At 40.7% G+C, this 120,079-nt stretch overlaps 1 protein-coding gene across 2 annotated transcripts; it reads left to right on the top strand.

Moving 5' to 3' along the window:
* The first annotated feature begins 24,590 nt into the window (after nt 1–24,590).
* Nucleotides 24,591–105,948, top strand: samtor (S-adenosylmethionine sensor upstream of mTORC1). 2 transcript variants are annotated; one of them, XM_073059469.1, is made up of 5 exons: nt 24,591–25,080; nt 69,888–70,029; nt 85,118–85,297; nt 97,181–97,295; nt 102,325–105,948. In XM_073059469.1, exons 1-5 carry the CDS (start codon nt 25,044–25,046, stop codon nt 102,952–102,954), a joined length of 1,104 nt encoding a protein of 367 aa, XP_072915570.1. In that variant the 5' UTR covers nt 24,591–25,043; the 3' UTR covers nt 102,955–105,948. The 2 variants fall into 2 exon arrangements, with proteins under 2 accessions (XP_072915570.1, XP_072915569.1); XM_073059468.1 differs by lacking the exon at nt 24,591–25,080 and adding an exon at nt 33,549–33,760.
* The last annotated feature ends 14,131 nt before the right edge of the window (nt 105,949–120,079 follow it).

Here is a 120,079-nt window from a genome sequence, read left to right as displayed (position 1 = left end):
AGAACCATTTTTTCTTAATGTATTGGATTTAAAGGCATACAGTTTGCTTAGAAATAATACAAAATGCTGGAGGAACTCAGCAGGCCAGGCAGCATCCATGGAAAAGAATGAACAGTCAATGTTTTGGGCCAAGACTCTTCATCAGGACTGGAAAGAAAGAGGAGAAGTCAGGTTAAGAAGGTAGGGAGAGGGAAAGAGATTTACTCAGAAGATTGATTGCTCTAACCAAACCAGCCAAAATGAGCTTTGCTGATATCCTGTAAGTAATGCAGGACTATTTAGAACTGAAACCATTGTTGATTGCAGAATGCTAAGCATTCATAAGTGGGATCAAAAGGAAAGGGAGCATGCGTGGCTGAATTGAAGAGATTTTCTGAGCATTTTCAGTTTGGTAATGGACTTAGTGATGCACTGAGAGATTATTTAGTTCGTGGAATCTTACAAGAAAGCATCATAATGGCTCTTAACTGAAGCACAACTTACATTTAAAAGAGCAGTTGAAATAGCTGTATTAATGGAAACATCAGACAGAGACACAATTAAGTTGCAATCAGGAATGAAAGTGAGTGTGAACAAAACTGCAATGTCTGAACAGAAACTGGTCTGGCCAAACAAATTGGGTTACCATTGTGGCAGGGCTCAAACACCAAATTAGTGCAGATTTAAAGGTGAAACTTGCAGAAATTGCAACAAAGTAGGACCCACACAAAGAGTATGTTGGGCAGACAAAAAAAATGGATTGCAAAGTGAAAAGAAAAAGAAAAATTCTAGTTGAAGTTGGGGAAAAAAGCACCAATCTGCATGCTGTTGATGAAAAATCTGATAATGATGAAAGTGGCACAAGACTGCATGCACCAATATGCTTACACCAGAGGTGAATGACAAATTAATTAAAGTCAAGTTGGACATTGGTTTGGCTGTTCAGCATCTGATGTGTTCATCGGGCAGTTACTTCCAAAATGTGTCTTGGTTTTAAACTGGAAGGGAGTTCAAGGAGCTTCAGGCAAGGAGCAAGCATTCATCTTTTGTGAGTATAACAAACCAGAAGCTACTTAGCGTGCATTTAGGTTATTGCATGAACTTCAAGTGAGAGACAAAAAGCTGCTTGTAAAAGTAGATGCAAAGACCAAACCCCAGCTGGATGAGTGAAGGGGTAGAAAAGAAAGGAGTCAGTGGAGATACAAAAACAGAGGATTCGTAAGATGATGTTGTGGATGAGGAAACCAAGTGGAGAGATCAGATCCTAAAGGGAGCAATAGGAGTACAAAGAGAATATTCCAGTAAACTAAATGTACATTTAGATGTACGAACTTGAAGAAGGAAAAGGAAGGAGGAAAAAAGTGTCCACAAGTGTCAGAACCACGTCCTGCAGAATCAGAGTCGTCTTCCTCAATCTCTTCAGAGGAGGCCCCAGAACCCTGAGATTGTTTTCACAGCCAAAAGTCTTATAAGACCATAAGATATAGGAGCTGAAGTAGGCCATTCGGTCCATTGAGTCTGCTCCGCCATTCAATCATGGGTTGATCCAATTCTTCCAGTCATGCCCGCTCCCCTGCCTTCTCCCCATACACTCTGATGCCCTGGCTAATCAAGAACCTATCTATCTCTTCCTTAAATACACCCAATGGCTTGGCCTCCACAGCCTTTCATGGCAACAAATTCCACAGATTTACCACCCTCTGACTAAAGTAATTTCTCCGCATCTCAGTTCTAAAAGGATGTCCTTCAATCCTGAAGTTCTGCCCTCTTGTCCTAGAATCTCCTACCATGGGAAATAACTTTGCCATATCTAATCTGTTCAGGCCTTTTAACATTCTGAATGTTTCTATGAGATCCCCCCTCATTCTTCTGAACTCTAGGGAATATAGCCCAAGAGATGCCAGACATTCCTCATACGGTAACCCTTTCATTCCTGGAATCATTCTCATGAATCTTCTCTGAACCCTCTCCAATGTCAGTATATCCTTTCTAAAATAAGGAGCCCAAAACTGCACACAATACTCCAAGTGTGGTCTCATGAGTGCCTTATAGAGCCTCAACATCACATCCCTGCTCTTATATTCTATACCTCCAGAAATGGAATGCCAACATTGCATTTGCCTTCTTCACAACCAACTCAACCTGGAGGTTAACTTTTACGGTATCTTGCATAAGGATTTCCAAGTCCCTTTGCATCTTTGCATTTTGAATTCTCTCCCCATCTAAGTAATAGTCTGCCTGTTTATTTCTTCCACCAAAGTGCATGACCATATGCTTTCCAACATTGTATTTCATTTGCCACTTCTTTGCCCATTCCCTTAAACTATCTAAGTTTCTTTGGCTCTCTGTTTCCTGAACACTACCCAGCAGAGACCTTTCTTGTACCAAGTACCATGTACCAAGCAGAGACCTTCCTTGTCAGGAAAGACATAAGAAAGCCTCTACATCGATTAAATCTTTAAACCTGAATGGGACAATTTAAAACTTACTTTGCTGTGGATGTTATAGTATACAGTATACTGTATATATACAGTATATGTATTTAATATTTCAGTAATATTGTGAATATATTGTTTGATTAAGCATTCTTTGTTATTTAAATAATTCATTATGGCATGCCATACATCATCATGCCAACATGTTATATGTTTGCGGCTCACTTAAAAACAAAGTTAGACTCGCGTTCAGGACTCTGTGTTTCCTTACAATTAGTTTTATGTTTTAGAGTTACAAAACGATAACAGTTGGAATCTAGAGGAGATCAGCAGGTTGTGCAACATTGGCAAGGGGAAATGAATTTCAGATCAAAACCACGCATCAAGACAAATTCTTATGGGATATCTACACTGTTACTCCTGGGAAGCCATTTTATTACTTTCAAGATAAATGTGTTTTAGATATATATTACCTGGGAGGCGCAAACCTGTCATTACTGCATACAGAAAACAATTTCCAGCTTTCCGAAAGATGTGACAGCAAAACTATTTGGCTTAACCGTAAACAACCACTATCAATAAAAATTAGTGTTGGTATCTCACACTAATTTTTTTTTAATCCCATTAATAGACTCATAGAACACTGGTCCCGTTGACCTGCACCTGGACCAAAAATTTCCCATCCATGTACCTATTCAAATTTCTCTAAAATGTTAAAATCGAACACAGATCCACCAACACCTCTGGCAACTCTTTACACTCTCACCGCCCACTGAGTGAAAAAGTTTCCCCTCGTGTTCCCCCCTAAACATTTCACCTTTCACTCCTGTTACGTACCAGCAGCAATAGATCACAAACTGAGTCCGGTTTTAATGTTAAAACCACTATATTTATTAGAATCTACTCAAAAATATAGAAAATTTAACCAAAAAAAACATAAGTTTACAGTGCTATGTGTGTGTGGCTCCCAAACCGACAAGCTCAGGAACAGTTCTTAAAGTGTTAAAATGGCAAACTAGAAAGGTCCAGTAATCCACGGAATAAGTGAGGGGGGGAGGGGGGGAGACACGTTAAAATGTAGAGAGGAGGCGATCACAAAGAATTCCACAGGTTCCACGCTGGGAAAACGAAGTAACAGTCACCGAAGATCTTATCGTTTGAGTCGTCCCGAGATCCACGTAGAAAAATCACAAGGTGACAGTCACGGAATATACCTTAACGCAAGTGGTTACCACATAACAGACCCGAAACCAGGTAAGGGTTAACAAAAGTGATAACAGGATACTCCAACAAAATCCACGTATGGATCATACGAAGTGACAGTCACACATCCAATGTGCACCGTGAGCCGTTATCAACCCAATCCTTTGGGCATGGGGAAGTATCGGACTTTACCCATGGTCGCAGCAAGCTCCTGCCGGCAGCTTCTGGTCCAAAACTCCCACTCTCTGACCAAAAGTTCCGGCGGTCTGTCGCAGCTTGTTATACTGACGTCATAGTCCTGCCTCATCCAGGCATTTTAAAGTGACACCCACGGTAAACGAAACCATGGTCACGTAACACCCTCATCCCATGACCTCCAGTTCTAGTCTCATCCAACCTCAGCAGAGAGAGGAAAAAAAAACAAGAGAAAATCGGCGGATGCTGGAAATCCAAGCAACACACACAAAATGTTGGAGGAATTCAGCAGGTCAGGCAGCATCTGTGGAAAAGAGCATTGGAGTCGACATTTCACGCCGAGACCCTTCATCAGGCCGGAGGAAAAAAAAGATGAGGAGTCAGAGTAAGAAGGTGAGAGGAGGGTAAGAAGAAACACAAGGTGATAGGTGGAACCAAGAGGAGGGGAGGGGAGGGGTGAAGGAAAGAGCTGGGAAAGAGATACAGGAATGGGGAATGGTGAAGGGGGCGGGACATTACCAGAAGTTCGAGATATGGATGTTCGTGCCGACAGCTTGGAGGCTACCCAGAGGGAATATAAGGTGTTGCTCCTCCAACCTGAGTGTGGCCTCATTGCAACGGTAGAGAAGGCTTGGACTGACATGTTGGAACGGGAATGAGAAGTGGAATTAAAATGGGTGGCCAGTGGGGGCTCCCACACTTTCCGGCAGACGGAGTGCAGGTGCTCAGCAGAGCAGTCTACCAATCTATGTCAGGTCTCACCTATATACAGGAGGCCACACCGAGAGCACCAGGTACAGTAGATAACCCCAACAAGACTCACAGGTGTAGTGTCGCCTCACGTGGAAGGACTATTTGGGGCCCCGAATGATAGTGAGGGAGGAAGTAAGGATAAGTGCCAGGAGAGAGGTCAGTATGGAGCAATAAATTGACAAGGGCACCACAATAGGGGGTGATCCCTGCAGAAAGCAAGAAGTGGGGGGAGGGAAAGATGTGCTTGGTGATCAGATCCCATTGGAGGTGGCGGAAGCTACGGAGAATTACGTGCCGGACGTGGACGCTGGTGAGGACGAAGAACCCTATCCCTGGTGGGGTGGCAGAAGGATGGGGGGAGAAAGCAGATGTGCATGAAATGGAAGAGATGCAGTTGAGGGCAGTGTTGATGGTGGAGGAAGGGAAGTCCCTTTCTTTGAAGGAGGAGGACATCTCTTTCATTCTGGAATGAAAAGCCTCATCCCGAGAGCAGATGTGGCAGAGATGGAGGAATTGAGAGAAGGGGATGGCAGTTTTACAAGTAAAAGGGTGGGAAGAGGTATAGTCCAGGTAGCTGTGAGAGTCAGTAGGCTTATAATAGACGTCAGTAGATAAACTGTCTCCAGAGATAGAGACAGAGAGATTGAGAAAGGGGAGGGAGGTGTCGGAAATAGACCAGGTAATTTTGAGGGCAGGGTGGAAGTTGAAGGCCAAGTTGATGTAGTCAATGAGCTCTGCATGGGTGCAGGAAGCAGCACCAATGCAGCCATTGATGTCATAGGAAAAATTGGAGAGTGATACAGGTGTAGGCTTGGAACATAGACTGCTCCATTTAGCCAACAAAAAGGCAGGTATAGGTAGGACCCATGCAAGTGCCCATAGCCATTTTGTTTGAAGGAAGGGGGAGGAGTCGAAGGAGAAATTATTGAGAGTGCAGACAAGTTCTGCCAGATGGAGGAGAGTGGGGGTGGACAGGAACTGTGGTGCCCAGAAAAAAAGGAGAGCTTTGAGGCCCACCTGATGGGGGATGGAGGTGTATAGGGACTAGACATCCATACTCAAAGTTAGGTGATTGGGGCCAGGAAACTTGAAATCATTCAAGGCGATTTCAAGAGGGTGTGATGTTAGCAATGAAAAGATCCAGTACAGGCAGAAGACAAGAGTGGGGTGTTCAGGAAGAAGAGGAGGGTTGAAGATGGGGTGAAGAGACCTTGCCAAAGTAATAGGTTCAGAGAGGGAGGCGGCAGAAGAAAAGCTCAGCGTCATGGCAGTCGTGTAGCTCACTAAGGTGTGGGCGCAGGGGGGTGAAGGTGAGGCCCTTATTGAGGGCAGAACATTCTGCCTCAGAGAAGGGAAGGGCAGAGGAGATGAAGACCTGGCAAGAATGAGAGCTCAGATCAGAAGGCAGGATGGGGTTCGGAGTGTCAGAGGAGAGGGGAGGGTTGGGGTGTTCAGGGAAGATGGAGTCTCTAAGGACCCTGGTGGAGCCTGAGAGACATGGGGTTGCAGAGTGGTGCTGGGGAAAGATAAGGAGTCAGAGTAAGAAAGTGGGGAGGAGGGAATGTTGACTGTACTCTTTTCCATAGATGCTGCCTGGCCTGCTGAGTTCCTCCAGTATCTTGTGTGTGTTGCTCAGTAGAAAAAAAGCCTGCTTGCATCTACCCTATCTATACCCCTCATAATTTTGTATATCTCTATCAACGCTCCCTTCATTTTCCTGCACTCAATGGGATAAAGTCCTAATCTATTTAACCTTTCCTTGTATCTCAAGCCCTGGCAACATCATTGTAAGTTTTCTCTGCACTCTTTCAAAGGTTCATTTATTATCCACTCATGTATGCATATACATGCATGTGCATTATTGATATCTTTCCTGTAGGTACATGACCAGAAGTGCACACTACAAGGAATCTATATTCCTAGATTCCTCTGATCTACCACAGTCCTTTGTCCCCTACTGCTCACCATGTAAGTTCTACCCTTGTTTGTCCTCCCAGAGTGCAACAGCTCACGCTTGTGTGCATTAAATTCCATCTGCCATTTTTCATCTCATTTTTTAGCTGGTCCAGATCCCACTACCAGCTAGATAGCCTTCCTCACTATCAACTATGCCCCTACCCTGGAGTCATCTGCAAATTTGCTGCTCCAGTTTACCATATAGATTTCCAGATCATTGATACAGATGACAATTCTGTTCTGATTTTATGACATTCCATGACAATTAAGTAATGCCAAATGAAAGGATAATAAAGTAACACTCAATGAAATTATATGCTCCTTAAATGAAGTTCATCACATATGTTACAATATTTTTTGCTTAACCACATCTTTGCTTAACCCATTCAGTCATACAGAATAGAAAGTATTATCATGAGGCCACTTCAGCTTCAATGACACTTGACAGACAGACATACTTTATTGATCCCGAGGGAAATTGGGTTTCGTTACAGTCACACCAACCAAGAATAGTGAAGAAATATAGCAATATAAAACAATAAATAATTAATTAATTAATAATAAGTTAATTATGCCAAGTGGAAATAAGTCCAGGACCAGCCTGTTGGCTCAGGGTGTCTGACACTCGGAGGGAGGAGTTGTAAAGTTTGATGGCCACAGGTAGGAATGACTTCCTATGACGCTCAGTGTTACATCTCGGTGGAATGAGTCTCTGGCTGAATGTACTCCTGTGCCTAACCAGTACATTATGGAGTGGATGGGAGACATTGTCCAAGATGGCATGCAACTTAGACAGCATCCTCTTTTCAGACACCACCATCAGAGTCCAGTTCCATCTTCTATTATATCAGAATATGCCAGAACAGCACAAGAATAATTAATAGGATTGCCCACAAAGTACATGCAAAGGTAGAAAATTGCTTCATTAAAAATTCATAAATTAATTTAGTTATGCAGTGAAGTCCACTCGTGATAAATGTATATTTCTTTCAAGCATAATTCTGAGTCAAGTTTAGACAGTGCAAAATCACATCCCATTCATTCTCACTGTGTACAATTGACCTGGGATAATAATGTTATGTCCTTGAATACACTTTATTCTACCTAACAACCAGATATTTAGTCCATATCGACAATATATATGGACCCCACCTGACCATATTCACCAACACTTATCTTGTTGGTACTCTACATATGGGAAATACCTGCTCAGATGTGCCAAAGTCTCAACAGAAAATAAACTCTTGTAGAACCACCTCCAAGACCACCTTAGACAGTAGCTCAAGCTGTGGGTTGGACTTAGAAACTTTTGTCAACCTGTAAAGCCATTGCAAAAATTTTAAATGCCTCTGATATAGAGAGAAAAATATTCAGTTTCAAAGTCCATAAATACCGATATTCAGAGGTATTTAGAGCAATCAGAATTGCTGTGAAAGAACAAAAAGAATTAGAAACCAAAACATCAATGCCCAATTGAATGTTGTTTCTGCCGAGTGCTCACACCTCAACTGGTGACGCAACGTTTGCGACCTGACCTTCAGGCTCAAACAAGCAAGGAGTCTCTGTGCATAAGGTGACTCTGACAGGAAATAATCTAGTAGTGGTGGTGGGAGATGTCATGGGGTGGTTTCATGGGTGGAGATGTTGATCAGCCTTACTGCTTAGAGAAAGTCACTGATTTTGAATCGGTTGGTTCAGTCATGGAGGCTATGTATGAGCCTTGATGGCATTGGGACCCACCTTCCATAACAGGTGCGGGTGGGATCCTTGATGATGCTGCTGCCCTTAAAAATTACTTTTTAAAACTTCTTTTGAAAAAGCATCTTAAAAACTACTTCTTTCATCCAGCCTTGTATCTCCTTACAAAAGATAATGTTCCTGTGAAATGCCATGGGATATCAGACTAAGTTAAAGGCACTACATAAATATACTTTCTTGATGTTAGAGAAGAAATAAACTATGGAATCAATCTTTAGACTTCTACATTTACAGATGAAAGCTTTTAAAATTATTTTGAGCATAAAAACAATATTCCATTTATATCTAAAATCTTTAGTGAATTTTATATAACTATCTAAGGCTTTATTCATATGGAATTTTCATAACAAGCATGATTTATTTTATAGCTAGCTTTAGCACATTATTTGCGAGAATGCTTTGGGACCAGTCATATGGCCTCAATCTATCATAGGAGTTTGGGCCTGACAATTTAAAATATGCCTCACTGATTTACTTGAATACTAATCTTTTGCCTTACAGTAAAGAGAATATGATTTAAATCTGACTTCAGAATCGGAGAACAAAGGTTTGAATTAAGCAGACTGACAGCAGTTCTGAAGGTAACTGCTGTCAACCATTAAGACCTCTGCTCCTCTCAGGCTACAGTGCTTGTACAGTGAAATGCTGAAGTGTGAGATGAGTTAGAGGTCAGGTGCTGGTGCATTTGACCGTCTACTCCAACACTGAGGCTGTGATGCATGGAGGAGAAAGGGCCAGATGCACTTTGCATCTGGTCTCTTAGCTTTATGCCAGGGATGACAGGTGTATGAAAAGAAATTCCATTAATTTGAATAGTTTACAAACCTTATAGAATAAAATAAATGCATTGAAGCATCTGAGTTCCTTTATTTGAATTTTAAATTATCTGTTGGAATTTTAATGCATTGTCAACTTTTAAAGGGTTCTTTTTAAAAAAAAAAATAACAAACCTATTTATTAATCATTTGGGTAGCATTTAAATGTCTCTTGCCATCATTTGCTACTAAAAAACTCTTCAAAGTCCTCTGAGGGCTGATGAATAATCAGTGCTGTCAATGGTTAAGGGGTTAGTTGGTCCTCAGGGTAAAATGTCTCAGGTCTACTTCATGTTCAGAGCATGATTCTCTTATTGCAGAGGGTCAACTCATCTGCCCTGTTTCCAAGAAAAGTAAGTGCAAGTGAGAACTATGAGTGATGATACTGCGAATTGCCAAGGCATTCTGGCCCATTTTCTAATCTGATCCATTTTGCAGTAGAGATGCATCATCTTTAAAGGTAATATTGAACTAAGGCCTTTAACAGAAGATATTAAAGATCCATACTGTTGTTTCGAGAAGAGCAGGGGAGAGTTCTGGAAAATACCTTTTATTATCAAAATAAACTTTATTCATAATAAAAATATTTACAAGAATGAACTGATGCATTTTAATTCTTTACATTCATAGTCGATGTTTTGCATATTATTCTACTGCATTCCTACACATCAATATAGTGTTGGCACGTGGCCAAGTGGTTAAGGCGTTCATCTAGTTATCTGAAGGTCGCTAGTTCGAGCCTTGGCTGAGGTTTGCGTGTGTGTCCTTGAGCAAGGCACTTTAACTACACATTGCTCTGTGACAACAGCGGTGCCAAGCTGTATGGGTCCTAATGCCCTTCCCTTGGGCAACATTGGTGGCGTGGAGAGGGGAGACTTGCGGCTTGGGCAACTGTGCCCTGGAAACTTTCCAAGATGCAAACTCATGGTCTATCGAGACTAACAGAGGCCTACACACACATCAGTAGCACTGCTACCACTCATGTGGCCCCTACTACGATAATTGAGGGCTTCCTCTCGCAACCTCCACCCTCCCTCTCCAGTTGAAGAAGAAACCTATGATTTGTCTCTTCCACAGTGAGCCATTGCAGTGGCTGCACCAAGCTTCAGTTGGTCCCTCAACATGTACTCTTGCAGCCTAGAATGTGCCAATTATTCCTCAAAAAAATATTGTCAAAACAAATGTTCCGCAAACCCTACAGTAGAACAGTGATTTTATTCTTAAAGGTTTACTATTTCATTCACCAAGAGTTTGGGGATATCCCAAGAATGTGAAAAATGCATCATGTATTTCCTCATTTTCCAAATTTAATACAACCATAAAACATTATTTTTCATCTTATGAAATCAAATAGAGCTAAGGAATTAAAGGGGTCAGATATAACAAAACTAATTAACATACAACCCAAACCTGATTGGCTAACATGATTTTTGTAACAAACTATTTATTTATTAATAAATGTTTTACTCAGTGCTGTGAGTCAGGCAAGACAGTGGGGTACAGTAGGAAAATGGAAAATTATGTAATTATTACTTAATTGTACGATTCATATGTCTGGCCATGTTTACATACTGATGTACAGAAGGCAGGACAAGGAATGGAAAATAACTTGTATGGAGATAGCTCATCATAAATGTCAACCCTGAATGCACAATGAACTTCTTAAAATTGAAGGTAGAAATTAGAAGGACATATCTTCAAGGTTTGTTGATGGCATATTAGTTACATTCAGCTTGTGTATTGAATGGGAAAATGTTGCAATAAATGAGATTTACTTCTTATTTTCCTCCTTGAATTGAGAATAGTGCTGCAACGGTCCTGATGAACACTGAACATAGATACAAACAGCCCCTTTGTCCTGTGTTATCTATGCTGATCGTGAAGCCAGTCTAAACTAATCTCATGTGCCTACACATGGTCTATATCATTCCGTTATCCGCCTATTCATGTGCCTGTCTAAATGCCTCTTCAATATTGTAATTATATTTGCTTCCACTACTTCCCATGGCAACACATTCCAGGCACATACCACTCTATGTGTTAAAATAAAGCTTGCACTGAAAAGCTCCTTTTAATGTTCCCCCCCCCCCCCCCCACTCACACACACACACCCTCACCTTAAAGCTGGGCCCTTTATAATTTGACATTTCTACACTGGGGAATAAGACTGTGACTACCTATCCTACTTATGCCTCTCGTAATTTTTTTAATACTTCCATCAGGTTTCTTCTCAGCCTCTCACATCCCAGACGAAACAATCCAAGTATGTCTCACTTCTCAATATTGAAAATACTCTCTAGCCCAAGCACCATCCCAATGAACCTTTTATTTATTGATTGATTAATTGATTGATTGATTAAGATACAACATGGAATAGGCCCTTCCAGCTCTTAGAGTCGAGCCACGCCACACAGCAATCTCCTGAGTTAACGCTAGCCTTATCATGGGACAATTCACAATGATCAATTAACCCACCAACCAGTATATCTTTGGACTGTGGAAGGAAACTGGAGCACCCAGAGGAAACCTATGCAGTCATGGGAAGAAAGTACAAACTCCTTACAGGAAGCAGGGGGACCTGAGCCTGCTTCACCGGTGTTGTAAAACATTGTGCCAGCCACTACGCAAAGGCACCGCCCATTTTCTCAAAAGCTCCCCATCCTTCCTGTTATGCAGTGTCCAGAGCTGTACACAATATTCTGAACGTTCAAACTTCAAAGTTTCGTACAAATCCATGCTGACTATCCCTAATAAGTAAGCACAAGAGATTCTGCAGATGCTGGAAATCCAGAGCAACTCACACAAAAAGCTGGAGGAACTCAGCAGGTCAGGCAGCGTCTATGGAAATGAATAAACAGTTGATGTTTTTGGCTGAGACCATTCATCAGGACCGGGAGGAAGGAGAAAGATGCCAAAATAAAAAGGTAAGGAGAGGGTAAAGAGGAAAAGCTAGAAGGTGATAGGTTCCTAATAAGTTATCCCTAATAAGTTTCTGCTTTTTCCAGATGCAGTAGATCCCATCCCTGAGAATCCTCTTCAATAATTTCTTTATTTCTAATGTAAAGCTCACTGGTCTATAATTTCTTGGTTTGCCTCTAATACCCTTCGTCAACTGAAGAACAACAATGTGGCTAAAGACAAAGCCTCAATAATTTCCTCTTGTGCCTCCCTAGCCCTGACCCTAGCAATACACTAACTCAGCAATGTGGGATAGATCCCATTAATTCCTGGGGACTTATTCACCAATACATTTCATGACTCCTTTTGGCTCTCCTGATTCTCTTTCAACTTCTCTTCTGCTTCATTGATATTCTTTAAAGGATTTGTCAAATTTCTAATTTCTGAACCTTATGCGTACTTTTCTTTCTTTTTCATTTTGGCTGAATTTTCAACATCGTCCTGAATCTTCTTTCTTCCTCACAGGAACGTGTTGGTCCTGAATTCTGACCAGCTGGCCTTCTAATGACTCCCACAGTACAGATGCAGACTTACACAATTACAGCTGCTCCCAATCTATTTTCCTCAGCTCCTGACTACTAATTCTGTAACTGGCCTTTTCAGACTTATCCAGGCTTATCCCTGTGCATAATTAATGGAAAACTTAAGGAGTTACAGTCACTGTTCCCAAAATGCTCTTCCATTGAAACACCGATCACCTTGCCAGGCTCAGTTTCAAATACAATGTCTTCTTTGGCTGGATTATCTACATACTGTGTCAATAAATACACCATGATCTTGCTCTCCTCTGTTGATTTGCTGTCCTCTATTTCTACGTCCCACCTAACTAAATCTTCCCCATTTGTGCCTTTGGCACCAAGGGAATGCCAGTCAACATTTTGGAAATTGAACTCACCCACTACAACTGTCCTATAGCATTTACGTTTTTCCATAATCTTCTTACATATTTGCTCCTTTAACTCCCACTGGCTATTGGGAGAGCAGTAGCATAACCCTATCATAATGATTATACCATTTTTATTCCTGAGCTCTACCATCTTGCCTTCCTAGATGAGCCATTCAAAATGCCTTAAGAGTCTGATATTTTCCCTGAGCGTTATTGCATCTCCACTACCTCTTTTGTACGTCATTCAATGACATCAGAAACATCTGAGCCCTAGCTGGACTGTCCTCTCTGCCTTTCTCCCAACCAAGTCTCTTTAATGAATATATCACTGTCGCTCTTGCTTAAGAATCTACCCTTATATCATTGATAGTTCAAGGACAGGGATTCTTAGCTATAATTCAGTTCTCAAAATAATGGTTCTTAAAATTATTTAATGTCAGCTATTAATGACTTTTCAAAACAAACTAATATCATTTATTGCTCGTTATCAAGCACAGACTGAGGAGAAACTTAATATCTTAAATCTGGAAATTCAATCTGGCCAAATCTTCAACCATTAAAGTACTTGGCCCTCTTTCACAGCTAACAGATGACAACAGCAGTGTGGATAGTCAGAGGCTTTTTCCCAGGGCTGAAATGGTTGCCACAAGAGGACATAGATTTAAGGTGCCAGGGAGTAGGTACAGAGGAGATGTCAGGGGTAAGTTTTTTTACTCAGAGAGTGGTGAGTGCGTGGAATGGGCTGCCAGCAACAGTGGTGGAGGTGGAAATGATAGGGTCTTTTAAGAGACTTTTGGATAGGTACATGGAGCTTAGAAAAATAGAGGGCTATGGGTAAGCCTAGTAATTTCTAAGGTAGGGACATGTTTGGCACAACTTTGTGGGCTGAAGGGCCTGTATTGTGCTGTAGGTTTTCTACATTTCTATGTTTCAAAACAATTTTTCTTAAACTGCACAGTGCTTACTACTGCAGCCATAAAAGCACACACAACTATTTGCTTCTTTGAGTTAGTTCCCAATAAAGGGAACAGCACAATTCACAGCAACTCTGATACCACTGCGTAAGTCTGAAAGTTTCAGTGAGTGATACCACCCTCTGTTATTGGGCCTCCTTTTATTCAGTCTTTAATGGAGAAAGTGGCAAATAATGGTGATTTTATGTTCGTATCATTCTTTCCTGTATTATTCTACCGGCAGATAAATCACTGAAAATAATAAATTAAAAATGGAGGAATAACACCTTAAGTTCCGTCTGGATGACTTCCCAACCAATGGCATAAAAATCAATCTCTCCGTCCGGTAAAATAATTTTCCCTCCCCCTTCCCTCTTGTTCTGTTCCCTACTCTGTCCTCTTACCTCTCTTCACTTGCGTATCACTTCCCCCTGAGTCTACTCCTCCTTCCCTTTCTCCTATCAGACTCCTTCCTCTCCAGCCCTTCCGCTTTCCTACCCACCTGGCTTCACCTATCACCTTCCAGCTATCCTCCTTGCCCTCGCTCCCCAGACACCAAAGCAAAATTAGAGGGAGAAACAGAGGATTGGAAAGCTTTTAAAACCATACAGAGAGCAACTAGAAGAATCATTCAGAAGGAAAGGATGAAATATGAAAGTAAGCGCTGGCAAGCAATATCAAAGTGGATAGTGAAAGCTTTTTTCAAGTATGTAAAAAATAAAAGAGAGATGAGAGTGGATAGAGGACTGCTAGAAAATGAGGACAAAGAAATAATAACGGGGGCCAAGAAGACGGCAGATGAACTAAATGAGTATTTTTCATCAGTCTTCACTGTGGAAGACACTAGCAGTGTTCCAGACATTGAAGGGGATGAGGCAAGAGAAGTGAGTGCAGTTTCTCTTACAAGGGAGAATGTGCTCAAAAAGCTGAAAGACCTAAGGGTACACAAGTCATCCAGACCAGATGAATTGCACCTAAGGTTCTAAAAGAGGTAGCAGTAGAGATTGTGGAGGCATTAGTAATGATCTTTCAAAAATCTCCGGACTCTGGTATGGTGCTAAAGGACTGGAAAATTGCAATTGTCACTCCACTCTTTAAGAAAGGAGGATGGCAGCAGAAAGGCAATTATAGACCAGTTAGCCTGATCTCAGTGGTTGGGGAGATGTTAGAGTCAATTGTTATGGATGAGGTGATGGAGTACTTGGTGACAAAGGATGAGATAAGACAAGTCAGCATGGTTTCGTTAAGGGAAAGTCTTGCCTGACAAACCTGCTGGAATTCTTTGAGGAGATTACACGTAGGATAGATAAAGGGGATGCAGTGGATGTTGTATATTTGGACTTTCAGAAGGCCTTTGGCAAGGTGCTACACATGAGGCGGCTTTGATGCACCATCAATAACTCTCTCTGAGACGTGAAGGCGAGATATCGGCTTTTATTGACTGGAAGAAAGAACAAGCAGTGGTTGACCACCGTACTACATCCTGGAGACTGAGGCTTGCCTTTATACCGGGATCTGTGGGAGGAGCCACAGGAGCAGTCAGCAGGGGGCGTGTCCAGACAGGTATATGTAGTTCACCACAGGCTTACCAAGTTAAGAGCCCATGGTGTTACAGGAAAGTTCCTGCATGTTTAGAGAATTGGTTGATTGGTAGGAGGCAGAGACTGGGAATAAAAGGATCTTTGTTTGGTTGGCTGCCGATGATTAGTGGTGTTCCACAGATGTCGGTGTTGGGACCACTTCTTTTTTATGCTATATATCATGATTTAGATGATGGACTAGATAGCTTTGTTGCCAAGTTTGTAGAGGATACAAAGATTGGTGGAGGGGCAGGTAGTGTTGAGGAAACAGATAGGCTGCAGAAGGACTTAGACAGATTAGGAGAATGGGCAAGAGAGTGGCAAATGAAATACAGTGTTGGAAAATGCATGGTCATGTACTTTGGTAGCAGAAATAAATGGGGAGAAAATCCAAAAATCTGAGATACAAAGGGATTTGGGAGTCTTCGTGCAGAGCACCCTAAGGGTTAACTTGCAGATTAAGTCGGTGCTAAGGAAGGCAAATACAGTGTTAGCATTCATTTCAAGAGGCCTAGAATACAAGAGCAGGGATGTGATGCTGAAGCCTCTCCCAGAGTAGTGTGAACAGTTTTGGACTCTTCATCTAAGTAAACACATGTTGGCATTGGAGAGGGCTCAGAGGGGTTTCACAAGAATGACTCTGAGAATGAAAGGGTTATCGTATGAGGAGCATTTGATAGCTCTGGGTCTGTACTCACTGGAATTTAGAAGGGTGAGGGGGGATCTCATTGAAACTTTTCGAATGTTGAAAGGCCTAGACAGAGTCGATGTGGAAAGGATGTTTCCAACGGTCGGGGAAGTCCAGGACAAGAGGGCGCAGCCTCAGGATAGAGTGGCATCCATTTAATACAGAGGTGTAGAGGAATTTCTTTAGCCAAAGGGTGGTGAATTTGTGTAATTTATTACCACATATCTGTGGAGGCCAGGTCATTGGGCACAGCTTGTTAGGTTCTTGATTGGACACGGCATCAAAGGTTGCAGGGAGAGGCTGGGGAGTGGGGCTGAGGAGGAGAGAAAAAGATCAGCCATGATTGAATGGCAGAGCAGACTCGATGGGCCAAATGGCTTAATTCTGTTCCTATGTTTTATGGTCTTTTGGTCTATTATGATTTCGATATATCTTTTTAACTGTAAGAGATACTAATACTGCAAAGCTTTTATCTTTTTTATACACGGAAAACCTATGAACAATTCAGTAAAGAATAAATTTAGAAGAATCTCTCAGTATTCAGTCCTTATTTTGTTAAGATAACATTATGAAAGTAATATTTATAGAAATGAGAGATTGCAAAATCTCCTCAGTGGTCTGGATTAGAACTTCTCTGTGTTGTATGTGTCCTTTATGGTCTGAGGCAGACAACGTTATGACTCCTCACAGTCTCTGGTGACCAATATGCTGACATCAAGAGAGGCTGAATACATTATACAGGAGCAGTTACAAAGGTCACTTTTGACTTAATAAATCCTTCATGCAGGCAGTTTAAATAAGACAATGTTACAGTTAATTAAAATTAATACTATGTTTCCAAATTTCAAAGATTGCACTAGTTCAGAAATTATGCCAGACACGGGGAAAGAAATACAGTAATTGGCGTAAATCCCTGTTTCAAAACTGGAGCAGAATCTACATAAAATATAGTTTAATTCCCGCATAGATGCCGTAAATTCACGTGAACAACAGGTACAGACATACTTTGAAACATGATTTCAAGTTGTAAAGTGTTAAAAGAAGGAAGCAAAATTGTAAATTGATAAAGGAAAAATGTGGGTGGTGTCAAAAAGAACATTGTTCGGTTGAACCTTCCAGATGAGGTAATGGCATCTCCTTAACTCTTTCAATTGATGCTGCTCAATTTCGTGCCAATTTTCACTGTGTTCTGTTCTTATTTCAGACTCCCAGCTGCTCTGTTTCTCCCCATGGAACACAGAACATGAAGAAGCAAGCACAGTACAGGCCCTTTGGCCCACAATTGATGCTGATTTGTACAAACCTACGTAATCAGTCTAACTCTTCTTATAGAACATAGAGCTTAAGAAACAGCACACACAAAATGCTGGAAGAACTTAGAAAGTCAGGCAGCATCTATGGAAGGGAATAGAATTCTTACGGATTATTATCTTTCGTTCTGATTTATGCAGCACATTCTTCAATGTAAACACACGCAAGAACATAACTGCTTTTTTTAAAAGAAATGATAAAGCAGGCAATAGAAAACCACAGGTAGTCCCTAAAGAATGATCTATAATTTAGAAAGATTATTTGGCATTTCGCTTTTGGCCAATCCCACAATCTGGAATTGGTACTCGTGGTCCTTGCTGACCTGGGTAGTGAGGATCCATTTCACTGGCCCTGGGAAGCAGAAAATGGGGCTTCGGGCAGCAGTACTGCAACCGCTACGACTCCCGAATAAACCAGACCTGGCAGGAGGAAAACTAAGGATGGCATTTTCACTTTTATCAAAACTATGATGTTGTTTCTTTTGTTTCACGTTTGGCATTCAAACATGTTAGGTGTATATTAAAATAGACAATTTTTAAAATGGGATTTTTAAACAACTGACAAATAATACATAGAAAATCTTACAAATCATTAAAACATATAAGTAATGTAAAATATTTTAAAATAATAACTTACTTATTCCACAGACAGTAAATCTCCACTCAAAAGACTGGCATTTTGCTGGGGAATTTTTGTGTCTGACTTGCCTGCTGGGATCCATGCGGATTCCAGCAATGAACAACAGGATCTGAATATATCCAGGACAGGGTCACTTCAAAACTTCTGACCACAGCCAGGAAGATATGGCTCTGGAATTGATTCTAACTTCACTTCTCCATTTGCATGATCCTAACCTTCTCCATTGACAGCACATCCTATCCTAGATAAGGGGCCAAAACTGCTCACAATACTCCAAGTGATACCTCACCAATACTTTATAAAGCCTCAACATTACATCCTTGTTTTTATATTGTAGTCCTCTTGAAATGAATGACAACATCACATTAACCTTCATCACCACCAACTCAACTTGCAAGTTAACCTTTAGGGAATCCTGCACAAGGACTCCCAACTCTGTTTGCACCGCAAATTTTTGAATTTTCTCTTCATTTTGAAAATAGTCTATGCCTTTACTTCTACTAAAGTGCGTAACCATACACTTCCCAACAGAGTTTTCTATCTGCCACCTCTTTGTCCATTCTCTTAATCTGTATATGTCCTTCTGTATCGTCTCTACTTCCTCAAAACTACCTGATCCTCCACCTATCTTCGTATCATCTATAAACTGTGCCATGAAGCCATCTATTCTGTCATCCAAGTCATTGACATATAACATAAAAAGAAGCGGTCCTAACATAGACCCCTGAGAAACACTACTAGTCACTACTAGATGACCAGAAAAGGCTCTCTTCTGCCCACTCTTTCCCTCCTGTCAATCAGACACTGCTTTATCCATGCTAGTATCTTTCCTGTAATACCATGGGCTCTTAACTTGTTAGCACTTCTGAAAATCCAAGTGCACAACATTAACTGATTCTCCTTTGTCTATCTTGCTTGTTATTTCTTCAAAGAATTCCAACAGGTTTGTTGGGCAAGATTTTACCTTAAGTAACCATGCTGACTATGGCATATTTTATCATTTACCTCCAAGTACCCTGAAACCACATCCTCAAACAATTGACTCCAACATCTTCCCAAGCACTGAGGTCAGACTAACTGACCTACAATTTACTTTCTTCAGTCTCTCTCCCTTCTTGAAGAGTGCAGTGATGTTTGCAATTTTCCGTTCCTCCAGAACCATTCCAGAGTGATTCTTAAAAGATCATCAATAATGCCTCCACAATCTCTTCAGCCACCTCCTTCAGAACACTGGGGTGTGCACCACCTGGTCCAGGTGACTTACCTACCTTCAGATCTTTCAGTTTCCCAAGAACCTTCTCCCTAGTAAAGGCAACTTCACACACTTCTGCACCCTGACACTCTCAAACTTCCAGCATACTGCATCGCAAGACTCCAGACTCAACACCCCAATGCGTTCATTGCAGTATTGGGAGACTTCAACCATGTTTCTCTCTCAACAATCCGACCCACCTTCAACCAGTTTGTCAAGTGTCATTCAAGAGAAAAAAAAACTCTGGATCTCTTGTATGTAAATGTTAAAGATGCAGAGGGCTCCACAGATCTCACCCCCCCCCCCCCCACACTTGGAAGATCAGATCATATCCTGGTTCACCTCATGCCCTTGTATAAGCCCAAAGTACAGCAACAGCTAGCTACCAGCAAGATAGTAAAGAAATAGTCTCCAGAGGTAATCAAGGCCTTTAAGGACTGCTTTGAGATTACTGACTGGTATGTGCTTTGTGAACCATATGGGGAGGACATTAACGGACTTACTGATTGTATCGCTGGCTATATCAACTTCTGTGTGGACACTGTAATACCATCAAGGATTGTTCACTGCTCCCCTAACAACAAACCATGGGTCATTAGTGATCTAAAGGTTCATCTCAACCACAAAAAGCGAGCTTTTAGATCAGGAGACAGGGAGGAATTTGAACATGTGCAGAGGGAGTTAAAGGAGAAGATCAAGGTGGTTAATGAGGAAAGCAGGGAGAGCTGGAGAACAAGCTTGGGCAGAGTAGCACACGGGAGGCATGAAGAGCATCATTGACTTCGATCAGCCTAGCTTACGAGCCTTTGCAGCTGTGAATGGGATAATGAGTAAAGCCAATTCTTCAATAGGTTTGACAATTGCCCTCCTGTTCACACCCCCCTCAGCACTCTAGTCCAGGTGTGAGGCACACAATCCTCACTCAGCACCAATGCCTCCCCTCCTCTCTCCTCCCCCCCCCCCCAGTTCAACACGTGGAAGAACAACACAAGCTCCCACTGTCTACACCCCCTCCTTGCCCTGCATCTACCATCCACACCTCCACAAACCAAATGCTATCATCCCGATCTTCACCTGCCCCCAGCCCTCACCTTCCACCAACTCACCAGTCATCACCACTGAGCGGGTGAGAAGGGCTCTGGGGAAACTCAGGCACAGCAAAGCATTGGGACCGGATGGTGTGAACCCCAAGGTCCTGAGGGAGTGTGCCGAGCAGCCATGTGGAGTTCTCCAGTGCATCTTCAATCTGAGTCTCAGCCTGGAAAGGGTCCCAGCTCTGTGGAAAGCATCATGTGTGGTCCCAGTACCCAAATAGGGCCAACCAAAAGTCTTGAATGACTACCGTCCGGTGGCCCTGAACTCACACGTCATGAAGACCCTAGAGAGGCTGGTCCTAGCTCACTGGCAACCCCTGATCAGATCAGCCCTCGAGCCCCTGCAGTTTGCCTACCAGGAGCACATTGGAGTCAACAATGCTGCCACCTACCTGCGGAACATGCTCCCATCTGGATAAGCAGAGCAGCACTGCGAGAACCATTTTTTTTCATTTCTCAAATGCCTCCAGTACCTTTCAACCCTCATTGCTGGGGGAAATGCTCCATTCAATACAGATGGGCATTTCTATTGGATCCTGGATAACGGACCACCTGACTGGCAGACCACGGTTTGTGCAGCTTCAGAGCTGTGTGTCGGACGTGGCTGTAAGCGGCAGTGGGGAGCTACAGGAGACTGTATTGTCTCCCTTCCTGTTTACCCTGTATACCTGGGACTTCAGATACAAGACTGAGTCATGTCATCTGCAGAAATTCGCTGATGTCTCAGCAATAGTTGGGTGTATAAAGGGAGGACAGGAGGATGAATACAGGGCCCTGGTGGAGGACTTTGTCAAATGGCGCAAGCTGAATCATCTGCAGCTCAACATCAGTAAGACAGAGGAGATGGTGATTGACTTTAGGAAGACTAAACCTGTAATGCTCCCTATTACTATTGATGGCAAGGACGTGGATGTGATGAGGACCTACAAGTACCTGGGGGTGTATGTGGATGACAGACTTGAGTGGCTGTGAAGAAGGGCCAGAGTTGCCCCTATTTCCTGGGGAGGCTGAGGTCCTTTTGGAATATGCAGGCCTCTCCATTGCATGTTCTACCAGTCTGTTGTCACCAATACAACCTTCTATGCGGTGGTGTGCTGGGACAATGGGGTCAACATGGGTGATGCCAACAGCTCAATAAACTAATTGGAAAGGCTGGCTCTATTATTGGAGTCAAACTGGTCACAGTGGAGGCTGTAGTAGAACAAAGGACCCTACAAAAGTCCTGGCAGTTCTGGAAAATGCTTCTCACCCTCTGCATGCCACCTTGGCTGAACAAAGGAGCACTTTTAGTAAAAGGCTAAGACAACTGCACTGCTCCAAAGAGCACTATATCAGGTCATTCATACCCTCAGCCATTAGGCTCTATTATGAGTCAACCTACAGCCGAGGAAGTGATAATCCTTCTCCTGCTAGACTGTTGGAGGTAAAATATTTTTTTATTGGTAAATTTGTATATCTGTGCATTTTTAATACTACCGTGACACTATGATTTCTTTTGGGATCAATAAAGTATCTATTTATCTAGTGTATTCCACAGTGAAGTTTGATGCAAAATACATATTCAGTTTATCTGCCATTTTGTTGTCCCCCCTTGCTACCTCTCCAGCATCATCTTCTAGCGGTCCGATAACCACTCCCACCTCTCTTTTACACTTCACGTATCTGAAGAAATGTTTGGTATCCTCTTTAATATTTTTGGCTAGCTTACCTTTGCATTCCATCTTTCTTTCTTAATGACTTTTTAGTTGTTTTCTGTTGGTTTTTAAAAGCTTCTCAATCCTCTAACTTCCCACTAAATTTTGCTCCACTATATGCCCTCAATTTGACTTTCATGTTGGCTTTGACTTCCCTTGTCAGCCATTGTTGTGTCATCTTGTCTAGAATATTTCTTCATCTTTGCGATGTACTGTATATATCCTGTGCCTTCTTAATTGCTTCGAAATCCCAGCCATTGCTCCTCTGCCGTCGTCCCTGCCATGTTCTTTCCCAATCAGTTTTGACCAGACCCTCTCTCATTCCTCTGTAATTCCCTTTTCACCACTGTAGTACCGATACATCTGACTTTCACTTCTCTTTCTCAAATTGCAGGGTGAATTCTATCATATTATGATCACTTTCCCCAAGGGTTCTTTCACAAGCTCTCCAAACAATTCCGGTTCATTGCAAAACACCCAATACAGAATAGCTGATCCCTTGTGGGCTCGACCATGAGCTGCTCTAAAAAGCCATCTCCTTTCAACAAATTCACTCTCTTGGGATTCAGTTTCAGCCTGATTTTCCCAATGTACGGTATCTGCAAATTGAAATCGCCCAAGTCAGCAAGACCAAGGAGCTGATCATTGATTTCAGGAGGAAGAACCCAGAGACCTGTGAGCCAGCCCTAATCAGAGGACCAGAGGAAGAGAGGGCCAGTAACTTTAAATTTACTATTTCGAGGCACCTGTCCTGGGCCCAGCACATAAGTGCAATTACAAAGAAAGCATAGCAGCACCTCTAGTTCCTTTGGATTTTGCAAAGATTCAGCATAACATCTAAAACTTTAACAAACTTCTATAGATGTGTAGTGGGCTGGGTGCATCACAGCCTGGTATGGAAACATCAATGCCCTTCGACAGAAAGTCTTACAGGAAGTAGTGGAGTTGGCCCAGTCCACCACAGGTAAAGCTCTCACCACCATTGAGCACGTCTGTGTGGAGCCTTGTCGCAGTAAGATGGCATCTATCATCAGGGACACCCAACACCCAGGATGCTCTCTTCTCATTGTTGCCATCAGCAAGAAGATACAGGACTTATACCACCAGGTTCAGAATCAGTTATTAAACCTCAACCATCAGGCTCTTGAACCAACAGGGGTAACTTCACTCAACTTCACTTGCCTCATCATTGAAATGTTCCCACAATATATGGACTCATTTTCAAGGTTTATTCATTTCATGTTTTGATATTGATTATTTATTTATTTATTTATTTTGTTGTTGTTGTTGTTGTTGTTGTTGTTGTTGTTATTACTACTTCTTTCATTTTGTATTTCCACAGTTTGCTGTCCTTTGCATATTGGTTAAACACCCAACTTGGTAAAATTTGGTACATTGATTCTATTCTGGTTATTAACCTATTATGGATTTATTGAGTATGCCCACAAGAAAGTGAATCTTAGGGTTGCATAGTGACATATATGTACTTTGAATAGAACTGCAGTTTCTCTTACCTGTGGCTTTTCCATCAATGACTAGATAAAAGGAACAAGACAGAAATTAGTACTTAATAGCAGATGTAAGAATCAGAAGTAAACTGTTGTACAATACTCAAAAAGTTTGCTGTAATGTCCGATCACACTTTCTGCAATGCGGCCGCATCCTGAGGACCTTGCTGGTGGATTTGACAATTACTGCCACCTATTGACTAATTTAGATCACACTTTTGAGAAAATGAATGCCCTTCCACCTGCTCGCTTGTTAATCAGCAACTGCATTTGAGATCCTGGAAGCCCTGATAGAAGTCATATTGCCTGCACAATTTTATTGCTTGCTGTAGTACGATATACCTTCCTATTAAGATGCTTTATGCAGCAGCCAATACACTCCTGTAAATCCCAGCCACTCACTCAGCAAACTGCTATAAAAAGCTGGCCTTAAGAGTGCTAAAAGCACCATAATGAATAGTGTACCAGGTACAAGAAATACATGCTTGTCAATTATTACTTTGATATGGGCTTCAACTGAAAATCTCTTCCTTTACATCCTTAAGGATCCTATGAAACTTAATCCATTGTTAGTAAGGACAACAAAAGCAGCCTTACCAGTGTCATTTTCAACTCAAGAACAAAATTACCTTTTTTAAATTATTTTCCCTGTCCTCTGCAGGAAAACTCCAGAAGCTGCACCATAGAAAAAGAAATATGGAGGAGTTTTCAAATCTTCTAAGATAATTTGCCAACTCAAGGCAATAATTCTAAAGTGGATTTCAAATCAAATCAAAATCAAGTTTAATTATCATACCCTGAGTGACATACCCCACAAATTAATGGTACAGTTCCCAGAAATAACATGCGCAGCAGGCAATCCAGCCCGTCATTCCACCGATTGAACACTGGGGGGCAGCATGGAATGGCCAGCCCACAACCGAGCACTGTACGTCATGCTGCCCTGCCCGGAGTCCGGTGTCTCCTCTCCTGGACAGCATCAGCAGGCAAGCCTGCGGCCTGAGGCATCATCCTCACTACACCCAAGCTACACAGCTTCCACGCCACCTTTCGTATCACCAAACAAGGGAAGCAGGCCTGCAGCATCTTACATTATCAATGTCCAACAGGGCCTTGCAATCGCAAGAGAGACGTCCAAGACAATCACCCTCAGATACACTGCATGCCCTTCACGCACCAACTCCGACGTCTTTGAGTAGCAGGCAGCTCATCCAAACCTAATTTGGCTCCTCCGCCACACCGACTGGCTACTCTGATTAACGGACAGCTCTCTGGTGGTGTAGACCTGCAGGACCCAAAGTTCTTGGCGTCTAATATTGTCTTGTGATCGTAAAGAAATACTTAGCAAAGGAAGGAGCACTTTTGGTTGGTCCATGGGAGGCCACTATGTCCAAACGCACTGTCATCTTACTGGAAGATATCTGTAAGTTTGATTTTCTGAACACTGACCATTTGAATAATTTCCTATTTAGTAACTCATTTGGCATTGTAACCTGTCAAGAGATATTGATTAAAATATATTTTGATCACAGAAGCAATTAGATTACTAAAAACTGTGCTGTTGTTTTGAGCATACACAGCAATCATCACAGAACACAATACTTAATTTTGATCAAGATGTCTAATAGAATCATTGAACAATCAATTTATGAGAATGGAATGCTCCTCGGCAAACTAGAAATCTGAATAAATTTGATGTCTAATTGTTTCCTTCTCCATCTGTGGATATGGCATCACTGACAAGGCTTGTCCCTCATGGGCATAAGAATGTGGTATTCTTCTCCTGGAACCTATGCTGTCAGTTTTCCAATAAGCAATGCTGAAAGTATTTTGACTAAATAACAATGAAAAAAGTGGTAGACGTCACTTGTAATGTTGTCCTCACCAAGTTCTCCCAATAACATCTTAGGACTGGGTCAAAGTTAAGAGAGCTAGGCACACTAGGCAAACATATGCTGATGTGTTCTTTAACATTGACTCCTGAATTCTTGTGGATCAGACCAAACGTAGCAAAGAAACACATTTTTGAAACTACCTTCCATCTTCGCTCATTTGATGAATCAGTGTTCATTCATGTTGAAACAGCACTGGGAGGAAGTATTGAATGTAACAGAGTGTCCTTGGATGGGGAACTTCATTGTTTATCACCAAGAAAGGCTTGGTAGCACCATCATTGAGAGAACCACCAGGTTTCCACTGGTAGGTGAGACTAGAAGTAGGGGACATAGCCTCACAATTCGGGGGAGTAAATTTAGGATCGAGATGAGGAGGAGGTGCTTTTCCCAAAGAGTGGCGAATCTGTGGAATTCTCTGACCAATAAAGCAGTAGAGGTTACCTCAGTAAATATATTTAAGACAAGGTTGGATAGATTTTTGCATAGTAGGGGAATTAAAGGTTATGGGGAAAAGGTAGGTAGGTGGAGATGAGTCTGTGGTCAGATCAGCCATGATCTTATTGAATGGTGGAGCAGGCTCGATGGGCCAGATAGCCCACTCCTGCTCCTATTTCTTATGTTCTTGTGTTCTTATGTTGGGAAGGATATACCGTAACTGTCAGGTTGGGTTTGTGGCATGTAGTGAATGATTCAACAGGAGGTGTAAATTTACATGACCTCATAATCACCAATCTATTTCTGGTAAGTATATCAGTCTGCAATAACACTGTAAAAATGACCACCGCACAGTCCTTATGGAGATAAAGTTCAGTCTTCATATGAATGACACCTTTCACCATGTTGTGAGACACTACATTTGAGCTAAATGCAGAGACTTGGAGCGTATCGCGTAGCTCAAAATTGGAAAGGAAGTGCCATGGAATAATATTGCCCTGCATTTCCCTCACTCTGTTATTACCATCAACGCAAAGAATCAAGCTTATTTCAATGCAGAGTGTATAAGGACATGTCACAAACTACATAAGGCAAACCTAAAAACCTGCTAAACTTGTGAAGCTGATACACAGGACTACAAACATGCCAAACACCCAAGAAAAGCAGCATTAGGTACAGATACTCATCTCACAACCAATGAGCCAATGACTGTGCAGTCTCCTTACAACAAATTGTGAAGGGTGCTAGACACTTTAAAAGATAGCTAATGGGTGAGGCTTCGCGAACACCCCATCCTCAACAATAGTAGGGTTCAGCATGTGAGTCCATAGACAAGGCTCGTCGAATTGTGCTAAGTGAATGATCCATCTCAACTTCTTCCTTAGATCTTTATCATGTCAGTAGCCAATCTTCATACTATTCCATTCAAGCTTGGTAATATCAAAATTGACTGAGTTAATTGAATATGAGATCATTAAGTGACAATGGGATCAAACAATATTTGGCGGTAGTACAAAAGACTTGGTTTCTAGAATTAGTTTTGCCTCTAGCAAAGCTTTTACAGTACAATTACATTAGATATCTACAATGTGGAAAATCGTCCAAATATGATCTATTCACCAGAAGCAGTACAATTCCAATCTGGATATCACCAAATCAGTTCATTCTCATTCTTCAACAATGTGATGGAAAATGTCATTGGCAGTGCTTTTCTTGGAGATATATTGCTGATCCTTCATCAGTGTTGGATCTAAATCCTAACAGCTGTCGTGAATGCTCGAAGGACTCAAGAAGGCAACTCACCACCACCTTCTCCAGAAATTAGGAGTGGGCAATAAATGATGGCCTAGCCAGTGATGCCCAGATCCTAAATAAATAAATAAATGTGACAGATACTGTTTAATTTACAACGGAACATTGAAGTGTCATTTTTGATTGGGAAAAAACCTACAGCAGTCTTAGTATGCTGGTAAAGGAGGGGATGGAATTTACACCTGTGACTGAAGTGCTGATAGCATGATTGCTTTGAACTAGTTGATGTAAAGTTTCTCGTGTTCATGCAACTGCACATATCCAGGCAAGTGGAAAGCATTCTATAACATTCCTGATTCGAGCCTTATAGCTGGTGGAATACCTTTGGAGAATTAGGCAGTAACAAACTCACTGCTGAGTACACAGACTTTGACCGGTTTAATTGCAATAAATTCAGATGGCTGATTCAATATGGGTTAGGTATTGGAGCTGAAGCAAAACTAGAGTTTGTTGTGCAGGGACAAACTCAGGATGCAATGAATATTAAGCTCGCCTCAATTTTTGCTTTGAAATTCTTACGGGTGATTCTTTAATTAGGGTCACTTTTCTGTCTCTGGAGTTGATTTTCAAGAAAAAAATAGCTTTTACAAAAACAAGTACTGTAGTTTCAGATTAGGTAATAATAGACCTAAATTTCTTTCAGTATTCTTCCTAAATAATATTTTCTTAATTTTTAAATGAATTAAAAACTTGAATGTGTCAGAATTTCACTATTTTGCGCTTGTATCTTATCCAGACTTTGTAACTTTGTCTTCAAAATAAAGTATTAATAAGTACTAAAATAATCAAACTTTTAGTTTGTATATTCTCACAAGAACTTTTAAACACGTGGCAGTCAAAATCATATGGGTTACTTTTTATACAATTTGTACATTTTTTTATGACAGAGAACCACTATTCCCAGCACACAACAGGTTTTAGAGACCAATCACATTTTTTCAAACAACTGCTTATGTGGTTGCCATGGAAATGAGAAGGGACAGGGGAGCTTGTGCTGTCCTGGCAGAAGACTGACATTTTGATGTCCAGAAATGTGAGTAATTTAAAGGTTTATACCTCCTGATCTGAAAGTATGTTTATTATGTGTTTTATTATGAGTTATTATTTTGAGTGTTTTAACTGAGAAATAAATAACTTCACTTTATTGTAATTAAATTATGTTTACAAGCTAGCTATCCAGTCAAGTTAGCAAGTGTGAGGCTGAGCCACCTTTTTCTTTAATAAGTGAAAAATGTCATTACCATCTCACGTCTTTACCATCATACAACTGGTGGTAAAGCTGACAAGATGGCCCCGAAATCATCACAGACCAATCATAAAAAATACAGTGACACAATTAAAGAAGACCTGGTGAAATATCAGCCGTACATTGGAAAGAGAAAAAAAGAGATACTAAGACAGAAGGGAAACAGGAAAACTTCAAAATCTTCTCACAATTACCAAGTGCGAACAGAGACTGAAGAGATGACAGTGGAGAGTTAATCAAAGAAACAAAAGGGCTGTTGAAAGATAGGCCGTACAAAGTCTTATAGCGGAGAATACCCCACCAGCATATCAGTAGGCCAGCAACGAGAACAGCAAATAACCTTCATCGATCTTCCTGAGGCTTCACTTATGGAGACTATAAGAAGGTGCTTCAAATTTTAACTGCTGCTTTTTTCAGAGTTATTGAGATTTCTGTGAATGTTTCATGCAGTAAGTCTTACCGATCAAACCAAGTATGTAGTGGGTTGAGTAAATGTTTTGTCAGTGTTAAAAAGTGTTCTCTCTTATGAACAGTTAAAAAATAATAATCTCTATAAAAAACATGAAATGCTGGCAGAACTCGGCAGGCCAGACAGCATCTATGGGAGGAGGTAATAATGACGTTTCGGGCTGAAACCCTTCATCAGGAGTGAAGTAACATGGGATGGTCGAGGGGGGATAAGAAGTGGGGGGAGGGATAAAGTAGAGAGCTGGGAAGTGATAGGCTGGAGGGAAATGGGCTAGGGGGAAGGTGGAGAATTATGGGAAATAAAAGAGAAAGAAAGGTAGGGCTGGGGGAGAGATTATAGTGAGGGGGGAAAAGAGAGAGAAAGAGAACTAGACTAAAATAATAGATAGGGATGGGGGTAAGGGTGGGGGGCAGGGGTATCAATGGAGGTCAGTGAGTTGGATGTTCATGCCGGCTGGAAGGAGGCTACCTAGGCGGGAGATAAGGTATTGCTCCATCGACCTGAGTGTGGCCTCATCTTGACGGTAGAGGAGGCCATGGACAGACATGTGGGAGTGGGAGTGAAATGCTATCCCTTTCTTTCAATTCCTCCGCCTCCGCTGCATCTGCTCTCAGGATGAGGCCTTTCATTCTAGGACCAAGGAGATGTCTTCCTTTTTTAAAGAAAGGGCTTCCCTTCGTCCACTATCAACTCTGCCCTCCATCGCGTCTCCTGTATTTCACGCACCTCTGCCCTCACCCCATCCACCTGCCAGCCCACCAAGGATAGAGTCCCCCTGGTCCTCACCTATCACCCTACCAGCCTACAGATCCAACGTATAATCCTCTGTAACTTCTGCCACCTCCTACGTGATCCCACCACCAACCACATCTTCCCCTCCCCCTACTCTCGGCTTTCCGCAGGGATCGCTCCCTACACAACTCCCTTGTCCATTCATTCCCCCCATCCCTCCCCACCGACCTCCCTCCAGGCACTTATCCCTGCATACGGAAGAAGTGCTACACCTGCCCCCACACTTCTTCCCTCACCACCATCCTAGGCCCCAGACAGTCCTTTCAGGTGAGGCACCACTTCACCTGCGAGTCAACGGGGTGATCTGTTTCCGGTGCTCCCAATGTGGCCATTTATACATTGGGGAGACCCGCCGCAGACTGGGAGACCGTTTCGCCAAACACCAGCGCTCGGTCCTCCAGCAGTGGCGGGATCTCCCTGTGGCCACACACTTCAATTCTACAGACCACTCCCACTCCGACATGTCTGTCCATGGCCTCCTCTACCATCAAGATGAGGCCACACGCAGGTCAATGGAGCAATACCTTATCTCCCGCCTAGGTAGCCTCCTTCCTGCCGGCATGAACATCCAACTCACTGACCTCCGTTGATACCCCTGCCCCCCACCCTTACCCCCATCCCTATCTATTATTTTAGTCTAGTTCTCTTTCTCTCTCTTTTCCCCCTCACTATAATCTCTCCCCCAGCCCTACCTTTCTTTCTCTTTTATTTCCCATAATTCTCCACCTTCCCCCAGCCCATTTCCCTCCAGCCTATCACTTCCCAGCTCTCTACTTTTTACCTCCCCCCACTTCTTATCCCCCCCCCCCCCGACCATCCCATGTTACTTCACTTCTGATGAAGGGTTTCGGCCCGAAATGTCGTTATTACCTCCTCCCATAGATGCTGTCTGGCCTGCTGAGTTCTGCCAGCATTTTGTGTTTTTTATTTATTTCCAGCATCTGCAGATTCACTCGTGTTGCCATAATCTCTATAATCTGTTTGAAATTTGAATTGCTGCTTATTCTAGAGTTGAGAAGGGTTAGGCAGCTGTTTGGTAAGTGTGTGTTTTTTTTTAAATAAGCCTAGTTTATACACACAAAATGCTGGAGAATCTTAGCAGGCCAGGTAGCATCTACGGAAAAGAGTGAACCAATCCTGATGAAGGGTCTTGGCTCATAATGTCAACTTTACTCTTTTCCATTGATGCTGCCTGGCCTGCTGAGTTCTTCCAGTATTTTTTATTATGTTGATTTGCAGCATCTGCAGATTTTTTTCTTGTTTGTGAATGCCTAGTTTGGCTGGGCTGTCTATGTTCATGTTTCGCGTGGGTGTTTTCAACAAAGTTCTCTGGCTGCCTGCCTTAAAAACTGTGATCTATTATAAAATTTTGATAAGTAGTGTAGACTGTAAGGATGTGTTTTTAATTGTAAGTGTTGCTTCTTCTAGTTGGACAGATGTTTTGTTAGAATTTGTGTTAAATTAAAACCATTGTTTGTCAATGTCTGAAGTATTTTGTCATTACCAGCACAGCGCATATTTTGATGGGAAATGAAGTTTTGTTTAGTAATATTGATCTGAACTCATTTTCTAGAGTCAAGTGCTCTTATACAAAATTAGGTTGATCAACCCCAAGATCTGGTCTTCATTCCAGAGCCTAAAATAAAGGTTATAACATAAAGATAGATAGATAGATAGATACTTTATTCATCCCCATGGGGAAATTCAACTTTTTTCCAATGTCCCATACACTTGTTGTAGCAAAACTAATTACATACAATACTTAACTCAGTAAAAAAAATATGATATGCATCTAAATCACTATCTCAAAAAGCATTAATAATAGCTTTTAAAAAGTTCTTAAGTCCTGGCGGTAGAATTGTAAAGCCTAATGGCATTGGGGAGTATTGACCTCTTCATCCTGTCTGAGGAGCATTGCATCGATAGTAACCTGTCGCTGAAACTGCTTCTCTGTCTCTGGATGGTGCTATGTAGAGGATGTTCAGAGTTATCCATAATTGACCGTAGCCTACTCAGCACCCTTCGCTCAGCTACCGATGTTAAACTCTCCGGTACTTTGCCCACGACAGAGCCCGCCTTCCTTACCAGCTTATTAAGACGTGAGGCGTCCCTCTTCTTAATGCTTCCTCCCCAACACGCCACCACAAAGAAGAGGGCACTCTCCACAACTGACCTATAGAACATCTTCAGCATCTCACTACAGACATTGAATGACGCCAACCTTCTTAGGAAGTACAGCCGACTCTGTGCCTTCCTGCACAAGGCATCTGTGTTGGCAGTCCAGTCTAGCTTCTCGTCTAACTGTACTCCCAGATACTTGTAGGTCTTAACCTGCTCCACACATTCTCCATTAATGATCACTGGCTCCATATGAGGCCTAGATCTCCTAAAGTCCACCACCATCTCCTTGGTCTTGGTGATATTGAGACGCAGGTAGTTTGAGTTGCACCATATCACAAAGTCCTGTATCAATTTCCTATACTCCTCCTCCTGTCCATTCCTGACACACCCCACTATGGCCGTGTCATCAGCGAACTTCTGCACATGGCAGGACTCCGAGTTATATTGGAAGTCTGATGTGTACAGGGTGAACAGGACCGGAGAGAGTACGGTTCCCTGCGGCGCCCCTGTGCTGCTGACCACCGTGTCAGACCTACAGTCTCCCAACCGCACATACTGAGGTCTATCTGTCAAGTAGTCCACTATCCAATCCACCATGTGAGAGTCTACTCCCATCTCCGTTAGTTTGTGCCTTAAGATCTTGGGCTGGATGGTGTTAAAGGCACTAGAGAAGTCAAGGAATGTAATCCTCACAGCACAGCTGACCCCCTCTAGGTGAGAGAGTGATTTGTGCAGCAAATACGTGATAGCATCCTCCACTCCCACCTTCTCCTTATACGCAAACTGAAGAGGATCCTGGGCGTGCCTGGTTTGTGGCCTCAGATTCTGTATTATCAGCCGCTCCATGGTCTTCATCACGTGCGACGTCAAGGCAACAGGTCTGAAGTCATTCAACTCCTTTGGTTGTGGTTTCTTCGGTACCGGGACAATACAGGATGTTTTCCACTGTCTGGGTACTCTTCTCTGCTCCAGGCTCATGTTGAAGATGCGCTGTAGTGGTTCTCCCAGCTCAGTCGCACAGGCCCTCAGTAATCGTGGGGAAACTCTATCCGGTCCAGCCGCCTTGCTGGTACAGATCTTCCTCAGTTGACCTTCCACCTGTGCAGCCGTAATCCTGGGCGTGGGCAAGGTCTCCTGTGAGTGGCTATTTTCCTGTGAGGGAAGTAAGCCTGGTGTGGATTTCTGCGGTGAGGATGAGATTGAGCTGTCGAACCTGTTGAAGAAGTTGTTCAGCTGGTTCGCTTTCTCCACATCTCCACTTATGTTCGCCCCCCGCTTTGCACCGCATCCGGTGATGATCTTCATCCCATCCCACACCTCCTTCATGCTTTTTTTCTGCAGCTTTTGTTCTAGCTTCCTCCTATACTGCTCCTTTGCCCCCCTTATCTGTACTCTTGAGTTCCTGAAACACAATAAAGTTTCAAGAAATTTCACTTTTCAAGATGTCAAGTAGTCAAAAGTGGCCCTAATTGAAGAAACACCTTTATACTTCCACACCAATGAGATGAATTTGACTTGCACCGACACAGACACAGACAGACACAGACTCTCACACACACAGACGGCGGGCGGGCGGGCGAGAGGGAGGGAGGAGGCGGGGCTGTAGCCGAGCGGATCCGAGCGCTGTCGAACTGAGCCGAGCCGAGCCGATCGGCCAGCGGCATGGAGGAGGCTGTCGGTGGGTGCAATGTTGAGGCGGCCGATCGAACGGTGCCTTCGACACTTGTCGGCGGTCAGGCAGCGGCCTCCGAGGGCGACAGGAAACGGGAGCAAGAGAAACTCTCCGGGGTGGTGAAGAATGTCCACAGAAAGCTGCGCAAGAAATATCGAGAAGGTGAGAAAGGGGGCGGGTAGGCGGCTGAGCAATGGGGGCCCCGCTCGGTCAGCCCGAGGAGCCGGCGCCGGCACCGGCATCGCCTGGGGCTCACGGCGGGCAAAGAGGAGAGGTGCCAGCTGTAACCGGGCCCTTGCCCTCTGCAGCACAACCGGCTGTGTTTATATCTTTACTTCTCGCTGCAGTTCCATAATGTCGCCGCTCTCCAATCCTGCCCCTATTAAAACACTGCTGATGTGATTGTTTTGAAGAAATCCAACTTTTTGCAAGCGATTTGTTTTAATATACTTGACCATCTTTACACCTTTCTATTTACTTTCCCAGTAAACATTTTCACAGCGTAGCACCGATACAAAAGAAATTTGCAGGAAATACCATATCTGCAATAATACTGTAAGTTTTTGAAATACGTATATTCAAGTACAGTAATGTGTAAATAATTTATCTTTGTCATTGTCTTTGACTTTATGGTTAGGAATAATTGAACATTAATCGGCAAAAAAAAACTAACAATCTTGGGGATTTGTTATGGTGAGGTCTGGAAATGAATGCTTCCCCTTATTAATCTTCCAGTAAAGTGGAATGTGTGTGTGTGTGTTAGACTGAAGGAAAAATACTTTTTATAAGGCAGGAATTGGTAATTTAGGTTAAAAAAAAAAGAACACACAGAGAAAGTGAGGGGTATCAGCGACTTAAGATGTTTTTGATCCTTTATGATTTCCAGGGTATCCGTGTAGAATGTGTGTGAGCTGTGCTTCAAATTGAAGCATCTTGAGCGCATTTGTGTTGTTTGCTTTACGTAAGCAGTTTTACAAGACCCTCTGAGGTTAGTGAATTCAGTAGCTATGTGTTTTCTTTTAAACATCAAAACATAAACTGCATGTAGTATAATACTTATACGGTATACAGTTTTTGTTTCCAAGGTTGAAATATAATACTGTTGTATTCATATTGCAATAAATACTGCTGCTTTGAATGTTGATTTTTAAAATTTTTTTAAATAATTGTGTATATCCAGTTAAAACCATTCTTCCTGTGGTGCTCAGTTTAAGTTGTCAACCTCACAATAAATATCTCTGCAATATCATGGAATTGTCTCAGAACAGAAGAACATTTGAATTGAATGTGCTGTACATTAGTAATATCCCAATGCAGCAATATTTCCCAAGCAAAACAGTGATTCAGAGTTTGTAGCCTGTGAAAAACTGACAGATTGTTGTTTACCACAGCAGAATGTGGTGGAAATGGGAGACATTCTCCACAACATCAAGACTTGAGATTTTTTACAGTGGAAGCTTATTTATTTCCCCAGTGGAAGCTTATTTATTTCCCCACATCTGCTTTTATTAGGTGACAGTTCATTGGAATACCAGAGCCCAGTAACGATGGGGGTCATCAGTTTAGCTTTGTGTCCAGTCGCTTTAAACAAACTCTCATTGGTAGAATGTCAAGAGTGCTAAATAGTTTTGGAATTTGCCGATGTGGCGCAAATAGCTGAAGTGCCATAAGGTTATTAAAATAACTTTTAAATTTAATTTGAAATATTTACATAAAGGAACTGCACAAAAGGCAAAGGTTTAAGTAAAAGTTTTTTTGAGGCTGTGGTTTCATATAGCATGGGATTGTCACCAGAGCACTCGGGCTATTCTGACCAGTGGATTGTTCGGTTTAAATGCCTACTGCCAGACTTCTGAAAGAAACACTGGTCTTGGCTCAGGGGTTACCAACCTGTGGTCCACTGAGCCCTTGCTTAATGGTATTGGTCCATGGCAAGAAAAGGTTGGGAGCACAGAAAACATATTTCAAGATTCAAGAGTAGTTTTGAAGCTGGCTTGAAAACATTGCATATCTTTTCTAGCTGTTGGAAATCCAAAACCATGATTGCTCAGAATGGAGGAGGAGCTTCCAGGAGTTCAGATATGTGTTAATCTATGTACAGTGCAAACTGAACGATGCACAGTATCACAAATAACCAGCACATCTTTCCTGTCATGCATTGCCTGCTCCATCTTTGGTAAAGTCTGTGTATCCTTTAGTAGGACTTCTAGGCACTTCAAAAGCAAGTGCAAATAAGCCATACTTGACCTAATGGATTGGCTAAGAAGTAGATGTGATGAAAAGTTAATTTAGACTGCTAAACTAGCTGCAAAACTTGCAAGACTTAAGAAGGGACTAGTTTATAAAGAATTTAAATATACACCAGTCTAGTGTTTTCTGTTGATTGCAGGGTTGAAAATTTAAATATTGAATCCTAGGTGTATAGTTTATCCCTGCCAGCAACCTCTGAATTTCTGTGATGTTAAGTTACTCCAAAATTGCAGTTGAACAATGATGGTGTATGTTGATAATTGCATCATTAATGCAAAGCCAAGACAAATAATACTCTAACAAGCAATTTATCAGAATCAGAATAAGCTAGTAACAAAAGTGCATTTTTATTATTGACTTTGTTTTTAGGGATCATTTTAGAGTGTAGGAATATGAGGGGAGATTTTATAAGGGGTATATAATATTTAGAGGGGTATAGATAGCATAAATGCAAGCAGGCTTTTTCCACTGAGGGTGGGTGAGACTAGAACTAGAGGTCATGGATTAAGGGTGAAAGGTGAAATGTTTAAGGGGAACATGAGAGGGAACTACTTCACTCAGAGGGTGGTGAGAGTGTGGAACAAGCTGCCAGGGGAAGTGGTTGATGTGGGTTTCATTTCAGCATTTAAAAGAAGTTTAGATAAGTACAGGCAGGACTTGGCAGAGTAGTAGTTTGGTATGGACCAGATGGGCTGAAGGGCCTGTTTCTGGGCTGTAGAACTCGATGACTCTATGGGTTATTTAATTTTCTATAAAATCAGAGCCTTCAAAAATTTATATATTACTATAATAATAACTTAATCTTGCTAACAATACAGAAGATTTGACTACTGATGTCTCTTTAGCCAAATGTTTTGAGGAATAATTTGTTACCCTATTAGATCTGTAACATGATTGTCTGGAGTTTATGGGAGTAGGATTGTTTTGCTGTTAAGTAAACAACTTATGTTGGTGTCTCACACTTGTAGTGTCAAAAGGGAAGTTCTTTGCTGTCAGCTGTGGTTCCTGTTGTGTCTTGAAGTTCAAAGTAAGTGTATTATCAAAGTACACAAGTCACCCGAGATTCATTTTCTTGTGGGTATACACAGCAAGTACAAAGAAACACGATAGAATCAATGAAGGACAGCACCCATATAGGACAGACAAACAACCAATGTGCAAAAGACGACAAACTGTGTAAGTACGAGAGAGAAAGAGGAAAAAATAGTAATAAGTAAACAAATCTTGAACATGAGATAAAGAGTCCTTGAAAGTAAGTCCATAGTTTATGGGAACAGTTCAGTGTTGAGGTAAGTGAAGCTGGGTGAAGTTATTCCCCTCTGGTTCAAGAGCCTGATGGTTGAGGGATAATAACTGTTCCTGAACCTGGTGGTGCAGGTTCTGAGGCTCCTGTACCTTCTTCCTGATGGCAGCAGTGAGAAGAGAGCATGGTCTGGGTGGTGGGGCCCTTGACAAAAGATGCTGTTGCGATTGCGCTCTGTGTAGATGTGCTCAGTTGCGGGGAAGGCTTTACTTTTTGTGGTCTTAACCCCACATATATTTCAGAGCATGAGGAGAAACTGGCTGATACTTCACTGTTGTATTGAAGAAATCACTCTTTCAGATTAGATATTAAACCAATTCCCCATCTCCCTTTTCTGGCAGATGTGAAAGATTCCAAGTCAAATTTGAAAGTTACCCCGGAGTCTCATCATTATTTATCGTACAACCACACAAAAGTGAAATAGATCATTTAATCATTATTACGTTGCTACTTGTGAATGCTTGCTCTGTGCAAATTAACTACTGTGTTTCCTTTATTGAAACAATGAATGCACTTCAGAAATACTTGGCTGAAAACTGTCTTTGGAACATCTTGGGACTTTGCAACATCTTGGGACAGGGAATGGTGCAAGTGTTTCATTCAGTAGAATTAAAGTAAGTTTAGTTTATAGAATCATACAGTACCAAAAGAAGTTCTTAGGCCCATTATGTCTTGCAGTTATTTGAAAGACTTATCCCTTCCCATTGCTCTACAGTTTTCTTCATGTTTTTATCCAGTTTGCTTTGAAATTTACTATTAAATTTAAATCTGCTTTAATACACTCCAGTGACTGTAAACATCATAGAAGTCACTTAATAAATTTTACTACACATGTCTAAAAGATAATGAGTTTTAAATCACTCATTGAGACTTCTGTCATTGTCATTAAGATTCTTCTACAGATAAAGAATTTTTATAAATGTTGTAAATCTGAATAGAAAGTGCTGAAAATACATCAGTTTGATCCTCAATTTAAAAAAAAATTTGATCCTGTGGAAGTGTTATATGTATATTTTGTTTGTGAATAACATATAATTCATATAGGAGTAGATCTGATCAATTTTGCTAGTAAAAAACACACTTTTGGATAAGTTAGTTGGAATGACTTGGATTTTTTCCAATATACAGTACTTTCCTGTGAAATGCTATGTAAGCAGATAATGTTTCTCACGAACTAATAGCACTTCCCTTTCACTTGCTTCCAAACTGAATTAACATATAATAGCTGAAAGATTTACTTGACAAAACAATTATAACATAGCCATGAAAGGTGCTCACTACCTCTCTTGCAACCTTTAAAGACTCACAATCATCATTTTGTTTTGGTAATTGGTTTACTAATGTACCATTTACCAAGATGCAGTGAAAAGCTTTTAACTGCATGCCTTCCAGACAGCATATTCAAAGAACTAGTATGTTGAGGTGGTACAACAGGTGTTAGAACAACACAGGATTTACATTTAGAATTATAGAGAAAGTGCAGTGGAGGATGATCCAGAGCTAGATTGAGAGATCAAGAGTTTATTTTGTAAGGTGCATGTAAAAGTGTTAAAACAGGGGCTAGAAGCTGACCCTGAGCCTGGTGATGTGTGTTCTCAAGCTTTTGTATCTTCTCCTTGATGAATGGGGCGGGGGGGAAGAAGAGAAAATGACTGATATATTAATACCTTGGAACTTAAAAACTCTCAACAATCTCCATCTTGGCATCATTGATACCTGGGGTCCTCATTGGAGGATCAACAACTTTTAAGTTCCCTGGTGTTATTTCAGAGGACTTGTCCTGGGCCCAGCACATAAGTACAATAACGAAGAAAGCATGGCTACACCTCGACTACTTTAGGAGTTCGTGAAGATTTGGCATGACATCTGAAACTTTGACAAACTTCTGTAGACATGTGGTGGAGAGTATATTGATTGGCTGCATCAGTCACAGCCTGGTATGGAAACCCCAATGCCTTTGAATGGAAAATGCTGTAGAAAGTAGTGAATACGGCCTAGTCTATCATGGCTAAAGCGTTCCCAACCATTGAGCTCATCTACAAGGAGCGTTGTCACAGGAAAGGAGCATCTGTTGGCAGGGACTCCCACCACCCAGGTCATGCTGTCCTCTTGCTGCCGCCCTCAGGAAGGTGGTATGGGTGCCCTAGAATTCACCATCAGGCTCTTGAACCAAAGGGGAAAATATCACCGCCCCATCACTGAACTGTTCCCACAAACTATGGACTCACTTTCAAGGACTCTTCGTCTCAAGTTCACAGTATTTATTGTTTATTATTTATTTTTGTATTGCACAGTTTGATGTCTTTTGCACACTGGTTGAATGTCCAAGTTGGCAAATCTTTCGTTGATTCTGTTATGGTTATTATTCTATTGATTTATTGAATATGCCCGCAAGAAACTGAATCACAGAGTTGTACATGGCAATGTATATATGTACTTTGATAATAAATTTACTTTGAACTTTGATACAGCTGGAATTGTATTCCCCCCCCCCCCCCCCAACTTCCTGGTGTCAGTGGTGAGCTGTGGTTTTGCTGACATTGAGGGAGAGGTAGTTGCCTTGACACCAGGCCATTAGGCTGTTTATCTCCTTTCTGTACTCTTTCTCATTGTGGTTTGAGATCTGGCCCAGAACAGTTGTGTTATCTGAAAACTTATAAATGGAGTTAGACCAGAAAGTGGCCATGCAGTTGAAATTGTCATCAAAAAAACAACTGCTTGATAAAATCAGTAGATTAGGCAACATTTGTATAGGGAAATGTACAGTCGGAGTTTTGCATTGTGACCCTTCAGCTGTCCATTTCCCACTATAGATGCTGCCTGACTTGCCGAATTCTTCCAGCAGTTTATTTACTTTTGCTCCAGTTTCCACCATCTGCAGTCTCGTCTTTGTACCACTTTCATTTTTGTGAGCCACAGAGGCAGATCTCATAAGCCACTGTAACTGTAGTCAAGGTTACATTTATTAGTATGTATTCTTATATTGTTTTTCTGTTGTTCATTAAGGTTGTCCTCTTCCTAGATGCAAGAGGACAACCTGAATTTTGAACATTACAAATTGCAAGTAATAGGTAGAAGCATAGTTAGAATTGGCTTACTTAAGTTTCGATATTTCTACAGCATTAAATATTGTGATTCCTGCGAGTCATCGTATTTTGAATTATTGTGCTTGCAGTGTAAAAGTTAGTCAATTGTACAACCATTCCTGTTCTAGTAATCCATATATGTCAAACTCAAGGCCCGCGGGCCAAATCCGGCCCGCGGTGGAATTATCTTTGGCCCGCGAGATAATATCTAATTACTATTAAAGCTGGCCCCAGTAATCGAAGCGCCTATGGCGTATGATATGGCTAATGCTGAGTTTATTCAGGTACCAGGTTTTCAGGATTTTTAGTGTTTATTCGGCAGTCTTGCTCGGCAGTCTTCTTCATAAGAAACGGATTTTGTAAAGTGAAACACTTTGTAGTTATAGCAGAGACTGAGACACATGAGAGCAGGCTGAAAAAACGGAGGCAACAAAAGCTGCGTTCGCACGCGTCCGACTGATGCGGCCCGCATGAAGCTGCATTTTGTTCAATCTGGCCCGTGACCTAAAATGAGTCTGACATCCCTGTAGTAATCTTATACAGGGGTACAGTCTTTTGGGGTGTATGTAGTCTCAACTGCAGTCTAAATAGCTTCCACTTTTCATATGCATAATGATGGTGAAGAACAAAATGATGTGCATGTGAAGCATTTCTTTTGTCTTAGATAGTATATGTAATTTTTTTTTAAAGATAAATGGAATCCAGTTCATTGGGGCACATTGGGACCAATACATTTTGGCTCAATTAAATGGCTGCTCCAATTCACTGAAGTTTCATGGAAATAGATAAAAGGTATAAAAGAGATAAACTACTGTTCAACGAAGTAACAACTTATGTATTCAAATGAAATACAGATCAAATTAAAACACTACCAATACCACTTCTGTACTATAAAACTGTATTAGTTCCAAATAATTATCTAAGTATGCTGCTGTGTTCTTTTGACTGTAAATGAACAAATTCAGCATAGACACCTAGTGCAGATTATAAACTGCCTTCATATAATGCCTTTCGCAATTCCATCCTCCAAATCTTCATTTTTCTTGTAACAGTCAATATGATTGTTAATACCTTAATTCTTCATAGTTCCTTATTTGTTCAGGTAGTGAAATTGCTTTCATTTCACTCCCAGCCGTTTCTGGTATCTCCAAGCCTGAAAGCTTGAAATTGCAGTGAGCAAAGCAGTTCTGAATTATTTTATTGCTTATTTCTCGCCTACTATCAGTAACAAAAATCATTGCTATTTGGAAAAAAAACACACACAAGTGCACATGACTGACACATGTTGACTAGTTAGAAGCTTCAATAGTTTCCTGTTCCAATTAAGCAACACAGAAAATCCCAGCTAATTTCTCAATTTTATTTCTGTCAGAGTTGTCCCAAATAAGTGGCTTCCTCAATTAGCCGATGGCCCAATTAACCAGAATTTGCTTATTGTATTCTCCTTTAAGTTTATAGATTATCAAGCAAATTCAACACCTACCCATTATATAAAAAGATATCAGCAATTCTAGAGAAGCAGAAGCTAAGGTAATTTGTAATCCTATTGATAGCTCAGTTTGAATTCCTAACTAAGGAGAAAATAACCATGTAACAATTAAAGCACGGAAACAGGCCATCTTGGCCCTTCTAGTCCGTGCCGAACGCTTACTCTCACCTCGTCCCACCGACCTGCACTCAGCCCATAACCCTCCATTCCTTTCCTGTCCATATACCTATCCAATTTTTTTCTTAAATGACAATATCGAACCTGGCTTGTACCACTTCTACTGGAAGCTGGTTCCACACAGCTACCACTCTCTGAGTAAAGAAGTTCCCCCTCGTGTTATCCCTGAACTTTTGCCCCTTAACTCTCAACTCATGTCCTCTTGTTTGAATCTCCCCTACTCTCAGTGGAAAAAGCCTATCCATGTCAACTCTGTCTATCCCCCTCATAATTTTAAATACCTCTATCAAGTCCCCCCTCAACCTTGTACACTTCAAAGAATGAAGACCTAACTTGTTCAACCTTTCTCTGTAACTTAGGTGCTGAAACCCAGGTAACATTCTAGTAAATCTCCTCTGTACTCTCTCTATGTTGTTGACATCTTTTCTATAATTCGGTGGCCAGAACTGTACACAATACTCCAAATTTGGCCTCACCAATACCTTGTACAATTTTAACATTACATCCGAACTCCTATACTCAATGCTCTGATTTATAAAGGCCAGCATACTAAAAGCTTCCTTCACCACCCTATCCACATGAGATTCCATCTTCAGGGAACTATGCACCATTATTCCTAGATCACTCTGTTCTACTGCATTCCACAATGCCCTACCATTTACCATGTATATCCTATTTTGATTAGTCCTACCAAAATGTAGCACCTCACATTTATCAGCATTAAACTCCATCTGCCATCTTTCAGTCCACTCTTCTAACTGGCCTAAATCTCTCTGCAAGCTTTGAAAACCTACTTCATTATCCACAACGCCACCTATCTTAGTATCATCTGCATCCTTACTAATCCAATTTACCACCCCATCATCCAGATCATTAATGTATATGACAAACAACATTGGACCCAGTACAGATCCCTGAGGCACAGCACTAGTCACTGGCCTCCAACCTGTCAAACAGTTACCCACCTCTACTCTCTAGCATCTCCCATCCAGCCACTGTTGAATCCATTTTACTACTTCAATATTAATACCTAACAATTGAACCTTCCTAACTAATCTTCCATGCAGAACCTTGTCAAAGGCCTTACTGAAGTCCATATAGACAACATCCACTGCTTTACCCTCATCAACTTTCCTAGTAACTTCTTCAAAAAATATAATAAGATTTGTCAAACATGACCTTCCACCCACAAATCCATGTTGACTGTTCCTAATCAGACCCTGTCTATCCAGATAATTATATATACCATCTCTAAGGATACTTTCCATTAATTTACCCACCACTGATGTCAAACTTACAGGCCGATAATTGCTAGGTTTACTCTTAGAACCCTTTTTAAACAATGGAATCACATGAGCAATACGCCAATCCTCCGGCATCATCCCCGTTTCTAATGACATTTGAAATATTTCTGTCAGAGCCTCTGCTATTTCTACGCTGACTTCCCTCAAGGTCCTAGGGAATATCCTGTCAGGACCCGGAGACTTATCCACTTTTATATTCTTTAAAAGCGCCAGTACTTCCTCTTCTTTAATCATCATAGTTTCTATAACTACCCTACTTGTTTCCCTTACCTTACACAATTCAATATCCTTCTCCTTAGTGAATACCAAAGAAAAGAAATTGCTCAAGATCTCCCCCCTCTCTTTTGGCTCCACACTTAGCTGTCCACTCTAAGGGACCAATTTTATCCCTCACTATCCTTTTGCTATTAATATAACAGTAGAAACCCTTTGGATTTATTTTCACCTTACTTGCCAAAGCAACCTCATATCTTTTAGCTTTTCTAATTTCTTTAAGAATCTTTATGAATTCTTTATATTCCTCGAGCACCTCATTTACTCCATGCTGCCTATATTTATTGTAGATCTCTCATTTTCCGAACCAAGTTTCCAATATCCCTTGAAAACCATGGCGCGCTCAAACTTTTAACCTTTCCTTTCAACCTAACAGAAACATAAAGATTCTGTACCCTCAACATTTCACCTTTAAATGACCTCCATTTCTCTATTACATCCTTCCCATAAAACAAATTTTCCCAATCCACTCCTTCTAAATCCTTTCACATCTCCTCAAAGTTAGCCTTTCTCCAATCAAAAATTTCAACCCTGGGTCCAGACCTGTCCTTCTCCATAATTATATTGAAACTAATGGCATTGTGATCACTGGACCCGAAGTGCTCCCCAACACATACCTCCGTCACCTGACCTATTTCATACCCTAACAGGAGATCCAACACTGCCCCTTCTCTAGTTGGTACCTCTTATGTATTGCTGCAAAAAACTATCCTGCACACATTTTACAAACTCCAAACCATCCAGCCCTTTTACAGTATGGGCTTCCCAGTCTATGTGTGGAAAATTAAAATCTCCCACAATCATAACCTTGTGCTTACTACAAATATCTGCAATCTCCTTACAAATTTGCTCCTCCAATTCTCACTCCCCATTAGGTGGTCTATAATACATCCCTATAAGTGTTACTACACCTTTCCCATTCCTCAATTCCACCCAAATAGCCTCCCTAGATGAGTCCTCTAATCTATCCTGCCAAAGCACCGCTGTAATATTTTCTCTCACAAGCAATGCAACACCTCCCCCTATTGCCCCTCCGATTCTATCACATCTGAAGCAACGAAATCCAGGAATATTTAGTTCCCAATCACACCCCTCCTGCAACCATGTTTCACTAATAGCTACAACATCATATTTCCAGGTATCAGTCCATGCTGTAAGCTCATCCACCTTTCTTACAATGCTCCTATCATTAAAATAGATGCATTTAAGAAATTCTCCCCCTCTTACTCTCTGTTTATCTCTAACGGTGCAAACAACTTTATTGTCTTTTTCTTCCTTCTCCCCTACATCTTCGGTCTGAGCGCTCCCCTGCTCTATCACCTGCTTATCCTCCCTCATACACTGTCTGCTAGCTTTCTCTATTTGTGAACTAACCTCCTCTCTCCTAGTCTCTTCAATTTGATTCCCACCCCACAACCATTCTAGTTTAAAGTCTCCCCAGTAGCCTTTGCAAATCTCCCCACCAGGATATTGGTCCCCCAGGATTCAAGTGCAACCCATCCTTTTTGTACAGGTCATACCTGCCCCAAAAGAGGTCCCAATGATCCAGAAACCTGAATCCCTGCCCCCTGCTTCAATCCCTCAGCCACGTATTAATCCTCCACCTCATTCCATTCCTACTCCCACTGTCACGTGGCACAAACAGTAATCCTGAGATTACTACCTTTGCGGTCCTTCTTCTCAACTCCCTTCCTAACTCCCTATATTCTCCTTTCAGGACCTCTTCCCTTTTCCTACCTATGTCATTGGTGCCTATATGTACCACAACCTCTGGCTCCTCACCCTCCCACTTCAGGATATCTTGGCCGCGATCAGAAACATCCCGGACCCTGGCACCAGGAAGGCAAACTACCATCCCTAACTATCGAGTCCCCTATTACTACTGTCTTCCACTACCTTTCCCTACCCTTCTGAGCTACAGGGCTGGACTCTGTGCCGGAGGCACAACCACTGTTGCTTCCCCCAGGTAGGCTGTTCCCCCCCCCCCCCCCACCCAACAGTACTCAAACAGGAATACTTATTGTCAAGGGGAACAGCCACTGGGGTATTCTCTAGTACCTGATTCTTCCCCTTTCCTCTCCTAACCGTGACCCACTTGTCTGCCTCCCATGGCCCTGGTGTGACAACCTGCCTGTAACTCCTCTCTATCAACTCCTCACTCTCCCTGACCAAACGAAGGTCATTGAGCTGCAGCTTTGGTTCCCTAACGCAGTCCCTTAGGAGCTGCAGCTCAGCGCACCTGGCGCAGATGTGGACGTCCGGGAGGCTAGGAGACTCCAGGACCTCCCACATCCGACACCGAGAACAACAAGCTGCCCTCACACTCCTAATTCCCCCTTTCCTCAAATAACTGGAAAAACTGAAACCTAAACCTACCTTGCCTCGCCTGTTTCCGCCTAAACCCGTTGAGCCAAGGCCCTTAAACCTTCAGTCTGTTTCCGGCTCACTCTGCTGCCCGCTGTATGAGGCTGTGTTCCTTTTAAATCTTCCACGCTTCACTGCCCGACGTCACACGCCTGCGCAGTCGCGCCTCTCTTAACTCCGATGAGAAGAAGAAAAAATCAAAATGGCTCCCGCCGCACTCCCGTTCTGATTCGCAGATGTCCTTCTCCAAATATGTGAACTTGATCTAATGAGCCCGTCTAACCAGACCTTCACAGTTCCTTATTTCTGTTTTGTTATTACACAGCACTTTCTTCCAGCTGCTGTTGCTCAGCCTTGTGATTATACTGTCCAAGAGTTTGTCTTGTGTTACTTTCATTCTGATTTATAGTGGGCAATTAGTTTATTCAACTATGATCTAATTTAAAATTCTTACTTCATCATCACAAGATACTTCGTCAGTTAGATGTTTAGATCATATAAATAACCCATTTAAAGTAGTCAGTTCAATAGGGCCTAGTCTAAATTAAAGAGTTTAAAGGCTAGCCTTAGCACTTTGTTTACGCCCTTTTCATTTGTGGCAGAGACAAAAGATAGGATTCTTTGTCAAACTCAGACTTCCAGGAATGGAATTGAGAACCATTCATACCTAACCTCAGGACTGCTGAAGAAAAACAAATGTTAGGTGTGGATCACTTTTTTTTTAACAGTGCTTCTTATATGCTATAACATACAATATCTATTTGCATAACTTATCTTGATCTATGGTTGTTTTGGACCATAGCTTGCCATAGCTTCCTGCTGTATCACTTCACATGTATTACTTCTAATCCATTTTAATAACAAAAAATGAGAATCTGTGCTAAGCTATAGTGGTAACATTGTGTAACAAGAATATTGGGTCACAAACAAGGAAATGATTGTTTAGTGTTGCTTTACATTTAACATTCATTAGGTCCTACTGAAGATGAATTGTAGAAGTCTTTTTCTGATGGTAGAATTTTTTTGTGTGTATTACTTGGCTCTGATCAGCTTTCACCTTGTAATTTCCATTAGTTCAGCAAAAGCTGTATTATGTTCTCTTTTATATTTCAAAACAAAGCATATTCAGTGCATACTTGAGCATTAAGTTGTTTATGTGTTACAAGATAGAAGAGCATTTGGCCCATCAAGTCCATTCCACTATTTTATCATGGCTGATCCATTTCTGCCTCAGCCCCAATCTCCTGCCTTCTCCCTGTAACCCTTCGTGCCTTGACTAATCAAGAATCTATCAACCTCTGCTTTAAGTATACCCAATGACTTGGTCTCTACAGCTGCCTGTGGCAATAAATTCCACTGATTCACCACTCCCTGGCTAAAGAAATTCTTACTAATCTGTTCTAAGTGAACGTCCCTCTTTTCATAGGCTGTGCCCTCTCGATCTTAGACTCCCCCGCCATAGGAAACATCTTCACATTTACCCTATCTGGGCCTTTCAACATTCGATAGGTTTCAATATGATCCCCCCTCATTTCTCTGAATTCCAATGAGTACAGGCCGAGCCATCAAACACTCCTCATATAATAAGCCTTTCAATTCAACTTGTGTGTTCTAATCATTATCTCTTATTTTGTTTGTGCTTGTGCCTCTTTTACTAATGCTTTATCTTTTATGTTTTTATACCATAAAATTTGAAGTTCCTCCCAACAGCATTATAAGAGGATCTTCTCCCCTCAGTTCTCCCTTATCATTATCTCAAAGAAGGCATGCCAGCGGCTCTCCATTAGGAGTTTGAAGAGATTTGGTATGTCGCCAAAGGTTCTTGCAAATTTCCTCAAATATATAATGGAGAGCATTCTGCGTGGTTGCATCACTGCCTGGCATGGGGACTTCAATGTGCAGGATTGAAAGACTGCAGGGGTTTGAAGACTCAGCCAACCCTATAATGAGCACAACCCTTTTGACCAGTGAGGACACCTTCAAGCGGCAGTGCCTTATGGATGGACATCCATCCATAAAGAAGCTCACCATTTGCGACATGCCCTCTTGTTAATACCATTGATGTGCCTGAAGACCCACCCTTAATATTTTAGGAGCAGATTCTTTCCCTCTGCCATCAGTTTTAAATGGTTCATGAACACTATCTCATTACTTGTCTTTTGCATTATTTATTTGTTTATGTAACATAGTCATTTTACGCTCAGTGGCCACTTTATTAGATAAGCCTATACATCTACCCATGCAAATATCTGATTGGCCAGTTGTGTAGCAGCAACTCAATGCATAAAACCATGCAGACATGGTCAAGCGGTTCAGTTATTATTCAGACCCAACATCATAATGGGGAAGCAATGTGATGTAGGTGACTTTGACTGTGGAATGATTGTTGGTCCCAGACAGGGTGGTTTGACTATCTCAGAAACTGCTGATCTCCTGTCTAGAGTTTACAGATAATGGTGTGAAAAACAGAAAAAAAAAATCCAGTTAATGTAGTTCTGTGGCAAAAACGCTTGTTAATGGGAGAGTTCAGAGGATAATGGCCAGACTGGCTCAAACTGATAGGAAGGCAACGGTAACTCAAATAACTTCATGTTACGCAGTAACAAGAGAAAATCTGCAGATGCTGGAAAGCTGATGAAGTGTCTCGGCCTGAAACGTCGACTATTTACTCTCTTCCATAGATGCTTCCTGGCCTGCTGAGTTCCTCCAGCATTTTGTGAATGTTACAACAGTGGTCTGCAGAAGAGCATCTCTGAACGCACAGTATGTTGAATCTTGAAGTGGATGGGCTACAGCAGCAGAAGACCACAAACATACACTCAGTCACTACTTTATTAGGTACAGGTGGAACTTAATAAAGTGACCACTGAGTATATTTCCCTTCTTGCTAAGGAATTAGATTTCATTTCTTACCAAAAGAGCCACACCACCATCTCTGCCTACCTGCCTGCCTTTTCGATAGGACGTGTGTCTGTAGATGTTTAACTCCCAGCTCTGATCTTCTTTCAGCCACGTTCTAACTCAGCTGAGCTCATCTACCTTGTTATGCATTCAATTATAACCCCTGCAGTCCTGATTCATTGACTCTCTTCTCAAATTTATCTCCATGTTGCCTGAATTTAAATTCTTACCCCTTTCTGGACTTCTTTTGTCTTACTCTTGAGAATTCAGTAACCTCTCCTGCACTCTCCTTCCCTTTTTCTTTATCCACACTTTTCTAATCTGTTGGACCCATCCCCCTACTAATTAGTTTAAAACCCTAGATTTCTATTCACAAAATTTTCAAAGGGCATGGGAAGAAATTAGGAATATGGTGTGGAGGTAAATGATCAGGCATGATTGTACTGAACGATGAACCAGGCTTGAATGAGACATATTTGCTTACAATTTATATGTTTTAAATATAACTGACAACAATGAGATGAAGACAAGCCATTGAAATTAAAAACCTTGACATAGTCCTCTCTGCACTATTTGTATTTAAATAATTCAGTTAAGTTCTTAAATTCTTCTGAATCTCCACACCATCAATTTTCAATTTTCATGAAGTCTGGGAAAAATAATAGTGCACATCTATGAAGGAAAAATAGAGAATCCATTATGACTTCCCTTATTCAACTCCTAATTTTCTTTTGACAGTGTGGGGACGTAGGAATCTGAACAATGCCCCATATAATTTAACTCAACAATATCAAATTGTTCAATGCTTAAACAAAACAGCAAATTCGAAGTGTTATCCCTTTTGTAGGTTTAGATATTGTAATGGTGTCAATTTATGTGAATTAATAAAATCTTTGAGGTGGAAAATAGTCAAACACCATTTTAAACTATTTCCCCATGTCTTGCTATCTTTAAAATTGTTCTTTTTTTACATTATAAGACCATAAGCTAAGATGCAGGAGCAGAATTGGGCCATTTGGCCCATTGAGTCTACTCCATCATTTCATAATGGCCGATCCAATTTTTCTCCTGCCCCCAATCTTCCACCTTCTCCCCATATCCCATTGCGCCCTGACCAATCAAGAATCTATTAACCTCTGCCTTAAATAGACGTAAAGACTTGGCCTCCACAGCTGCCTCTGGCTAAGAATTCCATAGATTCACCACTCTGTGGCTAAAGGAATTCCTCCTCATCTCCATTCTAACAGGATACCCCTCTATTCTGAGGCTGTGTCTTCTGGTCTTAGACTCTCCCACCATAAGAAGCAGCCTGGGAGGCCCCAGTTCCTTCAAGTATTATCTATATTGTTTCCAGTACCAAGGTTATACATATCACTATTTCAATGCTGGGTGTAACAGTTGGCAGGTATCCCCAAATGCAGAAGGTGTTGAATGGATAAACATTCATCTTCCATGGGAGGGAGGTAGTAGCTCTGCTCTTGTGATAACTTTTCCAAGAAAAATCCACATTTATTAGGTACTTTGTTATCAGCTTTCAGTCCTTTCAAGGAATTGAACAACTGTTTTTTAAATTTTTTTATTTATTTATTGAGATACAGCACAGAATAGGCCCTTCTGGCCCTTTGAGCTACACCGGCCAGCAATACCCCAACTTAACCCGAGCCTAATCATGAGACAATTTACGGTGATCAATTAACCTACCGTAGATTCCGGACTACAGAGCGCACCTGATTTTAAGCCGCTGGCTCTAATTTTAGAAATAAAATCATTTTTTTAAATGTAAAGGCCGCACCGGATTTTCGGCCGCAGGTGTCCCACGTTGTAATATGAGATATTTACACAGAAAGATATTACACGTGAGGATTTTTTTAACTTTTAATTAAATCCATATGGTAACAAAAACAAATACATATTGCAAATGCTTTTTTTCGAACCGTGCCCGTACGCGGCTACTTTTAAATATACGTTGCGTATACTTCTTTACTGAACAACATTCCAATATCTCCTAACGACTGGTAAAAAATATATATACTGCAGCCTACCAGGAAAAGTTATTGATACCTTTAACTTAAAAGCAGATTTCGCTCAGATCCAAAGCCGCTCGCGTAATGCGCTCCCCCCTCCTTTCCGTTTCATCGCAAACGGCATTTAAAAGCAGATTTCGCTCGGATCCAAAGCCGCTCGCGTAATGCGCTCCCCCCTCCTTTCCGTTTCATCGCAAACGGCATTTTTCCCACAAGACGCCGCAAAACCGGGTGTGTCGTCATAGCATCCCGCGATGTAGTACAGAAAACAAATATAGTTTAAACTAAGTAGGGTAGGTAGCACAATGCTTCGAGTGTTTTCCATGTTGATGAGGGTGAGTACAAATGACTGATTTACAATAATTTAATTGTGAAAGTGCGCTTGATTTATCGTACAATTTCATTGGACCTCTGTGAACTACTCATCAATTTTATTGGTCTACTGTTACGAGGCAAAATGTTTACGAGGCGGCATGAAAAAAACCTTGCATTAGCCGCTTCGGATTATTGGCCGCAAAGTTCAAAGCTGTTCAAAATGTGGGAAAAAAGTAGCGGCTTAAAATCCGGAATCTACGGTACTAACCTGTACATCTTTCCACTGTAAGAGGAAACCACAGTACCAATAGGAAACACACGTGATCACGGGGAGAATATATAAACTCCTTCCAAGCAGCAGTGGGAGTTGAACCCAGGTCGCCTGTAACGTGTTGTGCTACCATGCTGACTGTCCATTTAAAAAAAGACTTTGAGATCTTGATATTCTGTACAACCAAGTAGAAATAAAATTAAGTATTACAAAATTCCAATTTATCATGAAATGTTTTAAGAAATTCAAAATTGCCATTTTAATATTTGATAATCTTGTATCATCACGTAATTTACAACACATGAAGAAAATAAGTCATTATTTTAATTCCACTTTAATTCAAATGATATTTTGGAAGTCACATAAAGTAAAGTTTGTGCCCAAGCTAATTTGTTTTTTCTTCTTCTAAAACAGCTTTCCACGTAGATGTTAACATACTAAACAAAAATGTAAGCACAATGAAATATGCTTTTACATGTTCTTGTACAAACAGTATTGCTCTTTTTAATTTCATCAGCAGCTTACTCAATGCCTTTTGATGTGCAATTTTTCTTTACTACTTGGGAACTTAGTGAGTGGGTGAGGGAGCAACTAGAAAGAAAAATAATCTCATACTGAGAGAATGGCTTCAGTACATGTTGAAGTTCTAAATGAGACCATCCATTTTAACAAATAAGTTCAAGTTCAGTTTATTGTCAGCAGTCCTCGCAATCCTTTGTAGAGACTTGTGGTCAGATGCCCTGCATTCCCCGTACGAAATGATAATACAGCTGGTTAGGGTACTGTCGATGGTGTTCCTGTAAAGATTGGTTAGAATGGGGGTAGAGGGGAGGAGCCTCACTTGGCTCAATCTCCTCAGGAAGTGCTTTCTTGACCAAGGTAGTGGTGGTGAGATTGTGCATTATGTGCACTCCCAAAAACTTGGTGCTGCTAACTCTCTCCATGTAGGAGCCATGTCTGTACACTGAGGAGTGGTCAGCCTGCACCTTCCTAAAGTCCACAGTCATTTCTTTGGTCTTGTCCATGTTGAGACTCAAGTTGTTGTGCACACACCATTCTGCCAGCCATTGTATCTCCTCTGCATGCTTTCTCATGGTCGATGAGTGGGAAATGCCAGTGCTCAGCGTGATGGGGCTAGAGATGTTTCTGCCAACACAGGCTGACTGTGGCTTTATGGTCAATAAGTTTAGGATTCAGTTATAGCGAGAGGTGTCGAGACCCATTGAGGACAGTTTACCCACCAGCTTCTAAGGGATGAACATATTAAATGCCAAGCTGAGTCGATAAACATGTGAGGCAACATTTTCCAGATGGGACAGGATAGAGTGAAGTGCAGAGGCTGTGGTATCATCAGTGGACTGATTTGAGCGATAAGCAGACCGGAAAAGAATCAGAATCAGACTTTAATCGCCAAATACCTATGCACATACAAGGAATTTACTTCCGGCAGATGTTGTCTCTCTGCTCATAACAATAATAATGATAAATATAAATGAAAATATAAATTGTACATACAGGTAGTGCAATCCAAGTAATAGTTAGCTGACAGTTAACCGGCAGTTAACTGTTCAGCAAAGTGACCGCAGTAGGGAAAAAACTTCTCCAGTGCCTATTAGTCTTAGTCTGGAGGGATCTGAAGCGCCTACCAGACGGAAGCAGATCAAACAGTCCGTGCGCAGGATGGGAGGAGTCCTTTATGATGTTCCCCGCCCTCTTCTTCAACCTGGAAGAGTACAGGTCCACAATAGAGGGCAGGGAGGCTCCAATAATGCGCTCGGCAGTCCTCACTGTGCGCTGTAGTCTGGTTCTATCCTGCTTGGTGGCGGCTCCAAACCACACAATGATGGAGGTGCACAGGACAGACTCAATGACTGCAGTGTAGAATTGCAGCAGCAATTCCTGAGGCAGACCGTATTTCCTCAAGAGCCGCAGGAAATACATCCGCTGCTGGGCCTTCTTCAGGATGGAGCTGATGTTAATATAGTAGAAAGATGGGATTTAGTGCAATCCATAGCCAGCTGTTCAAAGCACTTCATTATTGTTGAGGTCAGTGCCACTGGATGGTAATCATTAAGGCAGGTTATTGTTCCTTTCTTGGGCACCAGGATGATGCCTCGAAGCTTGGAGGGGCTGTGGACTGTTCCAGACAGATGGTGAAGATGTCTGTTGGAATCTCTGTTAACTGGGCTGCACAGGCCTTCAGCACCTGACCAGGTATCAAGCCCTGCAGCTTTATGTAGGTTGACCCTGGCTAGGGGTTTCCTCACATCAGCTGTGGCCAGACAAAATACCTACTCCTAGGGGGGGGGAGAGAGTGGAAATAGAGTCCCTCCTCATCAGCACATTATTCTGTCCATCATAAGATATAGGAGCAGAATTAGGCCATTTAGCCCATTGAGTCTGCTGTGTCATTTCATCATGGCTGATCTATTTTCCCTCTCAGCTCCAAGCTCTTATCTTCTCCCCGTAACCTTTCATGCCCTGACTAATCAAAACTCTATCAACTTGTTCCTTAAGTATACCCAATGACGCCCTCCACAGCTGCCTGTGGCAACAAATTCCACAGATTCACCACTCTGTGGCTAAAGAAATTCCTTTCATCTCCTGTTCTAAAAGGATACCCCTCTATTCTGAGACTGTGTCCTCTGTTCTTGGACTACCCCCATCATAGGTCTTGCTGACCTGAGAGCTGTCTTATCCCTCAATCTGAAGGCAGCATCCTGATCTCTCAGCCGTGCCCGGATCTCTGCTGTCAGCCGTGGCTTCTGATGTGTCCTCACATAGATAGATGTGTTTAATAATGGCGACTCCTTTATGTAATTAGTCATAGATCTCACAGATTGACTGATCTTAATATGATAGCCATAGGTAGCTACCTTCCTGAACACGTTCTAATTAGTGTTTTCAAAACAGTCCTGCAATGCTGAGGTTGCTCCTTTCTGGCCAGGTCTTTATCTTCATTATAATAAACTTATAACAAATATAAAATAACTTGTGCAGTTCAAATTGATTTCAAAGCATTAATTTAATAAAATAAAATTGAATCAGAAAAAACTAATCTGATTGTAAGCCAAATGTCATTCATACAACTACTGTCACCCTTCAGGATTGAATCTAGTCCAGTGAAAGATGCTCCTTCTAGCTTTCTTCAGATGCACAGGTAAATCAATACTTGGATCTCAAAGTTTCTCCCAGTTCTGAGTGCATAGACCTGAAAGAAATGAATGTTTTCATTTATTGTTTCATAGTTGCATACAATGTAGCAATAATAATTTTTTAAGGCGTAATGCACTTGGCATGACAAATTTTGTGATATTCTATCATTGTATGTCTTCTGGCTAAATTCAAAGCCATAAACGTGACTCGTATCCTGAAAACATACATCTATGTCTATCATTGAAAAGCTCCTTAAAAGTTCTGCACACTTTTTTGACACCTAATTATAAGGCTGAAGAATAATTAAAATGCTAAATATTAAGATTATCCAATATAAACCAAAGTAGATTAAACAGTTTTTTATTTAGCATAGAAATTAAAACAGGTCTGTAGTAAGCAATTATGTGGATCTCTTTAATGCTGTAACTTCTAAACAATTGTATCTCAACACTATAAACAATATTTTCAAAAGGTGAAATACCCAGAGTTGTTTAATTTTCTTTCATTCTAACTTCTGATGTTTCATCTTTTTCTAAACTAGACCTGGCATCATCAGTTTCTCTCTCTCTCAGCATTCTTTTCTGTGGCCTCGCATTTCAAGTCTCTAAATTAATCTGAAATGATGCTCAATTTCAAGTGCACAATTTATTATAATTATCTGTGAATAGACTGATAATTTCTGTAGCATCACAGTCCATGCACCTGCTTTTGGATCTATCTGCCTACATAGAAGATACATCATTTTCTTCAGTCATTCACTCACACTTTTTCAAAGGTTTCACAGGTACATTTAATGTCAGAGAAATGTATACAATATACATCCTGAAATGCTTCTTCTTCTCAACTGCCCATGAAAAACGGAAGGGTGCTCTCAAAGAATGAATGACAGTTAAATGTTAGAACCCCAAAGTCCCCTTCAGTTCCCCTCCCTCCGTGTAAGCGGCAACAAGCAACGATCAACCCCTCCCCCCCCACTGGCAAAAAAAAGCATCAGTACCACCACCGAGCACTCAAGTGTGAGCAAAGCAACAGTAAAGACACAGACTTTCAGTACCCCAAAGACTGCTTGTTCACCCAGTACTCGACATACCACAGGCGCTCTCTCTCCCTAATAAGGAAGAAAGAGGTGTCTCTGTTTCACAGTGAGAGGGGAGACATAACAACCAACTTACTGGTTTACAATGTTAAAAGTCCGTTGTGTCGCTTTTTCCAGGCTCTGTGCCCAAAGAACTCAGGTCTCTGGGCACACAGCCTTAGATCCTCCATCTTCCACATACACTTGCCTGGACACCGACCTCTGATTCCCCTGTCTCCAGAGCCATGAAATCTCAAACCTCTGAAGGCGAGTGAAGCTCTTAGGCCATGCCCTTGGAGTGCTGAAAAATGGCCAGTCATGAAGCCCCAAGAGTGGGTCCCATTCCCACAAAGAATCGTAGTCAGCCTGTAGCTCCAGGTCAGGGTCTTCAAAAGAACCCTGAAAAGGTAAAATAGATATTAAAGAGATTTTAAAGATGGAAATAGAGCTCTTTCCGAAGATGCAAGCACAGGAGTCGCCGTTAGGTGCCATTGATTCTCCTAAGCACCTCCTCCTTATTTCTCTGTATTAACTCATCTAAACATAAAACGTTTTACTGCTAAACTGATGACTTGAATGTAGGTGGGCACGGATTCCCAGAGGCTTTCAGTTTTTCCAGTTATGATTAGACGTTATGCTGTTACGATGGTCAGACTGTAGCCTAGTATTGGTCAAGTCATTACAAGTAACTGATTACTAAACATTCTGCCCTCAAAGCATATTTATAATTCCGTGTCTCACCAATCCAGTGACAGGAGCTTTATTGCAATAAACCTCAGGCCCAAGTTCCTCAGACCTATTTGGACAGGAAGTTACAATACCAAGGTTGTGCACATCACCGTTTCTGTACTCTGCACAGAGGACTTTACAGATATCCTCAACGGGAGTAAGTATTAAATAGATGAACATTCCACCTTCCATGGAAGATGGATGGTGCTCATGGTTTGTACTTTTTACTACAACTAGTGAACCTTCATGCATTCACTATCTCAGGTAGTTTGGGGGGGGGGGGTAATACACTAGACACACTATTCTGCATGGTCTCAGGAATACTCTTCCAATTTCTCCCCCCCCCCCCCCCCAGTTATTAGCCTTTTAATAGATATAGATGTCACCATAAAAACGAGTCTCCTTGCTGATGGGATGGAAGCCTGACTTTGAGTTATAGAGCACTACAGCACAGAAACAGGCCCTTCAGCCCATCTATTCTGTGCCAAACTGTTATTCTGTCACATCCCAAGAACCTGAACTTGGACCATAGCGCTCCATACCTCTCCAATCCATGTACTTATTGGAATTTCTCTTAAATATTACAGTCAAGCCTGCATCCACTGCTTCTGCTGGCAGTTTGTTCACACTCACACCACCCTCTGAGTGAAGAAGGGTCCCCCTCAGATTCCCCTTAAATATTTCACCTTTCAATCTTAACCTATGACTTTTAGTCTCATCCAGCCTCAATGGGAAAAGCCTGTTCGTATTTAAGCCTCGTAATTTTGTATACCTCTATCAAGGCTCCTGTCATTCTCCTACGCTCAAGGAAATAACAAGGTATCAGGTCCTTGCCAGTTTCAGGAACTGGACTGACCTTGAGTCCTTCAAACTTCATTATCTAGGCCATGTTGTACAACAGTCCAGGTTGTGTCTGTCCTTTTTTCATGTCAGAAAGGGGCCATTTCTTCACAGATTCTATTTATCTGCTTAATGTTGGATTTTTAGACAGGACTGCATGTACCAATAACCACCCTTTGTGGGTGTTCTAAGAACAAGTAAGCAGGCAAGAAGTAAAACTGAATAAATCTCCTAATACAGTGTAATTAAGCATTTTGATTAACAAGTGATTCCACATGAAGCATAGAAAAGAGAGATTACATGTTTAAAGAGAATACTTGTTAATTTACATGGTTAGCTTGGGCAGTTGGTATTTAAGTCTATTATAACCTTGTACTGTTCTACCTCTGAATCATTTCATTTTCTCCATTGGAAGAAATTCTTTAGACAAACCAAGCCTGTGAAGTTGAAGAAAATAAAAACAGGATTGTGCAGTTTTAATGTGTCAAGTTTTTCTTGCTCGTCAAATGTGACGTTTACGTAGAAAATATAATGTAATTTGATCAAGAAAGCTGACCAACGCCTCTACTTTCTGAGGAGATCTGCACCAAGCACATCAATGCTCCAGACCCTCTACAGTAGAGAATATCCTAACGTGCTTCATCATTGTATTGTACAGAAACTACACTGCAGTGAACAGGATGGCTGTACAATGGAAGAAGTTAAAAGGGCCCAATGCATCACTGGGATCAGTTTACTGTCATCTGGGACATATATGTAGAAAGGTGCTGGAGAAAGGCCAGCAGTATCACAAAGGATCCCACCCATCCTGCTCATGGCCTCTTTGTCCCACTCCCATCAGAGAGGAGGCTATGTAGCATCTACGTCAGAACCATCAGTCTCAAGAACAGTTACTTTCCCCAATCAGTAAGGCTGATCAATGCCTCCACCCACTATCCAACCCCACAACACCCCTCCCCCACCATCATGACTTTATAATTTCCTTTCTTTTTCTTTTTTCAATCTTTTTATTGATTTTTTAAAAAGTGTACAAACAAGAGGAGAATACCTCTGGTATATATGTCAATAGAAGTACATACAGAAGGTAAAGTAAACAATATCAGAATCACACATAGTGTTGATCTATAAAGTATAAATTTGATATAGAATGTATAATTCTCCTCTGATCAATTTATGAAGAAAGGAAGAACTATTAGAAATTTTTATGTAAAAGAAAAGAGAAAAAAAAACACTATTCTAAATAGAAAAATAAAGGACTAGGCAGTCCATCCTGGGAGAAAAACCAAGAGAAGAGAGACTCTGATCAAATCCAAGGTTCTGAAAAAATAGCTGGAAGAGAATTAGTACAAAAATCAGATCATATGAAAATATTGAATGAAAGGTCGCTAGATTTCTTCATATTTAAAGGATGTATCCAATGTCCGACCTTTTATTTGCTCTAGACTTAAACAGGACATGATAGAGGAAAGCCAATAAAAGACGGTAGGAGGGTTAGGGTCCTTCCATTTAAGTAAAATGGCTTTCCTAGCCAATACTTTATAATTTCCTGTCAGTCACTTTATGCATAGACCCTCCTGTACTTCGCACAACTTTATGTATATACAATCAACCTATGTATATAAGCTATCTTTGGTATTATTTGTGTTTTGTTTTATTATTGGGTTTTTTATCTTTTAGTTATTTTTCTGTGCTGCAATAAATCCAGGGTAATAGTTATTTTGTTCTCCTTTATATTGGTGTATAGAAAAAGACATTAAATAATTCCACCACTGTCTGTCAGGAGTTTGTACGTTCTCTGTGTGGGTTTCCTCCAGGTTCTTCATTTTTCTCCCTTAATCCAAAGATTTGCCGGTTGGTAGGTTAATTGGTCATTGTAAATTGTCCTGTGATTAGGCTATGGTTAAATCGGGTGATTGCTGGTTGGTGTGGCTGAAAGGGCCTATTTTGCATTGTATCTCAATTTAAAAAAAATAGATCTTCAATCATGAAACTATTTTGTTTTTAAATGGTGATTGTTACATTTAAGAAAATGTGTCTTAAGGTTCTCTTGGGTGCATTGAGTCAAAATTCAACAGGTTTAGGCTGATTAATCATGATAATTTCTAAGCTTATTTCATTTCTAATTCGAAGCTCCAAACTCTGAAATTGAATTTGCATGAATGCTATTAAAAAATGGCCAGCTATTCTTCAGGTCTTTGCTCATATTTAGTTTGGATATACAGAAAGACTGTCACCAGATGTCAGATGTAACAGTGTAGTGTACGCATTTCAGGTAGTGAACTCATTTCTCTTCAGGTTTATGGATGCAGAACGGAACTGCTCACTATTGTGCCCTTCTGATGGGAGTTTGTGTGCAAAGTTAAATACAGGACACCTCAAAGCCCAAAATGGAGAATGACAATTTAGTGTGGTGAAATTTGAAAGTATTGGACTTTTAGAGTTGTGAATCTGAGTTTGTGACATCCTCTTAGTAGATGCTAAAAGTTGCATTTCCAGCAATTTTATTAAAAGAAACTTGTATGTGTAGAGTTTCTATTGCACAGAAAGGTGAAAATGTAAAACAATATTTAAGATTATAAAATAGGCAGCTCTTCTAAACCAGCTTACATACCTGGACTCGTATATTCATATTCTCAGTGAAATTCCCAGTGTCCAACGTTGTTGTGGGTTTAAGTTGATGGTAACATGTTCTATGAATGTTTTCGCCAGCACTTGCATTGCATCAGTCCTGTGAAGTTTACCCATGAGTACACATACCAGCAGTCCCATTGAAATCAACTTTAGCAATGAAAGTAGTCTTTTCAAAGTATTTTTTTGAAGATAATGAGACAATTTTCTTGTTAGTCTTGTTTACATGGAATGGTTTATCCTTCCAAAACTCATGGGAGGTGATGTCACTCTTATGCAGGTATCAGCATTTTAGCAGTAAGTGGAGTTTTTTTTGTGAAAAAGCCACTGAAGACAGCCTGTCTCCTGCATAATTTATGATAGAAACCGGAAGTTTACAAGTAATGGTTACTGTTATACAATTTTAACACTAACCAGATGTTAACTGTAGTTTCACTTCACCTTTCCTGGAGTTTCATTGTAACTATTGTCTGATTCATTTAATTTAAAAAGTTATGATTTAATTTTTAAAAATACTTTAAGTATTTTGCATACAGTGCCTTGAAAAAGTATCCAGCCCCAACAACTATTTTCACATATTATTTCATTTTCTAAATTTAAAATATATTGCAGAATGATTTTTGAGCTAATCTACGAAACATTGTGCATCATGTCAAATAAAAGTACTAAAACTTGTCAATATTTTACTAAAAATTAAAAATCAAAGTTGTGAGGCTGGAAATACTGTTTGTAATTACTACACTAACTTTCTTCAGGTGAAATATACTGTTCAGAGATGTGGACAGTTGGAGGATCATCTGTTTTCAGTGAATTCATAAGAATAAACCCCCCCCCCCCTCCCTTCTGTAAGGTCCAACAGTATATTAGATTTTCAACAGGCCAAACCAAAATGAAGACAAAAGAGCATTCAAGACAAGTCATGGAATTGATAATTCAGAAGCACAGATCTAGGGAAGGGTACAAGACCATCTCAGAGGCACTGAACAAACCCCAAAAGTCAGTGTAGTCCATTGTGTGAAAATGGGAAAAAATATGAAACCTCAGCCACACTGCCTAGGTCAGGCCACCTCTTTAAACTTGGCTGCCAGAGAAGAATGGCACTCATAAGAGAGGCTACTGTGATTCCAACAGTCTCTCTGAGTGAGCAGCAGAAGTCAGTGTCTGCAACTGGAAATGAAGTTCATGGCTCCACAATCTCTAAATCTTTGCACATAAAGGGTATTTATGGAAGAGTGGTAAGAAAGCAGCCCTGGCTAAAAAAACTAAAAATCCTTGCTTGTAAAGACTTTGCAAAGCGTCACTTAAGAGATTCTGTAAAGATGTGGAAGAAGGTCTTGTGGTCGGATGAGACTAAAGTGGAACATTTTGGCCTCAACACTAAACAGTACATGTAGTGTAAATCTAATACTGCACATCAGTCAGGTAACACCATCCCTACTGTAAAGTATGGTGGGGGAAGCCTCGTGCTCTGGGGATGCTTTTACAGCAGCAGGGATTGGAAATCTGGTCAGGATTAATGGGAAGATAAAAGCTGCTAAATACAGAGAGATCCTGGATAAAAACCTGCTAGGTTCTGCCAGAAAGCTTAAATTGGGGAGGTTGTTTATCTTTCAGCAGGGCAACAACCCAAAACACACAGCCAGAGTAACCATGGAGCAGCTTCAATTGAAGAAAATTAATGTCCTTGAGTGGTCCGAGATCTGATCTTAACCCGACCAAACATCTCTGGCAGAACCTCAATATTGCTGTCCACTGCCGCTCCCCAACTAACCTGGCACAGATTGTGCAATTCTGATAGGAGGAAATGGGTAAATCTTGCTGCATCACGTTGTGCAAAGATAATAGCAACTTCTCCAAAAAAGCTGTGAGAGGTGATTCAACCAAGTACTGAGCAAAGAAGGATGAATACTTTTGAACTGCTGATATTTCAGCTTTTGAATTTTTAGTTTTTCATGGTTTTGTGGCGGCCCGCACACGCGGGACTCAACCGCCATCGGGAGCCGTGGGCAGACACGTGGTAGCGCATTTGGAACTACCCGCTCGGGGCGGACCTTCCGGGGATAGTCTGACATCATATCCACCCTGCAGGTCGCAGGGGCCCATGAGAGGGGAGATTTAAGCGCACGATTTTGAATCAGTAAAGGCATTCTGAGTTCAGCTTTCTCTGCCTACATGTGTTTCTTTAGTAGCGCGTTGTGTGTGACAACATTGATGACCCCGACGTTCCAGACGGCATCTGGAGCCGGTGACTCAGCGACCAACCATGAGTTCGAGCAACTCGCACAGCGCAGTCTCTCTGAAGCTCCCGACTTTCTGGGCCACTCAGCCCCACATTTGGTTTGAACAGGCTGAGGCTCAGTTCAATATCAGAGACATTACAGCCAACGCCACGCGGTACTACTACGTGGTCAGCACGCTCGACCAGGAGACGGCAGGCCAGATCATCAACTTTCTACGCTAGCCAGCAACGGAGGACAGGTACACTAAGCTTAAGGCGCTCCAGGTCCGTTCCTTCGGAGTCTCCCGCTGTGAATGGGCCGCGCGGCTCCTACACATGGACGGCCTGGGCAACCGCACGCCATCTGAGCTCATGAATGATATGCTGGCGCTCATGGACGGCCATAAGCCATGCCTTTTATTTGAACAGTTGTTCACGAGCAAATGCCAGAGGACATTTACCTCCTCCTCGCAAGTGAGGATTTCAATGACCCACGCAGGGTCGCGGCTAAAGCAGACGTCCTTTGGCAGCACTGGTGGAAGCACAACGGTCGGACACTGAGATCCCGGCTTACCGCACTGCCGTTTCGGGGCTCCAGTTGGAGGATGTCTCCATCGGCCTGGCAGCGGATCGACTCCTGTGCGATCTGTCTACCGGCAAACCCCGACCCGTGGTACCAGCAGCATGGAGGTGCCGGTGTTCGACACGCTGCACAACCTGGCCCACCTGTCCATCTGGGTGTTCGACACGCTGCACGACCTGGCCCATCCGTCCATCCGGGCGTCCATCAAGCTGGTAGCGGACAGATTCGTCTGGCACGGTTTGCACAAACAGGTCGGACACTGGGCCAGGACCTGCGTACACTGCCAGACCACCAAAGTCCAGCGACACGTGAAGGCTCCCCTCCAGCCGATGCAAAGGAGGTTCCAACACATCCACGTGGACATCATCAGCCCCCTGCCAGTCTCCCGGGGCGCCAGGTATATCTTTACCATTGTAGACAGGTTCGCCAGATGGCCGGAAGCGGTACTGCTCGCGGACACGTCCACTGAGTCCTTTGCCAGGATGCTCATTGCAAACTGGATCACCAGGTTCGGCCTCCCAACGGACATCACCTCCAACAGGGGCGCAGTTCATGTCTGGTTTGTGGACAGCAATGGCGCAGCTCCTGGGCACCCAGCTGCATCACACCACAGCGTACCATCCCCAGTCCAACGGTTTGCTAGAGCGATTCCACCAGCATCTCAAATCGGCCCTGATGGCGTGCCTCAGGGGCCCCAACTGGACAGATGAGCTTCCCTGGGTCCTATTGAGCATCCGCACAGCCCCTAAGGAGGACCTGGACCCCTCCTCAGTGGAATTGGTCTACGGCACCCCCCTAACAGTCCTGGGCGAGTTCGTACCAGAGGCCCGAGGTTCAGATGAAACTCCAGCAGCGGTGCTAAAGAGGCTGCGGGACAAGGTAGGGACCCTAGCACCGGTCCCGACCTCCAGGCATGGTCCCACGCCACCCTTCACCCCTAAAGACCTCCTAGACTGTGAGTATGTTTTTATTCACAGGGGCATGCACAGGTCACCTCTACAGCGGCCGTACGAGGGACCCTTCAAGGTGATCCGGCACAACAGAACCACGTGTGTCGTGGAGATGGGTGGCCGGGAAGAGACTTTTACAGTGGACCGCCTCAAACCAGTGCACTTGGACATTGAGCAACCAGTGAGGGTACCCGCACCGCGCTAGCGAGGCCGGCCACCCAGGCAAGCCACACAGACTGGGGGCCCCACTTCCTCAATGGACGTTTCTCGGGGGGGGGGTGTGGCGGCCCATACACGCGGGACTTGAACCGCCATCGGGCGCTGTGGGCAGACACGCGGTAGCGCGTTTGGAACTACCCGCACGGGGCGGACCTTCCGGGGACAGTCTGACGTCGCGTCCACCCTGCGGGTCGCAGGAGCCCATGGGAGGGGAGATTTAAGCGCGCAATTTTGAATCAGTGAAGGCATTCTGAGTTCAGCTCTCTGCCTCTGTGTGTTTCTTTAGTAGCATGTTGTGCGCGACTGCAGTTTACAATTTTCCTGGTTTTTAGGACTCTGCTGTGGGGAAAAAAATGGGAACATGTGATTCACAAATAAAATTTTGCAGTTAAATTGATCAAAATCCCTGGTTGTAATACTCAATTATGTGTACCAAGGGTTGGAGGCTGAATACTTTTACAAGGCACTGTGCAATCCAACAATTAGCTTCGACTATGTGACACCTTCTGTACAAAATGAAATTGCCACTTTATTTCATTTGTTAAATCTGTTATTTAGAGAAGTGAATCCTATTCAAAGTGAATAAACTTGTGATTAAAAACAAAATTCTTTACCCATCAATATTTGCAGTATTGAATCTGGCTCAGATAAATCATGTCAATGTTTTCTTTCAGAGAATCCAATTGTTTTGGGAAACTGGCCAAGAAAAACATCACCCCTGAAAGTATCACAGCTGGTTGCTATTTGAAAGTGTTACAAAATTTTAAAAACCATACAGGTTAGAAAATGAGAAAATGATATGCTAAAAGAAGTTACTTGGACACAAAGTAGGAAGTGGTCTACGTTTCTACGGGCTGTGATGTGACTGCAGCTATGTCTAATGTTGTAAAAGTGAAGAGCTGTTATGTTCGTTCCTTACTTTTCCAATTATATAAGGGGCATGAACCATCAAATGTTTTTAAGCAATGCTACCTAGCTTTATAAAGTTGCAAGTGATGTTGAATGTTGTTAGTGTCTTTGATATTCAAATTATTAAATAGTAGTGACAGTTTTGACGTCAGTTGAACGGGGTATGAGTGTGATGGCAGAGTTTCACTAATTAAAGCCATTGTTTGAGAGCATCCAGCTGTTTGCGCTGGGATTGCCGCCAGTGCTACACTTGCCAGATGGATATATTAGGAACTGGGCTTCTGATAGAAGACAGCAGTGGGGCACAGTGAAAGAATGTTGACACTAAAAGTGGTCTCAGAATAATGGAAGAGCTACCCACTCTTTAAGAGGAAGAAAATTTTTCACCATTCTCACTCATTCCCTCTGTGTGCATCCTTATTTTACGAGAGCAAGTTTATCTGACAAATATGTTGATGGCATTGCCAGCTGAGGTGATAAACACGCAAAAATGCAAATGCTTTGATAACAAGGATTTGAAGGCAGTATTATTACAAACTCATCTTTAAAAATATTCAAACAGGCAATGCATACATCCAAAGAGCATCTGTTTTGAAGTAAATAATCTGTGTATTGTTTATCTTCCCCTTCCAGATACTGTAATGATTTCTTCACTTCCAAATCTTAGAATTGCTCCTCTTTCCTTGACCCTCTCAGACACCTCTTTACTCTTTATTTTGGAACCTTCCACAAAGATGTTTTGGGCTCTTGACTGCTTTGGTTTTGTTTGCTATAATGCATTGGTTAAAAAATGCTCCCTTCCTCCCTCTTCTCTCTCTCTCTCTCCTCTCCCCCTCTCCTCTCCCCCTCTCCTCTCCCCCTCTCCTCTCCCCCTCTCCTCTCCCCCTCTCCTCTCCCCCTCTCCTCTCCCCCCTCTCCTCTCCCCGTCTCCTCCCCCTCTCTCTCCTCCCCCTCTCTCCTCTCCCTCCTCCCCTCTCTCTCCTCTCCCCCTCTCTCCTCTCCCCCTCTCCTCTCCCCCCTCTCCTCTCCCCCTCTCCTCTCCACCCTCTCCTCTCCCCCTCTCCTCTCCCCCTCTCCTCCCCCCCTCCTCCCCCCATCTCCTCCCCCCATCTCCTCCCCCCTCTCCTCCCCCCCTCTCCTCCCCCCCTCTCCTCCCCCCTCTCCTCTCCCCCTCTCCTCTTCCCCTCTCCTCTCCCCCTCTCCTCTCCCCCTCTCCTCCCCCTCTCCTCCCCCTCTCCTCCCCCTCTCTCGCTCTGTATCTCTCTCCGTGTGTCTCTCTTTTTCTCTCTCTCTCTCTCTCTCTCTCCCTCTCCCCCCCCCCCCACTTCCCTCCATCTTCCAGTTCCCTGCAATGTCTTGATAGAAACACTCTGTTAATGTGCATGAATTTGGTTAACTATTTCTCCTGCTTTTTGATCAGTAGGGCTCAATGTGGGATTTGCATATTACACCTCTAACAATCCTGAATGAGCCAGTGGTAAATTATGAGTAATGTTTGCACAATATTACCATGACAATAGTGATGTCTCTGAAACATCATATTAATTTCTTAGTTCTCAAGCTATGAGCAGAAGCTTGGTTAAACTATAAATTGGATGTCTCTTTGAAGAAAAACCAAACATAAGATTCTTTTTCACTAGACTGATACTCTTTTATTCATGCTTGGGAATATAGGCATCATTGACAAAGCTAACATGTATTGCCCTCCAACCAAGATCACATGAGATAGTCAAAATAAGCACCTAGCATAAAAATGTAAATATAGCAAGAGTTAAAACTGAAATTCACCTATACAGTGTAATAAAAACATATTTAGGTTGTTAAATAATTCGAGCAATAGATTGAAGTATAAACTTTTGATTTCTCTGCTCCTCTGGGAACTGCATTATGTAGTACATCATGCAGAACAACATTCTTGATGCTTGCCAATTCTTCAGGAAGTATAATTGTGTAATGTGCAATTAGTTTTTGATTAAGACCTCAGCAGGATACTAGTGGAATTTTAGAGAATTATTGATTTAAAAACGCCAATCTGTGAATTGAGTAAACTTACTGTTGCCCATTCATTTGATGGTTGCTGAGATGTGAGGCATTGGTGATCAAGAACACCTGCTTTGAAGGAATACAGTGGTATGCAAAAGTTTGGGCACCCCGGTCAAAATTTCTGTTACTGTGAATAGCTAAGCAAGTAAAAGATGACCTGATTTCCAAAAGGCATAAAGTTAAAGATGACACATTTCTTTAATATTTTAAGCAAAATTACTTTTTTTATTTCCATCTTTTACAGTTTCAAAATAACAAAAATGGAAAAGGGCCAGAAGCAAAAATTTGGGCACCCTGCATGGTCAGTACTTAGTAACATCCCCTTAGGCAAGTATCACAGCTTGTAAACGCTTTCTGTAACCAGCTAAGAGTCTTTCAATTCTTGTTTGGGGGATTTTCACCCAATCTTCCTTGAAAAAGGCTTCTAGTTCTGAGAGATTCTTGGGCCGTCTTGCATGCACTGCTCTTTTGAGGTGGATCCACAGATTTTCGATGATGTTTGGGTCAGGAGACTGTGAGGGCCATGGCAGAACCTTCAGTTTGCGCCTTTTGAGGTAGTCCATTATGGATTTTGAGGTGTGTTTAGGATCATTATCTTGTTGTAGAAACCATCCTCTTTTCATCTTCAGCTTTTTTACAGATGGTGTTCTTTCAGAAAGGGCTGGTATTTAATTGAATTCATTCTTCCCTCTACCAGTGAAATGTTCCCCGTGCCACTGGCTGCAACACAGGCCCAAAGCATGATCAATCCACCCCCGTGCTTAACAGTTGGAGAGGTGTTCTTTTCATGAAATTCTGCACCATTTTTTCTCCAAATATACCTTTGCTCATTGCGGCCAATAAGTTCTATTTTAACTTCATCAGTCCCCAGGACATGTTTCCAAAATACATCAGGCTTGTTTAGATGTTCCTTTACAAACTTCTGATGCTGAATTTTGTGGTGAGGACGCAGACAGGGTTTTCTTCTGATGACTCTTCCATGAAGGTCATATTTGTGCAGGTGTCGCTGCACAGTAGAACAGTGCACCACCACTCCAGAGTCTGCTAAATCTTCCTGAAGTCTTTTGCAGTCAAACGGGTTTTGATTTGCCTTTCTAGCAATCCTACGAGCAGTACTCTCGGAAAGTTTTCTTGGTCGCCCAGACCTCAACTTGACTTACACTGTTCCTGTTAACTGCCATTTCTTAATTACGTTACGAACTGAGGAAACGGCTACCTGAAAACACTTTGCTATCTTTTTATAGCCTTCTCCTGCTTTGTGGGCATCATTTATTTTAATTTTCAGAGTGCTAGGCAGCTGCTTAGAGGAGCCCATGGCTGCTGATTGTTGGGACAAGGATTGAGGATTCAGGGTATTTATAAAGCTTTGAAATTTGCATCACTTGGCCTTTCCAAACAATGACTGTGAACAAGCCATAGCCCTAACAAGCTAATTAAGGTCTGAGACCTTGGTAAAAGTTATCTGAGGGCTGAAATCTCTCGGGGTGAACAAATTTTTGCATGGTGCTCCTTTCCTTTTTTTCACTCTAAAATTGTACAAAATTGTGCGACATGTGGGTTTTGAATTGAGAAAAAGAGATGGCTGGAGTAGTTTAGCACTTCTGTGTGAGGGTGCGTCAAAAATCAAACTTACAGTAATTAATGAAAACAGCAAAAAGAAAACTGCCAATATTTATCAAAAAACACAATGTGCTCCATACTATTGTATGTCTCCCCCTGCCATTCTCTCTCTCCCTTTTCTCTCTTTCCGTTCTCTCTCTCCCTCTCTCTGTCTCTGTCTCTCTCTCTGTCTCTCACTCTCTCTCGTACAAGTGAAATACTGTTTGGAGTGCTGTCCAATGCAAAGGGGAAATGTGAATGTGTTGGTGTTGTATCTCCTATCATTGCGTACAAGAGTCTGTGAGAGGGGACTGGTCATGGAAGAAGCTGGAAAAATGAACCATAAAGCTGTGCAGCCAACAGCCCACTCAGGATGCTTGGAGAGGAGGGGAAGGAGGTGTCAAAGAAATGGAAAATAATCAATTATGTCTGAAGATTAGTTGGGATGGATAAGATGAGGGAAACCTTATCCTTGGTTTCTATGAAGAGTAGGCTATAAGGCTGTAGTTGAGGGAGAAAAGAAACCCTTTCCAAAGATCAGGTGTGGAAGATGACATTGTCAGAGCAATTGCAGAAGTGACAGAAAGTGTTGGATAATGAGATAGAGCCCTTATAGGAAGCATGTGGAAGTATGTGTAGTCAGAATAGTGGTGGAAGTCTATTAAACGTGTACTGGTGGTATCTGATTTATCCCCTTTAATAGAATTGGAGATGCTAGAAAGGAAGAGTTGGAGGTCAATCATAGGAAAGTGAGAGAGCAAATAAATTGATTTGTAATTTCTATTTGCCTGGGGAAAATTGCAGTCCACTTTTTTTTTAATATAGAAAGGAATAGCGTATAAAAAGCAGCCATGTCCATGGCTTACTGTAATAAATTCTCTTAACATGATTTGAGTAATTACAGGATAAATTTAATCATCTTGGGTCATGGCAAATCACATATAGCCATATTGCATTTGAGGGTACAGCAGTAGTAATTGTAGAAATTGTGACGAGATGCTCAAAGTGGCTAATATTTCATCTTTTGAGGAGTTGATTGTGCCTTATTTCCTTCCAGCATTCAGGTCTTCTTAAAAAAAAGAATCAGAAATTGTGGGTATCTTTTCATCAAAGTAATGAATTGGGTGTTTGATTTCTGCCCCAGTCCTCTTTTTTTTTCTTCTATGTAACTTAAGTTTGGAGGTTTGTATCTGATCATCTGAAATGAAGTGTAGTGGTTGCAAGCAAACAATGCATAAAACTACACTTAACCTGGAGGATAATGGCCCCTAATCTAGAAACTGGAAAAAGGAAAAGTAAAGGACAGGATAATTTGTGAGATAAACATACTTGTTAGATTGAATGCAAGTCTGAGATGGACATTGCTGGGGCAGAAGAAAGAGAATTTTATGCTTCACCTTGTAATTTAATATTTGTTAAAGTTATTTATTTGATTTTAAATTTAAGGTTCCACTAATTGCTGTAAAAATAACAAAAATTGAACACACTCTAAGAAACATTTTGACCCTCTAGAAAATTGATTCATTGGGTAAGAAGATAAAACTTATCTCCAGCTGGTATACAATTCTCTCCCTTTCTCACAGTTGGAGACTTTGACAAGATTTGGCGTGAACACTGTGAAGATGAAGAGACTCTAAGTGAATATGCCGTTGCAATGAAGAATTTGGCAGACAATCATTGGGCTAAAAGCTGTGAGGGCGAAGGACGGATCGAATGGTGTCGCAGGTATGACTTTAGACGATTTTTTTCAGATTTTCATTCATACCAATAACTTCAGATAAATTTAATTCCCACGTTTTATGTTAAAGAGACTCACAAATTAATTTTCCTAGTTTGTTCATTCACTTTGACGTGTAAGTTGAAAATAGTTATGGGGGAGGGATGGGGGGGGATTTTAACCATTTGGCCAAACTGCATCAGATCTTCTCACTACTGCATACAATGGATTTTTGAACTTCACATGGTATTTTCCAGTTACCCATGTTCCACCAACTCTTTTCTGCATTTTCCTTCACACAACACAAAGGGGTCTTAACTGAACCCTGAAAATGATGTGAAAATTGTAATACGTGACTCAGTTTAATCCAATATGGGAAACACTGGGGACCACATTCAGTTGAAAGCACAAATCATACTTTTAAGATGCACATTTCCTGAGTAGCAGCTAAATTTACTAAGGAACTGGCAGAGTTTAAATTTGCCTGCATAGTCTATTGCTACCCAAGACCTTTAATAGGGGAGTTGCACTTTAGAAGTCATTGAGGAGGTCATTGCGATTTGCCAAAGATTTGTGACACAAATGGGAGGGAGTGGCAGTCAAACTTTGGGGGTCTTGCTGAGTGCAGAACGTGAAGAAGTCATGAGCATTACTGTTTCCACAAGCTGCACACTTGAAAGGTTTTTTGAGGAAAAAGGCTGTGGTGACAAAAAAACTTGTGCTTTATACTCCAGGGCCAAAATGCAGGACTGTAATGTTTTGAATCCTCAAATGCATTATTAGCGTCAATTAATTTGTTTTTTTTAAAATATCCTCCCTTAACTGGGTAGTTAGCCATTGAGTTTGCCATGCCACCACCACTCAGCAGTAATTTTTCTCAGTCAGGGCATGTTGTTAACATTTGCTTAGTACTACTACATGGTATACACCCATATCTAATAGCTTAAACAGATAATCAATTATTAAGCTATAATTCACTGATGTACTTCCAGCTCCTTTGACCATGCCTAATTCATGGGTTTAGCTAAGTTTGACAATACTGAGGTTAACTTTGTGTTCCATGCTGATGGATATCTTGATTTGTCTACTGTGCATTTGTCTGAAGGTTCTATCAGGCTTTTCACAAACTAACATCCTTCCCACTGTGGCTTTCCACTGTGATTTGTATGATGACTATTTATGCGTCAGGCACCATACTAAAATCAATTTGATACCTGTACTGTCCAAACAACTGTCACAACCCAGATAAATTTTTGTGGTCCATGTTTTAATGCCTGTTGTCATTCAATTGTAAGAAGGGTATTTAGTCAGCTTGCACAACTACAGTACAAGTCCCATGATTTCTGAGGTTCACTGTATTGGCTGCATTCTGTTTTATTTGCCCTATCCTTTTCCAGATATGAAGCCAATAGTAAAGTACAAACTTGGCTAGAAATGGAGTGGAGTTAAAAGGTTTAAAAAAAAAGTGTTTTGAAATTTTGGTGGATCATTTTGGTGAGGTAGTGGCAAAGGATGAGACAGAAGATGAAAGAACTTTTCTGTTCCCCTCCTCTATCCAATACCCACCAAGACACGGTGATCCTGCATATAAATTTTAACTTCCTTTCCAAAGAAATAACTTGCAGAGAGCCCTGTAGACGATTGTATTGGAAAGTGTCAATGTAGCCTTTCTCTACATATGTTAACAGAAATTTATATCTACTTGGCAGTTAGAGCATTTATTATACTAAAATGTCTGAAAGGCAGCTTCTACTTGACAGTGACACCTAGATCCACAGGTTAGGCATTGAACAATGAACTAAGTGTTCAGTAACAAGATCGCTCAACCATGGTATTTATCCTAAATGTGCCTTAATTACCAATTGATTTCTGCTGGCTGTTCCTTTAATAGAAAAGGAATGTCTTCTCCAGACCTTTTAAATATAAAGAGTTATACACCAGGCGTTGAAGGAATCTGTTCCTATACCTATATTTTTTAAATAACTTGTAAATGTATGGCTAGAGTTCCTGAAATAATGAAGAAAGTAAGGCAATTATGCTATTTCAGACTGTAGAACTTATAAATAAAAAAAGTTTTTTAATAAGGGCAGTCTGTCTACAATTCCTCAGCTCAGTTATTTTATTGCTCATTCATATGTTTTCATCAGTTTTGTCCTAAGTTCATTGTTTCAAATTCCAATCTATTAAAACAACTTGAAATTTATTGTTCATTTCCAATCTTCAACATTCTACATTACCAGTAAGTACCTGAAATTTTGCTTGATCCTTACAAAAGTTAGGAGGTCTGAAATATAAAAGTAATAGATGGGATCAGTTGGACAGTGTTCTATAATTATATTGGCAAGCTATTGTGCTTTTTTTGGAACCAAATTGCTGATGTGTATAATAAATAGCGTCTGAGAGTCATAGAGGTATAAAGCACAGAAACATTTTTTTCAACCCAATTCATCCATGCTGACCAAGGTGCCTCTCTGAGCTTGATTCATTTACATGTATTGACCCTTATCCCTCTAAACCTTGTCCTATCCGTGGACCTTTCTAAATAGGTAGCATAGCAGTTAGTGCAACGCTCTTACAGCTTGGGGCATTTTGGAGGTTAATTCCTACGTGGTTCTGTAAGGAACCTCTGTATGTCCTCCCTGTGGAATGTGTAGGTTTTCCTCAGGTGCTCCAGTTTCCCCTCTCAGTCCAAAGGCATACTGGGTAGGTTAATTAGTCATTGTAAATTGTCCTGTGATTAAATTAGGATTAATAGGCTTGTCAGGGGTTGCTCAGGCAATGTGGCTCGGAGGGTTGCTGGAGCCTACTCTGTGCTGTATCTCTAAAATAAAATTTAAAATTCTTTAAAATATTGCAATTGTCCCAGATTCTAACACTTCCTCTGACAGCTTGTTCCGTGTAACTGTGAGGAAAAACTTGCCCATCAATTTCTCTTTAAATCTTACTCCTTTCATCTTAAACCTATGCCCAAATTCCATCTGTCAAACCTTAGTACAGGAGTTTCTGCAGATGCTGAAAACCCAGAGTCACACACACAAATGCTGGAGGAACTCAGCAGGTCAGGCAACTCCTATGGAGAGGAATAAACAATCGATATTTTGGGCCGAGCTCCTTCATTAAATCCTGACCTGCTGAGTTCCTCCAGCATTTGAATGTGTTGCCAATCTTTTTCCCACTTTCACAATTGATGTACTGTAGATCCTTTTGTAACTTTGGGGTTCTTCATTTTTCACTTCACTGATTTTGGTATCATCTACAAACTTATTAATGATGCCACCTACATTCACATTCAGATTGTTAATGTACATGGCAAACAACAAGGGATCCAGCACTCATTTTTGTAGCACACTATCAATCTGGAAAAACAGCCCACCACTACCACCCTCTGGCTTCTTCCACCAAGCCAATTTTGTATCCACTTGGACAGCTCACACTGGATCCCATTGTTTACTTCTGGTAATAATTAATGATTCCAGTAGTGTCACGGATCTACATATAGGCAAAAGATTTTTCCATTACGGGAAAGTAGACTTAACGACGACTTATGAAAGGAGTGTGCTCAAATGGTTTTGTATTGAATCCTATTACTGTATTTCGTACTAGTGGGATTTCTGATGCTGTAATAAATGCATAGTCTAATCGTTTGGAAATTACTTCCGCAGGGAATTGATACTCTATGTTCAAGCAATGAAACTGTTCAACATATGGTTTATACCCCTTGCTTTTTTTAAAAATTGAAATACAAACATTTAGCATGTTTATAGTTTAAAACACCATTGAATTTGCAAAAGGATTACTGAGGTGCAATGTATCTTGCCTTTGTCAGAAGGAGTGCAACAGCTGTGCAGCAGACTCTTCTGAAGCCCTGACCTACTGCAATATTGATGTTGCTTTCCCATGGTTCATCTGACTCATTTTATTATGCAGACTACTTAAGTTAATTTAAAGTCACTTAGTTCAATTTGGTGACTAATTTGAATTGCTCACAAAATACTCCACTGTCATTTTATACCAATAGCTTAATTCATACAATTAAATAATTTAAATTTAAATGCAAATGTGACATTGAATTAGCAGGCATAGCAGCCTCTTTCCAAAAAAAAGTACTAACTGGTAAACATCGATCCGTGAGTCACAAATGAATCATTTCGTCATTTTTCTTCAAAATGCTCCATAATGATAAGGGAGAAACAGATCAAACTCATCACAGTGGAGATTGAATGTTTTTGTCACAGTGATTACTGAGATTGTTGTTACAAAAGACTTAGTTGCTTTTTTGGTTCATAAGAATGGTTTTGGGGACAGGAAAGGGAATTGAGGGTCAAGTTAGGATTTAGGGACACAAATGACTAGATTTCGGAGAGTAAGAGGTCTAGATTTCCATTCCAAATTCAAAGACCAGTGACAGCATGGATGGAGGACATCTGTGGACAGATGTCGGGCCAGCATGTGCTGTGAGCAAAGACCAATGGGAGTTCCCACCCCCACCCCAGCTCAGCTAAGTGAGTCTCCTGTGGGATCAACACAATCAGAGGTTCATGCAGGCAGGAGGCACAAGGGCTGATGACCTCACCTTGATACACAAGTTTGCAAATGCAGACCTGGAGTTGGGTTCCTGCATCGGCAAGCCCTGGGATTGATACCGAAAGTCCAAGTCTTAAGGTTGGTTGAAGTTGAGGCCAATGGCCAAAGCCCTGCATCTGCAAGTCCACTGGTGAAATTGGAGGTCTGACACCTGTGAGGCTAGAGGTGAGGAGGCAACCTGTCCTGGGGTTTGGACCACTGTCTGTTTGGTTGGGTGGCTGAACGTAAGGGAGGAAAGCAGCTGATCTTGTTGCTGTTGTTCTGCTGAACATTGTGGGCATGCGATATTGGCGCTGGATTGTGTGGTAACACTTGAGGGCTGCCTCCAGCACATCTTTAGGTTGTGTTGATTATTAACACCAACAACACATTTTACTGGGTTTCGATGTATATATGATGAATAAATGAATCTGAATAATATTTGTGTTTACTTTTTATCTGTTTATTGGATTCTGGTTTGCATTTTGCATGACATCACCACATCACCTTTAAAGTTACTTGTTATTCTGACTTGGAGCTGTTATTTCCATTTTCACTTATGTAAAGCATCAACAACAGGAGTATATAATCAGTCATGGGGGTGGGAAGAGGAGAGCTGATAGCTGAAACTGGTGCATATCTGCTCACTTGAGGCTTTTCAGGTAGAAAGATTTAAACATAAAGTATGATATTTAAACTTTAAAGTTCATTGTTCAAATTATATTTTTTTGCTTGAGAGTAGAAATTCAAATGAACTATCTATTGTTAAAAATGTCTAGGACAGGTTTATAAGAAGAACTAAACCTGACGTTATGATAGTTGAATATTCAGATGTCTGAAATCTAACTTATTTGTCGCTTTCCTTGAACTTCTGGTATCAATCAAATCTTCTGAAAAAAATCTTGTTCATACTAAAACTGTTTTCATAATCAGATTGCATCATATCCTGTGCAAGGCTTTATAGGTTTATCAATAAGATCAAATAAATGTATACAAGCAAATTGGAGAAATAAAGGGAAAAATTCAGAATTTTCATCATAAAACATGATCTAGTTCTCCATGTTCATAAAGAACTTCTACTGTTCGAAATAATACATGTATTGCAAGCCTAATTTTAAGAATGTTGCCCTTTGGAAAAGTGTGACATTATTCTGATTATCAGTGGATCGGAATCAGCTGTATTATCACTGGCATATGTCATGAAATCTGTTGTTTGTAGCAGCAGTACAATGCGAGGCATAAAAATTACTAAAGTTACAAAAAAAGTGCAAAAGAGGACAGCTCAGAAATCTGATAGCAGGGAGAAGCTTTTTCTAAAATTTGGAGTGTAGGTCTTCATGCTCCTCTATTTGCTCCCTATTGGTAGTAACAAGATAAAAAGGGCATTTCGGGATGTCCTGGATAGTGAAGGTCCTTGATAATGGATGCCGCTGCCTTGTGGCACTGCCTTGTTAAGATGTTCTTGATGGTAGGAGGTGTTGTGCCATTGGTGGAGCTAGCTGAGTTTACAATCCTCTGCAGCCTCTTTCAATCCTACGCATTGGAGCCTTCATTCTAGGTGGTTATGCAACTAGTCAGAATGCTCTTCACCATGCACCTGTAGAAATTTGTAAGACTTAGGTGACATGACAAATCTCCTCAAACTCCTAATGTTACAACATCTGCTTCCTAAACTGTTCCTGTTCCGTTTATTCATTCTAAATGAATTGAGCTTATTAGATCCAAAAGATTGAATTAAGTTTTTTTGTGGTATCTGGTTTCTCCCAGATTCTGCCATCACAGATTATATTTCTAAAATTATTTTAAAAACGCATTTTTGGCATATCTTGAACATTGATGTAAGAGTTCCATGTGCATGCTTTGTGTGTATTTTTCCTCAAATTACTGGTTTACTACCCTTCTTTGGTTTTTTGTTCATCTTGTTCTGACCCCTCCTGTCCCCACCCCAACCCCCATCTCCTGTTCCAACAGATTGTTTAATTCTCTGTTCCTCTGGCCCTTTTGAGATAGCTCTTGCTCACTTCCACTGCTGCCTTACTCTCCCTCTTTTCCTTTCTCGCAGTGAATAGTGGAAGTCCTGACATTGCTTTTTCCAGCATCAGCTATATTCAGTGTGGCTATGTAGTCAAATGGCAGGGCATGGTGTCATATTTAGTCCAGAAATTTAGAATAGTATATAAACTTGCATCTTAGTAAGTCAAATTTGGTATCCTAAGTTAAAGATTCATCCATGCATTTTTATTTATAAAAGATCCTCCTTCATAGTACAGAATACTTGCACCTGTCAAAAACAATTTGTAATCTTCTTTTGAATAATGTTTGACAAAGAGTTATGGTTTCAGTCAGATGTCATGAAAGTATTAGCTTGATTTCAATTTATTGAAAGATTTGATACTATTAAAAGTTCAGTTAGCTGTTTTATTTTTAATTGAAAGGAAGATTCATTTTCCATAAGAATGTTTCAAATTTTCTCACATGCAAGAAATTAACACTGGTGGTCATAGCACTGATCCTTCTGGGACATCACTTTCCAGCTTCTTCCATTTTCTGTCCTGAAGCCAGTGATGAATCTATTCTAAAGCTGTATCCTTGACTGCAGCTTTTCTGACATTAATTGGTCTATTATAGGATACCTGTCAGAAGACCTTGAACAAGTTGTATCTACTGCATTGCCATTGTCTGCCGCCTTTGGTACCTCTCCAAATATTAAAAAAGTGGGCTAGCTCCAGTGATTTCTATAGTTTAATATTAGTATGTAATTGCCATTGTGTCCTTTTGAGAACATAAGAAATAGGAGCAGGAGTAGCCCATCTGGCTTGTCAAGCCTACTCCACCATCCATTAAGCTCATGGCTGATCTGGCTGTGGACTTACCTCCACCAACCTGCCTTTTCCTCATAGCCTTTAATTCCCCTGCTATGCAAAAATCTATCTGTGTCCTAAATATAGTTAGTGAGGTAGCCTCTACTGCTTCCCTGTGCAGAGAATTCCACAGATTCGTTACTCTCTGGAAAAAAAGTTTCTCCTCCTTCATGTCCTAAATCTTTTTCCCTGAATCTTGAAGCTATGCCTCTAGCTTATCTATACCTTACATAATTTTGTACATTTTTATCAGATAATCTCTCGTTTTGAATTCCAGCGAATATAGTCCCAATCGACTCAATTTCTCCTCATGGGTTAACCCTCTTAGCTCCGGAATCAACCTGGTGAACCTTCACTGCACCAACTCCAAAGTCAGTATATTTTTTTCTCGTGGAGAGCAGAACTGCGCGCAATACTCCATGTGCAGCCTCACCAGTAACCTGTGCAGTTGCAGCATAACCTCCACTCTTAAATTCACTCCCTCTAGCAATGAAGGTCAACATTCCATTTGCTTTCTTGATAATTTGTTGCACATGTAAATCAACCTTTTACAATTCCTGCACAAGCACTCGCAAGTCTCTCTGCACAACAGCAGGCTACAATCTTTCACCATTTAAATAATAATATGACCTTCTATTTTTTTTCTTTCCATAGTGGACAACTTCACATTTACTGACATTATACTTCATCTGTCAGACACTTACCTATTCACTTAATCTACTCTGCATCCTCTGCACAGTTTGCTTTTCCACTTGATTTAGTGTCATCAGCAAACTTTAGATATGATGCACTTGGTCCCTTCTTCCAAATTGCTGTTGTATATCATGAACAGTTGCGGATGCAGCACTGACCCCTCTAGCACACCACTCAATACTGATCTCCAACCAGAAATGTACCTATTTATCCCAAGTCTCTGCCTTCTATTAATTAACCAATCCTCAATTCATGCTACACACACACAAAATGCTGGAGGAACTCAGCAGGCCAGGCAGCACCTATGGAAAAGAGTACAGTCGAGGTTTCAGCCCAAAATGCCAACTGCACTCTTATCCACAGGTGCTAGCCTGCTTGAGTTCCTCCAGCATTTTCTGTGTGTTGCTCGGATTTCCAGCATCTGTAGATTTTATCTTGTCCCTATTCATGCTAATACATTACCCCCAACTCCATGCATCCTTATCATGTGGATAAGTATTTTATGTAGCACCTTATTGAATTTCTTCTGGAAATCTAAATATACAACATCCACCTCTTCCCCTCTATCCACTGTGCTCATTATATCCTCAAAGTACTCCAGTAAGTTTGTCAAACAGGACCTGCTCTTCAAGAATCCATGCTGCGTCTGTCTGATGGAACCACTTCTTTCCAGATGTTTTGCTATTTCTTAATGATAAGGTTCAAGCTTTTTCCTGACTACAGACTTTAAGCTAACTAGTTACCTGCCTTTTTACTACATCCTTTTTTAGATGCCGGTGTTTCATTCACCATCTAAAATGCTCCAGGATCTGTCAAGTATCAAGAGAGTTCTGGTAAATTATCGCAATGTGTCTACTATAGCTTCTACCATTTCTTTCAGTACCCTGGAATGCATCCCATTAGGACCAGTGGACTTGTCTACCTTTAAGCCCACTAGTTTGCTCATTCTTATCCCTTTAGTGATAGCGACTGCATCACCGTCCTCACCTCCAATCATATCCTTAACATCCCTCTTTGGCAGTTTGGACGTGTCCTCCACCATTAAGGCTGGCAGAAGATAATCTTTCAAGGTCTCAGTCATTTTCACATTACCCAATATTAATTCCCCTTTCTCATCTTCCAAGGGGCCTACATTCACTTTAGCAATACTTATCCATGCTTTATATTAATTGAAATAATTAAAAAGACTTGTGGCTTCTGTTTAAGATTCAGCATTAGAAATTTTAAAACTATGTTAATGTTGACAAAATTGCATATTATCAGGACTACTAAAACATTAAGCCATCATGCATTATATTTATATTGTGTATAGCATAACTGACAAAATTGAGTACGCTTAACCAGAACTACCTCTGAGCATGTTTTCGTCCAGGCCTCCTCCCATCTTACTGGGCAGGTTTGAGGCAACAACAGATAAAAGCAGCCTGCAAATATATATGGTGCTGAACAGATTAAGTGCATTTACTAATTTTAGTTGCAATGAGCGGCAAGCAAATTCTTCCAACCACAATCCAATCACATCTCTTTTTGCACCGGACTGACCAGGAGCAGTACTTTTAACCTCCAGTTCTATCTCACTCTGGCTATTCTTCCTCCCATCCCACTTCCCACTTTTGCAGTGTTCCACCATCCCCTTTCTATCATCTGTGGTCATTGGAGGATTACAGCAGCCATCACAAAATAGAAGAATGCAGAATGTCCATCCTTATCAAATGTGAGGATGGTTAATGATCTGTAAAGATGTGTATGTGCCTTAAGAAAATATGAGCAAAGTAATTGATAACAACTTAATCCAAGTAATAACATTCCCAGATGAATTGATCACATGATTCTGAATTTGGGATTATTTTAAGAAGCCCATCAGAGGTTTTGTGAAATAAGCATAACTGCAGGCTGGAACTAGACTAAATTCCCAGTATAATGTTTTTTTTATTGAAGTTATCCCACTTTGCAAAGACCCAAGTTCACAGAGGCCTAATAAATGAAAAGCAAGACAGAGGCCTTGCAATGAGATGAGGAACAAGGGCTTCACTATACAATGGCATCTACGGCATTAATGGAAGATAGAAGAGTTAACCAGTACTTTGGTAATTATGGGATAGTGAGAGAACTAGGTAAAGAGGCAGTGAAATTCCTAAGATCAGCCACCTGTGGAGAGGAGATCTTTGTCTAAACTATCAGGAGTAATTGATTCCATGCTTCTCTCCCTGACTGATTCAGTGCCAGTAAATACAGTACTACATATTTGGTCAAGTTGAAAATCGAGGTTAATATTGCAGCAACCAATAGCCCGTCTGTGATTAGATGAAAATGGCCACAAGGGGGTCTGACTTGTACTGACTATTAATATGGAACTGTCTCAACGGTGAAGAACAAAGGAAATAGGAAAGAGGTGGGTCCTAGAGGAAGGATTTAACTCTTACTAAACCCTGAACCAACAATAGAGCCTGGGACTTGGACCAGGACCATCAGTTAGAAGGAGAGATCCTGAGCCTGGGGCTTTGAGAACAAAATGAAGCTAAAAGTCAAACTGAGACTGATCACTTCGTGTTGATGCTGAGTATACTGCAGAGGTATGAATATGTGTACGCTGGCAATTGAGAATTTAACTAAATACCTTTCTTCAATTGTCAATGCTATGCAAGTTAAAAAAACGTAGAAAACCTACAGTACAATACAGGCCCTTCGGCCCACAAAGTTGTGCCAAATATGTCCCTACCTTTGAAATTACTAGGCTTACCCATAGCCCTCTATTTTTCTAAGCTCCGTGTACCTATCCAAAAGACTCTTACCTGTCATATTCGCCTCCACCACCGTTGCCGGCAGCCCATTCCACACCCTCATCACTCTCTGTGGAAAAAAAATAACTTACCCCTGACATCTCCTCTGTACCTACTCCCCAGCACCTTAAACCTGTGTCCTCTTGTGGCAACCATTTCAGCCCTGGGAAAAAGCCTCTGACTATCCATGCAATCAATGCCCCTCATCATCTTATACACCTCATTCAGGTCACCTCTCATCCTCCATCACTCCAAGGAGAAAAGGACAAATTCACTCAACCTGTTTTCATAAGGCATGCTCCCCAATCCAGGCAACATCCTTGCAAATCTCCTCTGCACCCTTTCTATGGTTTCCACATCCTTCCTGTAGTGAGGCAAACAGAACTGTGCACAGTTCTCCAAGTGGGGTCTGACCAGGGTCCTATATAGTTGCAAAATTACCTCTCGACTCTTAAACTCAATCCCATGATTGATGAAGGCCAATACACTGTATGTCTTCTTAACCACAGAGTCAACCTGCGCAGCTGGTTTGAGCGTCCTATGGACTCGGACCCCAAGATCCCTCTCATCCTCCACACTGCCAAGATTCTTACCATTAATACTATATTCTGCCATCTCTCCCGACCCCATTGATGATGCAATGATCATCATCAGAGGCTCAGCAATCTCCTCCCTTGCCTCCCACAGTAACTTGGGGTAAATCTCATCCAGTCCCAGCGACTTATCCAACTTGATGCTTTCCAAAAAGCTCCAGCGCATCCTCTTTCTTAATGTCTACATGCTCAAGCTTTTCAGTCCGCTGCAAGTCATCACTACAATCACCAAGGTCCTTTTCCATAGTGAATATGGAAGTAAAGTATTCATTAAGTACTTCCGCTATTTCCTCTGGTTCCATACACACTTTCCCACTGTCACACTTGCTAGGTCCTATTCTTTTACATCTTATCCTCTTGCCCTTCACATACTTGTAGAATGCCTTGGGGTTTTTCTTAATCCTGCCTGCCAAGGCCTTCTCATGGCCCCTTCTGGCTCTTCTAATTTCCTCCTTAAGCTCCTTTCTGTTAGCCTTATAATCTTCTGGATCTTTAACATTAACTAACTCTCTGAACCTTTTGTAAGCTTTTCTTCTTGACTAGATTTATTACAGCCTTTATACTCCACGGTTCCTGTACCCTACCATAACTTCCCTATCTCATTGAAATATACCTATGCAGAATTCCATACAAATATCCCCTGAACATTTGCCACATTTCTTCCCTACTTTTCCCTCAGAACATCCGTTCCCAATTTAAGCTTCCAATTTCCTGCCTGATAGCCTCATAATTCCCCTTACTCCAATTAAACACTTTTCTATCTTATCTGTTCCTATCTCTCTCCAATGCTATTGTAAAGGAGATAAAATTATGATCACTATCTCCAAAATGCTCTCCCACTGAGAGATCTGACACCTGACCAGGTTCATTTCCCAATACCAAATCAAGTATAGTCTCTCCTCTTGTAGGCTTATCTACATATTGTGTCAAGAAACCTTCCTGAACACACCTAACAAACTCCACCCCATCTAAACCCCTTGCTTTAGGGAGATGCCAATCTATATTTGGGAAATTAAAATCTCCCATCATGACAACTCTGTTATTATTACACCTTTCCAGGATCTGTTTCCCTATCTGCTCCTCGATATCTCTGTTACTATTGGGCAGCCTCTAAAAAATACCCAGTAAAGGTATTGACCTCTTCCTGTTCCTAACTTCCACCCACAGAGACTCAGTAGACAATCCCTCCATGACGTTCACCTTTTCTGCAGCTGTGACACTCTGAACAACGGTGCCACACCCTCACCTCTTGCCTCCCTCCCTGTCCTTTCTGAAACATCTAAGACCCGGCACTTGAAGTAACCATTCCTGTCCCTGAGCTGTCCAAGTCTCTGTAATGGCCACCACTACTGCCTTCCTCTTCCTTTCCCTACCCTTCTGAGCCACAGGGCCAGACTCTATGCCAGAGGCACAGCCACTGTTACTTCCCCCAGTTAGGCGGTCCTTCCCAACAGTACTTAAACAGGAGTACTTATTGTCGGGGTACAGCCACAGGCTGGCTGGTGGCACAGTGACATCAGCGCCGGACTCCGGAGCGAAGGTTCCAGAGTTCGGATCCTGTTGGGCCGCTCCCAGACACGCTTTCCATCCGTACCGGGTTGAGTGTGGAGCTTGCAACTTGGCCTTGTTTTTAAAAAAACTGCGCTGTGAGAAGGACGTGGGGGACTGCTCACAGAATCTTTCCTCCAAGACAACCACTTTTAAAAAAAAGTGGTCACCGAGGCTCTGGCAGAGTATGGCACACAAAAAAAACAGCCACAGGGGTACACACCTGACTCTTCCCCTTCCCTCTCCTGACTTACCCACTTGTCTGTCTCCCGTGGCCCCAGTATGACCACCTGCCTATAACTCCTTTCTATCGCCTCCTTGCTCTCCCTGACCAGACGAGGGTCATCAAGCTGCAACTCCAGTTCCCTTAGGAGCTGCAGCTCGACACACCAGGTGCAGATATGGCCGTCCGGGAGGCTGGGAGACTCTAGGACCCCCCACATCTGCCACCGAGCACAGAAAACTAGCACAACTCTTTGTACTCGTTGGTTTATTTATTCACATTCTCCACCTCTGTATGACTTGGAAAAAAATTCAGGTTACTCTCAAATATATCTTTATAGAATTCCCTAAACTGGCCCCATATACATGAAAATCTACTTTGGGTTTTCAAGAAATGTCTTTATTGTTACTGTATTTCTAACTTTTTTATTAGCAAAAAACACCTTGGCAAAAAAACATTCTCTTGGTCTTTCTCACTTAATGTTCACAAATGTTGAAATTGGTGTGTCTGAGGGAAGTGAAGAATACAATGGACACCCACTGTTGAGAAAGCAAAGTAATCGTGAGCCCATTTGTGCTAAGCAATGAATTGGATAACAAATTCCTGCGCTCAAATGTATGCAGTTCAATGCAGAAGTTACACATTTCCTGTCTGAGCTTCCACCATGGTTTGTTATGCTGTTGCTCCAATAAAAGATGTGATATTGAAGTAAGGAGTTTGAGTTGTAGTTTTACCGACTGAAGATGCTGGTAAAAATATTATGTTTATTAATTAATGTATCAGCGAATCTTGTATGGCATGATATAAGATTTCATGGCAAATGCATAAGAACTCAAATAAGGTTCTATCACAGGCCTCAAAACTCCTTAGTGTCAGATCCCCTTAGCCCTCAGTCCTCTCGTCTTTCAAGCATTCATTTTCCTCCATTTTAAGTACTTCTAATGTACTAGCCTCCTCAACACCCAGGAATATGGAGTTCTGGAGATTTGCTGCCTTCTCAGGAATGAAATTGTGATATGGGAGTTCACTTTTCTTCAAACATTGTTTTTTGTTGGAGGTTTTAGATTGGGACAGTTTTATAACTTGCCTCTCTAATCCCATCTTTCTTTCCTTTTCTATAATTTACATTGTTTAATTTAATGTAATATTGTATGTTTTGATTCTCTTTTCCTCATTTATCGCCAGTGTCTTGCAGTAGGCTAGCTTCAGTCTGAAAAGCTGAAGAGAAGATGTTGTTTGGTATGACCACTTAGTTATCCCTTCAAGGTGTTCTGCAGAAATGTCAGTCTTATAACAGTAAAGAACCACTACAACGGTGAGCTTAATGACCAGAGAGCATTATTTGTTATACAGTGAGTATATAGTCCAAGTCACAGAATAGAAAAAAAGTACTGATGTATGAATTAGAACTGAAGATGAAGTTTTAGGACAATGGAATATCAGAAATTTCCTGTAAGTTGTGTGTTCAAGTCATCTCCTATTCTGTTATGTATTTGCTCTTTTTTTTTGTTTTCATTGTCATGCTTTACAAGCTTGTTTTCAGTAAATCCAAGTTATGCCAAGACATGTTTAAAGCCTGACTAAATAACAGTGAAATTTCACAGTCATTATAGATCCAAGGACATTTTCATTGAATCTCACCCTCCATTGAAAGAAAATTATGCCTGAAGTTGCATGGGCATGAAGACTATATTAAAATAAACAATCCTTTGATAGGAGGGTATGAAATAGTCTTCAAATGAAAAATATTAGTGAACCTTAATAAAACTTTGGCTTTTACTGTATGTGAAGTCACATAAAAAGTGCTGGAGACTGATCAGTTTTTCCTTTTATAGTGTTTGTCAAGAATATTTTCTGAATGGCGGAATGAAGAGAGTACTTGAAAAAGATGAGAAAAGAGCTCGTCTTGCTATTGCCATGGCTACTCCAACGTTCAGTATGCAAACGTCTGAAAAGAATGATGATCATTCTGCCACTAATGGTGTAGTGACAGGTCTGGATGCTGCTATTGCAAAGTAAGTGACGTAAATCGACTCCGTTTATTTAAAAAACTGCGGTATACTACTGAAATTTTGATGACACACAAGTGCTGCTGGGATGAAGCAGTTTAATGATTCCTTGGAATTGTGCTCATTTATGAATGTGCTTTAATAGTGAGAAATATGTATTCTGAGTTACTGTTAGTAAAAAGTAATTCCAGGGTGGACTCATTGGAGGTGTTACGCATTTGGACAATATATTAAAATAGTATACTCCTGTATATCAGAGTTGTGTCGAAGAAGGTATCCCTGTATTTTACATTTTTGCTGAAGTTGATTAATAGAAGAAATTGAAAAAAATAAAACTCAGCTCTAGGCACTTGTAGGTATCTTCATATTTACATATTACCTAAAGTAGTCATGTGGGAGTTGCCTGTATAGTGATGTCTATTGTTGAATTATCATAAGTAGCAAAAAATTAATTGCATATTTGCAAATGTTGAGTTAAAGAATGTAGAAAAACTTTTCAGCATACAATATTGAAACAAGAATTGTAGCCTGAGAACTGAGGGATTTTTAAGCACCAGCTGTATATAAACTAAACAAAGGAAGAAATAGAAAACAGAATATCAAAGTAAACACCTACTTAAGTACTTGTTAAAGTACTTCTTAAACGTGGTGGTTGTATCTGATTTCACTACCTTTGACGGTATGCTCCAGATACCAATTCTACTCAGTACCTCTTTAAAATCTAATTCCTCTCACCTTAAATCTTAGCTCTTCAGTTTTTGAAACATTCTACTTTCTACCTTAATATGGACCTTTGCCAGTAATGTGGGAAAGTATGACATTAATACTTGGGTAGAGTAATAGAAAATAATTTTTCAAATAGTGTGAAACTAATCAACTTTATTTCCTGTGGAGCATGAAGAAAGCTCACCTCTGTCCCAGGATACTGATGAACTTTTAACACTATACCATTGAGAGCATACTCACCAACTGCATCTCAGCATGGTATGGCAATTGTCCCATATCGGACTGCAAAACACTCCAGCGGGTGGTGAAAACTGCCCAGCGAAATATCGGCACCCAGTCGCCCAACATTAAGAACATCTACCATAAACGCTACCTGGGCAGGGCGAAAAGCATTATCAAGGATGCATCTCACCCTAAACATGGACTTTTTGCTCCCCTCCCATCCGGTAGGTGCTACAGGAGCCTCCGCACCACACCAGCAGACTCAGGAAGAGCTTCTTCCCTGCGGCTGTGACCCTGCTGAACCTCACATCACAGCGCTAAGCAGTATTGCACCCATATTGTACTATCTCAGCAGCAGCAGTAAATGCAAGACATAAAAAAATACTATAGGTTACAATAAGAAATATAATAAATAGTGTGAAAAGAGAACAAAATAGTGAAGTAGTGTTCATGGACTGTTCAGAAATCTGATGGCAGAGGGGAAGAAGCTGTTTCTAAAACATTGAGTGTTTATCATCAGGCTCTTATACAGTATCTCCACTCTGATGGTACTAATTAGAAGGTGCGTATTCTGGATGGTGAGGGTCCTTAATGATGGATGCTGCATTCTTGATGCACTGCCTTTTGAAGATGTCCTCAATGGTGAGGACAGTTGTGTTCCTGATGGAGTTGACTGAGTCTACAACACCCTACAGCTTTTTTGATCTGGTGCATTGGAGCCTCCACGCTAGGCGGTGATGCAACCAGCCAGAATGCTCTCCACAGGACATCTGTAGAAATTTGCGAGAATTCTCCTCAAACTCCTAAGGAAGTATAGTTGCTGTTGTGCCTTCTTTGTGATTCCATCAATATTTTGGGCCCAGGATAGTTCCTCTGAGATGTTGAAATCCAGGAACTCGAAGCTGCTCACCCTTTCTGCTGCTGATCCCCAAGATGACATCTGGTGTATATTCTCCAACATCCCCTTCCTGAAGTCCACAATCAATTCCTTGGTCTTACTGAACTTGAATGCAAGGTTATTGTATAAAACACCTTAACCATCTAATGCATCTCACTTCTGTGCACCTCCTCATAACTATCTGAGATTCTGCCAAAAAAAAGTTGTTAGTTTTCTTGATGATCTACCCCTGCAAAGCACAACTCCCCAAAACCTTGAATTCTTGCATTCCACCTCAATCCCTTTCTTTATCCCACTACTGGCAGACATGCCTTCAATTGCCTAACTTTTCGATCTTAACATCTCTTCCATGAAGATTCTACTTAAAGTTCAGCTCTTTAAGCAAGGCCTTTCTTAATCTAGCTAGGTGACTATCATCAGAAGACTATATTTTGTTTATAACACACCTGAAAATTTTTCCTATTGAAGGGCTGCGAGGTAAATGCAGTTGCTAATAATAGTCTAGCATTTCTTTTTCCTAAACATGTACATAATAAAGCTTGTACAGAAAGTGTTGTAGATGCTGCCTGAGCCCCTGAAACATAGTACAAATAACTGATAACATCCTTGCATTCAGAGAAATACATCTGGAGGACATACACTCAGTGGCAACTTTATTAGGTACACTTGATGTAAATATCTAATTAAGAAATCAAGTAGCAGCATCTTAGTATGTAAAAGCACACAGACTTGGTCAAGAGATTCAGTTGTTTAAACCAAACATCAAAATGGGAAAGAAGTGATTTTGATCCTGGGATGATTGTTGGCTCCGTTCAAGGTGGTTTGAGTATCTGAGAAACTGCTGATCTCCAGGGATTTTCATGCACAACAGTCTCTACAGTTCACCAAAGGGCCTGGTTCCTTGCTGTATTACTCTATGACTCTATAAAAAAAATTCCCTTTTGCTCTATAATCATTAAAAACTCTGAGGTTACAAACCTCTCCAGAGTTAATTACCCAAGCATGAACTCTGGGGAATTTCAGCAACAACCACTGGACTCCATGTGATGTCTAGCAGTGGAATGGACATACAGATTTGGCACTTCAAACATTCAAGAATTTGATGTATGGTGTTGCATGCGCAGGTGTCCGAAGATTAAGTTTAAATGAGGGTATGTCAAATCTATTTGGGGCTACTAGCAGTAAATGGAAAAGTACAGGCAACTTGTCTAAAAATGTTTTTATCTTCTCTCAACATGCAGGTTGTTTTGTCTTACTGGGTTTGCAGGCTTTCTCAACAAGCTAAGCTTGTCTTTTGCTTTGATGCAGGTGAATGATCAAAACAGATTTTTAAAAATAGCAACTGGTAATAATTATGTAAGCAACCAAAATAGTCATTCCAAAGCACTATTAATTTGACTCTCTGCCATCTTTCTAATTAAACAGCATGTGATTTAACAGAAACAAGCTCCACTACAAGCAGCTCACTGTGTTAGCCTGTTTTTTTTTAGTTGTGATTCAATCAGATACTCAAACAACAATACTGTGTTCATAAAACCGAGCCTACCCTGAAAGCATTTTCTGAAGCAATTGTGTAGGGATTTTCAGTTTCTCCACCAGAAACCTTTAACTCTGACTTGATGAGAACAGGAGATTCAATAATTACTAAATCATAACCTTTTATTGGAAACATCATTACTCAAGAGGGCTGGGGGAGGGGAAAAAAGATCCACAAATATTTGAAACAAGGTCTAGTTTTAAAGAAGCTCCTGACCTAAGGAACAGATTGTGGCTGGAGAGAATTTAGGAGTTCAACTGATTGATTTTTTTTCAGACAAACTTTCAGTGCATCAAGACTGTCTACAATGTAAGATTTCACTCTCACTGAGTACTAAACACCAAAGTGAGCTTGAGGGCAATGAGTTAATCAGTACTCACTAGAAGGAGCATGTTGAAGATTTCTTCAATTAGGATTTGTTTTTTCGAGATGAATACCCTTTATCTTTGTCTTTCTGCTGTAACCTTAGCACTACCCCAGAAGTTAAAGCCATCTATCACCATTGCCCCCTCTGCACAGTACAACTACAGTTAAATATTAAAAGACCAGGACTTAACCCTCAAAAGTTCATGTTTACTAAGTGACATGATTCTCATCTTCTCGTACGCATTAGAAATGTGGGTGTCTTATTGCAGATACATTAAGGAATAGAAAATGACAACCTGTATTGCTTGTATAAAATCTATTGACAATGATTGCAAGCCCATGTCAATATCTTCTTCCAGCATCTTGGCACTGATCAGTCTCTAATATTGACCACATGATCTCATGCTTGACACGAAACTGTTGAAACACTTAATTTGAGCTCCATGAGGGTAAATAATCTGCAAGATAGAAAAATCTTCAAAAATGTCTTATGCTTCAGAAATAAAAGTCTATATCCTGATGAAAATCCCTTGTTTAACGCTGCTCAGAATGGAGAAGCATCTGAGAAGCTGCCAAGTACTTTTGAGCTCTTTAGGAACAAGTGGAGACCAAGCTCAAGAAGTGTGCAAACACAGAATCAGCCCCCAGTGCTTCATCAGACTGAGCTTGTCTTCCTTGTGGTAGACTCTTCAGGTTTTGCATAAAATTTATCATTTATCTCAGCCCACAGAACTGTAGTAGTACCAGGTGTACTTAAATCATGGAAAGAGTGTTGTAGAATTGTGATATTATTAAAACAGAGCTTGTCTATTAGCTTTGCCAAGTAAAAAGAATAATTTCATAATGGATTGTCATGATTTATTGTGATTATGCTCTGATTATAAGAGTTTCCTGATACTGTATTGGTTTAAATGTGTATTAGAGCTGAACCATTCCACTTTGGGGAAAGAAAGAAGGAAAATACATCAACTGTCTCACTCACACAAGTACATTTCCTACAGATTGATTCCTATTAAGAACACTGTCAATGGGTACCTGAAAACCCATTATTTGGAAGAACTGTTTTGTAGAATAATCATCTTTGTATCTTTGGTGGAGGTTAAATAAAAATAATGTTAGGTTTATTGTATGTCAACAATATTTTCAATGTTGTGCAACTTCTCTTTCAATGCAATTTTTATGAAATAATAGATAAATTTATCAAAAAGATTTGTTCCTTATAGTTTTAAGCCTACATGATTTTAAAAAAGTGTCTGCTGCATTCATCAATGTGTTATTGCAGCCTGACTTGGAGACTTGCTCTCAAAAGATTAAAATTTTGGATAGTGTGCCAATAGGAATGGAATAGGGGAAAGAAATATAAATTGTAACTAATTGTGGTCTAATTAGTACCAGAACACTAGGGTAATTATTTTCATTTAGTTTCATTTCCAGTCAAGATGGCGCCAGTGAACAATGACTCTGCAGGCGAGATCTTTCAAATAGCCAATCTCTTCAATTATTTCACTTTTTCTTACATTTTCTGCTTGTTCTTTTTATCTCGATTGTGTTATGGAAACTGTTGGAACCTGTGATGTGCAATTCCGAATTCAATTGATTGGTCTAGCACTCTGCTGTGTCCAGAGAGGACCAAGAGCATGAGCTGCCTGTGGAGAACAGCAGAGATGGGTCCCAAAGAGGACTGAGAACACAGGCTGCCTCATGGAAAAGACCAGAGACAGGTCATGAGTGAGTGACTCCATTTCGAAGCATCAAGTGTTACGGATTCAAGCAACAATAAATATATGAGTGAGGCAGGGGTTTTTATAACAAATAACACGTTTATTAAACACTGAAAACAAACCCCCCAAAAGTAAACAAATCACTAACGTAACCGGAAATCAGCTGCTGTGCGGTAGCTTAAACAGTTCTTAAAGCAGTGAAGCTTAAACAGTTCTTAAAGCGATGTTGCAAAAACAGTTCTTCAAAGTAGTATTGCAAAAGTTCAAAATGCTCACAGTCCATTTAAGGGAGAGACTTTTTAAGATGATTTAAATTCTCTTTCACGTCGTCTTGTTGCGATTCCAAATCGAACTTTTCCCACGAAGAATTTAGAAAGATGAAATGTAATGGCTTAAAGGCACTGACCTTTCCTTTACAAAACTGTTCCCAATCCTTTCTGCTATTCACAGGGATTAACATGGGCACAGTCAACGAATTCCTTCCGAATGAGGATCAAACAAGGTCAACCTGTTTCACCGTCGAAATCGACTTCCCTCGATCTTTTAACTCCCGAACTCCGATCTTCACTCTCCACTGATTCTCAACTAGCAGTATTATAAAGAAACTGCTGGCAATGACCTTTTAAACTTTAGGCATTAAATAAAACTTCATCTTTCAACTAAACTGCGTCATAACATTAAATCGCGCAGTGGCATGAAGTCAACATGGCAAATCCAGCCACGAACTGCCCCTCCTCACAGGGAGGGGTCCTCCTTTTATACCCTGTAAAAAAAAAACTCACATGACCACTACTGGCGGGAAAATGACATCACTCCACCATCACAAGACCATTACCTCAAGTCCAGTATAGCTTCAACACCAGTCACGTGTCACGGGTACGTAACACAAGGAAGATTGAATCATTGAGGTGAAAGTGGAGGAGGTCAGTGGTCGCTCTCAGTGGAGGCTGCGGGAAGACAGCAGTTGGTAGCTGTGTCAGCGGTGTTCGGGCCCAGAGCGACGATTGCTCTTCACAGAAGGACTGACTTCATGCGACCACTCTTCTTTAATGTTGACGGGAAATGTTTTCGATATTCTGAGATTTGTGTGATTATTGGACTGTACTTTATATTGGTCTCCCTCAGTTTTGGTGTTTCCTTTCTTGTTGCTGATTAGTGTGGGTGATATGTTACTTCTTATGAGAGGGAGGAGTTGGGGATTGCGGGTCTGATATTCTTGTTGGTGTTTTTCTGTGTGGGTGATCTATTTTTTTTGTGTGGGGGAGTTGGGGGTTTTTGATGCTATTGCCGCTGCAAAGGAAAGGGTTAGAGATTTGATATTATTGTCACTTTTTTTTTCTGCGAGGGAGGGGTTTGGGATTTTTGATGTTCCAGTTGCCATTTTCCATGTGGGTGATCTGGTAGTTTTTGTGCAAGAGAGGGAGTAGGTGTTTTGGGGTTTGCAAGTTCTGTTTCTTTTTCTTTTTCATGTGGGGGGTGGGAGTTGATGTCTTCTTTAAACAGCATCCATGGTTTTTCTGTATTTCATAGTTATCTGGAGAAGACGAATATCAGAGTTATATTGTACATGCACACTTTGACAATAGAAATGAGCCTTTGGGTTTGCTAGTTCATAAAGAAGAGTGTAGTTTGCAGTGTCTTTAATGTGATTTAGATTGTGCAAAGGTTTACTAACCTATCTAGGTAGAGTTGTTACAGTAGTGTTACAGAATGGCTTTAGGAGTGAGTTAAACACTAAATTCATCACTAAATGAGAAATATGATAATATGGAGAAGAAAGGGAAGATTAGAGAGCAGTACTGATATGCTGAATAATGGGAAGTGCTAATGCAGACTTTGATATAATTACATTCTCCTTTCAGTGGTGGTTGTACGTTTCTCCATTGATAGAACCTCAAGAAGTTGAAACTTGGATTTATACGAGTCACTAATTATAGATGTTAAGATCAGATTTTAAGAATGGAGATGATTTAACTGGCAGTTTGCAAGTATAAAGACGTATGCTGCTTTGCAATCAACTTATGCCAAAAGTGATCATACATTTTAGAATGATCTGCCATTGTGGTAAAGTAAGGAAGACAATAAAAAGTTTGTCATTTTAGTCTTTCATCTTAGAACAAATACTCATAACATTTATCCTGCATTGATAAAGCAATTGAAGAACAACCTGCAGGAATTGGCTGTTAGCAGTTGACTAAGTTAGGAACATAGTAGAGTATTGAAACCTGGCTCCTTATATTTCCTTTCATCTGTTCTCTAACAGATTGATATTACCTTATCCTTTGTGGAAGTGTTGTGATTTATTTTCTATTTACAGATAGTGCTGATGGCATTTATTCATTCATAAAACAGTTGGTTACTTCTATCTAATTTAGTAAATTATCTAATTAGTATTGTAAATGAAAATCAAACCCCCCCCCTCACCATTGTGTTCTGAAGTAGAACAAGGTTTGAGTCCTTGCCTTACATCCCAGAAAACTCTACATTCAATTCAACATTCTCTATAATTTCTGCTTGTTGACAGGGATTCTACAAATGGACACATTTTCCTCTCTTCCCTTACAGCATTTTGCAGGAACCATCCCTGTGACTCTGTTCCCCCAAACCACCCCACTTCCTACAGCATTTTCCCTCGCAATCTCAGTTGATGGAATAGGTGTCCTTTCACCTCATCCCTTCCTATCATCTGGAGATCCAAACATTCTTTCCAGGTAACGTAACAATTCGCCTTGCACTTCTTCCAGTCTAGAGTTAGTATTTTGTGTTCATATGTAATTTCCTCCGTGCTGGAGAAACCAAATGCAAATTGGGTAATCACTTGGTGGAACACCTGCATTCAGCCTCCAGTGATTGGCCTGAGCTTCCCATTGCTTGCTACTTTAATTCTTAATCCCAATCCCTCTCTGAATTGTAGATCCGCAGCCTCCTGGACCACATGCAAGTCTGAGGTACAGCACCTCAATTCTGCCTTGACCTCCCAGACTCGGTACTGAATTCTACAATAATCTCTCCATCAATTAGTCCTCTACGTGTGATAATGGCTCAACTTGATTCTTTTCTTTCCTTCTTATTTTTCCTCTGGAAATAGAGGTCCTCTATTTCACAACCCCTACATTCTTTTTGCTATGTTCTCACTCTCAAACCGCTCTCATTCACTCATTCACCAGATAAATGTAACTGATTATCCTCATGGTCACCATGGTTTTACCATATCACAGACATGCCCTTCCTCAACCTTCCTGCAGATGATCAAGCTTTTTTCCTCTTTTCCTGTGGATGAGGCCTGACCTGTTAAGTATTACTGGCGTTTATTGGATACTGAGATTTATATTGTACTGTCTGGCTTGGGGTAATTTTTATATGTATTATAATATCTCCTTGGGAATACCTTTGAAAGCATTAGATGTTTCATCTTGTTTTGATGACTGATTAACATTACCAATAAACTGATATTTCCAAGATAAAAATATAGGATTGTCTTTCATTTGCTTGCTTCTTTCATAAGCTCATTGCAATGCAGATGACATCCTTTTAAAATATTAATCCAATTGTCTTTTGGAAAGCCACAGTTAAATTTCTAATCATACAATTTTGGGAAATTTAAGCAAAATTAACTTGCATTTGTCATCGGTGACATAAAATTTACGTCCTTTACCTCTCTGGCAATGATTTCCTAAGTAAACTAAATTTTGTAGATTTCTGTTAAATCTCCTTTCAATCTTATCTGCTCCAAGGAGAACAGTTTCAGATTTTCTATATTCTATCATTGTAATTGGTTCCTGGAATGAATTATTTCAGCCTTGTGATTCTCGGCCACATGCTGATTGATTTGGTATTCACAACTTTGAGAATTCAAATCAATGCTTCACTTGTGGCCAAACAAAGGTTCAGCATAATGTAGATAGAGGCTTATGTATCAGTTCCTTGAGCCGTTTACTTATTGAAGCCTTTCACTCTCTTGCTGATCAAGAATCTATCTGTGTCTTAAAAAGTATTCAAACTCTGTATATCACTGCCTTTTGTGAAACAAACTTCTGAAGACTCGCAATCTTCCAAGAAAATTATTTCTCTTAAATGGGATTCCTACATATTACTACAATTGCCAGATTTAACCTATTCTACATTCTTTTGTAGTTTTTTTTTTAAAGTCCTTTTCCTAAATAGCTTTGCTCTCAATCTAAGCATCCACATCAACATTCAAGTTCAGTTTATTGTCATTCAATACTGTCAAAGATGCACAGCACAGTACATATAACTCACGCACTGACACATAAAGTAATATTACCACAAATAAATTTACAAATAATAAGGTGCATAAACAATAAAAATGAAAAAGTAAACAGTATATTACTACCAGCGCATCATAGGTGATGAGACCCAGGTTGATGGGAGTTCAGTGGTCTTGTAGCTGTTTCCCTTCTTAACAGTTTTTGTCTTAATACTACATATGGTACCTCCTGCCTGATGGTAGGGGGTCAAAGAGATTGTTGGATGGATCATTGCCAACGTTAAGTGTCCTGCTCCTGATGAATATCTCTAATGGGTGGAAGAGAGACCCTGATGAACCTCTCAGCAGTCCTTGCAATCCATTGTAGGGACTTGAGGTCAGATAACTTGCAATTCCTGTACCAGTTGGTCAGTAATTCAGCTGGTCAGGACACTGGATGGTGGGGTGCTCACCAACCTCAGTCCCCTCAGGAAGTGGAGAATCTGCTGTTCACTTAGGTTTATTGTACTTCTGTTTATGATTCCCAGGATTCCATATCCTTTTGCAATCACATTCTCAATCTGTCCTAATGTCCTCCTGGATTTACACATACGCACATTCAACTTCACTGTTCCTCCACTATTTTAGAATTGTATCAGTTAGAAATGTTAGGTAAAATAGATTACATAAATCTAAATTATATTTTCTAATGACTTGCTGTCTGGATAGTAACTGGATTATATTCTATTCAAATAACTTTCAGTGCTCGTATATAACCAAAAGCTTTTGCAACTGTGTGGCTGCCAACAACCTGAAGAACATGTCCTTGATTCCATGGTGGTCCCACAAGTCAAGGGACTATGAGTGGCATCTAGTGCTTCCGGGTAGTGCATCCATCCGGAAGCACTGTCACCAGATGGCACATCACTCCTTGATGCATTAAAGGCCTGTTCACATTTTTTTTAAATGTTAATGATCAGGACGTTTATGATCTTAAAAATTATTTGGAAAAGTTAGAACTTTGGTTGGAACTAGCTTTTAATTAACAGCGCAATTTTTTTTTAAAAAACACTAATATCAGCTAATTTTATCTTCTTACCTTTTCTAGTGCCACAATCAAATGAACAGGGCTAACTATTCTCTATATGCCAAGTTTGTTTGGTGTAAAATGAAGGAGCCTGTTCAATAATCTACAGGATGCTCCTGGTCACTAGCATTCAGTTTTTTTGAGTGTTTCCTCCAAAGACACTTAGCTTGCTTAGCCTATGTCATTCCCCAGTAACAGGCAGAAATGGGTGCTTCCTCAGAATCAGTTCTTAACACTTCAGAATGCTCTTTCCTTGTTTGTCCTTTAACATTATCCTAGACTCAATTTTAACCCTGATTTGGCTAGATGCCATTTTCTCTACTGCAATCTTTGTTTTTCTCCGCAACTTTTCCATGGTGTTTGTCTGCCTTTTCCCCCACTATTCAGTGGTCCAAAGGGCAAAAGGTATAATGGTCTCCTTCTGTTCTAAACTTTAGCCAAATTGATTCAGTCTCTATTGAGGACATTGCTTTTGCAGAACACAATTTTGCTGAGCCAATTCTACCCAACAAGCCACACTGCATTTTTATTTTCTCCCTTCTTTCCTGATAATGTATAATTGAGAATATTTGGTGACAGTCCTCCCATCTTTTAAACCCAAGTCTCTGTGATCACCATGATGTAATTTTCTTTGTTTACCCTTGCACCTCAACAAATACTCAGGTAATCTCTCATGCTTTCTCTAAATCTATATTTAATTTGTTGATTTCTCTTATTCTGCTCCCTCCTAACGTGAAGTTAATTTTAGTTTTGTGGTCAATCACTGTGAGGCATGTGCCCTGCAGAGCAGTAGCCTTAGCTGCATCACCCCAGGTTCAATCCTGACATCTGGAATTTGCAGTTTCCCTAGGACCACATGGGTTTCTTCAGGTTTCTGATTTTCTGCCACACCTCAAAGACATGCTGGTTAAGTTAATTGGCACCAAGCAGGTGGCACTTTGCATCCAGTCTGTTGGCTTTACATTATGGATGACTGGTGTTAGTTGCATGACCCCATTCCTTTAGATGAAGTTACTGAGTCTGAATAAAAAGTAACGTGCTGGAAGAATAACTTATTTTGTAAAAGACGTATTTTATGAAAATACAAAATCCTAATCATTTGATGTTCTCTATTTTATTTTCCAGTTTAGTATGCTTTTCAGGAAAGATCAGATTGCTGGATGTTGGAAGCTGTTTTAATCCATTTTTGAAGTTTGATGAATTTCTAGCAGTTGGCATTGATATTGTGCCTGCTGTGGAGGTAAGTTATACCTTATATGGTGCTCCTATAAATTAACTTTTAATGAAGCAAACACCCATTCTGAAGAACAGAACTTCACTAGAAAGAGCTCACAAGGTAGGGATTGTTTTTGGAGGTTATAGGTTTATTTCAGAGGGATGTGAGAGCGGATATAATTCAAAGCACACAAACAAAATGAAGAGGAACTTAGCAGGTCTATGAAAATGAATAAACAGTCAACGACCCTTCATCAGGACTGGAAAGGAAGGGGGGAGATGCCAGAATAAAAAGGTAGGGGGAGGGGAAGGAGTGCAAGCTAGAAGGTGATAGATGAAACCAGGTGGGTGGGGCAAAGGTAAGAAACTGGGAGGTGATAGGTGGGAACAGTAAAGGGCTGGAGAAGAGGAATCTGATGGGAGAGGAAAGAGGACCATGGGTGAAAAAGAAGATGCAAGGGCACCAGGGGGAGGCGATAGGCAAGTGAGGTGAAGAGGTATATATTTCAACTGGTTTCAAAGAAAGATTTTAACACTACCTCATATTCCCACTTTCTAAAAAAATACCTGCATGAGTTGGATGGTTGAATATTAAACTAGATGCCTGGAAGATGAATGAAGTGTAATAATGGAGTAAAACTCTTGCATAAAGGGCAAGGTCGGGAACCACTGTTGAATGCGCGTGATCTTCGAGCCCTCAGGCGGCACTGCCTAAGAAACCGTCATGCTACTGTGACAATTATAGCCACCTGGGCTCGGGAGTACTTCAGAAAACCATTGTCACTTAACACAGTCCGTCACTGCATCCAGAAATGCAACTTGAAACTGTATTACGCAAGGAGGAAGCCATACATCAACTCTATGCAGAAACGCAGGCAAGTTCTCTGGGCCCGAGCTCATCTCAGATGGACCGAAAGACTGTGGAACCATGTGCTATGGTCAGATGAGTCCACATTTCAGCTAGTTTTCGGGAAAAAAACGGGCGTTGAGTTCTCCGTGCCAAAGATGGAAACAACCATCCTGATTGTTATCAGCGAAAGGTGCAAAAGCCAGCATCTGTGATAGTATGGGGGTGCATCAGTGCCCACGGCATGGGTGAGTTGCATGTATGTGAAGGTACCATTGACTCTGAGGCGTATATTAGGATTTTAGAGAGACATATGTTGCCATCAAGGCGACGTCTCTTTCCAGGACGTCCATGCTTATTTCAGCAGGACAATGCCAAACCACATTCTGCATGGGCTGCAACAGCGTGGCTTTGTAGACAGAGAGTGCATGTGCTTGACTGGCCTGCTGCCAGTCCAGATCTATCTCCTATTGAAAATGTATGGCGCATCATGAAGAGGAGAATCAGACAACAGAGACCACGGACTGTTGAGCAGCTGAAGTCTTATATCAAGCAAGAATGGACAAAATTTCCAATTGCAAATCTACTACAGTTAGTATCCTCAGTTCCAAAACGATTAAAAAGTGTTATTAAAAGGAAAGGTGATGTAACACAATGGTAAACATGCCTCTGTCCCAACTTCTGTTGAGTGTGTTGCAGCCATCAAATTCTAAATTTGTGTATATTTACAAAATACAATTAAGTTGGTCAGTAAAACTATTGAAAATCTTTTCTTTGTACTTTTGTCAGTTAAATAAAGGTTCACATGAATTAACATATCACAGATTTTTGTTTTTATTGCATTTTGGAAAATATCCCAACTTTTCTGGAAATGGGGTTTGTACATATACTGTAATTGATTTACTTATTTATTATTCTTTTTCTTCTATATTATGTGTTGCATTAAATTGCTGCTGCTAAGTTAACAAATTTCACAACACATGCCGGTGATGATAAAGCTGATTCTCATTCTGATTCATAATGGCTATAGAAAAATAGTAATCGTTGGTGTAATTATATCAGAGCTTCATAGGGTGGATCAGCATGGGACAAGCCCTTAAGCCCCTTGAGTCCACTGTAGACCGTCATGCACCCATTTATATTAATCTTATTTTGTTCTCTATATTCCCAACAATTTTCCTCAGGTTTTACTCGTCATCTACATACTAGAGCAATTTACAGTGGGAAGCTAACTTGTCAATCTGCACTTTGGGAGTTGGAAGGAAACTTGAAACACCTTAAAAAAAATCTGTATAGTCACAGGGAGAACATGCAAACTCCACACAGCTCTAACAGTTAGGTTCAAACTTGGCTACAGTTTTACCTCCACTGCTGTGGACGTTATTTTGTGTAAGATTTGGAAACTTCTTCAAAGAAAATTGGACACTCTGATCAAGTTGCTTCAGACTTTCTAAGCAATGTGCATGTGAGCACATTTTGAGTATGTCTTAGGAAGACAATGGATGCATGCAGAAAGTCATAGGTAAGTACAGCTCAGAAACAAGTCCATGCTGAAACCATTTAAACTGCCTACTCCCAATGACCTGCACCATAGTCCTCCATATCGCTATTATCCATGTACCTATTCAAACTTCTCTTAAACATTGAAATGGAGCTTGCATGGACCACTTATGCTGGCAGCTCATTCCACATGACCCTCTGAATGAAGAATTTCCTGTCATGTTCCCCTTAAACATTTCACCTTTCACCCTTAAGCCATGACCTCTGGTTGTAGTCGCACCCAACCTCAGTGGAAAAAGCCTGCTTGCATTTACCCTCTCTATGCCTCTCATAATTTTGTATACCTTTATCAAATCTCCTCTCAATCTTCTGTATTCTAAAGAATACAGTTCTAACCTATTCAGTCTTTCCTTATAACTCAGGCCCTTCCTAATAACCCAGCAACATCTTTATAAATTTTCAAAGCACTCTTTCAATCTTGTGTACATCTTTCCTTTAGGTAGGTGACCAAAACTGCACACAATACTCCAAATTAGGCCTCATCAATGTCTTATACAACTTCAACATAACATTCCATCTTCTGTACTCAGTACATTTTTATGAAGGCCAATGTGCTAAAAGCTTTCTTTATGACCCTATCTACCTGTGACACCACTTTCAACAAATTATGTACCTGTATTTCCAATTCCCTTTGTTCTACCACACTCCTCAGTGTCCTACTGTTCACTGTGTAAATCCTACCCAGGCTGGGTCTACCAAAGTGCAAAACCTCACACTTGTCTGCATTTTATTCCATCTGCCATTTTTCAGCCCATTTTTACAGCTGATGTAGATCCCTCTGCAAGCCATGTTAACCTTCCTCACTGTCCACTACATCCCAGTCTTGGTGTCATCCGTAATGATCCAGTTAACCTCATTATCATCCAGATCATTGATACAGATCACAAACAACAAAGGACCTGGCACCAATCCCTGTGGCACACCACTAGTCACAGACCTCCAGTCAGAGAGGCATCCTTCTTCCCCCACAAAGCCAACATCTAATCCAATTTACTACCTCATCCTGAATGCCGAACAGCTGAACCTTCTTGACCTGCCTCCTATGCAGGACCTTGTCAAATGCCTTACACATAGACAACTTTCACTACCTTGCCTTCATCCACTTTTCTGGCGATTTCTTTGAAAATCTCTGTAAGATTGGTTAGATATGACCTACCATCTTGGGCAACTTATCATAAGAACCCTGAAGAGGCTTTTGTGGAAAAAAAATCTCACAGTGATTAATAGGATAGATGCAAGATGGTGCTTCCCTTTTTTGTGAGTTTACAATAAGGGTTCAGAGACTCAGAATAAGGGATTAGACATTCAGGACTGGGTTGAAAATTCTGGAACCTTGAAATTCTGAACCCAAAAGGGCTGTGGATAATTAGTTACTGAATATATTCAAAAATTATGCTCAATAGATGTTTGGATATTGAGGGTTATGAGGTTAATGCAGGAAAATGGTGCTGAAATAAAAAATTGTGATCTTATTAAATGGGCAAGCAGGAGCAGCTGGAGGGCATAGACCTATTTATATTACTGTGACATTCAGTCATGTGTTATTAAATTATAAGTGCATTGTGTTCAACACCAACAGAAAATCCAGCATTTAGCAGTAGAAAGGAACAATTTTCCATGTTAATTTCCCCCACCCCAAAATGCACTGTTTAAAAGGATCATCTTTAGAATTTCTGGTGATCAATTTGTACAACTCCCATCAGTTTTGAAAAGTCCATGAATGAATGTAGTAGAAGTTATAATTGAGTTCTGACCAAGATCTTGGCTAAAATCTGTTGCTCCTTTACATTGGGGCATTGGTGACATTTTCTCGCAATGTGTATCGTAATGGGAAGAATGAGGAAGGGCAACACAAAACAATTTGTTAAATTGAAGAGCCCTGTTTATCAAAGTGCTAAGGGAACAGTCTTCTTAAATCAAAGAGAAGCTTAATTACTGTTTCTCTAAGCAGGTGCTGATAGTGATATACCATGTTTCCTGAATGAGCTTTTAAAAAAAATGTAAGTGTACCCGTAGTCAGTATCCACTCAATCCACTGAGACATCCTCTTGTAAAGCCTAATACAGAAATGCAGTTTTTATTTATGGGTGGAACTTAAAGTCAAGACAAAGCAGACAATCAGCATTTGGTTTATTTTCTGATTAACGTGATGCAGGTTAGTTTATTTTCCCCTCTGAAGAATTTTCTGATGGATAATTGAGGATTTTTTGTATTTACACACCAGTGCATTTATTACACTGGCATAGATTTACTGACATGTTAAACTCTATTATTTTTTAAAATTCTGTACTAGCAAACAAGATGCTCTAAAATGTAAGTAAAGGATAGGATGGTACAAATATTAAACTTGAGGCAGCAAAGGCATTTTGGTTTGATAGATTCCTCATTATTCCATATTTACTGAAATTTATTCTTCGGAATCTTACATTTGGAAACAGCAAACTTTTATTACATTGTTAGCCATTACATTTCATTATCCAGTACAGTTGATTTAAAAGGTCATTGCAAATTATAAATTGCATGAGTTATGGCATTGTATTTTGTTGCATAGTCATTGTGCAAGAGCATTTTGCACTATAGTGGCAAAGATTTGATAATTTCTAAACTACAATTAAATAATATTGCAAATGTCTTTTCTTTTATGCAGAGTGTGTATAAATGTGATTTCCTCAATCTTCAGTTGCAGCAGCCACTCCAGCTTGCTCAAGATACAATAGACGCCTTTCTCAAACAGCTAAAAAATCCCATTGACTCACTCCCAGGAGAACTGTTCCATATTGTGGTGTTTTCTCTTCTGCTGTCTTATTTTCCTGCCCCTTATCAACGCTGGATCTGCTGTAAGAAAGCCCATGAACTTCTTGCACTCCATGGTTTACTCCTAATAATCACGCCTGATTCCTCTCACCAAAACCGTCATGCCTATATGATTAAAAGCTGGAAAATTGCTATAGAATCACTGGGATTCAAAAGATATAAATATGTGAAGTTCTCCCATATGCACCTCTTGGCTTTTAGGAAAACTTCCCTGCAAACAACAAGTGACCTGGTCAGCAGAAATTACCCAGAAATGCTGTTTATACCACAGGATTTCAACAATGTGGATGAAGAAGAGTGCTCAGAGACAACTTGCCAAGATCGGTCAGAAAGTGAGGATGACCAGATAGCTTACAGTTTTATGGAGCTCCCTGATGCTCCGTATGACTCAGACTCGGGAGAGAGCCAGGCTAGCTCTATTCCATTCCATGAACTGGAAGATCCAGTTTTGCTTCTAAGCTAACCTAAGACTTATGATTAATTTGCTGCCAGAGCTACTGTGTTGCCAAAATAATTCTGCATTGCATAACTCTTGTATTATATACAGAACATGCAGTACAGTTTGCACATAGAAAATGAGAAGTGTTTACAAAGTGAGCTACTCTTTCACATGTTAGAAAAATGAAGGTATGTGAGGAGTGTATAAATCGAACAAACACTTTGTCATGAAGGCAACAAGTGTAAATCACAGAAAGAAGCTTACTTCTTAAATAGTATGGTAATGTAAATGTCAGATGCTGCAATCGAGTTTGTCATCTTTGTAAACAAAGTAAACCTAGCGATCTTGACGTCAAGTGACAATGTCATTTACATCGACAACTACAGCATAAACAGCAAAATTATAAATATTTCAATTGATCTGATGGTACCTAAATCAAAAAGGGGATATCTACCAGAGTGATTATTGTTCTACCATTCTAGAGTTCTAACTTTTACTTGAGAGATCACTTTGTTGTGCTCCTATTTGGCTCGCATTACCAAATTACTTGTAGCCTAGGACATTATCTAAACTGCAAATCAATTCTGCTGCATTTGTTGTTTCCCCTTATTTGTTGCAGTAGTTTATTGGAAAGAGAATGCAAACAAAAATTTAGGAAGTTAAAGCTTCTGCTGACTGCATTTAAATAGGCTATAATTCACACTATTTTTGTGTGTAATTGTGCAGTTAGTGCCACAAAATTCAATGTTAAATTATCTTGACAATATTTTCTTGTTCAGCTTTTGAACAAACAGGCATTGGGTCTTGTTGGAAGACATGTGCTGTCTTGTCCTTGCAACCTTTGGCTGATGACCTTACTTGAAAAAACATCTGTGGTGTGCTAGCAATTTGTAATTAAAAAATGAGAAATAAGAGTTTCTTTGCAAATAATTATATGCCACAAGAAGGTTGCTACTTGTACATAGTACTAATTAACATGTTGTGTCATTTCCTAGCACCTCAAACAAAAATGACTAGTATTACCTATATACATGCAGATGTTTGCCTGAAAATAATTTGCATCAAGAAAGATTGCAAAATATGTCCATTACTTCCTGATGGGAATATGCATTCCTTTATTTAGTATCATATAAATTAGCAGATGCATAAACACCCTTCTACTGAGAGTGAAATCCACTGTGCCTTTCTTTTTTTTTAAACTTTTTTTATTGAGTTTTCAAATAATTACAGAAATAAAAGTAAACATATGAAAAAAATATATATATATACCCTTCCCCCCCCCCCCTCCCCTTAACCCCTCCCCCCTAACATCCCTATTGATCCAGTGAATATCCTCATCTGCTTCAGAGTTGGTTGTATGCCTCTTCTTAAATGTAAATGATAGATTAGGTTTATGTTGGTGCTGCCAATTCAGTTTGAGAAATTTACACTAATTTCATGTCTGACTATTTTCCTTGTTTTCCATTTGTACTGTTCAATTTTGTATTTTAACCAAATCCCTTGAAAATTTTATATAACCTATGACAATGGTCACTTGTAAAACATTCCATTCACTAATGATTCTTTGCATGTAAAACAAAAGCTTGAAATATACCCCTTTTCATTCTCTGGGCAGTATTCTGAATCTGCATCCACTTGGCACTAGTTTTTCCACACTTCTTTAAAACTAATATTCTGCCATTTTCTCCAATTTCTGGCCAGTACTTGTGCTCAAAAATCATCACAATGTTTCCTGCAGGAGATATCAGAAGTCAGCTGCACTGCTTGGTTCCTTTTAAATAGATACATAAAGAGTTTGCATGATTGAATAAAGTGCTGTGAAGGGGAAATGGACTCATAGTCATTTAGTTTGCAAATCTACTTATGGCACTATAAATTGAAGAACTTTCAGAAGACAGTTGCACTTTGTGGAAGTGATTAAGGAAAATGTTTTCCCACAATTATTTCCTTGCTTAATATTTTATTTGGATTCCTGGGCACTTAGGACTAGCTAACTTGCCCCTTGATTCTTGTCATTTGCACTTAAATATGCCTCTTTGAATGCTTTTGAACTACAAATGTTACAGTAGAATCATAGTGCTGTGGTTAAAATGTAAATGAGAGCTGAGCCTGGTTGTGGCATGTTCTTACATAAAAATGAAACAAGAGTAAATATTCCTGAAAGGATAAGCTCTCTGCATTGCTAAACATCTGATTAATATTATATATTTTTAGCATTGAAAGAGTCAAGATAATTTTGCATCAGTGCTACATTTGAAGCATGAATATGCCCATTTATTTACCAAAAATAGCAATTTTCAGAAAATGCTGCCATCAGAACTTCTGAATGTTCTAAGAGTATAATTATTAACTGCAGTAGCATAATATTTTCTCTAAGTTAATTACAATTTTATAGTGGATTTTTGTTTTGATATATTCATTAAGGAATCTTAAAAATTCTGAGCTATTTTAATAAAATAATTATCACAAACTTTCATTTGCCTTTTTTAATATATATTAGAGTACTGTTTTATTGTTTGCCTGCTTACTTTATTAAACAAGGATCCACAGCACTACTTTCATCTCTTAACAAATGAATTGGCAAATGAGGGGGGAGGGAAATACTGTAGTATATAATGAATGCTCAGATGAAACATATTTCATTATCAGTGATTGAATTACCAAATGATGATCATTTTCAATTCCTATCTTAAATCATTTATGATTTTGAAAAATAACGAAGTTGGCATTAATTGAATAGAATTATATATCTGTTATATTTTCTGATATTCCGATAAAAGGTTTGGAAACAGACTTTCAATGTAGTACTGATTCAAATGGATTTGGTTATTCATTTGGAGTTTTGGTAATTGCAGGTAAACCTATTAATCTATTTGATTCTACAAAAGTAGTATTAATCTTAAATGTGCACATTTAAAAGATTCTCATAAACAAATTTAAATATAAAGGCCAGTTAAAGACATTTTTTTACTGTAAACAACACACACAAAATGCTGGTGGAACACAGCAGGCCAGGCAGCATCTATAAGGAGAAGCACTGTCGACATTTCGAGCCGAGAACCTTCGTCAGGACTAACTGAAAGGAAAGATACTGAGAGATTTGAAAGTAGTGGGGGGAGGGGGAAATGCGAAATGATAGGAGAAGACCGGAGGGGGTGGGATGAAGCTAAGAGCTGGAAAGGTGATTGGCGAAAGTGATACAGAACTGGAGAAGGGAAAGGATCATGGGACATAGGGAGAAAGAAGGGGGGGGGGAAGCACCAGAGGGAGATGGAGAGAAAAAAAACAACTAAATATGTCAGGGATGGGGTAATAAGTAATGCCCCTCCTCCCCTTCTTACCCCATCCCTGACATTTTTAGTTGTTTTTTCTCTCTCTTTGCCCATCACCCTGCCTGCTCTCAATCTCCCTCTGGTGCTCCCCCCCCCCCCCCCCTTTCTTTCTCCCGAGGCCTCCCGTCCCATGATCCTTTCCCTTCTCCAGCTCTGTATCACTTTCGCCAATCACCTTTCCAGCTCTTAGCTTCATTCCACCCCCTCCGGTCTTCTATCATTTTGCATTGCCCCCTCCCCACTACTTTCAAATCTCTTACTATCTTTCCTTTCAGTTAGTCCTGACGAAGGGTCTCGGCCTGAAATGTTGACAGTGCTTCTTCTTATAGATGCTGCCTGGCCTGCTGTGTTCCACCAGCATTTTGTGTGTGTTGTTTGAATTTCCAGCATCTGCAGATTTCCTCGTGTTTTACTGTAAACAAACAGGTTAATTCAAATTTTTCACAAAAATACATTCTTTTGCATATCAGTACTACAATAAGGATAAAACATTGTTGAAATGTGAAAATAGGGAACAATTTACTTGATATTCCAAAAAATATTGCGAAGTATTCTGTTCAACAGCCAAAGGTTAGCAGGTAAAATGGCATTTTGGAAATGCCACTGTGTGGACTTGTCTCAGTGTTGCATTTTGTGAAAAGTTTACCTCAATGAGGCTTTGCACTTAAACCTTCTGATTTGGGTTAGAACTATTTTGCTCTAAATAAACTTCAGCTGATACACCATTTTCTCTTTTGTTTAAATTTGTTTTCCTGTTATTTACTATTACACAAATTGAAATTTTGCATATGTGATGTGCTCAACAATCTTTCTGTATTGCTTTTCTACTTTTTATTAAACATTGTACTGTGAATAAGGATCCGCCATAGACGTCAAAGACTGAAGTGGCATTTTCTTTGGTTGGGTTTCCATTTTCAAAAGACTAGTTAGGACCTCACCAATTTGAAGTGTCAATGTCCATTATTTGGAAGGAATATACATTTTCAGAAAATAAATCTTTGTAACCACAAGTCCTATAAATTTTCATCGTTCTTGAATCTTGTATAACAGAGTAATTAAATTTGTAATTAGAATTTGTTGTAGTCTGTTGTGGTTAATCCTCAAAATAGTGTTAGAATGTGATGATGCTAAATCTATGCTTTCTGATGTACCAGTAAGTTAAGACTACAGCAATGATCAAGGTGTCAGCTGGATACAAAATGTTCAAGCTCAACTCCAGTTACCCATGTTCAATTATTATACCATGGCTGTTTTACAATATTTACAGAGGACACAGCAATTTAACATCAGCTATGGAAACTGTTGAAAGCATTGATGCCTTGAGTGTTGATTAATTGAACAGTACCTTTGGTACCAAAATTTTAAAAAAAATCTTATCATAGTTTGGGTTACATGATTTGTATTTGTTTAACATGTGAAATTAGACTGATGGTACCTTTCCTTGTTTATTTTTTATCGACTCCACTAAAATGAATGTGACTTTTTCTAATCTGTAAATTTCATTTTTTCATACTGGAATTGTTTAAAATTATTCTCATTAACAGTCATTTAAAATGTTAAAATGCATTGTGACATAGCCACAGTTTGAGTGTCTGCTGTGTAGTTGCCAAGGCAATAAACTGAAATTTACACCTAAAAATGTTTTGATTGTATTTTTCTGACTGGAATGTAAAGAGGATATTTAAACAATATTTCTCTTACCCTGCATGAAGATGTGAGGTAATCTGAAGAATGGATGTTTTGCCTTTAAAATGAGTTTAATTTGTAGGAAAACAAAAAAATTACAGCAATGTCTTGAATGAAAATGTTCGAAGTAAATTTATTATCAAAGTACATATGTCACCATATAGAACCTTGAGATTCATTTTCTTGTGGGCATACTCAAATATACAGAATAATAATCATAACAGAATAAATGGTTGACTACCCTAGATGGGCAGTCTTTCAAAGTGCAGAGGACAATAAACTGCAAATACAAAAAGAAAAAAATTCATAAATAAATAAGTAATAAATAGAGAACATGAAATGATGAGTCCTTGATAGTGAGTCCATTGGTTGGGGTAATATTTCAATGATGGATTGAGTGAAGTTATCCCCTTTGGTTCAAGAGCCTGTTGGTTGACAGGTAGTAACTGTTCCTGAACCTGGTGTTATAAGTACTGACATTCTTTTACCTCTTCCTGATGGATGCAGCGAGGAGAGAGCGTGTCCAGGATGGTGGAGTTCTCTGATGATGGATGCTTCTTTCCTGCAACAGCATTGCACGTAGATATGCTCAATGGTTGGGAGAGTTTTTCTCCGTGATGGACTGGACCATATCCACTACTTTTTGTAGGATTTTATATTCAAGGGTATTGGTGTTTCCATACCAGGCTGTGAATACAGCCAGTCACTACACATCTATAGCAATTTGTTGGTTTTAGATGCCAAATCTCTGCAAACCTCTAAGGAAGTAGAGGTGCTGCCATATTTTCTTTGTAATTGCACTTGCATGCTGGGCCTAGGACAGGTCATCCAAAATATATCACCTAGGAATTTAAAGTAGCTAACCCTCCCCACCTCTGATTCTCCGATGAGGACTGGCTCGTGGACCTCTACTTTCCTTCTGAAGTTTATAATTAGTTCCTTGGTCTTGCTGACATTGAGTAAGAGGTTTCTCCACCAGATTTCCAATCTCCCTCCTATATGCTGATCCATTACCACCTTTGACTCAGCCTGCGACAGTGGTGTCATTAGCAAACTGGAATATGGCATTGGAGCTGTACTTAACCACAACCTCATAAGTGTAAAGGGAGTAGAGCAAGGGGCTAAGCAGACAGTTTTGTGGTGCACCTGTGCTGATGGAGATTGTGGAGGAGATGTTGTTACCATCCCAACTGATTTGGGTCTACAAGTGAAGAAATCCAGGACCTAATTGTACAAGGAGGTATACAGGCCAAGGTCTTGGAGCTTATTGATTAGTTTTGAGGAGATGATGGTATTGAATGCTGAGCTGCAGTCAATTAAGAGTATCCTAATGTATGCATCTTTGCTGTCCAGATGTTCTAGGGTTGTGTGAAGAGCAAATGAGATGGCATCTGCTGTGGACCTCTTGCTCCAGTAGTCAAATTGGAGTGAATCTAAGTTGCTTAGACACCACTATAACTGAAGCCTGCTTGAAGTAGGTGGGTACCATACACTGTCGAAGCGAGAGGCTAGAGTTCTCAGTGAACACACCAGGCAGTTGATTAGCACAGCTCTTTAGGACTTAGCCAGCTATCCCATCTGGGCCAGATTCTTTTTGTGGGTTCACCCTCCTGAAGGCTGGTTGGCTTCTGAGATTGAAATCAGGATCATCAGGGGATGTGGGAGTTCATGATGGTTTCTTCATATTTTAACGGTCAAAGCAAGCTTAGAAGGCATTGAGCTCATCTGGAAGCAAAGCCCTGCTGTTTCCTATGTCGTTTGATTTAACTTGATAAGAGGTGATGGGTTTTAAGCCCTGCCACATCTGGCGAGCATCCTTCATTGATTCAAGTTTGATCCGGAATTCCCACTTTGCCTGTGAGATGGCTATCTGGAGATCGTATCTGGAACTTTTGTAACTTTCTTGATCACCAGACTTGAATGATCTGGGTCTCAGAAGATTTCAGATCTCATGATTCATCCGAGGCTTCTGAATGAATGTTGTGGTTCAGCTTCAGAAATATTTCCAATCAGAATATCCTAGTTTGAGAGAATTGTTCAAATTTTCAGAAAATTATTTTTGCAGTTTGAAGTTGGAAATGAACAACTTTAGGTTGACCAGTATTGACTTACAACATTTAGAATTCTCTCAAATGACTTACTGAACTCCAATAAGTGAGGTCTTCAGCAACAGAGGAGTTGAAGGCAGGTTGATTTGGACATTATAACATGAACATCCCGATGAAATGATTATATATTGGTTCAAATATGACACTGATGCCAACATTCTTAAGGTGACAAAATCTTAAAATGCTTCCGAAATTTTCTACTAAAACATTTAAGATATTAGGGAAGGAGATAAAATGAAAAGGTTTAAGAATCAAAATCAGGTTTAATATCACTCACATATGCCATGAATTTGTTTTGTGGCAGCAGTACTGTACAATGCATAATAAAAAAACTACAAATTACAATAAGAAATATTAAATAAAGAGTGCAAAAAGAGAAAAACTAAAATAGTGAGGAAGTGTAGATGGGTTTATCGTCTATTTAGAAATCTGCTAGCGGAAGGTAAGCTGTTCGTAAAGCTTTGAGTGGGTGTCTTCAGGCTCCTCCTGTACTTGAGAGGAAAAAAAGATAAAGTGATGAGATGGTCAGGAAATTCCACAGGAGTGAAGCCAAAAAGAGATTTTAAACAAAATAATTTTGTTTCAACACATTGATTTCTGTTCAAGTATTATAGATTTGCAGCCACACTCAAGAAAGTTAGGACGCAACTGAGAACAGAATGAGGGAGGTTGAACAGCAAGTCTAGAGTTAGCCATAGATTATTCAAGGATCATTGAGGTCATAAATTCAATGTTTTGGGCAAAAGACTACAGCGGATGCCAGGAACAGCTCAATGGAAGTATTAGTTATCGTCTGCAACTTATTACCTGGAAGAGCAATGGAAATAACATCAGATTTCAAAAGGGAATTTGAAGATCATTTGGGGAAATATCATTAGTAGAACTGACAAGATTATTCTGCTGGTGTGGACTGAATGGACCAAATGACTTTTTGAGCTCTTGTAAGCGAGTTTCTCATCAGTAGAGATGGAGTAAGGTTAAGTTGAAATCATAACAAAGTAAGTATTTTGGTGATATTGGCAGTATATTGGTCTAAAATGGACATCAATGCCAACAGTCTGGTTCAAGATTGTAACTGGAACAAAAAAACATCTTTACTAACCCCTCCCCCCCCCACTTTTTGCTTTCTGCAGGGTTCACTCTCTTCACAATTCCCTTGTCCATTTGTCCCTCCCCAGCATTTATCCCTGCAAGTAGCCAAAGTGCCTGCACCAGCCATTCACCACCTCCCTCACCTCCACTCAGGGCCCCAAACAGGCCTTCTGGGTGAGGCTACACTTCACCTGTGAATCTGCTGCTGTCATCTGTTATACCCAGTGCAGTCTCCTCTACACTGGTGAGACCTGTCGTAAATTAGGGAACACTTTGTCGAGCACCTCTGTTCCATCTGCCAACAGAACTTTCTGGTGGCAATCATTTTATTTCCAATTCCCATTCCTATTCCAACATGTCCATGGCCTCCTCTTGTGCCACGATCAGGCAAGCCTCAAGGTGGAGGAGCAATACCTTGTTTTCCATCTGGGTAGCCTCCAAACAGGTGGCATGAATATTGATTTCTCCTTCTAGTTACTTTCCCCCTTCCCTATTCTTCTATTCCCTACTCTGACCTCTTACCTCTTCTCACTTGCTCATCACTTCACCCAATGCCTCTCCTCCTTCCCTTTCTCCAATGATACACTCTCCTATCAGATTCCTTCAACTCTTAACACTTTACCTTTCTTACGTATCTGGCTTCACCTATCACTTTCCAGCTATCCTTCTTCCACTCCTCCCACCACTTCATTCTGGCATCTTTGGAAGAAGGGTCTCAGCCTGAAATGTTGACTATTTATTCATTTCCAAAGATGGTGCCTGACCTGCTGAGTTCTTTCAGCATTTTGTGTGTGTTACTTTGAATTTCCTGCATCAGCAGAATTTCTTGTGCTGTATCAGATTCCAATGCCCTTGCAGTTGACTGGACATTTAGAAGGCAATAATAGAAAATCTGCTGGAAGATCAACAGCTTCTGATGGAGCGGGTATTATGATGCATTTGTTTTGATGGTCAAATAGATCCAGTGATGAATGATGTTATAGGTTCTAAGAAAAAGAGAACATTGAGGTCTGTAGCCTAAACTAAAAAGGGTCTTGTGCCTGGATAGATGCCGAGAACTAAAAATATTGTGAAGTTTAAAGGTCTAAGTAAGGATCTCGGTACAGAAAGTGAAAGGTGACAGAGAGATCTTTTAGACAAGGGAGAAAAGTCAAATTAAGCAGGAAATTGTGAAAATATAAATGAATGGCTGGGTCCAGAATAACTGCCAAAAAATCTTGGAAGACTTGCTGAAAAATTTAATAGTAAAATGGCAAATTCATTACTTGTGGTGTAAAATTATTTAGTGGGATTGTGTGAATAGAATGCATTCTCTAGTCTAGGTTTAGAAATTGACAAAATTCATTATCATTCATTTCACTATGACTCTTGGTCACTTCAAGTGGCTTCTTTGTGTTAGTCCACATCAGCAAAGTTGCTGTAATCCATCAAATTCATGTACGCAAATGGAAAAAAAATTTATCAGTCCATTTGGTCCCCAAGTTTCATCTGTGATTCAACATGATCTAATCTGCCCACCTGTCTTTATCATTCATTCGAATGCCTGATTCACAAACTCAGACTCTGATTTAAAACTAATAATGGGCCTAAAATCAATTGGTTCTTTTGAATACAGTTAAATTTGTAATATTGTCAAATCTTAACTGCCTTTTGAATTGGCTAGTAAGTCACTTAGTTACACCAAAGGAAGATGGTTAGACAAAAAAGGATGGTTCAGCTGACATCAAGTTCACTATTTGAAGTGGCAAAGACAATGGCAGACTATGAAAATGAGAAAGTATTGATTGACAACTGGAATTCAGAGGGCTCTCACACACTGATGGCAATCACAATGATTTGTTTCAACCATCATCCTGTACACCAACAGCACCAACCCTGGGCATGTTTTGTCTGATGAACAGGTAGTTAAAGTGAAACTTATTCTCAAAGTACATATATTTCTCCATATACTACCCTGAGATTCATTTTCTTGCATTTACAGGAAAATACATCAGAATTTGCTAAAAAGCAATAAAGACTGACAAACAACTAACGTATAAAAGACAAATTGTGCAAATAAAAGGGATCATAATGCACAAAACAGCACACCCTAACGCCTTCACCATTGTTTTGGGAGATTTTAACAAAGCCAGTCTGGGAAACAAAAAAATCACTAAGCAACTACTGTCAACAGATCACTTGCAATACCAAAGGAACCAACACTCTGGACCATTGCGACACCACCATCAAGAATACCTACCGTGCTATTCCACACCCTCACTTCGGGAAGTCTGATCACTTAGCTGTATTTCTACTCCCTGAGTATAGGCAGAGACCAAAGACTGCAGCACCAGTAGTGAAGACCAAGGTGGTATGGACAAGGAAAGCACAGGAACACCTACAGGACTGCTTTGAATCAGTGGACTGGACTGTATTCAGGGATTCATCTTTGAATCTGGATGAGTATGCTGCAGTTGTTACCGACTTCATGTGTGCCCACAAAGACTTACTGTACATTCCCAAACCAAAAGCTGTGGATGAACCAGGAAGTATGTCATTTGCTGAAGGCTAGGCCTATGGCATTCAAGCCTGGCGACCCAGGCCTGTACCAGAAAACCAGGTATGACTTGAGGAGGACTATCTCAAGGGCAAAGAGATAATTTCAAACAAGGTTGGATGCGATATCAGATGCACAGCAACTCTGGCAGGATCTGCGAGACATTACTTCCTACAAAGCAAAACCCAACAGTGTGAATGGCAGCGATGCTTCACTACCGGATGAACTCAATACCTTCTATGCACGCTTTGAAAGGGAGAACACAACTACAGCTGTGATCCCTGCTGCACCTGATGACCCTGTGTTCTGCTTCAGAGGCCGATGTTAGACTGTCTTTAAAGAGAGTGAACCCTCTCAAGGCAGAAGGTCCCGACAGAGTACCTACTCAGGCTCCGAAAGCCTGTGCCAACTAACTAACGGGTGTATTCAAGGACATTTTCAATCTCTCACTGCTACGGGCAGAAATTTCCACTTGCATCAAAAAGGTAACAATTATACCAGTACCTAAGAAGTATGAGTATAATGTGGGCTGCCTTAATGACTATTGCCCTGTAGCACTCACATCAACAGTGTTGAAATGCTTTGAGAGGTTGGTTATGCCTGGACTGAACTCCTGCATCAGCAAGAAACCTGAACCCATTGCAATTTGTCTATCGCCACAATAGGTCAACAGTAGACGCAATCTCAATGGCTCTCCACACGGCTTTAGACCACCTAGACAACACAAACACCTACATCAGTATGCTATTCATCCACTATAGCTCAGCATTTAATACCATAATTCCCACAATCCTGATTGAGAAGCTGCAGAACCTCCCTCTGCAATTGGATCCTCTACTTCCTAACCAGAAGACCACAGTCTGTGTGGATTGGTGATAAAATATCCTCCTCGCTGACTATTAACACTGGCGCACCTCAGGGTGTGTGCTTAGCCCACTGCTCTACTCTCTATATACCCATGACTGTGTGGCTAGGCATAGCTCAAATACCTTCTATAAATTTGCTGACGATACAACCATTGTTGGTAGAATCTCAGATGGAGATGAGAGGGCGTAGAGGAGTGAGATATGCCAACTAGTGGAGTAGTGTTGCAGCAACAGCCTGGCACTCAACGTCAGTAAGACGAAAGAGCTGATTGTGGACTTCAGGAAGGGTAAGACGAAGGAACACATACCAATCCTCAGAGGGATCAGAAGTGGAGAGAGTGAGCAGCTTCAAGTTCCTGGGTGTCAAGATCTTTGAGGATCTAACCTGGTCCCAACATATCGATGTAGTTATAAAGAAGGCAAGACAATGGCTATACTTTATTAGGAGTTTGAAGAGATTTGGCATATCAACAAATACACTCAAAAACTTCTATAGTTGTACTGTGGAGAGCATTCTGACAGGTAGCATCACTCTCTGGTATGGAGGGGCGACTGCACAGGACCAAAAGAAGCTGCAGAAGATTGTAAATCTAGTCAGCTCCATCTTGGGTACAAGCCTACAAAGTACCCAGGACATCTTTAGGGAGCGGTGTCTCAGAAAGGCAGTATCAATTATTAAGGACCTCCAGCACCCAGGGCATGCCCTTTTCTCACTGTTACCATCAGGTAGGAGATACAGAAGCCTGAAGGCACACACTCAGTGATTCAGGAACAGCTTCGTCCCCTCTGCCATCCGATTCCTAAATAGACATTGAAGCTTTGGACGCTACCCCAGTTTTTTTTAAATATATGGCATTTCTGTTTTTGCATGGTTTTTAAATCTATTCAATATACCCAATTGATTTATTTATTAATTTATTATGTTTATTTTTTCTCTCAGCTAGATTATATATTGTATTGAACTGCTGCTGCCAAGTTAACAAATTTCACGTCATATGCCAGTGATAATAAACCTGATTCTGATAAAAACAATACAGAGAACACGAGTTGTAAACAGTCCTTGAAACTGAGTATGTAGGTTGTGGGATAGAGTTGCGGTGAGTGAAGATATCCACACCAGTTCAGGAGTCTGATGACTGTAGGGCAATGACTTTTCCTGAACCTGCTGGTGTGGGTCCCAAGGCTTCTATACCTTGTGCTTGGTGGTAGTGGCAAGGAGAGAGCATGCCTGGAAGGTGACAGGGTCCTTGATGATGGATACTGCTTTCTTGCAGCAGCACTCCATGTGAAAGTGTTCAGTGATGGGGAACAGCTTTTCCTTTGATGGACTGCGCTATGTCTACCACTTCCTGTTGACTTTCCGTGCCTGAGCATTGATGTCTCCATAGCAGGCCGTGTTATAACAGGTAGGATCCAGGTGAGGAGAAATTGCAATAGCATCCTCTGAGGAAAATATAACCCTGGAATCTGGAATCAAGTGAAATCTCTTCACATTATGGACATCCAGGTTTTCATAATTGATTGTTCCCATTGTTCACAACTTTTGACTTATTGCTTAAAGTGGCACAAAAATATGATACAGGTAAACAATTTCTAAGGTCTTCACCAAGACTATCCAGCTAACATGGTTTCTGTACAAACTGGCCAAGCATCCAAAGACAGAGGTGGGGAGGGGCTGCTAGTATATACAATATTCAATTTACTTATCCAAAATAGTTGATCTTTGAGACATCAGCAGGAGAAATTGGGTCAGTATGGAAATATAGTCTTCCCTTTGTGCTGTATTCCACTGTGATAAAGTGTTTTCAGAGGTTAATAAAACATATCAACTCATGCCTGAGAGGACTTAGATCTGCTCCAATTTGCCTACAGGCTCTTCACTCAACCCTGGAACATCTGGACAGCAAAGACATCAGGATGATCTTTATCAACTACAGCTCAGCATTCATTATCATCATCTCATCAAAACTAATCAATAAGCTTCAAGACCTTTGCCTCAATACCTCCTTGTATTACTGGATCCTTGATTTCCTTACTTTCAGATCTCAGTTCAGACGGGCAAAAATCTCTGAAATCTTGCCAGATGTCAAGGGTCATGAAGTGTGTGAAATTACCATTACTATAGAGAAGGTTCTTGGGAAACTGAAAGGTCTGAAAGTAGTTCAGTCACTTGGACAGATAGTGTATATCCTAGGTTCTGAAAGAGGTGGCTGAAGAGATTGTGGAGGCAATGGTAAATATCTTTCAAGAATCACTAGATTCTGGAATGGTTCCGGAAGACAGAAAAATTGCAAATGTCACCCGACTCTTCAAGAGGGGAGAGAGGCAGAAGAAAGGAAACTATAGGCCAGTTACTCTGACCTCAGTGGTTAGGAAAATTTTGGAGTCAATTATTAAGGATGAGGTTTCAGGATACTTGGAGGCACATGAAAAATAGGCCTTAGTCAATGTGGTTTCTTCAAGGGAAAACCTTACCTGACAAATCTGTTGGAATTCTTTGAAGAAATAACAAGCAAAAGAGAATCAGTTGATATGGTGTACTTTGATTTTCCCAAGGCTTTTGACAAGGTGCCACACAAGGCTGCTTAACAAGCTAAGAGCCCCTGGTATTATAGGGGAAAAAAACTTGCATGGATAAAGCAATGGCTGATTGGGAGGATGCAGAGTGGGAATAAAGGGATTCTTTTCTGGTTGGCTGCCAGTGACTAGTGGTGTTCCACAGGGACCTGTGTTGGGACAGGTTCTTTTTACATTTTATGTTAATGATTTAGATGATGGAGTTGATGACTTTGTTGCAAAGTCTGCAGATGATATGAAGGAAGGTTTGAGGAAGTAGAGAGGCTGCAGAAGGACTTAGATTAGAATGGACAAAGAAATAGCAGATGGAATATGGTGTTGGGAAATGTATGGTCATGCACTTTGGTAGAAGAAATGAAAGTGTTAACTATTTTCTAAATGGAGAGAAAATACAGAAAACTGAAGCACAAAGGGTCTTGGGAGTCTTTGTGCAGGATTCCCTAAAGGTTAATTTGCAGGTTGAGTATGTGGTGAGGAAGACAAATGCACTTTTAGCATTAATTTCAAGAGGATTAGAATATAAAAGCAAGGATGTAATGTTGAGACTTTATAAAGTACTAGTGGGGCCTCACTTGGACTATTGTGAGCAGTTTTGGACCCCTTATCTTAGAAAAGATGTGCTAAACTGGAAAGGGTTCAAAAATGTTTCCAGGATTGAATGGCTTGTCATATAAAGAGCATTTGATGGCTCTGGGCCTGTATTCACTAGAATTTAGAGGAATAAAGGGACCCCCCCCCCCCCACCATTGAAATCCATCAAATGGTGAAAGACCTTGGTAGAGTGGATGTGGAAAGAAAATTTCCTATGGTGGGGGCATCTAAAGACCAGAGGACACAGCCTCAGAGAAAAGGGGCATCCCTTTATTACAGATGAAGAAGAATTTCTTTAGCCAGAGTTGTGAATCCGTGGAATTTTTTGCCACAGGGAGCTGTAGTGGCCAAGTCTTTATGTATATTTAAGGCAGAGATTAATGGATTCTTGACTGGTCCGGGCATGAGGGGATAAGGGGAGAAGGCATTAAATTGAGGCTGGGAGGAAAATTGGATCCGCCACAATTAATTGGCAGAGCACACTTGATGGGCCAAATGGCCTAATTCTGCTCCTATAGTGTATGGTCTTATGGTCTAACAATGTCTCCTCCACAGTCTCAATCAGCAGAGGTGCACCACAAGGCCCTGTGCTTGGGCCCGTTTTAGTCACTTTATATTCATGACTATGAGGCTAAGCACAGCTCCAAAGCCACATTTAAGTTTGTTGATAACACCAATATCTTTGGCCAAATCAAGGGTGGTGACAAATCAGATTAGAGGCAGATTAAAAATCTGGTTGAATGGTGCCACAACAAACTCTCAATGTCAGGAAGACCACGGAGCAGATTATTGACTTCAGGAGGAAACCAGAGGTCCATAAGCCAGTCCTCATCAGGGGATCAGCAGTTGAGAGGATCAGTATCTTTAAATTACTCGGTGTTATATTCCTGAGTTTTTGTCCTGGGCCCAGCACACAAGTGCAATTATGGAGAAACCACAGCAGCGCCTTTACTTCCTTAGAAATTTGTGAAGGTTCAACATGAGATCTAAAAGACAGGAACAGTCATAATTCCTCAAACATCAAGCCCCTGCTTGCTCCCCACAACTTTTGATGCACTTACTAATCAATAACCTATCAACCTCCACCTTAAATATCCCCAATGATTTGGCCTCCACAGCCATCCGTGGTAATGAATAGTACAGATACACCACCCTCTGGCAAAGAAATTTCTCCTCACCTGTTCTAAAGGGACATCCTTCTATTCTGAGGCTGTGCCTTCAGGTCCTAGACTCCCCCACTATTGGAAACTCAGTGTCCACTTCTTGTAAAATTTAATGGCAGTTGACAGACCAACACAAGTTGCATTACCGCCACCTACTGAGTTGGAGTGGGGGCAAAGAGACAGGAAGTATACCCACTAAATTACATCAGCCACCCCCCCCCCCAAAAATCAATATCAAAAAGTCTAATGCTTTTCAGAAAGTCAAATACACAATATACATTATAACAGCAGTGATATCCTAACAATTTTCCATGTTAACTGCAGCTGTCCCAAGGACCTCAATTTAGCAATGTTTCCTTTGCACCTCAAATAATCTGCATTCAAATAATAAAAGCTGTACTGTTTCTTGACAAGTCTATTTCCTACAAATGTCTGCATCATGCATATTAATTCTATAGCAATTATTCAACTTCGTATGCCCAATATATAAATGTGTAAGCACAACTTCTTCCCTCCTTTTATACCCTTCTCCCAGTTGAGTTCTCACCATCCTTTGAATGCCGTCCTTTCTTTTTTGTATCCCAACTTTGTTGCCACAGTGATCAAATAGACTTTTTAATTATGGCTTTCAGGTCTCCTTTATGCAAAGGTACTACATTTACATCTTTAATTTTAAGTGATTGCTTGGTTAGAATGTCTGCCACCTCACTTCCTTCAAACACAACATGGACAGGGACCCTTCAAGAACACGATGCACAAGCGTAAACCTTACAGCCTCAACAGATGTTGTCCAATCTCAACAAGAATTGGCCTACAATTTGAACTGCCTGTTTAATAGATGTCAAAACAAAGTGAATCAGAGCACAGAAGTACATAATCAGGGCATAATTCTTCGACCCATTTCTATGCAGTAATCTTAACAACCATCTCTGACGTGAACACTGATACTTTGTCTGATAATTCATCTGAAACTTTGGGACATAAACAAAAACACCTGACCGACCCGTCGCTAGATCTGTATAGATATTTAAAACGATATAATCCTGTCCACGACCACTCTTTCTGGGCCTTTGGGTTCAATGCGATTCTTCCCCCACCTCCCCACTTCATTCTTCTAAACTCCAGAAGTACAGACCCAGAGACATCAAACAGTCCTCATACGTTAACCCTTACATTCACCGGACTATTTTCATAAGCC

This window comes from Hemitrygon akajei, chromosome 10 (assembly GCF_048418815.1).
Source record: "Hemitrygon akajei chromosome 10, sHemAka1.3, whole genome shotgun sequence".
In the NCBI taxonomy this organism is placed as follows: Eukaryota; Metazoa; Chordata; class Chondrichthyes; order Myliobatiformes; family Dasyatidae; genus Hemitrygon; species Hemitrygon akajei.
Note: the sequence above shows the minus strand (reverse complement) of the source record. Positions and strands in the feature narration are given on the sequence as shown.

What these genes read in the sequence shown, in the direction of transcription:
- samtor (XM_073059468.1), top strand. Translation starts at nt 33,589, where the DNA reads ATGGAGGAGGCTGTCGGTGGGTGCAATGTTGAGGCGGCCGATCGAACG. An exon ending in GCGCAAGAAATATCGAGAAG is followed by an intron (nt 33,761 to 69,887) that starts GTGAGAAAGGGG and finishes CCTTTCTCACAG; the next exon opens with TTGGAGACTTTGACAAGATT. An exon ending in CGGATCGAATGGTGTCGCAG is followed by an intron (nt 70,030 to 85,117) that starts GTATGACTTTAG and finishes TTCCTTTTATAG; the next exon opens with TGTTTGTCAAGAATATTTTC.